Consider the following 144179-nt stretch of genomic DNA (forward strand, 5'->3'; position numbering starts at 1 on the left):
ACTCTGTGAGACTTTACTTGGATAGTATGCCCACAGAGACTTACGAAGAACTGCTAAGAACCATACACATACACATAAACATAATAAATTATTGGTTAAGATTCAAGTATGTCAAATTGTTGTTAAACAATTACACTGCAGTACCTTAAATCCAACCCCCAACCTTAACTTTAAAGTCTTTAACCATAAGTTGTTGGTAACAGGTCCAGAGTTGCATCTGTAGATAGTCTGTGGGGCGGACTATCCAAGTAAAGTGTGACCAGATATTTTCTTTTAAACATGGGGATTTGTTTGCAAGCTTGCAAGTGTCCATATCATATCATATGGCTCCTATATGAATAGAATACTTACTCAAAGGCTCAGGCTCATGGATCACTTCTCACGCACTAGTGATCATTATGGTAGTGTTTTGTTTATGTGGTTAAACATTACAGGAAAATAAATGGGTAAAAATGGGTAAAAATTACAGGACATAATCTGTCTGTTTTTTTTACATCCCAAACCTGCATGTTATCTCTCTAATCTCTAATGGGTCTAACAGATTATTTATTTTCTCTCATAATATCATATATGTTTAAGTTGACTAATCAAGATAAGGATCATCTTGATTATAACAATAACAATTGCCTTTAACACCTTTCCATACAGCTTATCCACACATTGTCTGTGTATTTGATACAAGCTCAAAGCCCATCTAATTCACTGAATTTGTTTTATCTAGAACATGCTGTTACTGTCTGAGCAGCTCAATGTCAGTGGGCCACAGGGTGAAATGAGTTGACAGTCTGAAAGTCAATGCCTTTTGTGCTACTAACAAGTCCTACCATGGTTGTGCAATTCACCCACAACTGGTTAAAGCCGGCTGAGTGTGGAAATGGATGAGGGGGTCATAAGTTCATTATGAGGTGAACATGCTTCATTCATGGCAGTTCTTTGAGTTCCTGACGGTCAGCCTTGACTTTTCAGTACAAAGTACAAATTGTGATAAAAAAAGAACAAAACCGTAGGTTTATTCACTGTTTGGTGAGTTTATGACAGTCCATTAAAAAAAGTATTTTTTGTCAATTGCAACAGCAAGATTAATCATTATAACATTCATGTATGATTTTGGTTTAAACAGTTATATAATATTTTAAAGAAGTCTATGACAATGACCTAACTGGGTAACTGCTGACAGACTTAAGTAAACACCAACAACACAGTTGCTACTGACAAAACTGATCTAGGTTATGCCAATACAAAATAGAATTGTAATGTGTGTATTGTTATTGACTTCATATGGGTTGCACAGATGGGCTTTGCAAATCACCCATGAATTTACCCAGATGCCATCATTATCAGAGTGCATGTGTTCTCTGTAGTTGCCAGGGCCATCTTATTAGCTCACTCCAATGGTATCAACAATATCAGAAACTACCCAAATACTCTATGTGCCCTTGAAAGTTAAACCTTGAACTTCTGAACAGAATCTGTTTCCAAAACCAGTTCTCTGTTGGTCAAAACATGCCTCAAGAGGTTGCATCTACAAAGCTGAGACTTTTTGTTTTTGATAACACTGATTTTGCTACCCTGTGTCTACTAATATCCACCCACTGCCTTTTGTCTTCCTCTCGCTTGGTCTGGCGTTCCTAGATACACAGGCGAGGCAGCAGGAGGTCTCTGGGCCAAGCCATCCTCTTTGCTTGTCACACACCCTGTTAGGAAATGGGTTTGGTAAGAAAGCACCCCCACCCCCCCCCCTCTGTCTCTTTTGTCAACTGAGGGAAGAGTCAGTTTCATCATTCTGTCTTTATATAATCTAATACAAACAGTGCCATACAAACTGGCGCGTAAGGGTGTGTGTCCATTTCGTATGAATGGAAACCAATGCCTTTTGGGATCCACAGGGTATGACTGACTTTTACGCACAGACACATACACACCCAGCAATGGGAACTTCAACTTAGAAACAATTGTGAAAATATATCTTTAAAATATTTTTACCTTTGCAGTAAACTGATAAAAGAGCAGACCTCTATGTAATGGATTCACTCCTCCACTTCCCCAGCCTTACCTGGCATGGTGTAAGACTCTTGATGTACAGTACGTGCCAGAAGAACAGTGAGGCAAAGTTAGTGAACTTACATAAACTGAACTAGCCTACCAATGCTATTCCAGTTGGCAATATGATGCTGAGTCAGTGCTGCACTCCCTGTCTTGAAGAGTGTTGTAACAACAGTAACAATAACAGTACAAACAGCCTAAATCTAGTGGAATGTGTAATATCTAATCTATTGGACCATGTAGGGTTAACCCTAGGTTATGTAGGGTTAACTTTATTCATTATTAGGCAAAATATCCTGATAATCAAATCAGAACACATGGAGCCAGTTATGTGGTTGCCCAGCAACAGTGCTCAAAAAGTTGCCCCATGTATCATCTTTAGAAGCAAAGAAATTGTAAGCTATAGTATGGAGACTTCAAAAGAATGTATTTCATATTCATACGTAGAGAAAGAGGGTAGGCCACAACAAAGGAATCCTTCGCTGTATGTTTACACTTAAAAAGCTTCTTTTCAGTTGAGATGTTTTATTTATTTATAAATAAAAAACCTACTGTACATACAACTAAATGACAAAGTAAAGTCACTAATAAACTTTCAAACATCTTACAAAATATTGAAGTTATTGAAGTTATCATCAAGAGCAACATTGCAAAATCAATACCAAAATTATTATGACAGCAGACTATTGTAGACATACTAATGTGAATATGTGGAGACACATTTCCAACATTTTAAATAAGAATAACCTCTACTGCTGGTGAATAGTGTTGTTATTCATTTGTGAAATAAATGAAAGGCGCAAAGTTATAATGGTAATGGGAACAGTTTCACAGTCAATGTAAGTGGTTGTGAATGATCAGCCATCAATGAAAAATGAAACTCCAATACTTCATATACATACTTCTGTACATATACATACAATTTTAACAGAAAATTACTCTATTAAACCTGATTTCACACACACACACACACACACACACACACACACACACACACACACATACACACACACACTGGAACATCAGTCAACATGACAGAAACACTTTAATGCAAGGAGGTTTAAGGCTGCGAACCTCCATAGCCATAACAAAAATGAAAATATTCTGAAAAATGTGCACCACACAATATCATCTGTGTCAGAGGACAACCATGGAGAAAATACAGTCATGTCCATTGAAATACTGTGGTTATATTTACACTAACTAGTTGTACCGCAGAGCGGTACAAAATATGACCGCCGCCCAGTCCAGCACATTTTTTCCACAAAAATAAATCACGCTGAAAGGCCTATATGATTCTAACTGTCTCACTAAATTGCATTATCCACACTCAATTCTCACTGGTATCTGCTAGACAACAAGTACCAAAACATGATTAGTTCATAGATTTCACATGTAAAATTCATTTTATACAACCCCACCCCCATCTTGCCTGTTCATAATTCTGAGAAATTCTTGAATTGTGTGCATGTGTGCGTGTACACGTTTATGTTTATGTGTGTGGGTGTGTGTGTCTGTGTGTGTGCGTGCTTGTGTGTTTGCCTGCGTATGTGTGTTTGTGCATGTGCATGCATGCGTACATATGTCTACTGTGTGAGTATGTGTCATACGTATGATTACTGTGAATGTATGTGTGTGCGTGCACTGTAACAAGATTCTGTGATTTTCACAGCATCACTGCTGTTTTTGGGGAAAATGTGTACTGTATTTGTGAATACAGTATGTTGCTGTGGTTTCGCTATGAATTATGGTCAAAAATGGTCAAACTACAGTAATAAAAATTTGCTGCGAATCATAACACAGTAATAAATCTGACTCCTCCCTCACTTTCAGTCAGCTTTTTGAAAATTTTGAAAAAACATGGCGGAAAATCAGTTGGGGTTTTCTGTTTTCTTTTTGCACATAAATACAAAGTTAAGCTCCCAGATAGCAAGGTGAAATTGATATTATGTTGATTTTCCATCCAAATCATCATTTTGAAAAGATATTGAAAAGTCATGGATTTATGGTTTACTGGGAAATTTTGACGTGGTGATTGAAACGTGCACCGCGCGACGACGTTTGAACTGTCCGGCGGGAGATCATTTTTGAGCAACAGTTCAGTCAGTCAGACCAACGGTGTTCAGCACTCTGACAAGTTCGCAGCTCCACCTTAATGGTAAGCAAGCATTTATTTATGTAACGTTAATGTTTCATTGTGAAATTGTACTACATTAAATTCGGGCATGTGTACAGTCTATGTACGTTGTACTGTCTAACTTACAACTCATCCATGCTTGTTGGATCAATTAAGTAGCAGCTAACGTTAGGCTAGCTATCATAGTTGCTGTTGCTGTGACGGTGGCATTAACGTTAACGTTAATGTTTTATGTTACGTTAACATTATGGCAGTCTCATTTATATTAGGCCTACCTTAGTTCTCAGTAAGTTACAGTTTATTATATTCATATAATTTATATAAAACATTCACTAGTAGTGCTAGGCCTAGTATGTTAACGTTAACGTTACTGTCACAATGTTAGGCTGAAGATGATGTGCTGCTGGTTAACGTTAACGTGGAGGTTTAGCTGCTAGCTGACTTATGTAACGTTAACTCCTCGTAATCATGTACGGTTTTGTGAGTTTAATAGGCGAACTTTAGCAATATTGATATAAGTTAACTTTAAGTCACATCTGACTATCATTAACCGTTGTTCGGACGAACAGCGCGAATGGCTGTTGCTGCAAGCAAACATCATCAATGAGCTCACCCAGCTGGCTAGCTGCTAACGTTAAATATACCTTGCGAAACTGAGTTATGCTAACACCATCTTCAGCCTGGCATTTTGACAGTAAACTCAAAAAACATACAGTATATATATAAATGATTATCCTAAAGTTTCACTTGTAAGTAGCCTTCAGTTTCAGTTGAAAATTGTTATCTAACACTGTTTATCTTTTCTTCTTCTATTTCTGCTAGGTGCTGCTTCACTCTGCTACTGGTGGTGGATCAGGCTGACTGCAACCGTTGGTCTAACGTTAGGATGCAGCACACGAGAATTTCTAAACGGAAAAAAGTGAATAAATGTACTTGCTTTTCAAACTGATAACAAGTTGTCAATGGTTATTTATGCAAGTTTGTGTAGCCTAAACCATACCTAGGCCTAGCCAAATTTATCCTGGCTGTAGATAAAGCAGGATATGAATTTCCCAAAATTACTGTATATAATATTACAGCACTGGTATTACTACTGTACTTAGTTACAGTATGATCCATAAGTACTGTGATTAAAAATACGGTAGACAATTCAATGCTGTATACATTACAGCACTGGTAGTACTACTGTAGTTTGCATTTACAGTATCAGGCATAGGTACTGTGATTTCATATACAGTAGGTGTACTGTAGAGTGAAATACAGCAACTTGCTGGTTATTTGCTGCCAGCAAGTTGCTGTAAATTTTACGTTAAACTTTTTACAGTGTGTGTATCTGTTTATGCACATGTGTGCACATGGAATGGGTTAACATGACCCCTGGAGGCAAACATACGGAAAAAATTGGTCATCCTAGGCCCTACGGTTCTCAAGATATTCACAGAAAACTGTGTCTGCCCTACCCTAGGCCCCCCATGAACAAAAGTTCACAAAACTTGGCATGCATTCGGAGGGTGTCATAATGATCCTACACTTTCAATTTCGTGCAGTTTTGACCATGTCAGCCAGAGATATTGTGATGAAAACACCTAATTTTTTGCTTTTTAATTTTTAACTAGGTGGCGCTATACATGAAATAAGTGGTAATGGGATGGGTTGACATGCCCCCTTAAGACCAACATACAAAAAAAAGGTGGACCTCCTAGGCCCTACGGTTCTCGAGATATTCACAGAAAACTGTCTCCGGTTGGTGTATAGCAACATAAATTAATTTATTGTGTGGCCCCCCATGAACGGAATTCCACGAAAACTTGGCGTGCATTCAGAGGGTGTCATAATGATCCTACAATTCCAATTTCGTGCAGTTTTGACTATGTTAGGTCACAGATACCTGCGATTACAACACCTCATTTTTACTTTTTTGTGTTTAACTAGGTGGCGCTATACATGAATTGAGTGGTTATGGAATGGGTTGACATGGCCCCGCTTCGCTGCGCGGCGGTCATAATAAATGTTACTATAATATACTTTTTCTGCAATATAAAGGCATGAATGAATGATGGGGAACCAGTTCTTTATCACTTGACTGTCATCATCATGGTATGTCTCTGAGAAAGCTGACGATGTGCATAGGTGCATAAGTGTAGTCCAGTTTGGCTCCCTATGGATCCAGTGTACAGAGTATCATGACACAAACGCCAATGTATCCAGGTGTATGCAGCATAATCTAGCATCCTCATCAAATCTACGAATTTATAAATTACACAAAGTATTTACACCGGATTTACTATAGGCCTACAGTTAGAATTTTCCTTTGGCATTAAACTATTAGGGGTTTGCACAGCGTATCATCAGATCGGGACGTCGCCATATTGGAGATACTCGCCTCATTAGAAAGCATTAGGCACTGAAGTAAATCCCTAATAGTGCAGGGCGATATGTAAGGTGTTTGGAACATTTCATATAGATTTTTGCAAATTATGTTTTTTCACTTCTTCAGACCTTATAGTTTGCAAAACTACCTGTTTCCAATTTTTTCCCGGACTGCACAGGTCCAAAATCCAAGATGGCGGATATATCACCAAAAATTGCAAATAATCGCCATTTTAAACATTTTAAATGGATGTATGTTAGGTATTATCATTATATACATACATTTTCTAATAAAATTGAATATTTATTTTCTAATAAATATGACCATGGGTGACATGAGATGTCATGATTATCAACCAGTGATGGGTGTAACCACCATTATGCTATTTATTGGCATACCCGGAAAAACACATTGACTGATTTAAAAGTTTCCTTCACATAACCTAATAATCATTTGAATTAAAGTAATGTTCTGCACTCACCCCAATAGATTAGATTAGAGTAGATTAGATTCAACTTTATTGTCATTGCAGAGTACTGTATGAAGACAACGAAATGTGGTTTTGCGTCTAACCAGAAGTGCACAAAAGGAGAAAAGTGCAATGTGATATACAAAGTATAGACAGGTGGTGCATAGACAGGTCAAGAAATATAGTGCAGTGTAGACAGTAGTATACAGTTGATTTATATAAAGTAGAGAGGTTTAGAGTAATAATATGTGCAGTGTATTAGCAGTTACCTTATAAGAGCAGAATAAATATGGCTATGTAATGTGAACAATATATGAACAACATATGTCTCCTTGTTGTCCCTGTCAAGGTTGCCATGGTCATGGACACCTCAACAGGCACAGGCAAGGAGGCAGGGTGGGTGGGGGGGGCTTAGTTGGTTGGTTGTCACTGGGATGGAGAGCTAGACTTCAGCTGCAGGAAAGAAGCTTCCTCTGAACCTGCTGTGCGCCTTATGCAAGCATTGCTTGCACTGGATTGCCTCAATGGAGGGGAGTGAGGAATGCGTTGGGCAGTTTTCACCACCCTCTGCAGTGCTTTTCGGTTGTGGGCAGAGCAGTTGCCATACCAAACTGTAACACAGTTGGTAAGGATACGCTTGATGGTGCAGGGGTAGAAGTTCACCAGGATCTGAGGAGGCCGGTGGACCTTCTTTAGCCTCCTCAGATAGAAGAGATGCTGGTAAGCCTTCTTGATCAGGGTAGAGGTGTTGAGGGTCCAAGAGAGGTCCAAGAGATGTGGACACCCAGAAATCTGAAGCTGGTGATACACTCCACTTCAGTCCCATTGATGAGAATGGTTGTGTGTGCTAGCTTTAGACTTCCTGAAGTCCACAATGAGCTATTTGGTCTTCAATAATTCTGTTAACAGGACTTGCAGGAAATTGTGGGAACATATGAATTTGTTGATTATATGCAAGCCTAATGCTGCCCACTACAGATAAGTCTGCCTTCATCCATGAATTGTTTCAGAAACAGCATCCTCTGAACAATCTACAGAGAGTAGCTCAGTGCAATTAACACACACATTGGATAGCATCTTAATAGATGGCATGGTTGTTGTGCAGGAGATGGTTGTCAGGAAAAGTGACATAAACTGTTGCCAAGATCTGGCAGAATGCTTCTTTGAAAATGTTGAAAGTAAGGCACGAGGCTACAATGACATATACTTATTATTTAACAACTATACCATCACAAACTCCATGAAAGACAGGACGAACAGGTCCATACAATGGGAAAAGCACATGATAAGGGATACAAAATACAAGACTCTACACCAATCAAAGACTTTAAAGCTTTTCTGGGATCGAAGGAAACCAAAGCCAACCTTATCCTCTACCTTGGTCATAAAGCTGTTGAACTATGTAAACTGCCAGTCACAGTTCACACACACAAAGGTGGCAGTAGCAGTAAGTCATTTTGGCAAAACCCCATATATCTACATGTCACACAGATGTCTTGGTGCTTGCCCTTCGCAGGGTACCAGACATCAACAAAGACAGTCTCATTATCATGGGCACTGGAGAACGTCGACAAAAGATACAGCCTAGAAATCTTGACGCACCCTAGCGGCAGAAAATTTAATTTGCAGTCAGGGTAGTCTAGCAACTCTCCGTTGGCTTGTGAGGTGGAAAAACCAAACTTTGCTCAGGGCAATCACATCGTGTATAGAGTCGGTGGACCTATCGGGTATCCTATTGTATCCTATCCTATCAGGAAATTTAAAGTCAACCGTTTGTCCCGCCATTTACCGTTTATCCCGTGGGAAAGGAAAGGTTTCTGTTTCAAGTCAATCAAGTCATGATGGTGTCATTAACACACTTTGTAGGCTTGTAGTAGGTCCTCATCCATCTCCACGACGTCCATGACGTGTTAGCTGGATGTGAGAAATTTGTGTGTCAGCTCCTCAAAACATGGTTTTCAAACAGCTAAAGCCCTTCGGTGGAACATGTTTAAAACTCTGAAACCCAACCAGGGAGTGGAAAAACTCGGGAACTAGGGAAATCCCATCCCTATGATTGCCCTACCATCGCCTATTGCTGTACCCATGCTCGGATTCCTGCCTGCACAGCCTAGCGACCCACTATTTGCCCGATGACAACTCCTAATTCCTATGGACAATTCATCCCCTACACTGGACTATTTGAACTTAACACTAAATAGGATTCATGCATTATCATACTGGTTATGTAACCATCCAACCACTTTGTAACATATACCTCAGGTGGCTCTAAATACCATGTTCTATTCTCTGTATATAGACCTTACTGTCCTGTAACTGACCCCAGGCAGATGGGTCAGGCCCTTGAGTCGTGGATCTGCTTGAGGTTTCATCCTATATGCTTCTCCCATTCTTGGGAGTTTTTCCTCGCCCCTGTTACTCATGGGCTCTGTCTGAATGTTTAACACTCTGTAAAGCGCCATGAGACATGTGAAATGTTTTGACGCTCTATAACTGAAATTAAATTGAAATTCTGAGAGCACACAGGCAAGCAAATGTTTGGGCACAAGATACAGTGCCTGCTCCAAAGATTCTTGACTCACTATCACTGGGATGGAGACAAATTGTTGATGGGCAATGGGCTCCTGTTCTGTCAAAACTTCCACCAGCACCAAAGGCTGTTGTGGAACTTGTGAAGCCAATGCAGTATAAGGTGTTCTTGCAAGAGTAACAACTTACCATTCACGCAACTTTGCAGGTGTGAAGGCTCTGAGGAGATGTACACCAATAATAAAAAGACAGTGACAGTGGTGAGAATAAATACTTGAGTGACAATGACAATGTTTTGTTGAACTCTTCAATAATGAAACAAGACGCAGATTTTTTTCTCTTTTTTTCCATTTTTTCTCCAAATTTTTGTCAAATGATGCAATACATCTTTTGAAAATAGTCTGTATCTCACTTGTCTACCTTATAGGGCTGGGCGATATAAATGGTATAAGCAGTATGCGATAAAAATTTGGCCAACGATAGAGATTTTTGTTATACCGGCATATTGCGATAGGTCATTATGTCATCAAATTGCAACACGCTTGGCCTGCCGGGACCGGCAGCAACCACGAGGAGGCCACAGGTGTGGAAAAATGGCAGCGAGCGGTGAAGGTATTGTAACGATTTGATAGCGACACAGACAGTTGTCCAATGAAAAGGTTTAGCTGAGAACGAGAGCAGGGACACAGACCCAGAACCAGGGTTGCCAGATTGGGCGGTTTCCCGCCCAATTGGGCGGTTTTGCAATCTATTTTGCGGGCAAAAATGGGTTTGGGCGGGTGTATAAAAATTGGGCTGGTTTCGGATCAGTTCGGCGGGTTTTTGTAGCCGAAAGGCACTTCAGACCCTTCTTCCAGCGACCCTCTCTGGTCAGCAGGCAGCAGTCTCTCACTCACTCACTCACTCACACACCCTCTGGCTGACGTGCCCCCTAAACTCACAACAGACACTCTCAGCTCACGTCACCTTATGTATCGAAACATGCATTCTAGCTATAAATGGCATAGTGCATGGTATTTCCATAACCGCGAGATATGCGCTTCACAATGACGGCAATTAGTTGTTAGATATTCATAGCAGACAGTAAAGCCCAGCAGTAATTTATCTAAAATAACACATATTAAGTACCATTCATGATGTTGTCAAATATTGAAGTTGTGGGAAGTTTAAGCTGTTCTTTCGTCCCCCATGTCGTTTCATTTATCCCGGCCAGGAGGGACGAATGAAACAAAACGCACGTTCGATTTCTCCTTAAATAACTCCTGAATGGTTTTGTTCAGACCTGAAAATGCAACTGTATTTGACAGAGGACAGATGTAGGTTGCTTGTGACAAAATATTAGCTTTCAGTGTTTTACGATGTCTTTGTAAATTACGTTTAATTAAAAAGTGTTTCAGTCTGGTTCTCCCCTACTGCAGCGCAGACCGCCCTTCAAACACACAGCTCGCGGGGTTTTCAAATTTAGCTAGCTGACTGACAATATCAATATGCCAAAGTGGGCAAAGATCATTTTCTCATTACAGTCAATCTCTTCATGAGGGTGCACACTGCTGAAAGATTAGACAGGATGGACTTTCCCCTTCTTTCAGGGTTGATGGATGTGCGCACAGGTCTTGCGCGAATGGCTTGACATAGGACTATGGCCCATGTTCCGTCCAGCCCGACAGTTGTTGAGGAAGTTTGACAAAGCCTACTAGAACTTTTTAATTATTTTTAGGCCTAATAACAATTGCTCAAAGCAATTTTCACGAAGGGCCTAGGCCATAGGCCTATGTTTTTTGTGTAGAGATGGCCCGCCATGCATGAAAGTTCTGCTTCTGCATGAGCGCACTGACACCCCTGTTCGTTCAACGCGACTTTCATGAAAACTCTAGGTTTAACTGCCTGTCAGGTAGGCCTACTAATTGTTCTAAATTACAGGTGTCAAACTCAAGTTTGCCTTTAGCCTATATCTGGCGTATGAAAATATTTTTTGCGTGAATAGAGTTGCCATGCATGAACGCACTGCTTCTGCAAAGAGCGCACTGACACTGTCCTAAATAGCTTCAGCGCGATTTTCATGAAAACTCTAGGCCTAACTGCCTGTCTCAGGGAATAGATAGCGCCTATGTATTAATTGTTCTAAATCACAGGTGTCAGACTCAAGTTTAACTCAAGCCTTTAGCCTACATTTGGCGTAGGCCTATGAAAATATTTTTTGTGTAGCCTAGTTGGCCCACCAGTTATGAACGCACTGCCTCTGCAAAGAGTCGACACCCCTGTTCTATAATCAATGCGATTTCATCTAATGTTATACATGAATATGCATGTCATGTTGCTATTATAAATAATTGAAATGTTGTGCGTTAGGCTATTTTGTATGTTCATATATCCACTCAATGTTTTTATGTTAGGCTAGCCTACTGAATGCTTTTGTTCCAAGCGTCTATTGACACAAACAGACTCATTGATAGTCGTTTATTGCATTATTTTCCGTAACATAAGCTTATAGAAGAATAGTCTGACTGAGGTCCGTGTAGCCTACTTTTGCGTTCATTTGATTGAATATTGTTTCTGAAATTGGATAGGCTAAGTCGAAAAATGGGTAATTTTAAAGCTTGTTAATGATTTCAATGTGCTTAAATGAGAAACAAGCAAAAGCAAATTTGGGCGGTTTTTTGTGCATTCTCGCGGTTTTTGACGAGGTTTTGGGCTGGAAAAACTTGCTGGCATCTGGCAACACTGCCCAGAACACAATACACACGGAGCAGGTCAAGTACACACACACGCTACACATACAGGGGTGGACGCAGCCCCCCACACAAAAAGGATCACACACGAGGGAGAACTAAAAGGGAAACATGTCACGATAAAGACGCTAACTTTAGACTTATAACTTAGGAGAAATACAGACATAAACCCCCAAACAGGGTAGGAATTTCACGGCGGCCACGTCGTTGCCTCTTGCGTTGGCCGTGAGGCCCCTTTGAAAATCAGAGGTTTACAGGCCACGGTGGCCTTGGTGCCCCCTTCTTTCAATATTCTGCTTTGCGTCCTACTAATAGCGATTTTTATTTAGCCTGTGTGGCCTGTCAAAATAATCTAAGCATTCACAGCGCAAATTAATTGAGTATTTTACGCAGTGGAGAAAGTGACAGCGCAAGAAAGAAAGTGCGTCCAAATTCCATTCATTTCAGTTGAACTACTCGCGAAGTAGCCTATTCATCACACAGACATCACAAGTATCACATGAAAGAGCTTTTTCTCAGCTTTTAAACGATGTTACCCGATAATTGCTTAGTTGAACGGTTCGCGAGAAAAGTAAATAATATAATTCAATTTAATCATACATTTTGCGTCCCATGATCTCCCAACCCATTCATCTCGGATACTTCACGAACCCTTCTTTTAACACACGACAAACCTAATATCAAAATAAACAGCAGACCTTACCGAACACAAAGGTGTAAAGCAGTCCCCTGTACAGTTAGCCGTTCCAGAGTAACACAGTTTTGAATTTGCAGTAAATTTCGACATGCATGGATGTCTCCAAATGTGGGCTTTAAGTTTTACAATGTGTTTAAATTGTTCCACATGATTTCATAACGGGCCAAATACAAAATAAATGTTACAAATATCGCCTAGATATTGGTAAATCAGAGGACAGCTGACTGAGTTTGTGAAAGTAGCCTTAGCCTAATGATCACAAAATGCTAGCAGGCTATTTGAAAAATGCTAGGCTATTTGAGTTTCTTAAAGCTGAGCTGTGGTTAAATTGTTCAATACATGATTTTATAACAGGCCAAATATAAAATAAATGTTATAGCCTAGATATCTGTAAATATTAGATGACCAGATGATTTACAGTTCTATGTAATATGTCATGTTTCATGTTTTTGTAATGTTTCATACAGTGATGTCTACTGCAGTGAATAGGCTAAATAAAACTTTGATCATTTTTATAGCCAATAAATGTTTAAATAAGTAACAATCTTGACTATTTTATGCAAGAACCTGCTAGACCTATATTGAAATTCACACACCAAATTATACCGCAATATATACCGTTTACCGTATGTGTCCCAAATTAAACCGCAATATGAATTTTAGGCCATATCGCCCACCCCTACTACCTTATTAGGTGTATATTTATCAAAAAGTTGACCACTTTAAGCCTTTATATTATTTTTCCGCATATATTGTCCGCCATCTTGAATTTTGGCACTGAAAATGAAGAAAAAAATTGGAAACAGGTTGTTTTGTATTCAATGGGGTCCTAGCAAGTAAAAAAACACCAGTTGCAAAAATCTATATGAATCGTTCCTAAAATAACACAATTCACCATACTATAACATCATCAAGGAAAATGGTTAATTATTGCTGTGTTTTAGGTTGTACCAATAGGTCAGACCGAGAAAAACATCTGGAGTAGGTATCAACTTCCAAAAGTTATTAAAAAACCAGGGAGAAAGGAGAATAATGCCAGAAGTTATCAGAGAAAGGGTGGCGCTTGTGGTTGGACTTGGTACTGCGTCTCCCTCACCCAACTCATTATGGATCTGCGCTGCCAATAAACCGTAATTTCTCGAAATATCGCACCTTTTCTTGTGGTCCAAGTCCTGCCCTATATGCCTTTGCTTCTTGGAAGCGTTTTGATGAGCTTTTCTGTTATTTAGACATGGTTATAATCACTTAAGGTATCCAAAGTGCATAATACTCCATTGTACTTCGTTCAGTTCTTTACGCCGAGTGCCTCAAACATGGCCATGCAGCTGGGTTACCGCCCAGAATGTGACATCTGTGCAAACCCCTAATAGAGTACCGAAGCCATGATGTAGCGTTGTCAAGGCAGTAATTTCAAAAACGGAACATCACACTTCGGTATCTACAAGGCTCTGACTGGTGCTAATACCAAAGATTCTAGAGCGCTCTAGAATTTTTGCTAATACTTCAACAATATGAAAGCATAATACACAAAATGTAGGCGGTTTGTAAAAAAAAATCTTATAATGAATAAGCCACTAACGTATTGTCATAATATGTTTGACCACATGAAAAATAATTCCTAAGATCAGTATTCTTGGTCACTTTAATGTGAAGTGTGCAAAATACATGCCATCAGTAAAGAAAAATCATCATATGATAATAGTCCTTGTCAAGTTTGTAAGGGGTTAGAAAGTTGTATCAAGGCACTGTCCAAGCAGCTCTTGGCTTAGTTGTCTTCAATCATAAAACAGCATTGTGTAGCGCATTGCTGATATGATCATAAAACAGGATTTTGAGGCACACTGATATCATCACAGGATATTACATAATCATTTTTGGCTTCTCCAATTTGCCTGTGAAACTGGCCCTGTTTCAACGTTTTCCAACAGTGCATGTTTGGGCTGAGAGTTATGCTTTTAATATTTGGCAAATAGCTCAGAATGGTATTAGGCAGGTGTGTCATTCCAGAGTTTGACAAATTGAGCTCCTGTAGGGAGTTTAGGTTGCTAAAAACCGCCGGGCTCAACGATTTCAGGTTCCTGTTATTGGAAAGGTCCAGAACCTGCAGGTTTTCCAAACCTTGAAAGCTCAGAGGTTCGATAACTGAAAGCTGTGGAAGGCCACTGAGGCTAAGATAGGACAGATCTTTGAGTGTCTGAAAAGTCCCCTCCTGTATAACAGAGATCCAGTTCCCATCCAATCCCAAGTAGCGCAGAGGAAGACCCGAAAGATCAGGGACAACCCTCAGTCTGTTGTCTGCCAGCACCAGGCTTTTAATGGACAGAGACGGCCCTTGTGGTTGTCTGGTGATGGATGTTATTAAATTGTTTGACAGGTCAACAGTCAAGGGTTTGTCTTGGCCCTTGGTGGTGAAAATATCAAGGTTGAATTCACGAAATCTGTTATTGCTTAAATCTACCTCTGCTAAAGGTAGTCCTGTAAAACAGCCATCAGGGAGGCTCTCTAAGGCATTGTGGCTCAGGTCTAAGGTCTCCAGGTAGCGCAGCCTGGCGAAGGCCTTAGCACCCACTTTGCTGATGGCATTGTTGCTGAGATCTAGGCTCACAAGGGTGGTGTAGCCCGGTCCAGTTAGCATGGCATCTGTAATGGCACCAACAGAATTAAAGGACAGGTCCAGGAAAGATGTGTCCAACGGGATGGGGAAGGGGGCCGTGCCAGGTCCTACCCCACTACAGTCCACTTTGGTTAAGCTGAAGCTGTCAAACAGGCCGAAGCTCTCCACTTCACAGCGACACTGAGGGTGGCACGTCTGACCTCCGGCAACTCCATGGGAAAGCGCTGTTAGCACACTTACGCTCAGGAGGAACAGCATGTTACCCTAGGAGAAGAATGAAGCAAAGAATATTGGGTTTGAATGACAAAAGGCATATTTGTATGCCATAAGAACAAATATTTGCTTAATAAATGCAACCCTGAGCTGTTTTCCTTTTCCATACTGCCATTATCACCTGAATAAAATGAATCACTATGCTAATAACAATGACTTGAACCACATTATCCATTCACTGAAGTAAACAGCTGAGGACAATCCTCTGAAATCTCACTGAAAACCTAAAACAGAAAAATGAGTGCACAAAAAACTGTCTGAAAATGAAAAAGTCAATAGAGTTAGTCATATATTTCTAAAAAGCCAATAAATGTAATCATATATTTAATACTACATGCCTTTATCTTAGCAAATGTTATTAAACTATCTTACAAGAGGCTATGCCCTGTTTCACCAATAAGAATTAATCATTTTGAGACCCCGTCAGTCCACTATACAACTTTTACAACAGACACCAATTTCATCCTCCTTCAATTTCTCAGTTTTGCCCTAATTATTGATAGAAAAGATAGCCCCCTCTTTTTCCATCAAAATTTATTTTAGTATTCTAAAATGTGAAAGGTAGTGTCTGCATGCTTGCTTCAGATAAGATTTCTGAAAAACACATAATGCATGGTCAAATTCATTATGATAAAGAAGCATGATGCAACCAGAAACTCCAAAACCAAAACCCAAACCTCCAGTCACTATCAAGAAGATTTCAAATGTGAAGAGATTTTACTTCACAGCTAGGAATCGTGAAAATGCTTTAAGATAATAAGCAATGATACACTTGAAATGCCACAAAGCACTATAAACTTATGTAGAGGATAAACAGCACGTCTGTTAAATAAAACAGTGCACCTACTTGAGTCCTAGTTCTCATGCTCTCCCTCTCCATGTTCAAAATTCAAAGAAAAATGAGCACAACTGAAACCCTTCCCAACGTGTCACTGTTGTTGGGCTGATCAGTCAAATGCGCTGGGTTAAACGTCTAACTATTTTGTTTCAGAGGCACACATGACACTCCCCCACATGCTTGCTCGCATGCAAAAAGCCATTCTATACTCACACAGGTTACTGTAGGTAGAACTGAAACAGGCTACATAATCATGAGCTTACAGGAACTTCACTGACCTACACAGTAGGCCAAAGTTAGTTAGCATATCAGCGAACTCGCACAATCCAATGAACTTTGGTGCACATTTTTCTCTTACACAATACGTTGTGTTATGCAACAGACAAGGCAAACTCACCCCCCAGTTTAATGAAAATAAATATGACCCTATGCTTGTCAACCTCAGATTTGTCCACCTCAGATTTGTAAAAAGCTAAAGGGAGTAACCCTTTAAATAAATACAAAAATAAATAAGCCTACACAATTAAATAAGTAAATCATAGCAGCAGCCTGTCAATAAAATAAGATTTACCAGTTAGTTGAGGATTTGACCTGTTGTAGGTTGTAGGATCAACATGTCAAAACCATGACGTGTTGATCCTGCATTAACGTCTTGGAATGCAGTATTTCTTGTTTTTGAGGTTTGGGTGCAACAAGGAGTCCTAGGATTCTTTATTTCTAATATATTTCTGAGGAAGTCTTTCTTAGGGGTTAAGCTCATGGTGCCTATATTGCCCTTCCACTACATTGATGACAGTTATGATTACAAACAACCATGTCTTTCTCTGGGCATACTCTTGGATGACTGATCTCAGCAACTCTGTGTGAGAATGTATGTGCTTGCTTCAGTTCACCAGATAAACCCTGAAGTTTTAAAACCAATGTCCCACGGAAGAGCTCAGCAGCTGTCCTTTTGCTCCACACCCTTCCTCCACATCCTGCACTCCTCCTACTGCTCCACCTCTCTCTCCTGCTTTAGCTAGGGAGCTCTGCTCCACCATCTGGAGTCTACCTGAGGGCCATCAACTATCCAGGTGTCCCACACATTCTCCAACTGACCCACTCTCTCCACCTCCTATAGTAAATCTGATTAAATGTGAGGATCTTTCCTAAAATACCCCCCAGTCTAGACACACACACATATACACACAGAACATACAGTATTATCAATACAAATATACACAATGCAGTCTGTCATAGTTTATCAGTTCATAGTTTGCATATTAACCACTAGGAATCTAGTTAATTCTACTTACTCATCAATTTATATAATATGATATAATCAGGATTCTTACATGGGATTCTACAATACATCGAGATGCTTCTGGTACTTATGATATGAAGAAACAATTAATGTATATGTGTCACCAACATAACCCACTGGTTCAAACTTTGCTGGTATCTTTGGGAGCATTGTTGCATTTGTATCAACCCATAACATAATAGTATAATAATAAATCTTGTATTGCCGCTTACACACACCATAATACAATTCTAGTGTTTTTCCTCCATAATAGCTTGCCATTAGCCTGGCGAGCCAGACCCACATTAAAATGTAGGGTCTGGGCACTCACCGTTCGGAGTGCTCAGTCCGAGGGGCGGGATAATCAGTTGTCTTTCAAATTCCCTCTGCACGCAATAGGACGCAATAGTATATTTGTTTATAAGTAGCAGGGAATTCAAGCCAAACCGTTGCAACTCTGCCATCAATCATTATGTTAAGCCCACCAAACGACTCTATACATGATTTCAATGTCCTGATTAAGTTTCGATTTCTGGAGCTCACAAGCCAACGGAGAGTTGCTAGACTAGCCCTGGCAGCAAATTTAATTTGCTGCCGCTAGGGGCGCGTCTAGATTTCTAGGCTAGCTTGCCATAATACCTCTGAGGCAAATGTGGATTGGGCCTGGCTGGAAGAGGTGTTAGTGACTGTAGGTTGCAAAGCCCCTGTGCAGTGCTGAAGGAACTCTTTGGAAAGTATATTAAGCCAAGGTCTTAACTAAATGGTTGCAAAGAATGAGATTTTTGATTGTAAACAGGCCAGCCATATGTATCTTGCCAATTCAAAATCATAGCCGCCTACACTGTCCACAAGCTAAAACTAATCGCTAATTGTTTGCTCATCTTACCACTAAATGAGCAGTGAGTGTTGTAGTGGCGGGCCAGTGTTCTCAGCTCATCTCAGCACCACCAGTATGCTAGCACTCATCTGCCACCACAGGCCACTCCTTGGTGACTCCTATAGAAGGAGTGGGATCTAGACAACTACCTAGAAATGCAAGCATGAATGAAGTCGTTCATCCATACATTTTAATGTTTGGTAACAACATTACAACACAAACACACACACACAGAAAACTTCCATTGACTACACTATGGGTGAAGCATGGTGTTGTTAGGAGAGATCCAATACATGCCATCTTGACTGATGTGTTACTGCACGAGCTGAATAGGCTGTCAAACTGTGACAGGGTTAGTAACCACCAGACACTCCTAATTACCCACAAGCACTCCCATACTGTGGGCTACACCATAGATGTAATGACGTCTTCAAAATAATGTGAATTAGCCTGACAGATGTGAAAAGACAACTAATACGCTACATTATAGAATGTCCTCACTTCTCAGCAATAACTTAAACTAAATCACATAAATCACAGATTTTCACACCTCATGGACAGACAACTCGGTCCAAACGCTATGTAGGCTATAATCTCAAATTCAACATCTGGCACGGGTCCTCTCTTATGTCATCCACTGATGAATCCAGATGTCTCGGAAAAGTAAGCGATTAGAGGTGAGAATTAAACGATAGATTGCACAAAGCCTCTTTTCACTTTTAGGCTCTCAAGTAGGGTGGTCATCTTACGTTTCTCCCGAGAGTAACTTTCTAAGAATTCTGATGTCAAGACATTCGTAAAAAGTCGTCAAAAAGTAACAACCCTATTTTACTACTACTAACCAAGACTGCGCGTAACTCTTCTAAAAGTTCTAAATCTTCACCGTAACATGGCGTGCAGGCGTCTAACAGAATTCTGCTGAGTATTTAAAGACAACAACTTTAAACTTACAGTGCGCAGTTTGTCCAAATGTAGAGACTGACTTGTCAGGAAATAAGCCTTAGCTATTTTCCAAGTCCAGCATTAGTCGACTCCGGCTCCCATTGTCAGAGGCTTCGCACCGTTCCACGGAAACTCTTCTGAAGTAGAATTCCACAATCCGCTGACTCTCCGTTTGATCGTAAAGCAAGACAGTGGAATCAAAAACAATGCTAAAACATTGGGCACGCATGACAGACGACACTTTGGCAACTTCGAGATGATTATCCGCGCCCAGAATGTCTGAATCTGCATCCACCCAACTAAAGGGTGTACTATCCCCCCTACTGGAGACTGTCTCCACTACAACAGTGATGTGTTCCCTGCTGAAGAAAAAAAAAAAACAGATTATGCTGGTAGCTGGTTTTAGCTGGTCTGAGGAAGACGGTCATGCTGATGTGACCAGCTTGTCATGCGGGATACAGCTGGTGTAAGATGGTCATGTGACCAGCATGCCAAGCTTCACATTGTTGGTGTAAAATCAAATGGTCATGCTGGCTTGCTAGAATGACCAACATAACCTGGCATGGCCAGTTAAAACAGCAATGGAAGACCAGTAACACCAGCTAAAATGACTAGCTTGCATTGTTTTATTGTTCATTGTTTGATTATTATTATTATTATTATTATTATTATTATTATTATTTATAAATTGTTCTTGTTGGTTGTATGTTTTGCCTTATTTTTATTTTGTTTGTAAAGTATATTGAGATATTGTTGCACTAAACAATAAATTGATTTATTGATTGATTGATTGATTGATGGATTGATTGAAGTGGTACGACAAGTAAAACCAGCTGAATCACCACCGTAAGCAGCAAGGAATGTTTTCGCAACAGTTTTGCAAACCAGCAAACCATCTTAAGCTAGTAAGGCCTTTTTTCCAGCAGGGCTTTATAGGGCAGGATAAGAATATCAAAACAACTTTGTCCAAGATTTGTGAAAATAATTTGCAATATATTGTAATATTTGTCATAAATGAATTCGCAATGTATTCCATTGTCGTTGAAATGCCTAGCTGGAATTGTCTACAGAGAAAGCACATGCTTCAAGCATACCAAAAAAGTCCACAATAAAAACTTTTGTTTCTGGAATGTAGCATTATAAGATTAAATGGTGTTTGTGCTGGACTTTGGTTGTCCACACAATGCGACCAAGACTAATTACAGTGATTGACTGTTCTTATAGCACTGAATTTCATAAGCGTTTGTCCACCATGTATGCTTTGTCAAAACAACTGTGGCTGCAACATATGGACCCTTTCTAACATTCGGTCGTTTGGGAAAACTGTCAGTGTCAAAAACCTTCTTTTCAAATTTCAGTTGATGTCAAATTAGTGAATATGCTTCTGAACTTACCATGATAACAACTCACATGCAGTAATGCAGTTATAGTCTGAGCGAATTAGGGTTGAAGGTGGCAGTAAATAGACCGAAAGCATATTTGGTATCATTTGAACCGCCATTTTATGTAGATTAAGAATTTCAGGTGCCTACAATACCAATCCTTACCGGGAAAAAATGAGGGCTTTCTTTTGGGCCACAATACAATGGATTTTGGGTTAAAATGATATGTCATTATATCATCATGATATTAGGCAATATCTCCCAAGCAGGTAAGAGGATCTTTATCAAATTTGGTATACTTACTCATTTATAAGGGCTTGATGAACTGATTAGGTATTCAGGTATTGAGGTCAAAGGTCAAGGTCACATGAGGTCATACTCGAAACTATAGTGTTGCCGTGATATCTCACAACCAGATTGAAGGATCTTCATGAAACCTAATACGTTGAATAAAGCCTACATGCACAGATTAGGTTCTAAAGCCCACGGGGTCAAAGGTAGAGGTCTAATTCTTTCAAAGTTATATGAGGCTATAGTAGGCAGCATCAAACAAATGACAATTGATGCAGTATAGTGATTACATAATGTTTGCATTACAACGTTGTCTCAAGACAAGTAAATTAATAAAGCAAACTATATTTTCTGTATAACAATCTCAACAGGTTTAGCCTTTTACTTCAAGGCCCTCTTTTAAACCAGGGGAAATGAAAACAATTGTATTAGTCTATAAGCTAGAGGCCCATTTGGGCCGATTGGTGCCAACTGAGGGCACTCAACTATATTGTTATTTTCTGATAGCAATATGTGTCTATAACACAAAAATGCATCATGGACATCTGGGACTCACAGCTGAAGCCTAGCAGAGCACTCAATATACAGGTAGCCATACATCTGATTGACCTATACCCAATGTACAGTATATGCATGGGCAGCAAAGTCATGAGGAGGGTGGGAAATGTCTGCATCCACCCAACTAAAGGATGTACTATCCCCCCTATTGGAGACTGTCTCCACTACTACAGTGATGTGTTCCCTGCTGAAAAAACAGCTATAAACCAGTTCATCATGCTGGTAGCTGGTTTTAGCTGGTCTGAGGAAGACGGTCATGTTGGTGTGACCAGCTTGTCATGTGGGATACAACTGGTGTAAGATGGTCATGTGACCAGCATGCCAAGCTTCACATTGTTGGTGTAAAATGGTCAAACGGTTTGCTAGAATGACCAACATAAGCTGGCATGGCCAGTTAAACCAGCAATGGAAGACCAGTAATACCAGCTAAAACGACCAGCTTGCGACCAGCTTTTATTGTTCATTTTTGATTATTATTATTAATAATAATATCAAAATCCACATTAGTTCACATCTTGAGGGTATATGCTTTCAGAGAATACATAGTTTAGGGGGTTGAATCAGTTTTCCCTAAATGGCACAGCCCAAAAGTTATTAGCCATACAACAGAATGGACTGGGAAGGACACAACACTACTTTATACCAAGGGTGTGTCTAAGGATGGGCTAGGCTGGGCATTGCCCACCCAGAGATAAGCCTTGCACCTGTCCAGCCAAGATATGAGAAATGACCATATTCATGACATTAAGAATAATAAAGGCAGATTACCATCTCTGTGCGTTTAAAACTTACCACATTTTCTCAGGGAAGAGCAGCTCAGCTTTCACTTTCTCTTTCTCTCTCACAAACACACACACCCATCCCCATATTTGAACATATTTGAACATTTTCCCCTATGACTCATTTTGTTTTGTTGTTGTTCAAATTATTATTGTATACTCATAATCCAAATTTAAGTTTGAGTTAACAAATACATAGCAATTTCTACCCTAACACGAATGTTCTCTCTTTCACTGTGCAAAGTTTGCTGTAGCATTTTCAGTTACTGACATCTTCAAAACCATTGAGGATGTCAGAATGACATTTTCGTGACTAACTAGACTCTGATTTCCTGATGTGATGTCATGGGTTACTTCACCATCTAGTGGCGGAAAAGGGAACAGCCAAGTGTTCCTGATCAAATAAAGAAATAATAATTTTAATTTAATAATGATATCATATGTCATTTTTAACTATCGACAGAGCTTATCTGGGTTTTGGACATCCTCTCACTGTCACGGACGGTGTGTGACAAACCATTATGAAAGGGCAAACTTATCCTACAATGTGAAGGAAAATCAGAAAGAAAAAGTGCCCTCCATTTTTCAAAGTAGCTCACTTTATGGTCTCTTCTTTTTTGCCCTGATATGGTTTCGAGGCTTCAGTCCCTCACAGTCCCTTGTGATTTCCCCAGGTATATCTATCTATGCTGAGCCTGCATTTCTCATCCACTATTCTGGGCACAGGACAGGGGTGTCAAGGTGTAACATTTAAGAGGCTCATAGGCTTATGGGATATGGGTCATCGCGGATGTACAAGCATGCAGTAGAATACATTAAAGGAAGAAAAATATAGAGTAAAAAAACCTTTAGACTGTAATGTTACTAATTATAATGATTTTTATAGCGGAATATCAGCACGTATCGACATTTTGCTGCCAGTCTACGAGTCAAATGGATAAATACATGTAAAGGAAATATGGTATATCCTACAACTGGCCAACATGACTGTAACTGTTATATCCTATCATTCTTTGTATCTGATTTATTATGGGCCCCAATAATCTTACAATGCGAACGCATAGATTATCTGACAATTCTACACTATTCTGTCGCGATACAGTTTGCCTTTGTAGTGTCATTTAATTTGATCGGATATGCCAAAAATATTTTTAATAAGTAATGGGAATCCCTTGTAGCATGCAAAACAAAATGTTTATCTAACGCACACGGGCTCCGGGAATATACTCCAAGGGAGAACCCCCTCGTTATCTTTAATTATTCCCACCACACCTGTTTGCAGATTCAATTGAACATTGGTGCCTGTCATCGTCACGCCAACACATTTGTCCAATTACTGCGTGTAGTTCTTATTTAGGGACAAAGCTATCTCCATGACAAAGCTTATTTTAATAACACAGGGCATAACCATGGCTTATCATAGTCTACACAAGTAACACAACTATGTTTTAGCCTATAGCATTATTTTAACCTGCTACCCCAAAGTTGAACTGTCACTGAGTTAGGTTTGATAATAGGAAGATGTTGGATCTTCTCTTGATTCCAGCTACATAAATCATGCATGGCAGATGAGTAGGCTATTCAAACGTCTTGACAAAAAAGATGTCTCCGTGAACATGGTGTATGAAGGCATACATTGCCTCAGAAGTATGGACGCATGACCACAATCCTCTTACATCGCACCTTACCAAATATGGATTAGATCCCAGCGTTGCAATTGCGTTTCACCTACAGGTCACTTTGAGAGGGCTTTGTATGGACATAAAGGACATTGAACTGTTAATAGACTTTCTACTCAATGTTTTACCAGAATGATAACATAGATGATTGTTACATTTATCTAAAATGTGTATTTTATATTGGTATTCCACCTGATGCGGTGATGTGCGACGGTACAGTGGAATCAAGGTAATAAACAGGTTGTGTCTGCAAACAGGTAGACTTTAGATAAATTATACATTTAGTTGTCACCATCAACATAGTCTGGACGGCGTGTGAACAGGCGACACAAGTACTGATAATGGAAGCCACTTGTAACTCTCCAGGGTGCTGAAGTTGTATCTTATTGTTGTAGACGCAAAGGAACCCGTGCGCACTGTCATCCAATTGGAAGCGCAAGGACGATGATCAGTTATGGTGTGCCATCTTCAAGCAGAGCAACGACGTTTTACCTAATCTCGGTTTACACTTAAATTTTAACTTCTGTCATTTGGGATGTTTAAAGTGGTACAAGAGGCAAAGTTTGAAGAAAACATGTTCAAGTGAAGTATAGTGAGATTCACATTACCGATTTGGATGTCAGAGTAAGGGTGAGCAATGAATACCACGGTAAGTAACAATATGCTTAATTTATTTGAAGGCCCAAATATTATTTGTGTCATTCAGTATAATATTTGATTTACCTTAAGGCATGAAATTACTTGTCAGTGTCAAAATCAATGTTCCCTAATTCAATGGCAATAACTAATTATGCAATCAGTGTCTGTGGTCAACAAAGTAGACCTAATTATCAAACAAATTAATTTCACAGACTTCCAAGACTTGTATGTAACAGCAAGGTTTACCAGTACGGATACCCAAAAGAAACAATGCACCAGTTACCACTCCATTTCGGGAATGTATTATGGGAGCTGTCAAGCCATCCCTGTTGTCCAATTTTGAGAAGTAAATACAGCCTTGGGACAATACCATTTTACAACTTCTCACTATGGATACTGCTAGGATTTCTGACGTTTCCATGTTGTGTCCAGTGTTTAATTTTCAAAGTGGGAGTTCTTGGGCCTTGGAATTGTGACCCAGTGCACTCCAAATCGCTGCCCGCGGTTGCAGCCAAATTGGCCGTGGGCAGGATAAATGACGATTTTAGCTTGGATCTGGGATGTAAAATGGATTTTATGGTTCTTCAAGAGCCCTGCGAAACGTCAAAAGCACTGACAACATTTGTGAACTACGAGCAACTCGTCGACGCTTTCGTGGGACCTGCCAATCCTGGTTACTGCAACGCTGCTTCACTTTTGGCTAAGAACTGGAACAAGGCCATTTTCTCGTGGGCTTGCATTAATTATGAATTGGACAGGATCCAAGGGTATCCAACATTTGCAAGGACTTTACCGTCTCCAACGCGAGTGCTTTTTACAGTGCTAAAGTATTTCAGGTGGGCCAATATTGGCATAGTGTCCTCCGATGAGGATATATGGATAGACACGGCTGGTAAGGTGGCTAATTCTCTGAGGAGTCAGGGGCTCCCCGTTGGCATAGTGGCGTCCGTGGGGAGCAATGAAACCGAGCTGGAGAACACTCTACGGGATATTCAGAAGGCAGGGGAAATAAAAGGTAAGTGCTTTGATTGTCTATTTGTTGGCCTACCAATTCTCTCGTGAAAACATCTTTGGAGAGCAGAGAATTAGTTATCCAGTACATTAAATATAGTGTGTCCTAGCCAACTGCCTATTACACTTGTACACACCAAAGTTGATATGCAAGATGTAACCAAACCAATCCATTCTGCTATGTTATTTTGTACTAGAAAGCCAGAGGTGAACAATATTACACAAGATCTGAGGTGGATGGAAAGTTGGACTGAAAGACACTGTTAGAGCAACCTTAACCCTTCCATTAGGTTGAATTACTTGATAATCTGCTTGCATGCCTTGAGCAGAGTAACAGATGTTGGCAGTCAACCAGTGAAAGTTGACCAGATTTATTCTAATATGATTGGGCTGATTATATCATCACAATAACACCATAGATAGCATTCTGCCTTTCTGCCCACGGAGCTACTGACTGTGCTGGTCATTGAAGCAAACACAACACTAAAGTGAAGGAAGGTTAAGGTGTCTTTATTGCCTGGATTGGTTTTAAGGATTGGGATTAAGGGAACTGCTGCACAAAATAGACATTACCAGACATCCCAATAAAAGCACAGTAAATACAGTTTAAAGTCACATATTTGCAGACATTACTCTGACATAGTTTACAGTCACACACCCCTCACCTTACATGCTTACAGGCAGTAAGTGGAACTTGCCGTTATCTTAGAGCCTCCTTGCTTTCCTGTCTATCTGTACTGATCTGTGCTAACCGTGGCCCTAACCTGGCCTTTACTATCACTACCTGTGCAGAGTAAACTCTACAATCTATGCAAATTTTGCCTGTGCGCTGATTACTCACCCTCTGCACTGATTAATGACTCACTGCCCTAATCACTGTTTGCCTTGTTAATTCTGCAGTCATCATAATGTGCATGCATTCGGTCCTGCTGGGTGGGGCGAAGCAGAGAGCTTTCCTGCTGAAGGCCCATGACATGGGCTTTACCCGCGGGAAGTATGTCTTTGTGCCTTATGACGCCCTCCTCTACAGCCTGCCCTATACCAACATCTCCTACGTCACTTTGCAAAATGACACCAGGCTTCAACAGGCCTACGATGCTGTGCTGACCATAACTGTGGACTCAGACCTGATGTCCTTCAGTGAGGCGTTCAACATGGCGAAGAGATCTGGCGAGCTCACTATCTCCCATGAGCCAGAGCAGGTGAAATACAAGTTCATTGCAAATAAATGATAAGCATTTGAAGGGCAACCATACAACCACATTGCAGTACTAATACAAGCACTATGTAATGCCATACTCCATCCTGCTTATAATCGCTGCCCTACTATAAGCATATTTCCATCACAGTCACACATATTGTGAGGAGCACTTTCATTTCTTACCTCCATACACACTCAACGATTGCACTGTGTTGCAGGTATCACCTCTATTTGGAACGATCTACAACGGTCTGTACCTTATTGCCAAAGCCATACACAACTCCAGGAGGGCGGGCCAGTGGCTCAGTGGCTCCAACCTGGCGTACTTCACTCGCAACATGACTTTCCAAGGCTTCAACCAGAACATACGAATAGACAGCCAAGGAGAGAGCCAGACCAACTATGTGATTTTAGACACTGATGGCTGGGGGAGTAAGTTGTACAGGTGCTACCTGGTGGAGCTCAGCACAGGCACGCTGCGCTTTGCTGGAAAGTCCATCCACTTCCCTGGAGGATCTCCTCCCTCATCGGACTCGAGCTGCTGGTTTGACCCAGAGGCAGTCTGCACTGGAGGTATAACACGTGAAAACACAGTAGACAAATGAAGACATCAGCAATCATATTATCAACAAATAAACAATCATGAAAACAATTTTTCATGCATGCATGAATACAAATGTTGCTAAATGCGTGTTTCTTGTCCTATAGGTGTGGAGATCATCTATGTTATCATTGTGCTTGTTGTCATTTTGGTACTGGCACTGGGAGCCCTCGGCATAACACTTGTCATAAGGTTATTTGTTTACCATTTTTGCTATTTCTATCGTTTAGCTCTATCGTTTTTCTATCATTTAAAAGATGAATTTAAGCAAGTGAAAAAGCTGTCTGTTCTTTGCAGGTGGAGGATACAGCAGATCCAGCTGGTGAAAGGGCCCAACAGGATCTTGTTAACCCTGGAGGACCTAACTTTCATCGACCCTCAGCTAAGCAAGCAGGCAGGTCTTTCCCATTGGCCTTTAAAGTAACACTATGTAGGAGTCAATTTAGTCAATTTTCACCATACTAGATAGGGTCATGAGTCAAAGGTCAAGGGTCATGCTCCTACCTACAACTGCAATGTTACATAGTGCAATACCAGCTGCACTGTCAGAGACTCCATTCTCTGTACTATATGTCAGTATAGCATCAAAATGAGTTCAAGAGAGATTTTTTATTATCACTATTTTAAGACTAGAACTACATTGTGTTATTATTCTTGTCTCTGTGAATGGCGCCTTGGTCTTGGTCAACTTGGTCTTGAATGACAACTCTTGCCCCTGCAGAAAATCACTTTAGAAGATCTCACTGACTCAAAGAGTGTTATTGATGACAAGAGTACAAAGTCAGCTGACCCATTTCAGTCTGAAAATAGCGTGGGAACAGTTACACATGAGACATCAAACGTAGCCGTCTATGAGGTATGTAGAACATTCCATTGACGTAGTATGTTTTGGCATCACTCCTGTTAGCTGTTGAAAGATTCATTATCTCAACACATCTCTCTCAATCATAGGGTGACTGGGTGTGGATGAAGAAGTTTAAAGATGGGCATTTTAAAGAAGTGAAACAGAGTTCAACCAAGATCTTCACAAAAGTAAATTCTTCAATACCAACTCTAGCATACAAGCTGTTCTAATCTGCCTCTTGCTGAGAAAACACCTCACCAAGTTCTTGACTACTATGTGTTTTGTTTTCTAGATGAAGGACCTAAGAAATGAGAATGTCAACCCATTCCTGGGCTTCTTCATAGACTGTGACATGTTTGCCATTGTGACAGAGCACTGCTCTCGTGGAAGCCTACATGACCTTTTAAGGAATGATGATGTCAAGCTGGACTGGATGTTCAAGTCTTCACTGTTGCTAGATCTCATAAAGGTGAGGTGGAGTGCAGAGGCAGACAGAGTACACAGCTTCATTACTTGAGTAAAAGTACAGATACCCTTTGCTAAATTTTACTCAAGTACAAGTAAAAGTACAACAGTCAGATGTCTACTTAAGTAAAAGTACTGAAGTACTTGTTTTTAAAAGTACTTGAGTATCAAGAGTACAAGAGTAGCCTACATTTTCTAAATATTGCATTACTACTGCCCCAGTGCTTACATTTATGTACAGAAACGTCCTACATGGAGTTATGAAAAATGTTAATGTTAATACCTTGGAGAATGTAAAAGGAATTGAAAGTAAAATCAAGTCATTTTCATTTTTTACCATGTTGCCAGGGATGGGCAGTATTTCTAATACATGTATTTAAAAAATACGTATTTCAAATACAAAATACTATTTTGTAATTGAAACACTTGAAGCGAAAAACTATCATTAACATTAACCAGAAAATGTAAATAGTCTGCGAGGTGGCGAGGTGGGGCCACAGGTTGGCACATTCCCAGGATGGACCTGCTGCGTCTTCATCCATTGTTTCGTCCATGGTTTCGTCTCTAATCTAAATCTGACCATGGAGTTGACTTTGGTGGAAAGCTGAAGGTGATTGCTGATAGACTGTCCCAATCAGTGGTGCCTGCACAATCCAATCACGTTTATGAGGGAAACAACAAATTAAGGGTTTCCGAGATTTTTTGTTTTTTCCTTTATTTTTTAGAAGTAACAGGTACTCACGGTTATGGATAGAAATGTAGTGGAGTAAAGAGTACAATATTGGCCTCTCAAATGTACTTGAGTAAAGTCATGAATACTCCCCAAAAATGATACTCGAGTAAAGTACAGATTCCTCAGAATTGTAGTCAAGTACTGTACTCAAGTAAATGTACTCCGTTACTGTCCGGCTCTGGTGGAGTGAATGTAGCATCCTGAAAGTAAGACCCATAGGCCCATAGGATATGTTCAGTACACAGAGATATAAATCCATGACATGCTTGTATTCTCTTAGGGCATTAAATACCTTCATCACAGAGACTTTCCACATGGGAGGCTAAAGTCTAAAAACTGTGTGGTTGATGGCCGCTTTGTCCTAAAGATAACAGACTATGGTTACAATGAGCTTCTAGACAACCAGAAAGCCCCCAAAGAGATCCCTCCAGCAGCAGGTAAAATTCACAGATATATTCACATGCACATGCATGCACACACACACCCACACACACACACACACACACACACACACACACACACACACACACACACACACACACACACGAACACACACACACACACACACACACACACACACACACACACACACACACACACACACACACACACACACACACACACACACACAAACTAAAAATGAGTAAGGTTAATTGATTTGATATTCACATAATTGTCCTTTCCAAAGAATTGTTTTGGACAGCCCCTGAACTCCTCAGAGATTTAGAACATTCACGAAAAGGGACTTGCAAAGGGGATGTTTACAGTTTTGCCATCATCCTTCAAGAGGTGGTGGTACGAGGAGCTCCGTATTGCATGCTGGGATTGTCTGCAGAAGGTAGGTCATTGCGATATTAGTGTGTGCAGGTGTGACCATGAGTCTTATTCAGTTTCAGTCCAGTCAAGAGGTGGGTATGATAGATTTGTCACAGATTGAGATCTCATACAAGACATGATGATGAAAACGTGATGTGTTGCCATGGCTGTGTCAGCATGGACTGATGAAACTCTGTGGGGTTGACATAAGTACTGGCGCTGTCACATTTTATAGATGTGTACAAGTGATGTAGATATGAACTCTCCATGACTTCTGTGTCTAAACCTGCGGTCTCACATGCATTATTTGTCAATGCAATATATCACTGCAAGCAGCCATGGGCCTTTTCTTGTGCCCCCCCCCCCCCCCGCAGAGATCATCCGTAAGGTGCGGAAGCCTCCCCCCATGTGCAGGCCCACGGTGGCCCCCGACCAGGCTCCACTGGAGTGCATCCAGCTCATGAAGCAGTGCTGGAGCGAGCACCCCGAGCGCCGACCCACCTTTGATGAGATCTTTGACCAGGTAAGCGGTCCACCTTACCTCGCAGGGAAACCAGAGTATTGAAAAGTTGGAGGGCTTCCTGTCTGGTGCTTATCATACTCCCATTTTCCAGCATGGGACTTATATGTAATAACGTCAGCAGCAAGACACCAATCTCTCGTGGTCTAGCAAAATCTTACCGTGGGGGGGGGCACACATATCAAAGAAATAAGTGGGTGGTCTGGAAGTCAGTTTCTACAGAATTGTCCTTTTGTGGTCTCCTTTTGTGTATTCTGTTTGGGATTTGCGATCACAAAAATAGCGGATATTTTCTTTTTTCATCTTCTACACAGATTTGAACGTACACCAGTAGGCTTACACAGTGAAAATGATGAGCCCTTATGAATCAGAGCACAATGAATCAAAGAATTGTACTGTTCAACTGTCTGAACTTTAACAACCCGCTATCATTTGTGTTCAGTTCAAGCTCATCAACAAGGGCAAGAAGACCAACATCATTGACTCCATGCTGCGCATGCTGGAGCAGTACTCTTCCAACCTGGAGGAGCTGATCCGGGAGAGAACGGAGGAGCTGGAGGTGGAGAAACAGAGGACAGAGAAGCTCCTCTCCGAGATGCTGCCACCGTGAGTCATTGCTTACCTCACCTGAGGCCTGAGCTAACCAATGGATTAGGTCTGCTCTGTAATCACTTTTTGGAGCAGTCAAGGATTATACACAGCCAGTTTAACATTGTGAATGGACACATAAAAAAATCGTTTTTAATATGGTTATACTGTATGTCTTTTGAAAATGGCAACTCGCCTTTCCCATGTGGCCTTTTGGTAATTCTTTCACCTCCGTTATTTTTTGCTTTCTATTGTCTTTATCTTGAATGATGAAGCGGTAAACTTGCTGTAAACGATGAAACTGCTTGGTCTACTCAAGGCTGCACATGCAAAAGCATGTCTTTATAATTATACTGTATGTCTTGAAAGCATGAAACCAAGATGTTATTTCCCTTCTTTAGTTCCGTGGCAGAGGCACTAAAGACAGGTGCAACTGTGGAGCCAGAGTACTTTGACCAGGTGACCATCTACTTCAGTGACATTGTGGGCTTCACCACCATCTCCTCTCTCAGTGATCCCATTGAAGTGGTGGACCTATTAAATGACCTCTACTCACTCTTTGATGCTGTGCTGAGCAACCATGATGTGTACAAGGTTAGTCTGCAAGGCGCTGAGGCAGGCAGATGGAGGTAGATTGCTTCATTCTGATACACTTCCATGTTGTGTTCAGTTGGGTGCGCTAGACGATCTGAGCTATTAACATAGACTTACAATAGAGGTTACAATAGAGAAGACCGGAAATCACAGACAAGCAGAATGAAATAGCAAATGACAAAGAGAAACAGAGGGGCTCTGTATACCTCCCTGCCGCTAAAGATACAAAGTCACGTGTGTTTTTTGTTCCTGTAGGTGGAAACCATTGGTGATGCCTACATGGTAGCATCAGGTCTTCCCAAGCGAAATGGCAACAAGCATGCAGAAGAGGTCGCCAACATGTCCCTGAACATCCTAAGCGCAGTGGGCACCTTTAAGATGAGACACATGCCAGAGGTGCCTGTCAGGATACGCATTGGCATCCACTCAGGTGGGCAGTGCAGCCGTTAATGCACATTACTTGCAATCAGTTCAGTTCCAGGTGATTTAGTATGGATTAGCGATTTTAGATTAAGACCAGTTTTGTTTGCTGCATTTGTCTATTTTGTTGATTTGTCCACTGAATGCATTTGATGTTCAATTCAGTAGCACTTGGGGGGGATGTGACGCTGTGCCCTCATGTGTGCTCTGTGTGCAGGCCCTTGTGTTGCTGGGGTGGTGGGTCTGACCATGCCTCGATACTGTCTCTTTGGAGACACGGTCAACACTGCCTCCCGAATGGAATCCACAGGACTGCGTAAGCACATTTGGCTTTGTTGTGTTGTCCATTTCTATGATCTACCTGTTGTATCTGCTGGACATCTGTTGTACTTCCAAAAGCTGAGGTGCTTTATGCTGTCTCTCTTCAGCTTATAGAATTCATGTGAACCAGAGCACTGTGAAGATCCTGCGCTCCTTGAATCAGGGCTATAAGATTGAAGTCAGGGGGAAGACTGAACTGAAGGTACAGAGATGCTCTCGCTGTGCTCTGCATGACTTCTCTGACTAGGATCGACCCTGCCAAAGATAACCAAGTGTTTTTACTCCACTGCAGGGTAAAGGTATTGAGGAGACATACTGGCTTGTGGGCCAGTCTAGCTTTACAAAGCCTCTGCCAAAGCCACCCGAGATCAAACCAGGGTAAGAGAATACACACAGACTCGTAGTGTCCAAAATGCCCATGTTAACACAGGGCTGTAACAGTATTTTTCCATTCATTCAAAGTGTTGAGTGAAAAATAATGTCTACAGCCATTTAAAGTGTTTCAACTGAAAATGATCCACCTTGTGCGTTCTAATGAAACCTGTGTGTCGGTGTGTCATGTAACTCTGTTTGCATGCACCATGTGCAACTTCACCATTTCCATCTCAGGGAAAATAATCATGGTCTGAACCCTGAGGACATTGCTGCATACAAGAAAAGGAAAGCAGAAAAAAGACTAGCAGAGTCTCAAAATCAAAAGCAAGGAGGTAGTGCCTTGCATGCAATGTTGTGATGTGTTAGCTGGTGATAGCAGTTATGTGACGTATGCGGCAAAATATTTATGTGGTATTTATGCGGCTTTTAATGTGGTATTATTTGTGCTTTTTGTATTTGATTGTTTTCTATGTTTTTGCTGCTTTTTAAATCTTGCATTGTATAATAATGGTCTTTTTTACACAACACCATGTTTCACATCCAACTTGAGTTTGAAATCCATTTTCCATAGAGCATAGCTAAGGAAATGTGTGAAACTGTGAATCTATATCTGTGAATCTATATCTGTGAATCTATATCTGTGAATCTATATCTGTGTAAAAACATTTCTAACTTGGTGTCCTACAGAGACAACTGGCAAGACATGGTGACAGAAGAGATCAAGAACTTATTCCGCAAGGCCAACAGACAAGTGGACAAGCCCAAGGTCTGAGGATAGGACAGGACAGAAATGATTTTACGAGCTCAAGACAAGAGGGAAAAAGAGCAGAAGCTGAAAGAACAACACAAACTACCGGCCCACTGGATGTAGAAGCAGAGAGACGGCAGGAACCTGTATGGCCACCAGCCCTGAGAACAGCGCGCATAAACCCTGCCTGATCACTCTGGCTTACACGGACCACTCTAATAGGATTGGCCACAGGTCTAACTAATCTCCCTCTGTCCAGCGCAGCTGAAAGGCACTGCTCTAATGAAATGAAAGTTGTCGTGCAGGTCACTGGGGGAAGCGAGTGCACTGACGGCCTCCTTAATAAACAGTGCAAGCTGCTACTTTTGGCCACCACGTGGCTCAGCATATGATAGCCCAACACTGGAGTGTACGGAAACCTCATTATTTTGGGTTTCATATTTGGAGGTGTATTTACTTCTTGTTCCACTATTGATCCTTTACTATTAAGTTGACCATCATAAGGGAACGGAAAGGAAAACTATTGTTTAAACTGCTTTTTAATTATATGTTACAGTAAATTCTTTGAGGAGTCATTGATATCTGGTTAGGTTTAACAAGCATTTCCTGTCTTTGCTATTCTGAGGGCTGTGCCATGCATTAATGGGATGTGCTTTTAGTGCAACTGTCAGGGAGTCTAGGGCAGGCAGTCCCAAACCTAATGAAGATAGCATTGCTTAATTAAACATGAAGTACACAAAAATACACATCCGTGTAGTGCCAGTAAATGTTATGCATGCGACTGAATTGTTATGTTATTATTTGACATAGGCAGCATTGATATAATTTTATATGCATATGTTTGATTGATACACAGTCTAGGGTCAACAAAAAGTATAATTGCCTTACATTAGTTACTCATAGATAAGACTTGCTCTCATGTTCTGTTAAGTCAGGTCAGGAGAGTAATATTTGACTGATAACTAATGAAACTCAGAGATTTCTTAGGGCCATGCCCATATTTAAGAGATGTTATTCTCTGCTGCACTTGAAGGCACCTCACCGTGGTCCACTGTATATTTATTGTATTTATTTTTAAGATAAAAAAGAGAGTGAATGTAATGGAAATATGTAGTAGATATTTACTTAAGAGTGCTCTCATGAAATTGTAATTGTAGGCAGTATTTTAGTCTTTCTATTCTGACATTGATCCGTAGGAGACAAATGACATTAAATAAAAACAATTAATTTTGCTCACAGTTTCTTATCTGTTCATATGAAAAAAGAAGGTTGGTTTGGTCGTTATTGCTGTTGTGTTCAGACAAGGCCATAGTTATTATTTGCAGCTTTTTTTTTTTTTTAAAGATTAATCATAAAGACATGTTAAAAATGTTAAGGGTAGCATATATATTCGGCCTGTATATTTATTAAGTAATATGTACAGATGTCGAAGTAGGCCTATATAATAAATAGGGCTGTCAATTGATTAAAAAAGATAATCTAATTAATTACATACTCTGTGATTAATTAATCTAAATTAATCGCATATATAATTGTTTCTGTTAAAGTATTTAAAATTTTTCATATATCATTGAATAATCAGCATTAGTGACATTAAAGTTAAAAAACTCTTATTATTATTTTCACTGTTCAAATAATGACCTAATATGCTGAGGAAATAAATTCAAAAGGGCTTCGGGAAGAATTTTTTTTTGCACATAAAAGGAATTTCAGGCCACAGATATAACTTAGGGGACACAATGAAAATAAATTAACACTCCCGTCAATGTCAACACTTATTTCTTTGCATTAATGTGTGACTATAGAGTTGATGAACTCCGGTGATATGCAAATTCCATGCTGCAGACATTGCAGAGGACACTTTATTTTTTATCAAAACCATCAGGCCGTTTTTTAAAAGTAAATGTTCCAATCAATAATCCAGGCAGCACGTTTTCTTCTCTCTCCTTCATTTTACAGTCTAATTTTTACTCAAATTAATTAATCGAAATTAATCAGTTATTTTGACAGCCCTAATAATAAACATTACTCTCTGATTTACTAGTTTTATTTGACCAGCAGGTGGCACTACAACCACCCTTATCCCTTCTGGTGTGAATCTATCTGTGGGGCTTAACAATACTATCAATTAGAAGATTACCAGGAAGCCTCAATTGAAAGGAGGTGCCCATGGCAACAAGAATCCTGGCAACAGGATCAAAGAGATTTATGGTGCCCTGTGTTTATTATTCACCCTCTGGTGCATGTGAGTGTGTTTGTTGCCATACATCTTTCTTTTCATATCCTTACCTAAACAGTGCCAAACCTAATTAGTTTGTTTTTTTATTTTTGGTCAAAACTTTATCAAAAATCCACAGTCTGAATATCAAACCAGCTGTGATAAAACTAGCCAATAGCCCTCTTAGTGACTGAAGGTTGGAAAACTCTTAGGCCTACTTTCCTGATCCACCATGAGAGCCCTGCACTCCAGCTTCTCTCTTAAGCAGCCTCCACACCCAGTCTGAAGAGATTGCTCGCTGTTTCTTCAAGGCCAGCTGAGCTTCCATGTCTATTCTGACAACCAAACGTTATGGCACCTTCAGCCCTGGAGGTCCTGAGGAAAATGCAGTTCTAGCCCCCTGAAGGTGTAGAAGAACTCTCTACTCTTCTCCCACAATATGTCTCTGAATGTTCCCCCTCTGACAAGAGGGAGATTGGAATGGTGATTCAAATTCCTTAGACTGGTAGACACAATAACCTTTCAAAGTTTTATCTTTTTATTGTAGTCTGGAGTTGGAAATGAATGACCTGAATCTTTTTCCTTTGGGGGCCTAGCAGGGAAGCTTAGAAGGCAGCCACTGTGTAAGTAAGTAAGTAAAGTTTATTTTAGAGCACATTTAACCACAGCTCACACTGACCAATGTGCTGTACATAGTGCATTAGCTAAAAAATAATAAAATAAGGCAAATACAATTGTATATCTATCTATCTTTTATTCTCATTATTATGTATTTGCACAATTATGCTTTTATTTGTAGGTGTTTGTATTAAAGTATCTTTAAAAAATGTTTTACTTGAATGAAATTGACCATCAGAAAAGCAGACCAGATTTTTATTTTCAAAAATGTTTATTGTAAAAATGTCATACAAACTTGCATAGTTGCATCATTCCAATCATAGTGTTCTCATGGTATTCAGTAACAGCCCCCTGTGACTGTGGAGCATTTAACCTGTATGTTGTTTCTAGTGCAGAGGAAGCAGGACATAATCAGTGCAGGCAGCCAGACAACAGAGAACATGCAGGAATGTGTTTGTTTGGAGAAGGAGTGGAGGTCAAAAACTGGAGTGTGGACCTTAGTTTGCAAATGTGCTAAAATCTTTGTCTTTAAACATTAAAGATAATGTAAGGAGGCACACATAGATGGCACAAACGTATTGAAAGAAGGAGAATTCAGAAAACTTCAGCAAAATTCAGAGAATTCAGGCAAGAGAGGACTCTACACAATAAGCTGCTGCTGTGGAATCTCACTGAGGGCAGAAGAGATCATACTTAATATAAGCATACTGTCTGTCATTGGTTTGACTCAGACAAAGGATATGAGCTGAACATTAGATGAAAATAGTGAAAACAATGAACCTTTCATTCAAGGGTTGATTTACACACACACAGGAGACTTGATCACAATGCATTCACAGATCAAAAGGCTAAGATGGACTGTCCACAGAATCATTAACTGGAATGAGCTCTTGAGGTAAAGACATACCTGATAAAATACACTCAAAAGTTTTCACTCACATAACCACAAAAAATATCTAGAACAGTGTTTACATTTCATCATAATTCATCACGCAATTTATCTCCCTTGGGCTTCACCAGGCGACCAATGAAGAGGATGGAGTTGGTCTTGTTGTCCTTCACCAGGAAGATGAAGGGATGGTCGGCATAGAACAGCTTTGGATTCCTGAGCTTCTCATTCCCAAAGATGCTGGGGTCGAAAGGGTTGCCCTCTGTGTCCCACTCCAGAGAGGAAGCATGGAAGACATTGGAGAGATAGAGGTCTTTCTTTCCAGAGATGTTGGACAGGTCAGCTTTGCTCTTGTCCACAGCCTCGGTCAAGCCCAGTTCACCAAGATGTTTCTAAAAAAAGTTTATAAGAAATCCATATGAACAAATGCAAAAATTCACACCACTCATCTCTAACTCCAATCCTTTAACTCTGCTCTACAACTACATCTTAAAGGAAGAGAGAACCATGTACTCACCTGAAGGTTGTGGCTGACCTCTATGTTGACTTTGGGCAGAGAGATGGCAATTGCCTTCTCCTCCATCTTGCTCATCCAGGTGTCCAGCTGCTTGCGGGTCAGCAGCTTCTCAATCCTATCCAGAGGCTCCACGTGGTAGGGCATGATGAAGACCATGGTGGACTTCTTATGGGCCAGTGGCATGCTCAGCACAAACAGCCTGTTCTCTGTGTCCTCGTGGAAGTCATACAGGCCTGTGGAGGAGCAGAACACGCCATGCATTCAGTACACATCACAGTCATGTCCTGGAAACACAAAGGTTTATCAAGTTGGGGGCAGGATCCTCACCTGTGCGGTGCATCATGGGAACAGACACGGTATATGAGCGGGTCACCAAAAAGACACGGTCGTCGACCATCTTGTGATGGAACTTCTCATTCCAATGAGCTGTTGTGAGACAACACGTCCTTATTGTTTTTGTCATTCAATTCCAACTCAGAATAACCATGCATTAGAATGACCATAGTCAGATGAACGAATAGAAAGCTGTGCTACTCACGCTTGAAGAACATGGCATTGATGAGCATGGCTCCATCTGTGTTCTGCACATCTTTTGTGACCTCGGGCAGTTTGCCGCCAGTGGACTTGGAGGCCCACTCGTTGATGGCATTGACAGCACTGCGCTTGTCGCGGAAGTTGATTTTGGAGTGGTCGAGGTTGTAGTGCTTCTTGCTCATCTTCACATAGTCGTCGGCGAACGTGACAGAGCTGGGGCCATACAGCCTGTTGCTGATCTTCCAGGTGACGTTGCGCTTCGCAGGGTCACTCACCTCAGACAGGAGCTCAGAGAGGCCACTGTGGAGGTGCTCGTCCTTCAGCTGGTCGGCGCTCAGCACGCTCTTCACCTGAGAGGCGGTGTTGGACTTCCCTCCGAGGGCCACCATGCCCAGAGAGGAGGCCACCACCACAGGGGAGATGAGGATGTTCTCCAGGTTCTTCTCCTTGGCCATGTTGTGGTACAGGTTGAAGGCCAGGTTGGCGCTGTTGTCTGCCAGTGTGGTGGCATGGCTGCTGAGCTTGGGCTCCTCAGCGGAGGTGGCGAGAGCCAGGAGGAGAAAGGCTACAGCATTTGTCAGCCACATTCTGTCTGAGCTTGTGAACAGCTGCAAGTGTCTAGAGGGTAGAATGAAATACAAATGGAAAATAAAATACCCAGTTTAAAAAGAAACGCCCAAAAGCCTCCCTGAAACACTGGCATATCTAATTCAATCTTCTAACATGAAACCAATAGTTATGCCCAAAGTCAGTTGTAATAGCTTCTTTGTGCCTGTGTCTAGCTGGAGTGTGAGCATGTCTATACATGAGCTCCATACAGGCTGAGCGACTGCCTGGCTGGCTGAGGGAGGCTTTCTAGTACATTCTATTGCTGCCACATCAGCAGCAGCATCTCCCCTGCAGTGGGCTACAGAGGAGCTGGGGTAGACAAGAGGCTACTTTTACTTCAGCTCTTAATCAGTTTGAGCCCTAACGACCCACATATTTCATACAGGCGTGCCTTTTTTCTCCTGTATCCCTGAGTTGTAATTGATAGGAGTGTGTGAGGTGGTTACTAATTGAATTATGTGGGAGCTTAAGTTAAAAAAAAAAAAAAAAAAACACAACACAACACTTCTTAGGTTAAAGACCGAGACAAACACCAAAGAAAAACAGTGTTGTACATGTGAGGAAATCAGCAGAAGAGAGCGTGGCCTGAGGTTACAAGGTGTGAGGGGTGACTGCTGCACTGGGACATCACCAGTGAGTCACGGTGGACAATAATAATCATAATCACACAGTATGCTGCAGCATTTACTGGCATAGCTTAGTTTTCCTTGGCTATGCAACATCTTTAGATACCTTGATAAGTTTTCATAGTGATGTCAACGTTTGCGATTTTCATTCTGAAAGACAAGAGGTGTATGGGTAATCTCTACAGAAAGTATTGCAGTAGTTAAAATCCATTGTAAGTTTTTTTTTCCCCCTGTGAGATGCCTCTTCCCATGCAGAGGGCCAAGAGGCTATAATTCCATGTCCCAAAATGCCACATGGACACATGCACTCAGACAGAGACACGTAGGCAGTTCCTATTGGTTAAAAGTTCTAGCACAAACTTTTGGCCAATCAGCTGTGCCAGAGTGGACCTCCATCCATGTTCCCGATGAGGAGGTCTCATAGAAGGAAAAATGGAAAGCCCCTCCCTAACTCTTTCCTCATCTATAGTTATCTCATCTATAATAAAACATCAAAATGCATGATGTGAATTTGCAAAATATAACATTTTGTCTCCTGGATTGTCTGATTCATTAGTCTTTCTGAGAGTAAGAAATGAAAGGCCCAGTGAGGTTAAAAACATGCATGAGTAGGGATAAAATCTAGCAGTGCACCCGTTAGAAATCATCTTTAACACATAAAACAACATATTGGACTGTATCTGAGTTATTCATATTCCCTTTCTCAGTGGAAATCATATTATTATAGCTCAAAAGAGAAATGGACAAACATGCCCTAGATTCTTTTTCCATGACTCAGAGCAAAATGAATCATTTAGAGCAAGTGGTTCATGCATGACAGTGCAAGGCACACATACAAAAGTTAATCATAAGCACAAATCTGTTACAAAGAAAGCCATAGAAGACAGTTTCCCCTGAGCATTGACTATACCCTCTTTACACAACAGAAAAATGCTCTTTTACTCCACTTGAGGACAAAACACTCGCCCACAGGAAGGAAAAGAGAAAAACTTGCAATGCCTCCTGCTGTCCTACCTTGCAAACAAACACAGGGTGTGTTCCAGCGGCGCACGGCTTCTCTCTGCTTATCAGTAACGTGGAGATGTAGAGCAGTGGACCAGTCTGCAGACCTTTATAGCCACAAAGGGGAAACTTCTAGAAGTTGGGCAGAGGGATATGCAAATGAGACCATCCAACATTCCTTGTGAAGTTGGGAGAGACCTCCCTCTAGATCGAGTGACCTCAGACGCTTCAATTTCTCTGCAAGGTCCTAAAGCCCATTTGGACTGCCTAGTGCTTTAGAGCTCAGGGTAATAATACAGTTTGCCTGTAAAAATTCTTATACTTTGAATGAATAGATGCAGACACAAGCATTTGAAAAGATGCTCATATAAAAGAGTTCTCCCTGCTAGTCCACAGCTGGAATGGGAGATTTATAAAGGGACATACACTACCACTGTTTTTTAAATCAGGGCACCAGTTTATTATGGGCTTAAATAATTGCAAAAGGGTTCTTCAATGTTTTCTCAGTTAGCCTTATAAAATGATATCAGATTAGTAAACAGTGTGCGTTTGAAACATTGGATGAATGGTTGCTGATAATGGGTAATGTAGATACTGCATTAAAGATCAGCCATTTCTTTCTACAACAGGCGAGAACCCTTTTGCAATTACGTAAGCACATAATGTAATCTGAAAACTGCTGCCCTAATTAAAAAAAACAATGCAACTGATCTCAGCTGGAATTCTATCTATAATGGAGTTGAATGGAAAAGTGACCCCAAACTTTTGACCGGTAGTGTAGATTGTCCACTGACATTTTACTAAATGAGTGGAACACAGTCTAAATCATAACCAACACTTGAAGAAGTATTAATCAAATCGTACTGTTGACTTACAAGTGTTTGGATTTTAGTTGTTCTTTTCCTAGCATCTCTGCATAGCCTTCAGAGGCCTGTTTCCTCTCTTCCTCTGCTCCACCCCCACCCCACCCCCACACTATGCCACGTCTCACCCCAACACCCATGATTGCAGGCTTATTCTGGGTGGGGTGTCGGAACCACAGCTATAAACTATTCATGAGCCAAGGGCTGTTCTTTGGTACCTGCACTTTTTGCTTTAGGCACTTTTGGATTTTAAGATGTATCTTCAATTCTTTTTACATTTTACATCTTACAATCTTTCAATCTACCGTTGATATCCACAGTTGTCTTGTGTGAATCAAAAAAGAAATGAAAGCAGCACAGTGAGAGCACAATCTCAAACCACATAGCAAACTATAGTGGAGAGTGGAGGCAGCCATCTGGTAAGTACAGATGCCCTGAGCACTGGGATTTCAACAAACTCAAAACTCACAACCCCCGCACCTATAGCTCTGTTCCCAAGCAGGCCCATGAGAGCAAGCCCCAGGGTGTGTTTGTCATTCCACGGTAGGTAAACACTGAAATTCCTCAACAGCTGTTTAGGCCTGCCATAAGGGTTACAGAAAGGTGAATATGAATTAAGGGTATTGAAATGCATTTAAATATCCTTAAAAAAGAGGATGCATGCTGCAGGTAATATTTTGAGGGTGTTTCATCAGCTGCTTTTTCGGGGAGTGTTTGAGGGGGGTTGGGGTCGGGTGGGGTGCTAAAACATGCACCTGGGGGCTCTGGAGGAGGCATGCGGAACATGTGGAGTTCTGTTAGTCATGCCCTCACACATCCTTATTGTGGACTGAGCTCTGATTGCTTTAGGAGGAGGACTTACTTGTAATGCGCAAAAGAGAGAAGAGACAAAGCTCTTCCTTCAAAGAATTTCTAATTGATAATGGAAGCTAATGTCTGTGGTGATTCTTTTGTGATTATCTGCGATCATCTTACTAAGTATACTAACAATACCAAGGACAACATTTGTTCATGTGAAAAATCTAAAAGATTAGGACAAAGAATCATGTTTTATGTACATCCAAAACAAATATGCTTTTGCTTAATGAACATAAACAGGGTCAGTAGTAATTTTAGTCCCAAGACACTTCTCCATCGCATTATATGAAACAATTACTCTTGGCTTGGATGTTTTAAATGATGGAATTTCTTTATTACCTGGGACACACCCACTGGGCTATACGTGAGATTGCAGCTGTCTTGCAGTTAAAAGGTGAGATGCACTGTAACATCACTGAAACAGAAAAAACACAATTCAACAAAAAGCAAATGTAGGTCAGATAAAAGTAGAGCAAGATATGCACAGCCTACATACATCCCAAAAGATCATTCTGTGCATGCTGTACATTCGGAACATTAAGTACATTTTCCAGTTACATGTTTCAGATTTACTTGTGTAAATGCACCAGGTCATCATAGAAACACTCCATATGCATTTGCCTAGTTGCCTAGGCTACAGCACAATTTTGTTAGTTGTTGATACCAGCTATGGTCTTTTCCTAAACAGTACACTTCCTGTTGATGTAACTGGTTGGCAAATCAGTGCCTTCTCAGTAACCCACTGCCCATGTGTCACACAACAAGCCCATGGCATGAGAGTCCAGTCAGAACACAACTTCAGCTCAGTGTTCATGGCGGCTCTGTGAGGACTGAGGAAGAATGGGCTCTCTGACTCTGGCTGAGGGAGGAGCAGCCGAGTTTGGAGTATGATGCAACGGCAAACAAAACTTTCATCCACTGATGCAACTTTTTATCAGAATGACATATTTTACAGAACTGGTACTTGAAATAACTGCTCAGTGCTCATCCATTACTACAAGTTATCATCAAACAATACTTACATATGTAAGGGATAATGTATAGAACGCCGGTCATTACTGGGAAAATAAGTCCCGACAGGGCGAACCGGACCCCGACGCGCAGCGGAGGACTTTGGGAAATCTCATTCAAGCCAATGGAGCGTTCTACTTGTCTTGTGAAGAGCCGTGTAATAATCACAGATAATATGCATGGCAGTATTTATTATTGAATTATCAGTATCATTAAATTTGCGGAACAATTACTACATAGTGATATGTATCATTTATGGGACATGAGATGATCTATTTTGTGATGTAAAATTTTGGTCATATCACCCAGCTCTTTAGTTTGCATTACTGGACAAACTTCTTGCATTCTAATTATTTGCACTCCTAATTTTCGGAGGAGACACTGTGAATTCTGAGAATAAACAGCTTGTTTACTTAATTAGGTTATTTTTTATGACCATGTTCTTTCAATTGGTATCCCCAAGCAACAGTAAGTCAAAAGTTCTGCAGTGGCCTGCTGAGATTTGAAATCTTAGGCAAGATTTTACCCACAGCTAATGTGAACGTGTGCTGAGGAAGCCCCCTAGTGGTAATGGAATCATAAACATGGGCTACCTGTATACACTCTCTCACTCACTCACTCACTCACTCTCCCTGTCTCTCTGAAAAACTCAATTCAAATCTAAAAAGACATTTCTATAAAGTGGCCATATATAATAGACTAAGAAATACAAGAAATTACTGAGAACAAGAAATCAAAATGTCTATGTGGACTTGCCTCTCTATCTCTCTCTCTCTCCCTCTTTCTCTCTCTCTTTCACTCCCTCTCTCACACACGTACGCACGCACACAAACTTTGAGAATTATACGAGGCCTTTAATTGTAAGAGCCTCAGGAGAGTCAGACTTTAATTAAGGTCTGGAACTTTTGATGCAGACACAGTAGTTAAGAGCGCATATTTAGTTTAATGTCTAGATTTGATTTGGCTGGAGGGCTCTGAGGTAATTTCTAGCTCACCTCCACCTTAAATGGGAGTTCACTGCATTACTGCATCTAATGAGATGTAAATGTAAAAAATATGTTTAAGTTTAACAATGTGTATTCACCCACTTCTAATATATTAAAATCAGTGATATAATATATATATATATATATATATATATATATATATATATATATATATATATATATTATATATTATATTATATAATATAAGCTAAACGAGCTAAACACTCTTCATCAGACTTGAGTATCAGACAGACAGTCGCCATATTTAAACAAGTACAAAAGGTCACATGACCCATCAGAGTGATATATTTAGATAGATTTACAAAACACTTATATATACATATATCCACAACGTCATAATATCTACAAAAAACATGCACTTATAGAAAAACATTTATATACTATACTTTGTAAATATATTTTTGTTTTATATAAAAAAGTACAAGCTTCAAGTATATATATAAAAAAAAAAGACGTTGTGGATATATGTATATATAAGTGTTTTGTAAATCTATCTAAATATATCACTCTGATGGGTCATGTGACCTTTTGTACTTTTTAAATATGGCGACTGTCTGTCTGATACTCAAGTCTGATGAAGAGCGTTTAGCTCGAAACGTTACATTACGTTTCATTTAGCAGACACTTCTTGACCAAAGTGACTTACATATGTTAGCTATATTACAAGGGATCACATTGTCCCCGGAGCAACTTGGGGTTAAGTGCCTTGCTCAAGGGCACAACGGTGGAAGCCGGGAATTGAACCGACAACTTTCAGGCTATTGCACGCTAGCCCAGCTCCTTAACCACTACACTACCATCGCCCTACACTACCATCGCCTTACACACGGGTGAAAATCAATAAAAATTCCTGATGGGAGCAAGTGTGCGGACAATCCACTCTTTGATAGCCTAGCACTTTTTGTCCAGCACCTGCCTTGGATGTGCGCACCAACATACTACTTTTCATATATCCACTAATATACATATTATATATTAGTGGATATGTAAGTATTGTTTGATGATAACTCATAGTAATAGATGAGCAATTATTTTAAGTACCAGTTGTATAAAATGTAATATGTAATACATATATATCACTAAGCAGGGAGCAGTATAACACAGAGACAACCTCCAGAAAACTCTTCAAAGAGGAACTTGATGTCATCATTGTCTCTAATACACATCTTTGAGCATGGTTATATATCACTTCATGTACTCATGGTAACTTATCCATAATCTGTAGACCTACATGCATATGGTGTACTTGTGTTCAGTGCATTGTTGCATCTATCAGTTCTAATACATTAGTTATTATAAACTGCTTATCAAAAAATAATGCTGTCAAGTCACCAGAAAGAGAGCACCAACAGTGTTAAAGGTGCTATGTGGAGCACTGTAGGCTTCAGATTTTATTGAACACAGCCACATGCCACTCCTTTGACTGAACTGTGTTTAATACAGCACAACATGTGGTACAAAGTGATATTACAAGAGTGCTGTGCCCATGATAACTGGTTTGCATACTGACTTTTTTTTTTTACATTCTGTGTTAATATTTCTGGGCCCTTTTTAAACATTAATAAACCTCCACGTAGCACATTTAAGACTACAGACACATGCGAAGCAGGCATCAAGTCATCTTGGTGTTTTAAAAACACTTTAAAACCCATACCGTTTCCCATGCTGCTTTTTGCTGAAATAAACCCCCTGTGTTTGTGCTCACACACTCTAGTCACCTCTCTCTAGGCCCCGGTCCCCTGACTGACATTTCTCAAACGGAGCAGTTTGGATTAATGAGACAGCTGGGGGCTCTGGCAGACGCTGTTTGCTCAAAACAGGGGGTCCCCTTCATCTCAGCCACTACTAAAATGTCACAGGAAGTGCCCTGCAAGTCAGGCTTAGCGGCCACCCCCTGTAACCCACCTCCCCCTTTTGTTTCCTCCGTTAGAGCCAAGTTGCTTATAGGGCCTTTGAAATGCAGGTGACATTAGTGTAAACAATATACTTATATTCTGTAAAGGCTTCCTGTGTGTGTGTGGACATTTAAACCCTTCAACTCCAGTTCAAGAATGACGTAATCAAAATAAAATTAATCTGAAGTAATGAAACTACAACTTGGCAACTTGACAATCACTGGCAGCCAGTAGCCAGTGTCTAAACAGGTAAGTTTCAATCTGTCTTCAATTATTCTAAGAAACACCCATGGAACATTTTTTCAAAGTTTTCAAGTGATCATTCTCTGCCATTAAGATCATATACACCAGGTGTTACATTTGAAGTCAATCTCCGATGCATTTCACATAATGGCAACACATAGAAAAACATGATATGGAGCACAAAGCATACAGTACTGTACATTAAGACAGAGAGAGTGAAAACAAGCTGTTCTGCCCCCTCAATCAATCAGTCTTCTATGTGATGCTGCACATAATTGGTGTACATTTCATTGATTATGTCTCCTCTAAATGAATCTATTTAGGTAAATAATACAATATAGCTAACGTGATACAAAGCCCAACTAAAGGTTTTCCATGGTTAAAATATGAAACTGTTCTCTACTTAGTGTTACCAATTCCTCATCTGATATTTTGCAGTACCAACTTGAGGAAAGACAATCCATCCACAATGTGGTCAAATCTGTGAATAAACATATCAATATCTAATACCATAGGCCAGGGGTTCTTAATGTTTTTGGTTCCAAGGACCCCTTTATATTCCGAGGACCCCCTCATAACCGTAACAATTAAGCATGTCATTTGTATTCTCTGGAGTTGTGGACAGGTCCAGTATCCCATGTTTTTTTGCATCACTTGACAATATGGACTGACTCAAACATTTCTACACATTCATCAGCTAGCTGGCTAACAAATAAGCCAAGCTAAGCAGTAGTAGGAATGGTTCTTCATGACCTAAGTTTTATGGGTGAAAAGGGGCATCATCTGTAGATGATGATAAAACTCAACTTTATAATTTCAAGCAAATTATTTTGCGGACCCCTTGGCTATGGACTCCACTTTGAGAACCACTGCCATAGGCTACATCTCCTTTGATGTTTCAAGGACTGTGTCAAGGTCAGGACAACTGAAATTTCAACCAATGTGTCCATCCTATCCTTGGTTCCTATGTTTATTTGGTGATGACCACTAGGTGGCATAAGCAGAACATACTATCTAAAGTCATAAATAAAGACTGCTCTGATGCCATCACAACCCAAAACCATTTTCGTTTCCATGGCCTGCCGTGGTTACAGGATACCTATCCATTCAATAATGATGCTTAGTTTACAATACAAAACAAGTCTTAGTCGGTTATACCTACCCTCATGACAAATTATGTAGAACTAGACTTCATGAAAGTTTTATGACGTTGCCCATAAATCAGAATAAAACGGGCGTAGCCTATTTTTAAGTTGGTCCTAAGAGCAGCACAGGAACATGGAGAAATCTAACCTTCACATGATCTCAAGATCTCAGTTTAGGCTAGTGTAGGCAGCTTTAAATTAAGTTAGTTGGTTAGTTAAGATACGTTATTTGTCCTAAAATAAATGTATAGTAATAATGTGAATTGTATATTGTAGGCTACAGCACAACATGTGCAAAGTAGCCTAAGCATACTGACAGTAGGCTATAGGCCTTTTTTTGCTGCTGTTATCACAAATATAGGCCTACCCTTTTCCAGAGCGCGTGGATGTCATGCAAGTGTAATTCAAATGAATTCGTAAAAAGTATTAGGCTACTTTCTAAATCATACACACAAAGTTATTTTACCTATAAGCCAAAAGTATAATATAACCGGTTTCCATTCCAAAATATAGGTTTCCATGAGGTTTCCAACAAAAGCTCGATCAGGGCCTACGATGTGTCAGGAATACTCTCCCGCATCATTGGTTGGTAGGTCAGCGCTAACTCCGCCCAATACTCACTGGACGAGATGCTTACCGAGATGTCTCTCTACGGTTGTCTACACTGTAGTAGCCTAGTGTGTAAGCAGGCACGCACTCATACCCGTTTGGGTAGCCACTGAGACTAGCTACAAAGGAAGGTAACCTACAACATTGCACTGAACCATTCAAGGCGCGTGGAGGGACAAACTGGTTATAATTACATTGCAGTCTGTTTAAAGAATAGGATATGTCCTGTAGTTTACCAGTAATTCTTCGGTATAATTTGTTGCCCAACTCAGAGGCTACACTTTCACAGAAAATATTTGGCCGGTTCACGTTCACGTTTGGTCAGACAATTGCAGTGACGAATAGAGGGGAGCAAAGAACACCTCAGCAAGCTCACCTGACCGCGGAACAAACAAAAGAGCCATTTATTTGAAAGAGGTAAGTGCATTTAGTGGAGTGCGCACACTCGGCTTACTCCAGTATTATTATTTACGCAAATATGCTACTTTGACGGTCTTTTGTTTGATCTATTTTCTAAACGACACTTTTGCCATGTCATGTGATGGCAAACGGGGCAGTGTGCCCCTCCTTTGGTCAGCCCACAGTAGCCCTCGCTCTGGAACTGATGCGATGGACTGTGGGGGTACTTTTAATGTTTTGTCCCTTAAACAGGTAACCCACTCTAGTAGAACTGAAGATTGGTTTCACTAAAATGAAACTGTTGTATTTATTTTGCGTTTTGAATTAGTGCTACTAATTGTTCATTCAACCTTTGGGTTTTTTCTCGGTAAAATTAATATATTGTCAGTCGTTGATCCCACACCTCAACTGGAAACGCCCGGAACCCTCAATGCACCGCTCTATCTGCCTACAGCTTGTGTGAGTCTATGTGGTCTCTACAGCACCCTGTGCTGTGCCGTTGGGTTGTATGTTTCTTCTTTTGAAATATATCTGTGGCGATAGAGGTCGTTTCAAGGTGTAAATCATGCAGCTCATACAATTAAGACAATTAAACATGCATTTTCTGTGGCTTGTAAATCAGACATTTTGCAGAAGTAAAGATGCTGAGGGGAACAAACACCACTCTCATACGGCAGTGTGTAATGACTTGCTAAAACAAATGTGCTTAAGTATTTACAGTTCTACTGAATGGAATAAAAATAACTTTGAACCATTGCTTAGCCTAATTTCTGAAACATACCAGTTGGGTTGTGGCAACCTTATAAATCCTATGTGGAACACAAGCCCTTTGTTTCTGCGCTCCTGCAGTTTAAACACAATAAACATGGTTGGTACAATCCAACTGAATGGTTGATACTCTTAAGTGGTGCCATTGAGGTTAGTAGTAGGGATGTAGCATTCAGCATCGTGCCTGGTCCGGATCTATTCTGGTAACAGCTGTTGTATGGGTATTGCGATCACACCCAGATGAACGTCACTGACAAAGTCAAACCCACCTGAATCATCTCCTGTGCTTTTTGCCTTCACCCACTGCGCTGGCTTTACTGCTGTGCAGTGCTCCCTCTTTTGACCCGTAGTTTTCAGTGACTCCGTCCCACAAAACGCTCAGTGTTGTGTCTCAGAAAATCATCACACACCTAAAAACCTCATTTCCATGTTTTGTGTTTTAACGGAAGCAGTAATCATGGAGATCACACCAGGATCATCTCTGTTTTGTCTTTGAAATGACATTGGTGTTTAATACTAAATGGTTATTTGGTAAGGACTGCAGACTCAATGCAAGGACTCTAAAAGGAATGCGGGCAGAATAATGTCTGCTTCCACCAACTGACTGAATGCCAAATTGGAAGAATCTAGAGAGTCAAGATGTACAGCTAGGCCAGATGACTATAATAAGAGCCATCACTAAGGCAACCGTCTGTGTGTTAATCTGGGTGGCTGTAGTGAATCTTTGTTACCTCTCATGAGTGGTAGAATGTGAGGAATGGCCCTGTTATTACCTCTTGGCCGCCAAGCTCTTGATGTCAAGGATGATGTTGGTGTTGCACTTAAATGTCACCTCTTTTCAGGAGTCTTTCAGCTTAGAAAGAGTTGTGAATCAGAATCCCCTGCTTATAATCAGAGTTAGAGTTAAGCAGAAATCATTCTAAAGTTTCACTCAAATATATCACTTTTATTTTACCACTCTGCTTTGGCAACACAAAGTATGGTCCTGCCAATAAAGCTTTCCATGATCTTTTAGTGAGCAGGACACAGGGTAAATATGTTTAAACATCTTTAATTCTTCTACTTCTTAAATTGAGCCAACCAGTTGTATTTAACCTGCTCCACAAAGCCACCCACTCCTCTAGAGGAGTCTTGCATGGCTGACAACCAATAGTTTCTGATGACTCATTTTGTCTTATTTTTCAACAGAATAGTGTTCATGTGTCTACATGCTACTTTGGCTACATTACCTCTAGGTCACGATATTAGCGTCTACTTCATAATGAAGAGACGCCTCTAAATAATTTTTCTTTGGCTAAAACCCAAAGTCCAGTTAGTCCGTCAGTGTTTAAACAAATTTAAAATAAAACAGGACTAACACTTGAACACATGATCATAGAAGTGGCTCATATTCTCAGTATTTCGTGATGCTGGTTGCCTAGTGGCATACTCCAGTGTCTAAATGTGTGTTAGCCCCATGTGGACAGGATACATAATGCATTCATGACACTGGTTCTTGTCTTTTTCAGACATTATAGGGAACATCCATTACATTTGGAAACAGATGAATATAAAAATACAGTAGGAAGCCAATTACATGGTTGAGAGGGTAATTATAGGATCACCTGCAGAGCATTGTCTTTGTAATAGAGCAGCTCTCTTGAATAATTGAGGGGTAATAAAATTAGCCACACAGTAATTCATCATTCATTTGGGGCTGGTATTTATCAAAAGCACGTATTCAAGTCAGGTGATAAATATTATATTTTGAAACAAGCTGAAACCCTGCCCAATCAAAACACCAGAACAGGTTTGTAATTTGAGTGGGAAATGTACAGATAGACTAGACATGCTGTCAGCAACACGCCCCAATCCACAGTGGTAGAGTAGGGGCCAAGACTCACACTCAGCCAAGGAGACCAGCTCAGCAGAGCAAGCTAAAGACACATTAACTACAAATCTGGGAACTAAGCTGCGTGTGTGTGTGTGTGTGTGTGTGTGTGTGTGTGTGTAAGAGAGAGATAAATGTGATTTCTTATCTGGAATCTGTAAGTTAATGTCTTGTATCTTCATTGGAGATGGCGTGTGTGTCCTCATACCTGCAAACCCTCAATTTAATCCTAAATCAATGATCTTTCCTTTCACATGAATTTGAAATTTGAAATGTGTCAGCAACATCTAAACTAGTCAATTTTGTATATTATACTGTAAGTTACTCTGTGATTCAACAACTTTAGATGTGTTCCGTTGAATTCTCTGATGGGTGTCATCCTTTAGCTTACTTGTGGACACCAGGTATGTGTAGATAGCATGTGACTCCTACGACTCACCACTGCCAGTGTTACTTTTCCAAATAAGTACTCCTGCTGATTTTAATTATCACCAAGCACCAGGCAGGCCTCCCACTCAAAGCCCTTGGTTCTGCCTTTTGCTGCCTCTGCTGTGATCTGGACAGGGTGTCTTGGGTCAAAATCACACCCTGTCCTCCCCAACCAGACAGGCGGCATTGTGGCAAATGGTGATCACACACTGGGACGTGTAAGATAGCAGCTTAGAGCCATGGAGGGCCTGCTTCACTCTCTAGGTACAATGTGTTAGCTGAAGCTGCCTGTTTTGGAGCCTGGGTAATTATGACTTGTCTCATAGGGGAGGAAGGCATCTGCCTGATGAGGGGTGTGAGACAGCTTGGTTTTCTGATATGGCTTGAGGCTGGGAACACAAACACAACAGCACTCTACAATTTACTCACTGACTCATGGTGCCGTGGTCATGGAGCGGGTCTCAGTGTTTACTGTTACGCTACCACCCAAAGCTACACATGATACCAAGAACAGCACTTTACTGTGATTTTCTCACATTTGTTGAACAAGACCAGTCAGGTAACTGCAGACCCTCTCCCTTTTATTTGTTCTGTAAAGAGAGAAATTACATGGATTGATAGGGCAACCTTTTACCTGTATGGAAATGTGAAGTAAATCAGACCAGGGCTTTTTAAATCATGGGAGCAGACACACACACACACACACAAAGATAGATAGATAGATAGATCTGCTTAATAGCAGCTTACACAATAAATATATCCATAGTTTTATTTATGGTCTTGAGAGAGACTTCCTGTTGGTGGTAGGGGCAAAGGTGAGCGCAATGTCTCTAGAATGCCCTGATGCAGTGCACGGCTGTTTTAGACTTTATTACATCTCCTACTGGATCAATCACAACAGAGGATAATGCCTCACATTCTCTCTAGCAAAGGGAAAGGCTGAGACACAGAGAGGAAAGGCAAACAGAGAAACAAGTGGCACAAGTTGCAGAAAAAAACATGAACATGATCAGATGGTGAATCGGAGGGAGAACCCTTACAGACCCATTGCTGAAAAAATCCAGTTGTTAACCCTTTTGACATGTTCATTTGGTGTTTTATGTGTTACAAGACATATTATGAGCGAACCACTCTGTAAAGATAATTCGTAAGACCTCTGAAAAGAGGTTTCCTAGCAATGTATTTGAATTGTTACGCTAGTATAGGATAAGTGAGCCTGAAGCGAGTCTGCTGAATAACCCCAATATTTGATTTTGCCATTACATTTTTAAATGAGCTAGTTTAGTTACAGTTTGGGGGGGGGGGGGGGGGGGGGGGTAGCTCTCTAGAATGTTTGGGTAGAGACAGGGGACGGGCCTTTGTGACAGAGGCATAGACGGGGGCGGGGCTAAGTAAATCCCCACTTCAGGGAAGAGGAAGAATGTGCACATACTGTTACTTCGCCATGAAAGGATTTTTTTTTTTCATAAAAACAACTTATGAATGTGTTGGGCCATATCTGTCACATATCTTGTCAAATCAGGATGGCCTTTCGTCTTTGTTAATTGCCTAACAGGACGGCAGCGGTGGATGAACTACCAGCTGATCATTCCTACCTCACAGGATGAAGATGGTGGAGAGTGCTGTCTCTGCTCTTGGCAGTGTGCCCTCTGCTTGGTCACTGGCCTGATTAGCAGGCTTTGTGCAGCCCTGGCGCTGGAGCCCCCTGGTCACTTTACACGGCTCCCGCTTTGTCCTTCACAACACAAAAGAACATGATTGGGTTTCACATTGGCCTGTGCTGATTGTTCTCTTGCCAATGCAAAAATGATTCAGCAGGAGGTGGGGGTCTTGTCTTGTCTTTTCTTTTCAATTGTATATATTTATTTATATACTGGCACTAAACAGGTGAAATGGTCTCAAGACACTTAACAAATCCCAGAGCAACTGGTACAAGGCATAGTGGAAGTGTGAAAGCCCCAGATTCCCACATGAGACTGCAGTATATGTTGGCTCCATACTCACAATGGCTAAAACAGATTAATCTGTGTTCAAGCTTTGAATTTAGCCAACTTGTTGGTCTGGGATTCATTAGGTATTAAATCCATTGTTATACCTAACCTGTATGATTATGTATGATTGAGTATGACCTGTTAAGTTCTACTTTAATTTCTGTTTTTTTGTCAGATTACATAACACTGTTGGCGCTGCAGACTACAGTCTACAGAGAGATTAGAATGTTATGTGCAGACAGTTGTGTGCAGATCTTTTCACAGCAATGTGCTGAATACTCAGACGCAGCCCACTGCTCTATCCTTAGTGCCATATCTCACAGAGATCAAGAATGGCCACACTGTTGTATTTTTCACCTTCTGCTTATCTTGCTTTGTCTTTGAAGGTGACCGGATTTTGTGGGCTCAGCTGATATTCATGGGTTTCATCAGGTCCCTTTCCACAGGTGTATTAATCAAGCACCATGCAGTCTGCATTGATAATTAAGGTGCTTGATTTTATACACCTGTGGAAAGGGACCTGATGAAACCCATGAATTTGAGGTCTTCATACCAAAATAATTATTTACATATTTTGTTAATTTGCATTTATTGTAATTTAATTTATTTTATGTTTGAAATGTTAAGACTTTGCATCTTAAATAGAGACCACAAGTCAGACCCACCAGGGTTTTTTCTGGAAGTCAGTGTCAGAGCCACAGTGCCCATGCAAGTCACTCATTTAGCATGAAAAATAACATCTGCTCTTCACATGAAATTGCATGACCAGTGTAATATTTGTAATGCCGCTTTGACACTATAATCCAATCAGGGCTGGGCCTTAGGCCTCTCTCTTGCTCTTCCCCCTCTCTGTCCTGGAGCCGCTGTATGTGCAGGAATGTATTGGTACACTCTGTGACCAAACCTGGGTGAGAGGTCATTTTTCACATTAGTGTCTCTAAAGGTAAAGCCAGAGACAGGGCCTGGCTAATGGCACCCTTGAATGTGCAGTCAAGGGCAGAAGGTGGATGAAGCAGGAATGGCTTCCTGAATGGTGCATGTTCACTTATATATTTCACTTAATGATTGAAGAGATGTTTTGACCCTAGTGCAGAAATCCCCTCCGTGCTGACATGGAAAGCATGGTCATGTGTGTTTGAGATGTTCAGCAGCCACAGGTGGCCAGGCCCTCTGCTGTGTCCAGATTCTCAATTGCTTTTCACAGGTATTTTGTATTGGCCTTCTGCGATGCCTGGCTCTGTAGGCATCCTCCTTAGCATGCTGATTAGGTCACACCTAGAGCGAGCGTGCTTCCTCTGCCATATCCCACTGGCTCCAAAGGTGAGGGATCAATATGGGAAATTGAGCATGCAAGCAGAGGTCTCATCAGAGCTCTTTTAATCTGAGGTGCTTGTTTAGGATGCACATAAATCTAGGTCCAATTCTGTTCTTTCAGCAGCTTGTTGGCTTCAATGTGATAAGTGCATAGTGGTACAGCATCTAACCTTGATGTAGCCTTGTCTGGCATTCAGCGAATAGAGTGGCCTTCAGTTTTGGAGACTGACATCCTATGCAGACACACATTAGTGCAGGGACGTGTGCAAAGAACTAGATGATCTGAGACCAGACAAACCCGCAAATCGGCACCAGAACAAGGTCGACACGCTCCACTTTTGATGTTGCATTACTTAGATTCCACTGTTTTCAATACAACCCTGCACTCCATCGCCGAACCCTTTCGCTGCTGCCGTGCAGATTACGGTTCGGTTCTACTTTTGCCAGCAGCGCTCAAAAAATGTGCCAAGTGACAGAAAGTGCCAGCGCACTCATGTTGGCGCCTGTATGCAGTGCGCTTCCCTCACAGGCTGACCCAGTCCTTTTTGGTCGCCTGTTTTTTCCGTGCTGAGCCCGGCCCTGTTCCCTGGTCCCACTCTCACATGCACATCATCAGCCAGTACTATGTGGTGTGACTCCTGTGAAAAGCCTTTTAGGTCTAGACGACCCTTCTTGCCTTTACAACCTGATTCACAACCAAAGTTGCTTTATGTGGAAATTTTAATTTTCATGTTTGTGGATAAATTTCTGAAAAATCTCCGCAGATTGATTTCCACATTCCTTCCATTGTGTTTTGTAATTTGCATAGGTGAGGCTTAATGAGGCTCTGAGGAGTGGGCCTGTAGCAGCTTACAGCCTTTATATGATAACATAAGGCAAAAAGCACCGTTATATGATAACATAAGGCAAAAAACATGTAGTGCCAGAGGGAGGATATCTTCATGTCTGATTTGGTGCCAAGCTAAGACATCAAAGTGTTAGTGGGCAGAGAGTGTTGATAACATGAACCCCTGATGTGGGTTTGATGTGATGCTTCCCTGTCAACACTTACATCCTGTTCTGTTGCAACCTTTTGAGAATAGACACAATGTGCATGTAGACCATTGTAATTACATTCTATGGTGTTGTTTTGTCAAGACACATTTGTGTTTCTGAAAGACTGCTTGGAGACCACAGTCCCCTGGTGTGTTTCAGTTAAGTATTCAATACGGCTGTAGTGTAGACTAGTGTATTTCCATAACAGTGCTATTGTAGAGTGATTAATACACTAAGCTGTTGTGGGTGATTTAGTACACATTCTGGCGTTATATGGTTTCATGTATATGCTGATATAATTTGGTTTGGTCCACATATTATTTGATGTTTAGTTAACATGATGGAGTGGTCCTACCTGCTCTCATTTATTTAGTAATTGAGTAAGACTATGGACTTTATAGGGGCCACATATTTCATTCTTGTCTACTTAAAAGGCCAATTGTGCTCTGTAATTTACAGGAAGGAAGCGTTAGCTAGTGAGTGTTAACAACTTTAACCTCAAAATTAGAGTGATATTACAGCAGTAAACAAACCCCTCAGACAAATGAACATGTGAATAAATAGTTAGAGGGTGAGATGTGTGTGTGAGTGGGAGAGTGTGAGTGTGTGTGTGTTTGTAGAAGCAGATGGCGGTGCCAGGGAGGCAGGTGGGGAAGAGAGGTGAGCTCACCACCAGGGAGCTGAGTCAGCAGTGGAGAGGTGAGAGGAGAGAGGGAATGAGACACTCTGGAAATAGAAAGAAAAAGGGAAACATGATGATGAGAAGTGGAGGATGAGTAAAGCACAGCCCTGTAAGAGACCAGTGCTTGTTCACAGTAGCAGATGAGACACATCCCAGGCATGATCTCATTCAGATCAGATACTCGGGCACTCACGGAGTGCTGCACTCTGCTTTGTGTCAATCTTGGCTATTGTCATTTCTGGCTGTTTGGGTCAAAGCAAGGGAAGATGGTGGAGATTGAGTTCAATTTCATCTATTTATATTACACAATTAAAGGTGCAGTGATTCATTTTTAGAGCCATTTTAATTAAGGTGTTTGAAACAGTTTTTCATAGTGAAGGCCAGTATTTTTTGCAATGTCATTAGAACCACATCCTTGATCTGATACACCAAGAAGTTGTAATGGTGGCTGAAAGCAGTTTATTCCCAAAAAAAAACTATTAAAAGTATACTTTTTGAAAGTGTACTAAGTAGGGATGTCAAAATAACTGATTAATTTCGATTAATTAATTTGAGAAAAAATAACTGATTAAAAAAATTATTGCAGATTAATCGATTCCGTATGACCTTTGACCCCGAGCCGCTCTAGTCAGTAAAAATTAGACTGTAAAATGAAGGAGAGAAGAAAACGTGCTGCCTGGATCATTGATTGGAACATTTACTTTTAAAAAACGGCCTGATGGTGTTGATAAAAAATAAAGTGTTGAAAATAAAGTCCTGCAATGTCTGCAGCAAGGAATTTGCATATCACTGGAGTTCATCAACTCTATAGTCGCACATCAATGCAAAGAAATAAGTGTTGACATTGAGGGGAGTGTTAATTTATTTTCATTGTGTCCCCTAGGTTATATCTGTGGCCTGAAATGCCTTGTATGTGAAAAAAAAAACTTCTTCCCGAAGCACTTTTGAACTTATTTCCTCAGCATATTAGGTCATACCATAGATTATTATGGCAATTATTTGAACAGTGAAAATAATAATAAGAGTCTTTGAACTTTAATGTCACTAATGCTGATTATTCAATGATTCATTTGAATTTAAATATTTAAAATACTTTCACAGCAAAAATTATATATGTGATTAATTTAGATTAATTAATCACAGAGTATGTCATTAATTAGATTATTTTTTTTAATCGATTGACAGCCCTAGTACTAAGTACAGTTTGTACTTTTTTCGTCAAATCCAAGTGTAATTAAGTGTATTGAAGTGCAACTTAATACCAACTGGACTATACTTTGAGTGTAATTAGTGTGCTAAAATGGAACAACTTTTTTCAAACTTTAAGTGTTCTTAAGTATATTATACAAAAAGAGATTTTATGAGCATTTGGAACAGTCGCAGTACAATTTTGTAACATCCCAAGTGTATTGGAAATGTACTTAAAAGGCATTACAGTATAACTAATAATAGTGTAGTAGTGTATTTTGAATACACTCTTATCATCCTCATTTCTATTCATTTGGCATGCTTCTGTAATATTTTAAATTAACTTCAAATGTACTTCCTGGCTACAATAAGTGCCTTGAAAGTTTGCAGTTATGTTAATAAAAGTATAGTCTTAAGATACTTTAAGCATTATAAAGGCATGCAATTTAAGTATAATATTAGTGTGATTTAAAATTGTACTATTAGTACTCTCCTACCTATTCTGTTACATGACAAATTACACTTTGATTATGAGAAACATTTTATTGACATGAATGAAAACAAAACATAATATTCATCCATAACAAAAGTAAAAAAATTTTCTGTAAGTTATGGATCTCTTGAGGGATCTCTTGATCGTATTATATTATTTCACATGCATAGATTTTTCGAGTGGCTGTTTGGAGCGCTGGGCAGATTCCTCCTCGCTCGCAGCATTTTCTTCCATGCTTGGGGAGCAGTTCCTCTGAGTGCGCACGCGCAGAGAGAATTTGCGCGCACGCATTTAATATATACGTGTGTGAAATAATATATAATATAATACACCCAAATGCATTTTTTATCGCGCAAGTGCTTTTTGCAACTATTGTGTTGCGATACTCTACAGCCTTATTGGTAGACCATCAATTCAAAATGCAGATTTCATGAAAAACAAAAGTTGTTTACCCTCCTAGGTGAGAGAATTTGCCCTCTAAGCTTGAAATTGTTTACTGGACACCCAGCCTAAAAGCCAACAACTTAACAGTTTAACATGGCTAAATTTGTAATGCATGATCATTTATTGCTTATTTGTTTGCAAAGTCTTCTGGCCCAGAAAGAAAACCATGGTGGTTACGGATCATGGCTGAGGAGGAAAGGTACAGCTGGTAGAGTTGTGCAGTGAGTGAACTTCTCTCCCAACACTGAGATGTGGTAGCTAGCTTCCTTACTAGCACACCATCTTCCAGTCCAAGATGCATAAAGTTTTCGGTGGCAACCCAGGGCTGGACAGCAGTCAAATGCATTGACCTTGGTATTAGAGAATTTGTCTCTGTTGTTTGTGAACAGAATGAAGATGGACAACTGTTACGAGACCATACAATGGATGAGATGGTTCAACATAACATAACAAAGGCCAGAGAGAAGTGACGGTTTAAGGATATTTAATTGAACAAATAGCCAGAAATAATAGTTGTTAACAGTGCGTTGTTTGACAACGATGAATAAAACGCAACGAAAAACAACAGAACAAGGTGGTGCGTTAACGCTAAAGAGTAACAAAACAGAAAACAAACCCTGTGACTGACTGACTCAAAAGAAAACCAAGCTGACTCCCGACTGTAAACAAAAGACAGTAAGGATTGGTGAGTCTTCTCGAGTCTGCTTCACTCCCTGGGCCTGTTTCTAATAACGTGCAATAACCCGCCACCAAACACCACCCGCTCAGATAACTATAAATAAAGTACAAGTGCTTTACAAATAGCCTGTATACGTGAGTGCTAACTTAACGAACGTAGGTTTCAAACAAAGGGAAAATGGCGAGGCCAGAGGACGACGCAGTGCGACGCTGCCAGCAGTTTCCGCTCTGAGAGAGGCGAGAGCGAGGAGCGAAAAGAGACCTCCTTCTCGGACGCGGCCGTCTTATATAGGCCCTGCCCCGCCCCGCAATCGGCCCACACTCGGGATGACCTAGAGAGGGAGACAGAGACAAGACAACCCACGCGCCACAGCGCAAATAGGCAACGCAATATTAATACTATAGGAGCATCTGCGTAACACCCCCACCGTTAAGAAAATAAATTGGGGGGGTAAATATAAACCCAGTATATAAAAAAAACTACCACCACCAAGTGCCAATTTACCTTACAAAATGTGACAATAATGAAAAACATTTGCAAGAGAAAACAACTTATCAGCCAGCGACGTCTCTCACACGCAGCTGGACAGGGAAAAACAGAAAGGTTAACAAGTAACCACCCAGCAACGTCTCTCACACGCAGCTGAGCAGGAAAGACAACCATCAATCTGTTTACACATACATGTGCTAATGATTTTTTTTTTTTTTTTTGTAGATACATATATATCTAACTTAGTAACCCACAATTTATTTTTTTCCATGTTATAGAAGGCCACTTAAAACTTTAAAGCCTGGACAAAGCGTCCGCAACCACATTTTCACGCCCACGAATATGTTTTATGTTAATATTGTAACCCTGCAAAATAAGGCTCCATCGCATCAAGCGCTGATTGGAGTTACGCATGCGATCGAGGAACACAAGAGGGTTATGATCAGTGTAGACCACCACGGGCTGCACAGCACCACCAACATAGACCTCAAAATGCTGGAGAGCCAGCACCAGAGCAAGGCCTTCCTTCTCTACAGAGCCGTTTGAACACATAATTTTGGACTGCGTTGGCCCGTTGCCTCGGACGAAGTCGGGAAATCAATACCTCCTCACAATTATGTGTACGTTAACACGGTACCCTCATGCTGTCCCCTTGCGAAAAATTAATGCTCCTGCCATTGTTAAGGCTTTGATTAATTTTTTCTCGTTGTTTGGCCTTCCTAAGACCGTGCAGACTGACCGCGGAACTAATTTCATGTCCCGTGTATTCGCGCAGGCTATGCGTCAGCTCGCAATAAAACATGTGCAGTCCACACCATATCGACCTCAAACTCAGGGTGCATTGGAAAGGTTCCATCTCACTTTGAAGTCGATGCTTAAAAGTTTCTGTCTCGAGTTCGAGCGAGATTGGGATGAGGGTGTGCCGTTGGCTCTTTTCGCTATACGAGAAGTTGTACAAGAGAGTTTGGGATTCAGTCCGTCAGAGCTTGTGTTCGGCCACACGGTTCGTGGACCTCTGAAATTGCTGCACGAGTCATTTTTAACAGAAAGCAAAGAATATTGTGACCTGTCTGATTATGTCTCTAAAATGCGTTTCAGGCTCGGTCGTGCATGTGAGTTGGCCAAAGACAATCTCGGGCTGTGCCAAAAACGCATGAAGCAGAGGTATGACAAAAAGGCTGTTGCGCGTAAATTTAACCCCGGTGATCGCGTGTTGGTCCTGATTCCTGTGATGGGGGCTGCATTGCAACCTCGTTACAGTGGACCATACAATGTTGTGCGGCGAGTGAACAGTCTCAACTACGTAATTTCAACCCCAGATCGTAAAAAGAAAACCACACTGTGTCACATTAATCGCTTGAAACTTTATTGTGATCGCGTACAGTCTGTTCCTGAATCTAAGTCTTCGGGCAGTTCTTCGGAGTTTGATTGCGACGCTCTCGCTTCAAAAGTGGCGTTGTCCACTGCATGTGGTGCTGAAGTTGCCTCTTCGTCTGATAATCAAGGTGCCGTGGCGGGTTCCTTATGTGGAGATGAGGGCCGCCTTCCGTCGGTTGAGGTGATTGAGGGCAGAATGAAGAATTCTGAGGTTCTGTGTAACTTGAATTCATTTTTGTCGCATTTGCCTGCCCCAGATCGTGAAGATCTCGTTGAGCTTATTAAACAGTATGAGGATCTTTTCCCTGATGTGCCTCGCCAGACAACTGCAATTGTTCATGATATCGACGTGGGTGCAACGCGCCCAATTAAGCAACATCCATATCGTGCAAACCCACTTAAGAGAAGCTTGCTTCAGAAAGAGGTGAAGTTCATGTTAGAGAACGGCATTGCAGAGTCCAGCTGTAGTCCGTGGTGTAGTCCATGTTTGTTGGTGCCTAAAGTTGATGGTTCTATGCGTTTCTGCACGGACTTTAGAAAAGTCAATGCGGTTACAAAACCGGATAGTCATCCCCTGCCACGCATCGATGATTGCGTTGATCGGTTAGGCTCGGCTGTTTTTGTGAGTAAGATTGATCTGTTAAAAGGCTACTGGCAAATACCACTCTCTGCCCGTGCCAAGGAAATCTCGGCCTTTGCCACACCTGATCACTTTCTGCAATATACAGTAATGGCCTTTGGGCTTCGTAATTCGCCCGCCACATTTCAGCGTCTGATTAATAGCATTCTTGATGGCGTGTCTAATTGCGAAGCATATTTGGACGACTTGTTGATTTATAGCGCCACCTGGCGGCAACACCTTACTCACCTCTCTACTGTGTTACAACGCTTGTCTGATGCAAATCTGGCCATTAACCTGGCCAAATGCGAATTTGGCCAGGCTACGGTCACTTATTTGGGTAAAGTGGTTGGGCGTGGACAGGTACGGCCAGTCCAGGCCAAGGTCGAAGCCATCTTGACCTATCCTGTTCCAACCACTCGCCGCGAGCTTCGCCGTTTCCTCGGCATGGTAGGTTACTACCGCTCGTTTTGTAGGAATTTTTCTGCAGTTGCATCACCTCTTACAGATTTGCTTAGTTCGAAGGTGTCTTACAAGTGGACTCCTCGTTCTCAGGTTGCCTTTGAGTCTGTAAAAGCCCTGTTGACCACCGCGCCGGTGCTTGCTGCCCCCGACTTCTCGCGCCCCTTTTCCATCGCTGTCGATGCAAGTGACCTGGGCGCAGGAGCCGTTCTGCTACAGCATGATAAGGATGGGTTTGAGCACCCCGTATGTTTTTTCTCTAGAAAATTCAATATCTATCAGCGCTCCTACTCTACTATGGTCCTCAATATGTGACCACGATAACAAGTAGGGACCACAATCTGATAGAGTATTCTCCACTCATCCTGCGCAGAGGCCGAAAGGGGTCTCCATTTGCGCATTAAGACCCCATCTCGCAAAAAGTAGCCACAAGGTGAATGCTCAATATCTTCTTCGGACATAAGGTCAGAGAAGAGCGAAGCGAGAGACTGGTCATTAATCTGTTCCTTAATTAAGTGCTCACGACTAACCGACACCTGCGGAACATTAGACAGTGAAGCGGAATTCGTCGGCAAATCACTATCGACATTAAGTGAGGGTTGCACTAAAAAGGTATCGCAAAGATTAATTAGTTCATCCTCAACCTTGGTCTTTTCTTCACGCTGCGCCATAGCACGCGTAATGACGCTAGCTTGAAAAACCTCCGGAAAATTCTCATTTAAATCATCTGGACATTGAGAAATTGGAGAAGTCGTTACAACGGGCAAGGGAAAAACAATGCCACCCATAACATCATTGCCCAATAACACTTGCACATTTTTAACTGGGAGAGTATGACGTACACCCATTTTAAAGTCACCAGTAACTAAATCTGAAACGAGGGAAACGTTGTGAAGTGGAACATTCACAAAGCCCATTTCGAAACCTTGAACAAGGACATTTTCACCGGTATAAGACTCATTATTAAATGGCAAAACACTCTCCAGGATGAAACTTTGCGAAGCAGCTGTGTCCCTAAGAATTTTAACAGGCATGCGCATCTCGCGCTCACCTGACAAAGCGACGTAACCCGTTGAAACAAACGGAGCAAAAACATCACTGATATTCTCGTCTTTCCGAGACGTCGGGGGGAATGTGGAAACACAAAGACCCACATTAGGGTCATTTTTACGATTGGACTGCGACTTATTTCCACGCTTCAATTTAAAGCAATTAGCCATAACGTGTCCACGCTTATTACAGTGCCCACAAATTAGTTGATCATTTGAACGAGTCACACGATTAACATCAGATTGAACAGTTTCCACTACATTTTCTTTAAAATTTCGGTGACCGGTAAAATTTTGGTAACCCGTGCTCTGAAACTTAACAGGGTAGGAGATCGCATCCCTTCTTGCAAGTACGTATTCATCAGCAAGTACAGCCGCGCTAGATGGTGTCAGATCTTTGTGTTCACCGATATAAGTAGCTACATTCTTGGGCAGAGAATTCCTGAAATCTTCAACAATGATTAATTCTCGAAGACCCTCAAAAGTTGTAATATTTTGCGAACTAAGCCACCGATCAAACAACATCTCCTTCTCACGAACAAACTCCACATAAGACAGCGAGTCGCGCTTCTGGTAATTACGAAATTTTTGCCTGTAAGCTTCGGGCACAAGCGAGTAAATGTGCAACACCGCTTGCTTTACTTTATCATAATCCGCAGCATCCTCTAAAGATAAAGAGGAATAGGCCTGCTGGGCCTTGCCTTGGAATATGCTTTGCAACGTCATTGACCACACTTCGCGAGGCCATTTAAGAACTGTAGCAACTCGTTCAAAATGTGCAAAAAACTTATCCACTTCCTTCTCATTAAAAGGAGGAACAAGCCTAATATTTCGTGTGACATCGAAATGAGTGACGGGGATATGAACACCAGATTCGCGAGCTTTAATCTCTAACTCTTTTAAGCGAATAGCCTGGGTCATCTCCAAGTCTTTTATTCTCAACTCATGCTCTCTGCGCTCACGCTCGCGTACTGCTAGTCTATCCGCCTCTAGTTGCGATTTCTCCCGTTCCCAAGCTATCTCCTTTTCACGAAGCTCTAGACGTCTCCACTCTAAAGCACTTCTAGTAGGTGTAGGATCAGAAAGGGGAACAGATTTACCCGGAGTCGGCCGAGAAGGGCTTTCAGGACTTCCCTTCTCCAACACTCCAAGTTCACGCAAGTCAGCCACTAGTTTATCGAAAAGTTCCGACTTAGAAGGCGAACCACGTACTTCCAACTTATAATGGCCGGCGATACGGACAAGATCATCGCGCGTACTAGATAATAACGCATCCACAGAAGGAGCCTCAACAAACGCTTCGAGGTCAAACATAATATGCGTCGTAAAGGTGACAGTTAAACAAACTAGACGAGTGAGGGGGGAATACAAAAAAAACGACTTACTCTATGGCAAACTCCAGACAGGACCGTCGCCCACAGGCGCGCACCCTACCTACACGGCGGAAAGACGCCAAAAAACAACCCATTATGGGAAAAATCCGAATTTGACTAATAAGTCCAAAAAAATTTGTTCAAGACCGGAATACGAGCCCCCATTATTATGTTACGAGACCATACAATGGATGAGATGGTTCAACATAACATAACAAAGGCCAGAGAGAAGTGACGGTTTAAGGATATTTAATTGAACAAATAGCCAGAAATAATAGTTGTTAACAGTGCGTTGTTTGACAACGATGAATAAAACGCAACGAAAAACAACAGAACAAGGTGGTGCGTTAACGCTAAAGAGTAACAAAACAGAAAACAAACCCTGTGACTGACTGACTCAAAAGAAAACCAAGCTGACTCCCGACTGTAAACAAAAGACAGTAAGGATTGGTGAGTCTTCTCGAGTCTGCTTCACTCCCTGGGCCTGTTTCTAATAACGTGCAATAACCCGCCACCAAACACCACCCGCTCAGATAACTATAAATAAAGTACAAGTGCTTTACAAATAGCCTGTATACGTGAGTGCTAACTTAACGAACGTAGGTTTCAAACAAAGGGAAAATGGCGAGGCCAGAGGACGACGCAGTGCGACGCTGCCAGCAGTTTCCGCTCTGAGAGAGGCGAGAGCGAGGAGCGAAAAGAGACCTCCTTCTCGGACGCGGCCGTCTTATATAGGCCCTGCCCCGCCCCGCAATCGGCCCACACTCGGGATGACCTAGAGAGGGAGACCGAGACAAGACAACCCACGCGCCACAGCGCAAATAGGCAACGCAATATTAATACTATAGGAGCATCTGCGTAACAACAACATTTTACAAGATAAACAATGTTTTACACAGAAATCTATTGGCAATGATGAGATTAATACAGATTATCTGTACCTATTTGACATTTACTTTTTATGGGTCAAATTGGTATTGACACCATCTGTTTGCCATCCTGGTATGGGTAGACCTGGCCAGGTAGTCTTTCCTTAAAGCGTTGTGCACCTTGGCACCGATATGAGTGCAACCACCCTGTTTTCTGCATTTGATTACCTTAGATTCCTTTGTTTCCAATACAACCGTATTATCATTTTCGGGTCAAATGGCATTTTAAATGGGAGTCGTAGGGGCACTAGCCTACTATTTTGATGCATGAATCAAAATCATCATGTATCAATATAGTTCTGCCCCTACGACTCCCATTCAAAATGGCATTTGACCCAGAAACAACAATACAGTCAAGATTAATGGTGGCACTTCTGACTTAATTATGCTTTCAAACGAAAGTTTGACTCAGGTACATTCACAAAAAGACCCTAGGTTGCATTTTGGCTTGAGTTATGCTTTAAGAGTAATGGAGCAAGGTCCTGGATGAAGAATATGTACCTTTACTGCTGATTATTTGAGGCGTTCAGACATCTCTGTTTCAAAACTGTCCAGGAACACCTGTTAAAACATAGTTAGGCTACAGATTAAAACTAGGTAAATTACAAACACTACCATGAAATGAACTTGAATGCTCTGTCAAACACGAATAATTAAAAAAATCTAATCTATCGCATAAACCAAGGCATAATATCAATCATGTAGCCTGAGGCTACGTTTATACGGTGACGATGAAAAGAGAAGACGCAGAAGTGGCGTTTAGACGAGCATTCTCAGGGGGAAATCTTTGTTTATATGAAGACGCAAGAGTATGTGATATTCGATTGCATATGCATTCCAGACCGCTGGGTGGTGGTGTGATAGAACCCCGGTACGTCACGCGCAGACATTCTAATTTGACAGTTTAGCCAGAGAGGTACAGTAATCAAGGATCTTTGGTTTAGCCGTTTAGACGGAGACGCAACCCGGGTCGTCTTCAAAACTCTACACTCTGGAAGGAGTCTTCAGATTTTTGCGTCTTCAAGCCCCGATGGCGGGGTCGCCGTGTAAACGAAAGGCACTTATTATAAAATATTTTGTCGTCTTCCTTCACAATCGTTCTCGTATAAACGGCCCCTAAGCTTCATAGCACTAACTTAGTAGAACACCGGGTTTAATTCCCCCTCTAATATCAATGTTGGAAAAAAACGTTCTACTTAATAAAATGCATGTAATTTGTCCTGTAGACTCATTTTAAAAGATGTCTCCACGATTAAAGAAAAAAAAACAGCTACAATGTCATTAGCATGCCTAATGAATGTGAAGTGTGACTAGCCTAGCACCATCCTCCTTTCTGTGAGGTAGCCTACACCACACATAATATTAAAGAACATTGGTAAACTTTAGGCAAACGTTGCTTAATAAAGAACACACTTTCTTCCATCATAGTTTGTCTAACGTTAGTGCTAGCCAACGCTTGTCAATAATCCCACAAACACAAAGCAGGCTAATGTAGTTTTCTTCTTGATAGGGATCTGGGTCGACGTTTATGACGTTAACGTTAGCTAAATTAGCTAACATGATCTGGCATTGCTAGCTTGTACGTTACTAGCAAGGATAAAAACTCTTGAAAGATTGCTAAGCCATTAATTTAACTTCTCCAAAGACTACCGAAGGTCATAAAGAGTAAGCTACATCAGAATCATTTAACAATATGCTTTGGGACTCACCTGATAACGAATAACTTGGCACTTTAGATCCAACTGGCTTCAGCCCTTGTTATCTCGTATGACGAGTCCTTCTGGCTCTGTAGGACCAACGTCTCTGGCATGACTAGAATTTATGGTATCTTTAATTTGGACAAACCTGTAACCTTATACGGACCGTAAACGTATGCATTTTCTGGTCTCTACAGTCCATCTGTCATAGACTGTGCATAGACTGTATAAAATAACGTTAATGTTTGCTCACACCACGTTTTGCTCGAAAGGTGCACAGATCCGCCAACTCCATTTCAAATTCAAACAGCCATGTTATTGGTCAACTGGACTGCCTATACATTTAACTGTGTTGCCCATACATTTAACAAAATGCCACATTCATCCTCTCACAACCTCTACTACATCACAAACGTATAGGCTACTACCTTACTAAGACACAAAATCAACAAAAGAAAAAATATTATTTGATGACCAAAACTGAGATAGATCAGTGTGTCTAGGCTAGGTTATTGCACATTGCCATCCATGCGGCTGACATATCAGCTAAAGGCTACACACATTAGTATTTTATTAAAGGTGAGATGACTATGAAACTATACAAACAATGTATTAGGCTTACCAAAAAAATATACTTTCCATAAGTACACTATATTACAACTCTAAGTATTAGCAATTTAATACACTTAAACTAAATAAACTTCTTTACCATTTAAAATACACTAACAACAAAATACACTTTTAAAAAGTACATTACAAAAACACTTTGAATATTGCACAATAAGTATATTTAATTTTAGTACACTGAAGTTGAACTTAATAACATCTACTTTGAAGTATACTTTCTAAAAGTACACATTAAACATACTTTACATAAAGTATAAAAAGTGTAAGCATACTTGCTTTATACTTCATATACTTTAGTCATATTTCTAACACAATAAAGTATACTACTTTTTTACCTGGGTTTCTCTTGTGATCACAATCAGAAAACATGTCATAGTGTGTGAGTACTGGTTCAACTTTTGCCTGATGGGCAAAACTCATTAATCTCTCTAGTATTGTAATAGTACTAATCTAATAATGGGCAGGGTGCGAAGTCCTCACTGTATTATTGTGTGACCTGTGGGAGCGTTGCACTTACCCACCCATGTCAGTGCTTATGATCTTGCTCATGGTATTAAATCAGCAAAATGATTAGCTTTTTGCCGATCATTCATATTAGGGCCCCTAGAAATGTTTAAATATGTCTAAATTGCCACGTTCTCTGTCAGAGCGTCATAGAATGCTTTCCCATTGCCTCTCTGTCCATTCCAGTCAGAGCCCCTTTCAGGTATGTACATTCTGTTGTGTTCATGGATACTCCAGGCAGATGTTGTCCTGGACTCAATGCACCTGTCATGCCTGATATCCTGGTAGACTTGAGTGGCTGCCAGCACACATGAGGGAGCTGGTTTCAGTCCAGTGCCCCTCCGTCGGGGCACCCCGCCCTGCCCGGCTCATAGCCTCTGGTCAGTCTGGAGGAGCTACAGCTCCGCTCCCCACCCTTCTGAAGCATTTCAAACAGGGCTTATTATTGTCAGAAAGTGCTGAAGCGTTTCCTCCACTCTGGCGTGTTTGTCTCTGGGTTTTCGTATGAGCAGGAACTGAGGCAGCAGAATGGGAGACCACAGTTCCATGCCTCCTTCACGACTCGCATGGTTCCCCCTCTTCTCTCTTCTGCCTCCTGCCTGTTTGCAGTTTGCAGCTGCTCTGAGTGGGACCGTTTGACATGCGCATGAGGAAGCCTTTCATTTGACCTCTGGCTTTAGGAAAGAAGTGATGGCCTCTTCAGACAGGAAAGGGAAGCCCACTCTGTCCATATCCATTCTGAATGGGTAACAGCAGTGAAACACTTGTTGGCCCCATTCTGTGCTGTGTAATAGCTCAGGGTGAAAAGCAGACACAGGTAGAGATAAACAAACTAAAGCATTTGATTCATCATGTTGGGCAAAGCAGACTTTCTCTCCTTCCATTTACCCCAGCTATGGTGTTATCCAACCTGTATTGCAATTGCATAACCACTTGTTTTGCCTTTTCCTATTTTTCCTTGAGCAAGAGTGCATGTCCAGACAAAGGGATGACTGTATGTCATCACTTAATCATATCAACATTGGCTAATCCTTATCATTATATGACCTGTGTGCTTAACAAGGTCTTATGCAAGCAGTCACGCAGGGTGTGGTGAGAAAGCAACCACTGCTGTTGTTTCCCATTTCTTTTTAGTTTATTGGGAAGGGATAAGTTGTCCCTGGGCCTTGTTTGTAGTCGGCTGTGCTAAAAACAGAGAACCATTAGCATATTATTATACCTATTTTCATTATCTGTGTACTTGTATATCATATGCTGAAAAGCTTGCAAATGTTAGCCCCTACATATGAATGTTTTATATAGTTTAATCAGGATATCCTGCTGTATTGAATACATTTTGTCTTCTTAAAATGTACTGTCCCCTTCACTGTCTGGTTATGTGGAATAAAAAAGCATATTGTTCTGCTGTTTGCAGAGCCTTCGCAGAGTTAAGAGCACTGAGCTGTCACACTCCGATGCCAATCTGAGATTGAGAGCTGCCTAAGAGGAAGCTGAACATTAACATTCCTGTCCATCACTTTAGCCATCTGTGTGTGTGTGTGTCTGAAGGAGAATGTCTTTTTTGAAATGACTGTTAGAATGTCCCATATGGAAAAGGTCTTTAAAAGACATTTAGGAATTACTCCTGTCATGTACAATATTTCCATGATTAATCTGCAGTGAAGAGCTTACATTTTGTACTAAAATGGCTTGATGCCCTTCAGCACACTTTAAAAAGATAAATCATTTTCTTTGGAACTATAGGAAAGGGACCATAGTTATGTTTGTAAACACACTGTTATCAAGCATACTATATATAATTAAAATATGAATATGATTTTTTCCCATATGGAGCATTGGGAGCCCAATAGATGGCAAGGCTGTTCGATTCCTAGTAAGCTGTGTTGTCAGTGATGTGAAGAGGCTCTGGCCTCTGGTGAGAAGCAAATGAGGGCCTGCATGCTTCAGTGTGCCTCGCTCCCTCCAGGGGCCTGACTGGCGTTTGGACTGCTGTGGGGAGTCAGATAAGCAGGAGGCCCCCAGAGGAGAGAGGAGACCTGCATGCAGGCCAGAGCTAGTGGGGACCAGAATTCCCAACCCACCATCAACCTCTGGGGGAAAAAAAACAGTCATTATGGCCAGTGATGTGTGAACCCTTTGAACTCGTGCATGATTGCCTGCATATACGTCAGTCTGCAAAAACTCTCATTGATCAAAGTCAGCACAAGTTGGGTTTGAAACGGTTAGTGCAGGGCGATATGTAGCAAAAAAAGGTGTTTGGAACATTTCATATAGATTTTTGCAAATTATGTTTTTTCACTTCTTCAGACCTTATAGTTTGCAAAACTACCTGTTTCCAATTTTTTCCCGGACTGCACAGGTCCAAAATCCAAGATGGCGGATATATCACCAAAAATTGCAAATAATCGCCTTTTTAAACATTTTAAATGGATATATGTTCGGTATTATCATTATATACATACATTTTCTAATACAATTGAATATATATTTTCTAATAAATATGACCATGGGGTGACATGAGATGTCATGATTATCAACCAGTGATGGGTGTAACCACCATTATGCTATTTATTGGCATACCCGGAAAAACACATTGACTGATTTAAAAGTTTCCTTCACATAACCTAATAATCATTTGAATTAAAGTAATGTTCTGCACTCACCCCAATAGATTAGATTAGAGTAGATTAGATTCAACTTTATTGTCATTGCAGAGTACTGTATGAAGACAACGAAATGTAGTTTTGCGTCTAACCAGAAGTGCACAAAAGGAGAAATTTGCAATGTGATATACAAAGTATAGACAGGTGGTGCATAGACAGGTCAAGAAATATAGTGCAGTGTAGACAGTAGTATACAGTTGATTTATATAAAGTAGAGAGGTTTAGAGTAATAATATGTGCAGTGTATTAGCAGTTACCTTATAAGAGCAGAATAAATATGGCTATGTAATGTGAACAATGTATGAACAACATATGTCTCCTTGTTGTCCCTGTCAAGGTTGCCATGGTCGTGGACACCTCAACAGGCACAGGCAAGGAGGCAGGGTGGGTGGGGGGGGCTTAGTTGGTTGGTTGTCACTGGGATGGAGAGCTAGACTTCAGCTGCAGGAAAGAAGCTTCCTCTGAACCTGCTGTGCGCCTTATGCAAGCATTGCTTGCACTGGATTGCCTCAATGGAGGGGAGTGAGGAATGCGTTGGGCAGTTTTCACCACCCTCTGCAGTGCTTTTCGGTTGTGGGCAGAGCAGTTGCCATACCAAACTGTAACACAGTTGGTAAGGATACGCTTGATGGTGCAGGGGTAGAAGTTCACCAGGATCTGAGGAGGCCGGTGGACCTTCTTTAGCCTCCTCAGATAAAAGAGATGCTGGTAAGCCTTCTTGATCAGGGTAGAGGTGTTGAGGGTCCAAGAGAGGTCCAAGAGATGTGGACACCCAGAAATCTGAAGCTGGTGATACACTCCACTTCAGTCCCATTGATGAGAATGGTTGTGTGTGCTAGCTTTAGACTTCCTGAAGTCCACAATGAGCTATTTGGTCTTCAATAATTCTGTTAACAGGACTTGCAGGAAATTGTGGGAACATATGAATTTGTTGATTATATGCAAGCCTAATGCTGCCCACTACAGCTAAGTCTGCCTTCATCCATGAATTGTTTCAGAAACAGCATCCTCTGAACAATCTACAGAGAGTAGCTCAGTGCAATTAACACACACATTGGATAGCATCTTAGATGGCATGGCTGTTGTGCAGGAGATGGTTGTCAGGAAAAGTGACATAAACTGTTGCCAAGATCTGGCAGAATGCTTCTTTGAAAATGTTGAAAGTAAGGCACGAGGCTACAATGACATATACTTATTATTTAACAACTATACCATCACAAACTCCATGAAAGACAGGACTAAACAGGTTCATACAATGGGAAAAGCACATGATAAGGGATACAAAATACAAGACTCTACACCAATCAAAGACTTTAAAGCTTTTCTGGGATCGAAGGAAACCAAAGCCAACCTCATCCTCTACCTTGGTCATAAAGCTGTTGAACTATGTAAACTGCCAGTCACAGTTCACACACACAAAGGTGGCAGTAGCAGTAAGTCATTTTGGCAAAACCCCATATATCTACATGTCACACAGATGTCTTGGTGCTTGCCCTTCGCAGGGTACCAGACATCAACAAAGACAGTCTCATTATCATGGGCACTGGAGAACGTCGACAAAAGATACAGCCTAGAAATCTTGACGCACCCTAGCGGCAGCAAATGTAATTTGCAGTCAGGGTAGTCTAGCAACTCTCCGTTGGCTTGTGAGGTGGAAAAACCAAACTTCGCTCAGGGCAATCACATTGTGTATAGAGTCGGTGGACCTATCGGGTATCCTATTGTATCCTATCCTATCAGGAAATTTAAAGTCAACCGTTTGTCCCGCCATTTACCGTTTATCCCGTGGGAAAGGAAAGGTTTCTGTTTCAAGTCAATCAAGTCATGATGGTGTCATTAACACACTTTGTAGGCTTGTAGTAGGTCCTCATCCATCTCCACGACGTCCATGACGTGTTAGCTGGATGTGAGAAATTTGTGTGTCAGCTCCTCAAAACATGGTTTTCAAACAGCTAAAGCCCTTCGGTGGAACATGTTTAAAACTCTGAAACCCAACCAGGGAGTGGAAAAACTCGGGAACTAGGGAAATCCCATCCCTATGATTGCCCTACCATCGCCTATTGCTGTCCCCATGCTCGGATTCCTGCCTGCACAGCCTAGCGACCCACTATTTGCCCGATGACAACTCCTAATTCCTATGGACAATTCATCCCCTACACTGGACTATTTGAACTTAACACTAAATAGGATTCATGCATTATCATACTGGTTATGTAACCATCCAACCACTTTGTAACATATACCTCAGGTGGCTCTAAATACCATGTTCTATTCTCTGTATATAGACCTTACTGTCCTGTAACTGACCCCAGGCAGATGGGTCAGGCCCTTGAGTCGTGGATCTGCTTGAGGTTTCATCCTATATGGTTCTCCCATTCTTGGGAGTTTTTCCTCGCCCCTGTTACTCATGGGCTCTGTCTGAATGTTTAACACTCTGTAAAGCGCCATGAGACATGTGAAATGTTTTGACGCTCTATAACTGAAATTAAATTGAAATTCTGAGAGCACACAGGCAAGCAAATGTTTGGGCACAAGATACAGTGCCTGCTCCAAAGATTCTTGACTCACTATCACTGGGATGGAGACAAATTGTTGATGGGCAATGGGCTCCTGTTCTGTCAAAACTTCCACCAGCACCAAAGGCTGTTGTGGAACTTGTGAAGTGTTGTTGTCTTGCCAGCCAATGCAGTATAAGGTGTTCTTCCAAGAGTAACAACTTACCATTCACGCAACTTTGCAGGTGTGAAGGCTCTGAGGAGATGTACACCAATAATAAAAAGACAGTGACAGTGGTGAGGATAAATACTTGAGTGACAATGACAATGGTTTGTTGAACTCTTCAATAATGAAACAAGACGCAGATTTTTTTCTCTTTTTTTCCATTTTTTCTCCAAATTTTTTGTCAAATGATGCAATACATCTTTTGAAAATAGTCTGTATCTCACTTGTCTACCTTATTAGGTGTATATTTATCAAAAAGTTGACCACTTTAAGCCTTTATATTATTTCTCCGCATATATTGTCCGCCATCTTGAATTTTGGCACTGAAAATGAAGAAAAAAATTGGAAACAGGTTGTTTTGTATTCAATGGGGTCCTAGCAAGTAAAAAAACACCAGTTGCAAAAATCTATATGAATCGTTCCTAAAATAACACAATTCCCCATACTAGGTAGCCTATTAGCTCATTGAAAGCAGGCTAAAGGTAGGCTTATAGTTCATTCCCTAAACTTCATGGAGCTGCTTGCTGATGCCTGCAGTGCAGATGTTGAATCTTGGTGGGAGTGTGACACATGTAATAAGATGTTGTGTGGCTGACTCACTGGTGTTGGTGTGACATGCTGATTAGACGGGTGAGCATTGAAAAGTTAGTCATGTACGGGAACTCTGATTAGAGGGGCTCACGGGTGGTGATTGGATGATTTGGTTCCCTCAGTAGAAATTACTTCTTTTTTTTTAAGAATAAATATGTTCATTTGGATGAAGTGAAGAATCTGTCTTGTGTGCTCTGTTCAGTTTCAGTAAATAGTTTTAAGCAGAGCCTTATAGATGGATCTCTCTCTAGGACTGCTATATTTAATCATGTGTGAATAAGGGTATTTCAATAGGATCTACAGCACTTGTGTAATTTAGTGGGTCTGTCTAAATAGGCCTACATCTTCCAATAAGACTCATCATTTGCTAGATTTTAACAGACAAACTGTAGAATGTTGTCATTAAAAAAAACAGTTATGTTGGCCTCCAACTCACTGTTGTCCCAGAGCCATATAAAGGTAGAGTAGGCTACCTTTATATGGCTCTGTGTTGTCCATACCAAAGATTCTAGAGCAGAGCGCTCTAGAATCTTTGGTCCATACAATAACAATTCTATGTGCCTCTTGTTTTGTGTTCACCCAGGATTGGCAGCTCTGAATGGGATGTTAGTGTGGTGGGGTGGAGGACCGACTGAAGGAGCATGGTGAAGCACCAACCCCTGCAAGTCTACGAGAGGCAGCTCTGTTTGTCATGTCTGACCGGGATCTATGGATGCCGCTGGAAACGCTATCAGCGGTCACATGATGACACTACCAAGGTAGGGGAGAACCGGCACAATTGTAACACTTTTTTATTTTTCCAATTCAAACTCGATTTACACAAAGACGATAGACTTGAGAGATGTGAAATTTGACCAGAACAGAGTCGTACATGTCTACTCCATGAAAGTTGAAACAGAATTTTAAAAATATGTTATAGTTTGTCAATAATTTAACTTAACAGCGACATGTATCGGAACTCCCCCTATTACCGTCAGTCCGTATGTCCGCCGTCTTTCGTGTATGTGTCACTATCCATTTCTATAGCCTACAAACCTAGACGGCGGAATCCTAAAGAAACGCAAGCACCCATACCATACTGTTACAACTGTACCGCACTTTTTTATGGCTGCGTCAAGGTTGTAACAAAGGTATAGTAGCCTAACACCCCCAATTACCACCACTTTTGTTCGGAAATTCTAAAACAACGATGTTTTTTAACACTTCAAAATAACATTTGCTAAATTAACCTTAACATTTTCAGTAGCCATAGGTGTGTAGATTTGAACAAAATCTGGTTTGGTTCTTAACGGAAGCATTTACCGCCTGAAATATCCGATTTTGTTTAGCCTACCATGCTCGGAGTTATAATGCTGGCCTGATGGGTCGCCTGTTTACGCCGTTTCAACGGCACATGAACGGTTAGACCAAGAATTCTCGTCATGAAATTAAAATTCCACTGGAGCTCCATGCGGATGTTTCAAATGTTTCATATCTTTCCTGAAACAGTGAAATCATGGGCCTAATTCATAAAATACTGACAATATTCAAAATACTTTTGCTTTGGATAGTAGCGGGCCATCAGACATAAACCCCAGCTGGTTTTAAAATGCCACAATCAGATCTCTGCTCCCTGATGCATTTCGCTGGGTGGCTCTTCATTTGGCCACAGGGCTCATTGATCCACTCTATCCAACTGGTCTGTGTGGAGTTTGGCTTTAGCCTATCTAATGTTATCATATTCACCCATGTGACACCAGTCCCAAGTTCTATTGAACTGGCTCTCCCATTTTGTGTTGCTATGATCACTAATCACCCCAGCATCACAAAAAAAGACCCAGATAAGCAATTAATTACAGTATTGATGTGATCAACTTCATTGTATTCACTCCCATTAATCAAATATTCTAACCCCAAGCTCATATGCTTTGCAAATGTGATTTATAAAGGTAAAGTAATTAAATATTAATATAATATTTGACATTTATTTAATGATCTGGCCCAGGACATGATTTACTATAGAGATGAAAGATGCCAGACCCAGAGGGAGGGGTGGTGTGGGGGAGGGAGCAGGAGGTTGGAGCGTGGTGCTCCATCTCCCTGCTTCTCAGAGAGGCGGAGGGGGGCCCAGGAGAGCAGCTGAGCTCCTTAATGGGGAGATTGATGGATGCAGGGAGAAAACAGGGCGCCGAAGAAGACAAGGGTATGCATGGGCTCGAGAAGCACACAGCAGACTTTTGTGGTATTATTACCTCAGCCAAAGCAGGTCTGGACGCTAGAGAGAGAGAGAGAGAGAGAGAGAGAGAGAGAGAGTGTGCGCACATGTTAGAACTGCAGCTGCGTGTTTGCTCGTGTGCCCTCTGCTTCTGGAAGCTTCTCTTCTGACCTTGATTTTCCTCTCACACTGCACAAGAACACCTCCCATAGATCCTCTGTGGCCCCTGGAAATAGACAAAGGCAACCAAAATGCAGGAGATTCATCAATGTTTAAAGATCTACACGCCTATTGATTTGCATGGATTTCTTTTTTTGTGTGAGATAGTATTTAATGGTGGAATTTGAGCAGAGGAGAGGGTTTCCTGTTGTGTGCAGGATGACCTCTCAACAGGTCACCCGGCCCTGTCAGCAGTTTCAGCACAGCTTCAGCCAGTGTGCAATGCTGGGATTGGCCTGCTGGAGAGAGCTCAAGCCATGTGAGGATGGGGATGGGGATCGCTCCCCTCAGCTCGGCCCTCGGCCTGCATGGCTGTGTGTGGCTGTTGGTCTGCTCATGCTCCACACTCACACACTGCTGTGTCAGTCACTCAGTGAGGTCTCGCAGCAGTTGTCCCCAGGTAACAAACCAATCAGTCATTTTCAGCTCTTTTTTTAAAACAAATAAAAAAAAAAACATCTCATGGACTCGCTTGCTTATCTATTCAGCCTGAATCCATAGTCTAGATTTGTTTTAATGCTATGAGATTTTTCCTCAGTGGCTATGAATTGAACGTACCCAGACCATGCGTGGCAGATGATGTATATCCTTGTTCCTCCATATGATTTCATATGAGGGATAATACAATTATAAAGATAATACATCAGTTATATCATCCCATGAAGCCAGGCATCAGCCTATCTCTTCTGTTTTTATTGAGGCTCAATAAATTGTACTTAAGAAAATCCAAAGGGCTTCAAGGGAATTGTATCATAGGTGATGGTTTCTGGAGTTTAGCATCCTAACTCTGAATAATGATGTTTTATGGGCCTAATAATTGATCTTGCCTGGTTTCACCAGACACACTACTTCCCTCAGTGAAATGAAAATAACGTGTGATACTAGGTGGGCAGGCCCAGGCTACAATTGATCATCTACTACTGAGTTTCAAATGCTAGAGCTAGTCTCCTTTCATCTCAATGTAAAATCAAAGAAACGTTGTACAGTATGCATGAATGCATTTGAAATCTCTTCTTTTGACCAGCCTGTTGTCGTGGCTACATGATGGATTGCAAGTGCTTGTAGCAGCCAAAACAAACAGCCAACAAAAGAGGTTGCAAACAGTGGCACCATAGCATTGATATTTGGCCTTCAGATGTCTGAGATGACTGAGAAGTTAAATACTAATGATGTAATCAACATTAATATTTTATCTCTCCGTCTCGAATCTGTGCCAATCCCCCAAGACCGTTATCTTGACTTTGGGGTGTAGATTTCCTCATCTTTCGTCTTAGCTAGACTTAATTGATTACATCTAGACTATATAGGCCAGGCTATTCTACATATGAGATTATATTTAGTCTGTCTATCTGACACCCCCCCCCCCCCATCTCTCTCTCCCCCTCCCTACCTGAATGGTGTAATAAGGGGCCCTTGTGGGAAAGTGCTCCCTTTGTGAGGCTCTGTGGGTGGCCGCAAGGTTAGCTGTGCTCTATAGAGGGATGCCTGTCACACTGAAAGACGATCTGATCTCAGTAATAATTGAGAGTGTTTCCATTAACTCTGTCTTTACCTGTAACACACAGCAGTACCAGGCCAAGACATGAGCTCCAGTAACCCCACATCTCTCTATCTCTCCATCTCTCTCTCCCTTTCTCTTGCTCCTCTAGTACACGCTGACATAAACAACAGCCAGCGCTATGACTTGAACAGTTTGGGGTACATTTGGGAAGGAAGGAGGGGGTCTCTGGCTGTGTGATGATGATAAACATGATAAACACAAACATCAACTCAATTGCACGGGTGTCAGGGCCACAGGTACACTGCAATATTATGCCCAACTACACTACATGAGAGTGTTGAAAAAGCAGCTCGTTGTATCGAGGGCAACCTAATGCAGCTGGGCCTCCTGCCAGTCTGCGTCCAGGCCCATTTCCACAGCAGAGTGTACAGGCATCCGACACTCTCAATATTCACGCCGGGAGGGAATTATATTTCAGCATCCTCTCTCTCCTCTTTCTTTCTCTCTTTCTCTCTGGCTCACTCTTTCTTTCTGTCTCTCGCTCAATTTTTTTCTCTCTGTCCTCCAAGGTGATCTGGAATGTGCTTGGACTGTTAGATTTAATCCCCCATGGCTGTCACCATGGCGATTCCCTTTGTGTTCACCTCTCTGTGGGTGGGGGTTGTTTGCACGCAGTAATTGCATGCCATTTTTTTTCTTCCTTTCATAAATGAATCATTCACTCACTTTGTGTCTACTATAAGTCTCTTGTGCCACTTGATGGGCCAACCTCAGGTCATATTTGCCTTTTTTCCCTTGTTTTTCTATCTCTTGCCTTCCCACAGTCAGTCCTCTCCTCCTGTTGACTGACTCTGAGCTGTGCGGCAGAGAACTACCAGCTTAAGGCATAATCTGCTGGAGGTGTTTACATCAGCCATGCTGCTGTGCTGAGTGCCAGCCAGCAGACTAGATCACATGAGTTGCCCTCTGGTCATAAACCATATGGTGACCCGATGGCATCGAAATACCTGGGAAGGATTTACAGCGAATCTCTGGACTCTGAGGGCTAGATGTCTATTGTCGTGTTTGCATTTTCTCAGGCAGCAGTTTCTCCTTGGCAGGATGATTTATTGACTGCTTAGTTTCTTCTTTGCAAATTAAATTGATACGTGTAATATGTCTGACATTGGGCATAAATTGGTTCGGGGTGAGTCAGCAGATCACACCAGATGGAAGCTGTCCCTTTTCAGTCAGTTTGGCTCTCTCTGCCCCCTCCCCATATCAGACCCAACTGTAGTGCTCTCAGCCAGCCCTTACTCTGGGGGATTAGTTCTGTCTCTGGCCATGTGTGCATGTCAGGAGTCCTGTGAGATCGCTTGCTCTTAGCTGAGGCACAGGGCACAGAAGAAGAGGGCATCATGGGCATGGTGGAGAGGTTGGGTGGAGCTGCCCTTCCCGTGGCTGTTTTTCCCTCTGCTGTGATCCATATACACACACCAGATGCTGAGCTGGCCTGGGAGAGAGTGATGTGGGATGAAAGTGTGTGTGTGTGGGTGGAGGGACTGAAAAAAAGAGAGGGAGATGGACAAGGTGAAAGGTTGAAAGAGAAAAAAGAATGTGTACAGAGAGAAAAATGGACACATTGACCTTGTCTTCTCTTCTCCTGTTAACTAGTGATGGGCAAATGAAGCTTTGGTGAACCACTAAACCACAGCAGTGTGAAGCTAGCGACACTAATGGAAAAAAAACAATATGGCCGCCACATGTAGATTTTTCAACATAAAAGTCTTTACCCAAACCAGTATATGTAACCAAAAATATTGGTTTGGTAAGGACTTTTATGTTGAAAAATGTATGCGTAGCGGCCATCTTTTTGCTTTTCAGCTAGTGTCGCTATTTTTATACTGCTGTGGTTCAGTGGTTCACCAAAGCTTCATTTGCCCATCACTACTGTTAACCCCATTCTGAGAGGACTTGAGTCATCCATGCTTTTCACCAACATGATTTTTTTCTTTTGATTGATTAGCATGTGTCTGACCACTTGTGGTGAAAGGTTGTCTTAAGGACCAACATGTTGCCACATAGCCCCATTTACACTGGGCCTAACCTTGTGCTTGAACTCTACTGTATTTCTATGCAAAAATGATATCCCTATTCAGTGGGTATTATGTATGTCATTCTACATTTTAGTCCTAGCTCCCTATCTAATGATACTGTGGAGTTCTCCTAACGTAACAGATTTGATTGGGGTTGAATATCTAGGCTGTTTTATGTCTGCATTCATCTGCTTGTTATTTGGACTTTATAAATATTAATGAAGTCTGAACAAGCTGCTTGAATAAGTCATGGCGGTAAATATTTATGCACATTTAACTGGCATTAGCACGTGTGGGTGCTATGCATAATTCACACCTCTTCAACTGTCATATGAAACCCATAGCGGAAGACAAGGAAATGTCTCTGGAGGTTAAAGTGTCTTATATTTGTGCTGTTGATGAAGAGACACTGGATAATGACTGTGTGTGTGTGTGTGTGTGTGTGTGTGTGTGTGTGTGTGTGTGTGTGTGTGTGAGAGTATGAGAGAGAGAGAGAGGCTAAGAGAGAGCGCACTGACACGGTTTTCTCTAAGACACCAGACTAGTGCAGTAGAGTGGCCCTCTGCAGGGAGATGATGAAACGGCTTCTATGAGAGGGAAACATCAAGACGGTCAAGTGTTTTGATCAATATTCAGTAACCAGTTGATGAGTCGTGTGTGTGTGTGTGTATGTGTGTGTGTGTGGGGGCATGTGAGAGTGAGAAACAGACAGAAAAGGAAAAGATTTAAGGGATTTTAGGTTTGGTCAAAGCCATGCCCCCAACACAATCCCTCCCACACAGACACGCACGCGCGCTTGCACACGAGTTTTGTAAGCCACAAGAAGTCTTTCTGGTAACATCAGGCCACATCATTTTGCGCCTGTCCGCAGTGATGTAACCGCAAGCTGTTTGGCAACCCTCTCACTACAGTGTCCGTAATGTAGCTCCACATTCCACCACCTGTACAATGCATCTCTTTTGGCGTGCAAAACAGCTTTTATCAGGACAATTACAGCATCGAACTGTATGCTATATGTACATTGGTTGCTTGGAATACTTTCACCTCAACATGTTTTATTTTTCATTTTTTATTACTATGATTTTTTATTACTATGATCTTTACCTTTTAAACTATTCTTTCACTATTGCCCTTTTATGCTTTTATTTGTTATTACTGTTTGCTTTTGTTTATCTAAAGCACATTGAATGACCTCTGTATGAAATGCGCTATATAAATAAACTTGACTTGACTTTTATTGCTAGTGTGTGCAGTGTTGTACTTTACTGTACCTTTCTCCACATATTTCTGCACTGGTTTAGTCCGAGAGGTCTGATTGTGGGTCATTGTGTCTTACCTGTGTGACCCTGAAGAGACTTCCCACACAGCAGGCCCCGGGTCAGTGAGGGGAGGGCATGAAGCCCAGACTCTCCACCCTCAGAGCAGTAAGAGCTAAGGATGTTGCTCCCATAATCCGTGGCTGTTGTTCCGTGTTTGTTTTTAACCACACACACACACACACACACACACACACACACACACACACACACACAACCAGATGAGTCCTCTAAGCTGCTGGAAAATCTTCAGATGGTATAAAACCGCACGGTTTTGCGCCCATCCACAGTGATATAACCACAGGCTGCTGGCCAACACTCACTCACCACAGTGCCAATAATGCAGCTGAGCATTCGAACACTTGTTAAAAGCATCCGTGCGCAGTTTAAAATGATCCTGTTGGTTGTTGCCGTGCGTCTGGAGCCAGTGTTTTCATAACGTCCTCGGCTTCATTTTGATGGGCCATGTGAAGGAGACACAAACACACCTGACCTGTTGTCATTGTCAATGCTGCCAAGGCATAACTATGTAGTTTTGTGGTCACTAAAATCCCATAAAAGTCTAAAAACAGCTTTTACGGCATGGCAAGGCAAAATGTGCTGCTGAAATACCTCAGTATGTTTACTATGTTTAATCAGTGAAAGCTGTAGTGTCAATTGTGTAGGAAGGCAAGTCTGAGAGCCTGTGTTCAACACCAGAACACCAGTTTCAGGTGGGACTAGCACTTATCAGCTCAGTGAATGTGAATAGGGTTTCATGCGCTAAGGGTCCCAATTTGAGACAATCCCACTGAGTGTTGGGAAAGAAAAGACAGCAGGGGCACAGAGAGGGGTGCCAGAAAATGAGAGACAGAGAGATAGAGGAGGGAGAGACAGGCACTCTCAGTCTGGGTTACCGAAGGGCTGGTCATGAAGTGGGCAGATTTACTTCTCCTGAGATGGATAGTAGCCTGCCACAGAGAACTTTGTCCACTGATGTACAACCCTCTCTCTAATTGAATGAGTCTGCTTGAGTGCAATTCCCATATATGCCAACAGCAGCTCTCCACTAAACCCTCCCCTTCCCACAACATATACAAACAGGAACAGCCTGCATCATTTGTCATTTCAGTCTGTTTGTTAAGTCACATTATGCCAAACTCTTTTATGAGTTGGGCCATGTGTCCTATATAAAATCCTAGTTTTACAGTCCTGTAAGTCTGTATAGTATTGCTCTTATGTACTAAGAAATTTGCCTTTGCTATACATGCTAGGCTAAAGTTATTCTGCCATCAATGAATTGTTGTAGTTTATACTTTTGTGCAATCCATTCATACACATATTTCCTTTAAGTCATGAGCTTTTAGAATTGGCCCTTTAGTCTGGTTACACAAACAGTTGGCCCTTTAGTCTGGTTACACAAACAGTATTTATACAGTATTTATACAGTAAGGGACTCCTATTTTGGAAAGGATGCTTCAATTTCTGTAAGAAGGTTTTAGGAAGAGATGGTGTGTTATGGAAGGGGTCTGCTGTGTTGCGTCATTGCTGCTTCTCTGGAACATTCCTCTTAAGCGTGTGAGTCAGGGCCGGGTAGTGTGCTTGTTTACTCCCACATAGAGCTGTGCTAGCGCACTCTATTCCTGGGGAGGACACTTGTTGAGTGCCAACACATGTTGAGTTGGTCTTCCCACTCCTCTGATAATGAAAGAATGTAGTCATCCTCTGATGTTGCAGGTGATGTGTACCTGGCTGCCACATGATGTGTTGTGTCAGTTATGCAGTTAGCGTCTTTCATGTGCATGAAGCATTTATAACACTAACCACTGGTTCTTGTTGACATAGCAGCACAGTCAGTTTCTATGCCTTGTCACAAGTGCGGCGTTACACCTCAGTGCTTCCTAAGGAATCCTTCCCAAGCATTTCATAAGAAGCCATCAGAACATTTTTGAGAGGACGTTAAGACATGATTGAACATGGAGGGCAGTTTTTTTCCTGCTCAGCATGTTTGTTTGTGTGCTACTGCTGCTGGAGCCTGTTCAGTCCCCAGGGCACTCCACCCTGTCAGAAATGGGAAAAACAGACAAGCTCGCTTTGGGGTTGTGGAACGCCCTGAGCCTAACGGGTCTGTAAGAAGCATAGCGACATAGAACGCCACAGGTAGGGTTAATATGCACCAATGTCATGTTATGTTCTTTTTCCTAAGAGAGAAAAAAAAATCCACACTGATGTGACCCAAATCACTCCTGTTTTACATATTGGACATATCGCTTAATCCATCACTTGCAATGTTAAAGACACTTTGAGGGGCAGAAACAGTGTCTTGATTTAATATACTTTCTCAAATATGTCACACAACCACTTTGCTTGGAACTGGCGTTGGAGTGGTGCACTCTACTGTGAGTGCCTCTTGCCATTCCCTGCAGGCCAGTTCATGGTGTTTGGCATAAGCCCCATATAAAGGAATTAGTTGCCCTGCCAGAGAGAAATGCCCCCTTAATATGAGACCAAGAGAGAGAAACGGAGAGAGAGAGGTGGGGGAGGCCATTCCAGGTCTGAGGGGCAGCAGTGTCCTGCCAGCCGCTGACCTGTAGCACGTGCCAGCGATGCCGTGGACCACACTGGCTGCCCTGACCTGCCTTATGTAACCATCATCACTGTGTGTGTGTGTGTATACTCTTGTGTCTGTCCATCATTTGTGCATATGTTTGTGTGTGTCTGTGGTTGGTTGGTTCCTTTTTGTGGTGGATGATTCTGCGTGTTTGCAGAAGGATCAGTGGTATTGAGCTGAAATGGGTTCACATTCTCAGTCTAAATGGGATCGGACAGCCGCTAAGGCCCTGGGGTTGACCCCACTACTGGCCTGTGGAGTCATGTGTGATGAAGAAATGCCTATGAATACAAAGTGGCTGTACATGGAACAGCAGATGAAGCCGCTATAAGTGACCTCTGTGTTGGAGTGCCCCTGTGTGTGTGTGTGTGTGTTATCCTATTTAGAAAATGCATTGAATTTGAATGACACTACTGCTACAATCTATCAATACTCTTGTAATTAGCAACAATTTCGGTTTCATTTGCAATGGATGTATGAGATCATTATTGACATTTATGTCTTTTTCTCATATTTCTATTTGAAATGTGGGTCTGCTTGTTTGTGTTTGTTTGCAGTGGGAGTTCCTGTGGTCCCTCATCTTGTTTGCCACCTTCTCGTTACTACTGGTCTGGTTCTACTTCTGGTGGGAGGCACACAATGACTACAATGAGTTTAACTGGTGAGTGCCTCCTTACAAGGCTCACAGTGCTATATTTACTAAATGATGCTGAACCACCAGGGTACCCTCTGTTCCAACAGACGCTAACTATCTGGCCAGGGTGGATATGAATAGGCCTGAATAAAGGTGGGGATTTAGAACAGGTACCCCGAGTGGCCGTAGCTACACTGATTTGACAACAGCTAAGGGGCGTTGTTAAGCATGACGTGCTAGTGGAGTACTACAACCCCCCGTAGCTGTTGGATAATCGGTGTAACCTACAGACTCGAGTGGCTTATTGCTTTTCTAAAATGGTTACTACATACAGTATATCTGTCAATATTTCATAAAATAAAGGCACAGCAACAAGAAATGTAACGATTTATTCATAGATAACCATTCTTCCGCCAAGAAATACATTTCCTCTATCGGAATGGTTGCCAAGCAACTCTAACTTTTATATGAATTTGTGGTGGCACAGTAATATAGAATGAAATGCGGTCAAGGTGTAGGGCTAAGCTGGATTTTACAATGGCATCAACCACGATTCAACCAATCATAATCAAGGACCGGAACCATCCATTTTAGAAATGCCGCTGTATTCATACCATTTCTACAGTGTGTCCTGTCAGGGCCCAGTGAAATGCTGACTCCTCTGAGTGTGAGTCTGGATTAGACATCTGTGGCTCTTTAGGGGAACATGTGCACAGTGCAGAAGGACGTGGACAGAAAGTGTCTCTCTTAAGCCTCGCAGTTAGAGGCCATGGGACAAATGATGATGTGGATGCTTTGTGGATATCATGCAACTACTTGTAGTTGTAGTGGACTTTTCTGTTCTGTTTCCTGAGTGAAGTTTCTAGAAACACAGGTGTCACTTAACTGAGAAAAAGCATCCAGATGTGTTTATCTGTAGGGGAAAGAAAACGCCTGTGCAGACGCTCTAGCCTCGCCCTGCTCAGGGGGCGGTGGCATTTCAGAGGAGGGCCCTGCTGTGTGCCTATTTCAGTGTTTCCCCTTTAAATGTCACCACTCACCCCTCATCTCGCTGTGTTTATTTGTATTAATCACTGGAGATGTCTCGCTCTTAGGCAAGACTGGTAGCAAATACGCGCTTGTGATCTCCTATTACTTGCACGTGGCCCCCTAAACTCATTTTGGATAATCCTCTTGTTTTTTTCCCCACTCTCTGTAATCTGGGCAGAGGAAGGGAGCTCTCTGTCCATACAGATTACAGCAAACATTATTTAGCTTCGGTCATGGCTACATTTGGGTTTAAAATGCCAAACTGCCACCAGCCATTTTCCTTTCTTTCCTCGCGCTCTGCAATACCATGACCTTACATGTGGATTTCAATGGGAAATGAAGCTGACATTTTTAAACAGTAGACATGTTGGGTTTTGTAGAGGCATCGTTTCTTGGAGAGAGGGCAACATTGGCCTATCCATTTGTCACAGATGGAGTGTGGTGTTGTGTTGTCACCAGATGGCAGGTGATGACGCCATCTTGTATGGGACCGATGAGAGAGCGAGCGCAGGACACAAGTGCAGCAGCTCCTGTGAGCTGTAATGCTGTGCTGTGCTTCAAGGTTACGCTTGTCCCCCTCACCCTCTCGCCCATCACTGTCCACATGTCTCCTCAGTGTCATCCCTGCTATGGGCTTTGACTTTGGTGGCCCTCTGTTCTCTTGCACACACACACACAGGCACGCATGCACGCACGCACACACTCTCTCACTCTCACTCACTCACTCACACTCTCTCACACACTCTCTCACTCACTCACTCAATCAGACACACACACACACACACACACACACACACACACACACTCACACACAGACACAGACACAGACACACACACACACAGGCACACACACACACACACACACACTCTCACTTACACACACACTCTCACTTACACACACACACACACACTCACTTACACACACACACACACACACAAATTGAGAGAGAGAAAGAGAGAGAAGGAGTACAGCAGTAGTGATTAGAGGCCTTGTTCTTGGCTGGTGCGGCTGTATGTCTGACCTCCCCCTGGTGAGCTCCCTCAGGTCCGCGCCAGCAGCACCAACGATAAGAGCTCAGGAATGTAATCAGCTCTAAACCTCTCTGATGTGACCCCCCCCCCCCCCCCCCCCCCCCCCGCTGGCCCACAGCTAGTCTCTGGAGACACACAGATGGAGAGAGAGAGAGCGAGAGTGTCCCAAGTCCAGACTACCCCAGGAGTTTACTTAGGCCTCCCTCCTCCTTCCTTTTCGGGATGTTTTCCTCCTCTTTCTCAGACATGGCTACTAGTGGATTAGCTCATAAAGCAGGGCAGCTCACAATGTAGACACCATATGTCTGCTCCATTAAGGGATTATTTGTGATTAGAATGTGTGTGTGGGGTGGAGGCGTACCGTGTTAGGCCACAACACTTTACAGTTGTTACTTCCTTTTAATGTGTCGTCTTAAACTCAAAGCTCCACTCCCCATAGCTAGTTGGGGTGCCTGTCCCAAATTGTGTCATCACCGTCATCACTGTCTTGCCAGTGGAGCCGTGGCCTACTGGTTAGCGCTTCGGACTTGTAACCAGAGGGTTGCCGGTTCAAACCCCAACCAGTAGGAACGGCTGAAGTGCCCTTGAGCAACCCCTTACTGCTCCCCGAGCGCCGCTGTAGCAGGCAGCTCACTGCGTCAGGATTAGTGTGTGCTTCACCTCACTGTGTGTTCACTGTGTGCTGAGTGTGTTTCACTAATTCACGGATTGGGATAAATGCAGAGACCAAATTCCCCTCACGGGATCAAAAGAGTATATATACTATACTTAAACCCTACACTCTTTTCCTATTTCACTGTGTCTTTTCCTACTAGCCATTAGCCTGTATGTGTGATGGCTAACCTACCAGGCTGCTTGTGTAACACCTCTCTGCTCCAACAGGTTTTTATATAACCGCTCAGGAGAGTGGAGCGATGGGACGGTTCCAATCCTGGCCACCACTGCCGCTGGCTTCACATACATAGCCTTTCTACTGGTGAGTTCCAGTGAAGCTAATGACCCGGAGGGGTGAGAGTTTATGCTGAGGCTTGACTCTTATCTGACAGCCAAAAGCCATCCCCCGTTAGATATTGCTTGTGACTCACTATTTATGAAACCGCACTGTTTGAAAACCCACAAATGTGTTGCTGGTAAATTTGCATCTTTCCCTTTTTTATTAATATGTGAAAGATGGTGGTGATATCAAAGAAGGAAAAAGGCCATACATGACATGTGCACTTTTCGGCTTAGCGCCTTCTTCAGTGTGCTCAAGTTAATGAACATTAAAACCTAACTTATATGTTATATACATTATTTCCTTCTTTGATATATCACTCATACGTTTGGCCTAGCACTCTTAGAAAGAATAAGAAATAGAGTGAAACCTGCTCCTACCACACAATTCTTAAAGATGTAAATGAGCAAATAATTCATCAAAATAGCCAGTTGGTATAAAGCTACTTCTGACTGTGCACCTGTATGTGATTTAACATTATATCTCACTTTACCCTTTCTCTCTCTCTCTCTCTCTCTCTCTCTGCCCCCCCATCTCTCTCTCTCTCTCTCTCTCTCTCTCTCTCTCTCTCTCTCTCTCTCTCTCTCTCTCTCTCTCTCTCTGTTTTCTCCTTCTCTCTCAGATCTTAGCTCTGTGCCATGTAGCTGTGGGACAGCAGCTGAACCTGCACTGGCTGCACAAGGTACAGCACATGTAGCTGTGTCTGTTCCCCTCAGGGCTGCTCCTCTCCCTGGTGGCCTCTGTGTGCTGGGCACAGTGCAGCCAAATGAACCCTGACACTCCAGCACACGCAAGGTCAGGCTGACTCAGGGGACCCACAGGGCAGCGGAGAGTGAAGTAACCTCCCCAGGCTCCTCAGGGTATTTAGACAGAACAGAGAGGGGGGGGGGGGGGGGGCTGGTCAGAGGGATAGATGGCTAGATACTTGGACATGAGTTAGAGGTGAAGGAAGGTCATAAGAACAACAACAAAACAAGAGTGTGTGGAAGAGGAAGAACCACTGTAGATTGGGAAGGTGTGTGTTCACTGTTGTTTATGGTAGATTGGGGAGGTGTATGTTCACTAGTTATCTTTGGTAGATTGGGGAGGTTTGTGTTCACTAGTGTTGTCTTTGGTAGATTGGGGAGGTGTGTGTTCACTATAGTCTATGGTAGATTGGGGAGGTGTGTGTTCACTAGTGTTGTCTATGGTAGATTGGGGAGGTGTGTGTTCACTATAGTCTATGGTAGATTGGGGAGGTGTGTGTTCACTAGTGTTGTCTATGGTAGATTGGGGAGGTGTGTGTTCACTAGTGTTGTCTATGGTAGATTGGGGAGGTGTGTGTTCACTAGTGTGTCTATGGTAGATTGGGGAGGTGTGTGTTCACTAGTGTTGTCTATGGTAGATTGGGGAGGTGTGTGTTCACTATAGTCTATGGTAGATTGGGGAGGTGTGTGTTCACTAGTGTGTCTATGGTAGATTGGGGAGGTGTGTGTTCACTAGTGTTGTCTATGGTAGATTGGGGAGGTGTGTGTTCACTAGTGTGTCTATGGTAGATTGGGGAGGTGTGTGTTCACTAGTGTTGTCTATGGTAGATTGGGGAGGTGTGTGTTCACTAGTGTTGTCTTTGGTAGATTGGGGAGGTGTGTGTTCGCTATAGTCTATGGTAGGTTGGGGAGGTGTGTGTTCACTAGTGTTCAGGGGTGTGATTCTTCCGATTAAATCCTGAATTCCGGATTTTCCGACCTGAAAATGAGCCTCACGCAATTTGTAGAGATCCGCAGAGTTTTTTTTTTTCCGCGTCATTGTCCAGCCCTTGTCATTTCGCGTTTGTCCAGCCCAGGGGTGCCTGCAGGAATTAATGCTATGGTACGCACACCCATCACTGACCCCCCCCCCCCCCCACCCCCCGAAAAAAAACATTTCACGTGTGGACAATATTTGTCCGTTTCCCGGTTTTAGGTCCGTGCATTGGTCAGCAAAAAAAGTAGCATAGCAACATTCACATGCAATAATACAACAACAACGTCTTCAATGACCTATTCATTTGGACAACTTGATACAGCCCTATACAGGCTAAAGTTACCTTTAGTTTTGTTCTAGCTTACCGTGACGTCTGGCTTTAAACAGCTGTCTAATGCAGTCTAACGTTCTGACAAGCAATTGCCTACCTTGTTCTTGCCCATCTGGAATAACTCCTCTAGCTTTGCTGCATCCATCCTTTCTGTTTTCGTTGTTTAAACTTGTGATATCCATGATGAGTATTGAGTTAGTGAATTAAGTTAACTCAACATTGTGTGCTGATAACCATATATAGATAGCCGAGTAAAAGAAAACAACAAGTAGCCTAGTTGCGTGCCTGCGTGCGTATTCTCTCTCTCCTGCTCAAACAAAATGTGTGCGCGTTAATTTTGATAAGGTATTCACTAACTTCAATAGAAATTTGTAAATTGTAGCCTGATGGCATGCAGCTAATGGGAGATACTGTCCATAGTTGGGAAGGTATGGTGGGCCAATTTGGTGTGAATACACACACACGGGAAATTTTCTCTTGGTGTTGAGTAGCCTGATGGTACGCACAGTGCGTACGGACGTACACCTGCAGGCGCGCCTGGTCCAGCCGTTAACTTCATGAACCTTGCGCCCCATGCATATTTTGGGATGGCCATCTCACCATGAGAAAACGTAACGTTGGTGACAGTGCTAAGAGATCATATGCTTAGTAAACATTAGTCTTGCACATAATATTGAGCTGAATAGCCTAGGCCTATTTAGTGGAAATAGCCTACTGTAGCGTGCTGATAGATAGTCGCCTAAGGCGCAGTCTGCATTTTAACCCTATAGCTCTACATTTAGTGTGTTTTGGAGGAGAGGGAGCGATGCAATTTGTTTGGGAGGAGAGGGAGCGATGTAATTTGATTCTCTTTGGAACTGAAATCAACAACCTTCAAGTTGCAATCTCTTCAATCAGTATCAATATCAGTTTGCCAATCACATGATTTTGTACGTAGGCCCAGAGGACTGTTAGGGGGCAGGCTATATATTATCATCATGTAGGCCTATAGTAAATAATTTAGTCAACATTTTAACTTTATGTTGGTTTAAGTTATAACAAAACATGTTATAAATGGAAAAAATTTCATGGTTCTGCATCACTGTATATATTTGGTTTAGTCTTGTGTAGGCCTAGGCTACTTTGCTCTATTATAAATTAGTTTTCTTTAGGCCTTATAGGCTGTATTGTAATATGCTATAATGTTTGAAATAAGAGGATGTGTGTGTTCATTAGTGTTGTCTATGGTAGATTGGGGAGGTGTGTGTTCATTAGTGTTGTCTATGGTACAGTAGATTGGGGAGGTGTGTGTTCACTAGTGTGTCTATGGTAGATTGGGGAGGTGTGTGTTCACTAGTGTGTCTATGGTAGATTGGGGAGGTGTGTGTTCACTAGTGTTGTCTATGGTAGATTGGGGAGGTGTGTGTTCACTAGTGTTGTCTATGGTAGATTGGGGAGGTGTGTGTTCACTAGTGTTGTCTATGGTAGATTGGGGAGGTGTGTGTTCACTAGTGTTGTCTTTGGCAGATTGGTGTGACGGCCGCCCTGCTGACCACGGTCATTGGCATGATCTCTGTGAACCAGATGTGGGGGGAGGAGTGGGACATCGTCATGATTTCACTACAGGTCAGTGTAAATGTACATCATCTGACTACTCCAGTCTCTCACTCCATCAAATGAATGAATGAATGAATGAATGAATGAATGAATGAATGAATGAATGAATGAATGAACGAATGAATACACACATGCACGCATGAATGAATGAACGAATGAATGAATTTGAGTATGTCCAAATATGATCAATGTCATTTATATGTTTATGTGAGCAATATTGAGTTTTTAGAGGAACTGTTTTCTTCATCTTGTTGGTCACTTTGTAAGAGCCATTAAAGTCAAACCCCTTTGATCTTTGGGTGAGGGTTTTCACATTTCACATTGAACAGGAAGTATTCTTCAATAACCTTTCCCTGCACAGTTAAATGTCATCCTTGAGCCACTTCTAAACTGCTCAAACATTATTCATGCTCTGTACACCAGTCTCCTGCAATGTTTGTCCATGTATGACTAACCATAGAGCTCCATAGTGATGGTTAAGAGGAGGAGTTTCACTACATGTGTATACTGAGATGAGATGATATCCATGCCACTCTAAAGTGTTGTGGATGAAGAGCATAATTATTTATGATGATTTCAGTTTGGATTGGAGATGACAATGATAGGTTGGTAATGGTGGTGGTGATGATGTTGATGAACTCTGATGGTGGTCTTGTGTGGTTGTCCAGGCCACAGGTCCCTTCCTGCATATCGGCGCCCTGGCAGCAGTGACGGCTTTGTCCTGGCTGGTGGCAGGACAGGTGGCACGCGCCGAGAAAACACGTAAGTACATCTGCCTCTCTTCTCCTCCATTTGGACACTGGCCTTCTGTCCTTTTCCTCTCTATCTTTCTTTGTATGTCTATCTTTCCCACTGTCACTATCTTTCATTCATCCCTTCTTCATTGGTGTCCGTCCTTTTGTCTCATGGTCCAGTCAAAGGTCAAGCTCTTACAAATAGCAGTGGAAAAGCACACAGGGCTTCTTTAATAATTAATCACATGTACACAGTGTCTTTAATAATGAATAGCCTGTACACAAAACCAAAGCCCTCTTTCTCACTAACGGTGAATTCCTTCACACTTGCATCATGCCTGGGGCTGAGTATCCAGAACCTTCCTCTCAGCAGCATGGCCTTCAGTGTTCACTTGCTCTTATCTAACACAGCTTCAGCCTGATGGACATTCAAGGTCTGTCCGGGTGTAAAGACCTGTGGTATTTATCCATTCAACCCCTCTTTCAACCTGTGAGAATTCTAACAGCAGCTGTGCCAAAAACACACTAGTCTTCCAATCCAGGGCTGGTGCTTGAGTGAGTCTTGGAGCGGGCTTTTGTGGAGTGGGTCAATATGCTGTGCCATAATGTGCCGTTAAGTGCTTATGTAGTATGGCAAGGTAGAGGATACATGATATCCATACACACTGATATTTTTGTCTTAAGTGTTTAACTCCATTATTGTGTGTGTGTGTGTGTGTGTGTGTGTGTGTGTGTGTGTGTGTGTGTGTGTGTGTGTGTAGGATTCCAAGTGCTGGTGATGGTCCTGTACCTGAGTGTGCTGTTGGCTCTCTACTTGGCCCCTCTCTCCATCACCTCCCCCTGCATCATGGACCAGAGCAGCCTCAAACCACCGCCCAATATCATTGGCCATCAGGGTGCCCCCATGGTGAGTCATCAGATTCCAAGCGGCCAATCCTCGTGCCAGGATGTCATTGTGGTGGGGGAGGTTTCATAAGTGACAGATTCTGACCCTGGAGCTCACCTTAAGATTCAATTTCTTCTCCTTGGGAGACCTGACCATAAACTGCTTCACTGGAATTCTTGAATAGCACTAACTGTCTCTCTCTCTCTCTCTTTCTCTCTCTCTCTCTCTCTCTCTCTCTCTCTCTCTCTCTCTCTCTCTCTCTCTCTCTCTCTCTCTCTCTATCTATCTCTCTATCTATCTATCTATCTATCTATCTATCTATCTATGCTTTAGTTTACGTGTTGTTAGGTGTACTGTAGGCAGCTATGAGCCTCTGTGAAAATTGTAAATTCCAGTTCAACCAAATTAAATTCCACCCTCATTTTCTAATTTCCATAAGCACAGGCGATTAGATCAGTTCGTTGTGGTAAGTGTTCATTTTCTGTGGATTGAGAAAAGATAAAAAATGATTGAGTCATACTAAGCCTACGTGTCCATGATGCCATAAACCAAAGTTCCCCAATGTTTTGTTTTCATGGCACCAGAGCAATTTAACCAGCTGAGATGCACAGTAATAAATTCCTTGGCAACTAGTGAACAGCCTCAAATGCTGGCCGCGTTTCAAGCCCAGTTAACCAGTTGAAGCCTGTCCATATTGATGGGAGTAGCACTTAATAGGCTGATAGGCAGGTGATTGGTGGGAAGCACCTGAGGCCATTGCAGCTCCTCCTCCCGTGGCTCTCCTGCTGCTGCAGCATCTGAACAGGCTGGGACACTCATCAGCTCCATCACACCCACGCTCATCTCAGCTGACACACGCACACACACTAAACACTCACATGCTAAACACTCATTAATTCATTTGGAGTTCATTCAGCAAGCCCTGCAGTTCACACGGCATTGTGTAGAGCTCAGTCTTGCTCATGGAATGTGTTTGTGTGAGGAGCAGAGGAAGCGTCAGGTGACTCAATGACTTATTGATTTTCTCCAATGACTACAGACAGGGTTAGTGGCCCATCCCCCAACGCTTTATCATCCAATCCAATATGCCACCACGCAAACACTCTTCAGTCAGTCAATACAGTACCCCGGAAACAATTCCATTACAGCATTAGAATATGTGTTTTCATATGTGTCTATGATTTCAGATGTAAAAAAAGTGCTGTGTATTTGTTTGTTTATTGTTGACTTGTCTGGTTTGTTCCTCTCTGTTCCCATAGCTGGCTCCAGAAAACACAGCTTTGTCCTTCCAGAGGGCTCTGCGTCTCAACGTCAGCGGCCTGGAGGCAGACGTCACTATAAGGTGAACTTCTCCTCACATCACTCTCACCCAGGGCCCATGAGAATGCAGCACTGTATCATCCAGATACGTATGAATAGACACACGAGGACAAATGCTGTAGAAGGACTGAGCAGAGAAGTACAGCAAGACCAGCAATAAAACATCTTGGTATTTACAGTATAGTATAGTACCTTATGCAATTAACTAAATTGGTAGCGGACCACATGCAGACCTAATGTCTAATCTCACCCAATGTCTTATCTTAATTATCTTAGGTAATCAGTCAGCCTTTTTTATCTTTGTGTATGCACCATCATTGATCTCAGGCCTATCCTTTAACCTTGTTGAGTGTGTGTGTGTGTGTATGGACATCTGTTACTGGATCAGTGGATCAAGTGGTGCCCAATTCTGCCCACTCACTGGATAGCTATTGTTGACCCAGATTCTAACTGACCAGCTCGTAGGTCTGGGTAGAGCGAGTGGAGGGTGTGGAATGGGTCAAGTAGCCCTAGGGCAGCAGAGTCTGGTGAATCCACAAATGACTTCATGTATCAATCTATTCTATTAGAGCAGCATAGGAAATGCAGCTGTGGGGACAAGGGTATGGGGCTTTAGTGTTCTCCGTGTGTGTGTGTGTGTGTGTGTGTGTGTGTGTGTGTGTGTGTGTGTGTGTGTGTGTGTGTGTGTGTGTGTGTGTGTGTGTGTGTGTGTGTGTGTGTGTGTGTGTGTGTGTGTGTGTGTGTGTGTGTGTGTGTGTGTGTGTGTGTGTGTGTGTGTGTGTGTGTGTGTGTGTGTGTGTGTGTGTCTTAATGAGTGGTAATGACAGGTGGGCATTGTGAAGCTGAGCCCACGACTCTGAATTATTGAATAAAGATGACAAGCCTGTGCTGGCTCAGGCATGGACCTCCACTGCCCTCCTTGGCCAGAGAGAGGGCAGCCTCTCAGTGGCGGTGACCCATGCGCTGGGAGCTCACGTAGTCTGCAGTGAATGGAGGCGAAAGAACCGTGGCGAGAAACATTTGGTCACCAGCATTGCTATGACTACAGACTTATAACTTGACATGATGTAGAAGTGAAAATCATATCATATTGCCACGTTTAGCAATATTGGAGTGACCGCAGAATTTTAAAAGTCAGAGCGAATAGTATCAGCACTCGGTCATACTGCAACTGACTGGCATCACTTGTGGCAAGGCCAATGTTTGTTGTGTGTGTGTGCGTGTGTGCGCGTGCCAACAGTGCGTTGCTGTATGTGTTTGGCTGATAATTGTGAAGTGTGGATGTATTTTTGCAATTGTGTGAGAATGGATGGATTTAGAATGGCCGGATCTAGAATGTGTCTTCTGCCCCACCTAATATATGGCCGACTGACTGAAATTGTGTCCAAATTCACACCCCTCCTTACTCGTCACACATATATCCCACACATACTGTGTGAACTCTTTCCAATGATATTAGCGCCAAGTTGCTGTGATAGACGGTTTGCCAGAACAGTAACGTTGAACTTACATGGAATTAAATCATATTTGCATTCTGCACACCCGTTACTCTCAACAGCAGACCTTACCGGATATGAGGATATGAAGCATGCATCTGTTCAATAAGCTGTGGAGGGAAGTTCTGAAATTGCAGCATTCTACATGGTCTACAACTTTGGGCTGACATTTTAATGTAAACTATGTCAGTACATACAGTTTTGTAAATTGCTTAGCCATAGAGTATCCTTTCTATTGCATTTTCTATGTATTTAACTAATGACAGAAAACATAGGCTAATGAATTGCATCCACATATCCTTATGCACTATGCACAACAATTTTTTCAGACTCAAGCAAGCCTTCCTCAGAAATCAAATTACCCTCTTTCATGCAGGCACTCAATTAGACCACTACCAAAACAATTTAATGACATTAAATAATGTTAATAGTTTAACTCACAGAGAGATAGTGGCCTATGCCATGAAGGTTTCATTTTAAATTCATTATCAATAATAATTTTGTTTTTTGTTTCATATCAATTTCTACCAATATTTTACTATAAATGAAAAAGCTGAAAATGAACACAAAAGAAAAACATGAGTAATCCTGTCTATGCTGATACTAAGGTTTTTGTTATGACCACTGACCATTTCAAGTCCTGCGATAATCCTGCTTTGTAGCTGCCATTTTCCCCCATAGCAGATGCCTTAGTTAGATGGTTAGGCTATGTCATATTTGTAACTCAATCTGTCCATTTCTTTTGTCAAAACTCGCCAGAAGTCCTCATTTAAGGAGTCATTTTTCAAAACCCCTGCTGCTGGAAAAATGTCTAGAGGAAACAATGATTTTGGGTTACCAAATCAAAGCCTACATGATGTTTACCAGGAAAATGGTCCTTTCATTATCCCACAAAATTATATTTGCCCCCCCAATCTGAGCAGTCTAGATCCGGGCCTATGTGTGAGTGCATTTGATTCCTCATTTGAGTGAATAGCTGTGAACGTGTGTTTGTGTGCTATTCCCTCCAGTGTGGATGGTGTGCCCTTTCTGATGCGTGACCGCACCCTGAAGAGGACTACAGATGTAGAGCAAGTGTTTCCTGACAGGCAGTTTGACGACGCATCCCTCTTCAACTGGACAGACCTCTCCTCTCTCAACGCGGGCAGGTGGTTCATCAAGGTAATGAATTGAGATCAGCCATCAGCAGTCAAGTCACACTGTTGCCCTTTAACATCCACTGCACAGGGAGAGAAAATGTACTATCCAACAGCCTAGAGAATGTATAAGGGCTCTCTGTTTCAACACGGAGCAGTCTAATGGAGGCAAAGTGTCTATGTAGCACTTCCACTTGAATACATAAATATGTTTATTCTTGAAAACAGCATATGGAAGTGTTTTTGTAACTCCCAAGTGCTTAGGTCAGCTAGAAACATCCATATATTATGGTATACACTTTCAAAACAGTACAGCAAAATGTAACAATGTACCAACTCTCTCTTTCTCTCTCTCTCTCTCTCTCTCTCTCTCTCTCTCTCTCTCTCTCTCTCTCTCTCTCTCTCTCTCTCTCTCTCTCTCTCTGTCCTCCTGTCTGTTGCTGGTGTCTGCAGGATGACCCCTTCTGGACGGTGCAGTCGCTGTCTCCGCGAGATCTGCAGCAGGTGGAGAGCCAGCGGGTGTGCAGCCTGCAGCACATGCTCCACCTGGCCGCCTCCTCCAACCGCACGGCCCTCCTTCGCCTGCGCCGGCCCCCGCTCGAGCACCCCCGCCACCAGAGCTGGCTCAACGACACCCTGGAGAGCGTGCGCCTGTCTGGCATCCCTCAGCACATGGTAGGAGCACAGGGGGTATGGGCATCCTTCCATAGGGTCAGGGAGGTTTGGGTGGGACTGCAGTGAGGAGGGGGTGTTTCCTAAGGCCCATGCTCAATGAGAACACTCTGTTCTCTTCCTTTGCAGGAGCATATCTGGCAAAGATTTTTGCTCCGTAGGTGTTTATTTTTAGTAGTTGTTACATAAAGATTGGCAAATGATGTAAGTAGATGGTAGGATATGTAAAATAAGAATATCAGTGGAGGGTTGCCTGGTTACCATCAATTCCTTGTCTGTATTTCTGTTGTCTCTCTCCATCCACAAACACATTACAGGGAGTGCACTTAAAATCATTCATATCATTTTCTACAGCCATATGTATACTTGTGCCTCTCAGGAAAAGAAAACCCCATACCTCCAACGAATGCCAATTTAGCAACAAAAATCCTGATTGATTTCTCTCCCACTCACTCTATCCTCCCACTCATTCCCTCGCTGTCCCTCTCCTGGATGTGTGCTGCAGGTGCTGTGGACGGAGGAGTGGGAGCGGCGCTTAGTGGAGGCGGCAGCTCCAGGCTTCCAGCAGACATCTCTGGAGAAGCTCCCAGTGAAGGAACTGCAGCGGAGGGGCATCAGCCACCTGCTCCTGCGCTACAACCAGGCCAACGAGCGCGACATCCGGTAGGTCCGGTCCGCTCCTCTCCACTAAGTAAGCAATAAGAAGCTGCGCAAGTGATCAGGTGTCTGAGCTAGATAGCAGATATCAGATATGTCTTCTCTCTTCTTTTCTTTCGTCCTGCTGTTGCCACTCATCTCTCTCTCTCTCTCTCTCTCTCTCTCTCTCTCTCTCTCTCTCTCTCCTTCTCTCTGCGCCCTCTCATAGGGAGTTCTCCAGCCATAACATCAGCCTGACTCTGTACACGGTGAATGAGCCGTGGCTGTACTCCCTGCTGTGGTGCAGTGGTGTGCCCTCCATCTCCTCTGAGGCCCCCCAGGCCCTGCTCAAGATGCGTGCCCCCATCTGGCTCATGGTGAGACCTTGTCTATCGTCTCTCCTAAACTTATCTCCACCGCCCCTCTCTCCCTCTCTCTGTCTCTCTGTATCTCTAGCCCCTTACAGTTGTCCCTTTACCACATCCATCATCCCAGCAAAAGCCAGTTTACCTCCGTAGACTGAGGGTTCATCTGGCGTCTGACTCCCTGTCTACCCAGCAACCCAAACAGCCTTTTGTCTCTTTCTCTTACCCATCAGGCCATGTGACCAGCTGATAGCAGAGCAAATCATTTTGTCTCATTCGTTTGGGTTGATTATATAATGGGATTGCTTTTTGAGCACCATGTATTATTGTATGAGATTGATCCATGCTCAACAAATGTTTTTTAACCTGTGATATGCTGCCACCTACTGTTCACATTTCCTCATTGCTTCTGTGCACTTCCTGCAGAGTCCAGATGAGTACTGCCTGATTTGGATTGCCACGGATCTCATCTCCTTTGCCATTGTGCTTGGAGTCTTCGTGTTCCAAAAGTAAGAGTTTAGTTTTGATTTCTCCCTGAACTTAGTTCCTTAACCAGTATCATAAGAAGTCATGTGTCTGATGCCCTCACAGACAGACAGACAGACAGAAGCCTGTGTCAGTAGTTGTGGTGTGTGTCAAACGCTGTCAGTAGTGGAGCTGTAACTAGGGCAGGGAGTGTTGTGTGTTTGCCGTTGTCTCTGTCAGAAAGTGCTGACCCCAGTCAACAGACAGCACTGATCCACACACTGCAGCTACTCTGAGCCTGGTCAGCAGCTTCCCAGCTGTCCCGTGACTCTCTGTCTTTCCCTCCCTCCTCTGCTCTGTTTGTTTTCACCCTTTCTCTGCCTCACTCTTCTGTTCTCTTTTTCTGTGGTCAGGCCTTTGCTCTCTTCCTGAATTCCTGTTTTTTTATTATTTCATTTGTCTCTTTCTCTCTCTCTCTCTTTCTCTCTCTCTCTCGCTTTCTCTTTGTCTGTCTATATTACTGAAGTGGTTAGGTGGCTTTTAAAAAAAAAAATTCAAAAAATACTCAAGAAAATGTTCAAGAAAATACTCAAAAAGTGAGATAGAAATCCACATGAGCAAGGGTGTGTTTGTGTTAGGTGACGCATTCCTAAAAGACTACTATTTTGTTTGGCACTGGACATCTGAAATGCAGTGTAATGCTGACCACTGTCAACTTGTGCACTTCTGTGAAGGACGTTTTTGTTGGTGAAGCATGTCTCTTATCACACATCTCTGAACTCTGTGTCTGTTGTGTTGTGATCTGTAAGGCAGTGTGTCTGTAAGTGTAAAGGTCAAACACAGCTCATCTGGGCAGTGTGTCTGTAACTGTAAAGGTCAAACACAGCTCATCTGGGCAGTGTGTCTGTAAGTGTAAAGGTCAAACACAGCTCATCTGGGCAGTGTGTCTGTAAGTGTAAAGGTCAAACACAGCTCATCTGGGCAGGATGTTTTGCTGCCGGCTGCTTCTGGCTTCTAATCTGACCTCTGACCTTCTTTCTCTTACTTTTGTCTCCTTTTTGCTCCTCCTCTTTCTTCCTCTTCTTGTTCTTCTCGTCCCTGTTCTTCCTCTCCTGCCTGATGCGCATGCTTCTCTCTCTGCTGTGTTCTGGCCTCTCTCTCAGCTTTCACCTGATCAGGTAACTGGGGCGCCTTCTCAGACCCCTCATCTCTATGGGGTCTCTCTTGCACTCTGTCTTGATATGCATATATTCGTCTGTCTGTCCTCTTTTCTTTTGTCTATTTCATTTCTTGTCTTTCATATTTTTCGATCTTACTTCCTTCTTTCCTTCTTTCGGTATTTTATTTCTCTTTTTCCATTTCCCCCTCCCTCCTTGTATAGAAACTTCAACTCCATATTTTCTGTATTCTGACCTTGTGTAGTGTCTCTGTGCTCGCTCTGTCTTGTCTGGGGCGGGTGCTGCAGTCTTCTCTGTGCTAGGGGTGCTGCACTTACTGCACACGCACTGCTGCTGCGCTCCTGCCGCTGCTCTGTCTGCCTCCACTAGAGGGTGCTGTTCACCAGCCCTACAAACCTAAACTGACTTGAAAAGTGCTCTCTTTCCCTCCTTCCTTCTCTCTATCCTCCAGTCCTTGTACTCTAGAGACTCAGATGGCTTTTGGATTTTTTTTTTTTTTAATTTCTGCTCACATGACGCAGGGTGTGACTGAAGTCCTTTGTGACTTGTCTAGCCTGTTTGGATAATCTTTTGCTTACAAAACAATTACTACTGTGGGACATTAATTGCATCGATTATACATATTAGTCTACAGTACATACAACAGAAGTACACCCTGTTAACTGTTGTTACTTTCTCTTAGTTAAAATTAAAAACTAAGTTTTGATTTATTGCATTGAAAAACACTGACCCCTGAAGAGGTACTCGGTGTAACAAAAGCCAGCACATTTAAATACTGGTGTGATTTCTGGAGAGATGTTTTTGGGTTGTGTTGCTTTGCTTTTCCTTATCCCAGAGTTGTTCTAATCTATTCGATTCCAGTCAGGCAACATATTTAGTCCAGGTCATAGTCACATAGTTTTTTTTTTTTAGAAATGTCTTGTGCATACAAATTTATGAATAATAGACTATTCTCTTGTTCTACATCAGGACAGTCTCTGACAACAAATTCCTCAAATAACCGTTCTTTCATTTAACCAGTTTTGGTGCCATGAGGCACAAAAGACATTTCCTTCAGACTAGTGCAGTCAGATGTCTGTCGTCACATCATCGGCACAGTGGGGTATCCATTAATGCATGCAGAAAACACACTGTCCTCTGGTGAAGCTAACTCCCCACACCTCTGGTAGTTTAAAGACTCACTGCACCCAAAAGTCGTAAGAATCAGTGATGGTCCATTAGACTAGTGTGTAGCATGCAATCAGAGGCAGCAGCACTGCAGTGCCTACGCAGGTGGCTAATATTCTGTGTGTGTGTGTGTGTGTTTAGGTGGCGGATGAGTGGCATGCGCAGCTACAACCCGGAGCAGATCATGCTAAGTGCAGCCGTTAGAAGGTCCAGCCGTGACGTCAACATCATGAAGGAAAAACTCATCTTCTCTGGTATGTGTGTGTGTGTGTGCGTGTGCGTGTGCGTGTGCGTGTGCGTGTGTGTGTGTTTGCATGTGTGTGTATTTGCTGTGTTTATTCATCTTATGTGATTTGAAATGACATGTTCCTCTCAATGCATGTGTGAGTGTGTGTTTTGAGCATGTATGATTGTGTGCATGTGAGAACGTGTATGTCTATGTGTGTGTGTGAGAGAAAGAGTGAGAGAGAGAGAGAGAGCGTGAGTAAGTGGATGTGTTTGCTTAGGGCATGCTTTTCTCTGAGTGTTCCTGAATGTCCCCACACCTCACCCAAAGGTCAGCCGCAGTTGTGAGAGTTGTGCTGAGCTCTTCGTTCCATTTGTGCGGTTGAATCTTTCCTTCCAACTGACCTTCATCCATCCATCCATCCATGCACCCACCCCTGTGTGCACCCCTCCATCTCTCCATCCGTCAGCCCATCCTCTGTTCCATCCCTTCCTCGTGTGTGCTTGGTTTCCTCGTTTCCTGCATCCCCTCCCCATACCATCTCTGGCCAGCCTTCTCTGAGTGTGTAGCTGTGGGGTGCTGAAAGGTGAGTGTGTGAGTGCAGCACGGCCACGCCAACCGCCTCTTAGAGATGACCTGTCCATATCTCACAGACACACCAACCGCCTCTTAGAGATGACCTGTCCATATCTCACAGACACGGCAGAGAACCTGAGCATTCACTGACATCTAAACAGTTTATTTTCATTCACGCAGTCTTCTCCTGGGCAGGAGAAGTGTAAACATTGTAATTAGAATTTTAAACCATATTTATTACAAACTTTGAATAGATAAAATGACATAACTTGAATAAAAATGATCAAAGCAGCACAACATGCTCTCTGTATTGCATGTTGGATGGTTATACTCAGTGGCTTTGGCACCCCTGATACTCTGACATCGTGCTGTTGTTATCTTCCAGAGGTGAGCAATGGAATTGGTGGTGCAGACGAACTGTACATGGAGAACGGCTTTGACTGCTACACCAACCAGGGCATCGCCCACTGATGGCCAGGTGTGCAGCACTGAAGCCACTCTAGTGAAGAACTCCCTACTGGCAGAAACCCAGAGGCCCCATTTCTGTCCAGTTTCTCTTGTGCTGCTGACCAAAAAAGGGACTTCTATGAAAGAACGAAATATGGGTATCACCCAATGCTCTGTATATTTTGTAAAAATGAAGAATGTTTTTGTCATTATTATTATTATTATTATTATTATATTTTGTTGCTTTTGTTGAAGTCATGACAATGCGATTTGTGAGATTTGCCTCCTTTAAATTGTTATATTTGACCTAGTCTCTTGTCTCCAATTTCAAGTGGGACAGACAGACTAGGCTTTCCAGCAGTGGATTTAACCTCTAATATGCACACACTGGAAGACCATAGGGGTCCATCTTTTACTTTGTCCTCTTATCTTATCTAACTGAAGTAATTAAATGATTACTGTATAGTGTTTTGTGTCAACACACATATGCAGCGTTAGCATGGTATTCTCAGTTCTCCACCTTTGTTTGGGAGTCAAACTGTTGGACTGTATGAGTTGAAATGGGTGTAGGTTGTGGTGCAGCATCCCCCACCCCAGAGGGAAGAAGTGAACATTTTATTATTTGAACAGACACTCTCCCCCTCCTCTGTGCATGTGATACACATATCATTTGGAGTAAGGTGCAGAGTTTTTTTTTTTTTTTTTTTTAAATGGACTTTTTTGAATGTGTGTTTTTGTTTTTAAATGAACTGTTGTGATTATGGTGGCTAGAGAGTTGAAACTGACTGTGTGAGGTTTTGTTTCTGGCTCGTGTCAAGTCGGATTCTCTTGTATCAAATCTGAGTATTACTACAGCATGATGTGGAAATGCACGTCTTCTCCAGCTCTTCACTGTTGCTCTGGGACGATGACCTTGGTTTGTCTGAAGTGTTGAACACCAGGCCAGGCACTGCAACTTGAAGCTCTGATTTGTGAAACTACCAGTGCAGGTGTACCAATAGAACCAGTGCACACAATAAATCTGAGAAATTGCAAACAAATCCCGCTGTTCCACAGGTATTGATGTGCCTCAGAAGTCAATAATTAAAAGCCTCTCTTATTATGACCTACTTCCTGGTCCTACCATGGTCCTACTTTTTGGTCAACGATACCCGGGACACCGAAACATGAAACCCAAAAAATGCAGTTTTTCCTGAATAACTACCTGAACCGTGGCACTGAGGATGAAGGATTTTTTATGGTAAGTCGGTCTCAATGGCCCACATCAACCTAGCCCATAATCACTCATTTGTGATTTGCACCCCCCTAGTAAAAAATGAAAATGCAATATCATTCTGCTTTGATCTTCAGCCTATCTTCAGTTAAGATGTTCAGAACTGCACCAACACAACTAAACTGAATTTCATCCATGGGGGGGGGGGGGGGGGCCTGTAGATGGTAGTGTTGAGCGAAGGGTTGCTGGAAGAGGATATTGTCTCACGCACTCTTTCTCGCAAACACACATACATCAACAACACACACACGCACATACACATGCACACATACACACATGCACACACACTCACATCCACAGGCACACGCATCCACATACAGACACACAAACACACATGTACACACTGTTAAGACCACCAGACTCGTTTGTGGTGATTTAACATATATGAGACCACACGTAGATAAGCGTTACCAAATGTTTATTAAAGTAATAATGTAGGCCAAACGTAAACTACAGTCAGTATCCATGAAATGGTGACAAAATAAAGTAAAATGCAGTCTAACAATAAAGGCAACGCGTGTTCTCCTGGAGAGAGGGAACCCCGAACCCAGCCAGGTCTCTTATATAGCTGGATGCCCTGATCAGCTGACTAGCAGCACCTGTGCACTGGCTCCGCCCTGCAACACAGAGAAACAAAGACAGAGAAACAGAGACCAACAGTATCATAACACCTCCCCCCATAAAGACAGAGGACCTCTGTATAACCACATAACCCCTCACCCTACAGCAGTACTCTGCCACTAGGAAATGCACTACAATGTATAGGAAAGACCATAACAGAGGACAGACAAGTTACAGCTGTATCACTCACACGGGGCACGAGACAATGTGTCCGCCAACACATTGTCCACCCCCCGAATATGCCTAATCTCCAGGTTGTAGGGCTGTAGGAACAATACCCACCGCATCAAGCGTTGACTGGGACTCTGCAAGGAATGTAAAGATTATGATCAGAATAGACCACAACTGGAACAACACCCCCTCCCACACAAGGGCGTAGGTTTGGTCTCAGCTTTGGTGGGGACACATCCCCAACTCCTGTTGTCACGATACCAAGATTATTGTTTCAATAGGCTACCAATAGTAAGTGAAGAATCTCGATTTCGATACTTTTGGGATTTTTTAACATTTGATTTGGTTTGTGTGATTTGTGAGATCATTCACATCAGTGGCAATCATAGAATTTGATTGACCCTCCACACACATAAATGTTCAAAAAACTAACAAGTCAAAGAAAATATTTCTGGGATGAGATCAGTTGGTGTCTAGCAATGTTCACTTCTATGAGTATGGAAATGCACCATAGTTTATCTTTAATTTCTTTGTATTGTGCAGGCTACATTCACAAATACATTAGCCTACATAAACAGAATAGGAACAGGAAAATGTCTTGGATCCATTGTTTATTGCGACTGCAAGATTGGTAGCCCCATAAACAGTAAGTGATGGTGAGTTATATTCTGTGATGCGACTATCCGTGCGGCACACCCTTATTCAACATGACTCCTAACTTTGGTTAAAAGATTACAGAAGCTAGGTTTAGCTGTGACAATATCCTGGGTAATATCCTAACAGTTAATGCTATTTTACACAGTAAATCAGTTGCCAGTTTGTATGGCTAGTTAATTTGCCTACTTAGACTCTGCATAATGAAAAAGCGTATTATGTCTCCTTTTGGGTGGCATAGCTGATCTAGATAGATAGATAGATACTTTATTGATCCCCATGGGGAAATTCAAGCTACAAATCTACAAACCACAAAAAGGGGCAAACATGTAGGCTACATTATGAAGCTAATATCAAAATGTTTTACTCTGGCCTTTTATGGGGTATGCGTTAACAGTAACTTACCGTTGTCGTTGACACACCCGCTCGCTTGGCTGCCAATGCAAAGTAGCCTGTGCTTTGACACTCCGTGCAAGCGTGCGTGTCAGATAACCTTTCCCCCTCCCCCTCGGTTTTTCATTCAATCAAATGACGTTTCTTGTAGGCCTACTGTTGTGCTGGCTGTCGGAATGATCAGCAGCAATGAGTTCGCTAAAATATTGGTGGGGACAATTTTGTCATGTTAAAATGTTGATTCGGTGAATTAGAGAAACACAAACAGCACACAGTGAACACACAGTGAGGTGAAGCACACACTAATCCCGGCGCAGTGAGCTGCCTGCTTCAACGGCGGCGCTCGGGGAGCAGTGAGGGGTTAGGTGCCTTGCTCAAGTAGCCTGGCGGGGCCATCCTATATCATTGAGATGTACAGGCTGAGCAAATTAATTTGCCGCCGCTAGGGTGCGTCTAGATTTCTAGGCTATTGCTCAAGGGCAGTGGCGGAGCTAGGGGGTGGCTTAGGGGGCTTAAGCCCCGAATCTTTTTTTAGTGTTTTAAATTCCCGGCAACTCTTATTTCCAATATAACTTCCCCTCGGTTTCTCTATAAATGTCACAAAATGCTCTATTACTGAGGAAATATATCCCTTATTTTCAAAGCCCAATATTGAAAAATAATTTGACTTGCTACACGATCGATGCCAGGTCTCTGGGCTATCCGCTATGGTGATTTCAATGGTTAGATTGATTTGTTTAGATCAGGGGTCTCAAACTCAAATGAGCTGGGGGCCAATTCTGCCAACGTCATCTGATTGGAGGGCCGGCTATTTCTGAAAATGCAATGTTCTTTTTTTCAAATACCACACAAAACTGCAAACAGAAAGTGCAAGTGTTTTTATCTAGTTTTAGACACCTGTGCTAGCAACCTTAGCTTATAAATAAAATAATGATAAAATAAATATTAATACAAATTATAAAATAAATGAAAAACATAAAAACAGGTATGTGTGTGTGTGTTTCACACCAAATAAAAATATTTCCTCTCTTTTTTAAACCTGGCAAACTAGGCATCAGGGTTAAGAAAGCAACACCATTGGATTTTTATATCAAAATTTCAAAAGGCCATGGCTTGAAAGTGGTCACAGATAAAGTCCTACTGTAAATGTAAAAATCTTTGAGAAAAACAAAAGTTTATGAAGGGGGTAAATTTACCCATTTAATTTGTCACTGGATGGCAAGCACCTCAAATTATGCACCTTTCAGTAAATACTGGACAGGTTTACTTTCCTTTTTTCATATTACCCACATAACAAATTAACAGGAAAACACCTAAGATGTATACCAACACCTAAGATGTTGTGGTTTAGTAATAGATTACTACAATATAGGCCTACAATAAAGTATTCTGGTCAAACAGTTCCTATCGCGGGTAATCTGCAGTACCCAGAAGTTCGCATCATATTGCGGGTGACTTTGTAGTTCTTTAGAGCCCTATTTCTACTAGCCCTGCTGTCTGTACCACATCCATTACGGACACTCATCACGATTACCACTGCAACCTCCAAGCTATGTTGGGCATAGGGTCGAAACAAGCATGGTATGCTTAGTGGACACCGTTGTATACACGCACCTCCATTCACAGACGCACCGTGACTATCACTGTCATAGACGATCGATCATAATCTCCAAAAGGATATTCTCCTTCAGAATTAGAATAGGTGAATAACATAGCTTACCTAAGACTTCATCACACGTGAATGTTTTTCAACATTTGGTGTAGGCCTATTTCTGCTTAATTTCTGCTTCAATTTCTGCAACACCATATGGCCTGCATCGCTTCCGCGTCATTACATATGCACGTCTTTGTGTTTCTCGCGTGTAGTATTTCCTGAAAACTTTGCGCAGCGATTTTGTGTTTGAATCAAGCTCTGGATGTCTTGCACATAGTGGAGCAGAGTAGGCCTGCAAATGAGATTTGTCACCGTACCTGGATCTATCGTCTATTTTAATCAGTATCGTTGTTTGTCGCAATTAATAGCCTCAAGGGCCGGATTACATAATTATTTTGTCATACGTCGCGGGCCGGAATTGGGCAGGACGCGGGCCGGATTTGGCCCGCGGGCCGGGTGTTTGAGACCCCTGGTTTAGATCCAGTGAAAATGCTGCCTTGACAACTACGTCATGGCTTCGGTGTTCCAAAAAGCCTCTGTCAGAAGTCTGTCACTTTTACAGTCTGTGATAAAACACTTTGTGTAGCCTACATGTTGTTGAAACGTTATGGATATTAGAAAGTTTTTCAAAAGACCACCCAGCTCCGTTCAAGCAACAGCATCGCCCAGTGAACTGACGGATGGTGTTGTTTCAGGTTGGTGATTTCACGTTAAGAGCTTTCAGTCAGTTAGGCAGGCTAACGTTAGGCTACTTGGCTAGCTCCCTAAATGCTTAACGTTAACGTTAAATGTCCTCGTTCGTCGGCGGAAAAGGCAAATTCAGTACTCTCATAGGCTAGCTAAGCCTACTGCAGAATAAGAAATTCCAGCTCCCAAAAGAAAGTGATCCTCGTCTTGTAATAAATTAGGCTACACTGTTTTGAAATGTCAGAAAAACCCATTAACAGTTATCTGCCCATGTCAACTTTTCAGTGTCATATGTTGCACAAAAGAATGTTAACTGTTAGCCTACCTTAAAACCTTGTTGATATCCTATCCACCACCACAGATCTTATAATCCAAGAGTCCACATAAATAAAAGTCATGTTATGTTGTTTTGGCTGCCTAACTAATTATTAACTAAAAAAAAAAACATTACAATGATATATTGAGAAGAAAGGGCCCTTTCCATAAGTGTGTTAATCAAGCACCATGCAGTCTGCATTCATAATCTAGGTGCTTGATTTTATGCACCTGTGTAAAGGGACCTGATGAAACCTATGAATAATCTTGCTAAATTACAAAATTAATATAATTTAGAAACGCCTATGTCAAGATGATAATGCATTCCTTCTAAAATACCCTTGTATCATGATGACTGGCCATACTGTAATTATATCATAATATTATGTATATTATAGTATAAGATATTCTATATATTTTTCACACAGATGAGATCAGGGAAGAGGAAGAAGGAGAATAGCAATAATAAACAATAATGTCATATCAAACAATAGCCTAATGAAAATAAACAAATACTATAATATACAAACCATAAGAAACGCTTAATTAACTAAGTACATTCTAAACAGATATGAACAGATATTGCCTCTTGAAAGACCCAAAACTATAATTTTACACAGTGTGCCAGTCAGATACCTTGAATCTGTTGAATGTTAGTTTCACATTTTTTAAGTCTCAATGTGTCCATTAGTTTACACAAAATTCACTAAAAGTCATTATTTAAGGGGTTATTAAAAAAAAAATTAAATGGGCTAAGCCCCGAATGTTTACAATGTCTGGCTCCGCCCCTGGTATTTTTCAGCAACCATTGTTACACCAAAATAAAACATTACCTTGTATTCACAGAAAAATATATTTAAAGTAAATTACAATTCACAAAACAAAGGTAACATTTTTGTGGACGTCACACTAGGCATCACAATCTGATAAACAGGGCTAGCTATGTCTTGGTCACTGAAGGGTAACCATTTACGCACCAACAGGTTGCAGAAAATACCCAGTTGAAACCTGATTAACCTGTTCCCTAGACTGAACATGTAAACAAGTCAACTAGGCCTGAATCCTCTCGCTGTGCCAGTTCACTGCGAGACAAAGAAAAAGTGAACAACTTCAGAATTTGAGAGAATGTTGAGGGAGATGGTAGAGAGAGCAGGAGAGAATTAATCTTTAGATCGAAAGAGAAAGATGGAAGAGGAGTGACCGAGAAATGAGAGAAGGACGTGGGGAGTCAGGGAGCTGTTTGACAATATCTGTTTGTTTTTTTCAGTAGAAACACATTTTTCCCTTTAAAGTGTTAAAATAAAAACGTAGAAAGGTCTCATTTAGTCCTTTTTTCAAAAATGTATTTACAAATATTAAAGAAAAATAAAAGCATGACGATTATTTAAAATTGAAAACTGTTTTGCTTTGGCCCCATGGTCAAGAGCACTTGCAAAGAGATTTGTGACAGAGTTAATGGCCACACAAAGTTTATTGGGTGAAAAAAAACACTTACCTGTTAGGGTATGTCTTCACACACGCACGCACGCACACACACACACACACACACACACACACACACAGGGGCGTAGCACAAGATCCTGGGCCCCTGCATAGGCAGTCCTGATGGGCTCCCATGTTCCTCAACCTGGGTAAAATAAAATATATTCCAGACTTTTCAAGGGCCCTCTCTCCCCTTGGGCCCCTATCAGTAGTGCTTTTATCCCCCAGTCGTCCCTGCACACATACACACAGTAAATATATTCTGCCACTGTAGCACAACCGCTAGCACAAGGCAGGCTACAGCTCCGAGGTCAAAGGTTGAACACTAAGGCAGAGATGATCACATTGACTAGTGGCAAACGACAAGCCTATTGCTCGCTATGGTTAGGCCTGTTTCGTACCGGGTGCGTGGCGTGAATGTCGCTATACCTGCCAACGTTTAGCTTTCAAAAAAGCCTGCAGCTTTCCTCTAAAATTCCAAGCTGCTCCAAAGTTTATGTTCTGAGAACAAAATTTGCCTATTGTGTGTCAATAACAGTTATAATGTGATGTGTTAATCACAATATTTCCTCTAACAATTTGACAAAGTATAGGCTATTCAACTAGCCCACTTCAAGACTCAGTGGTCTAACTGGTCTAAGTGTTGTGTTGTGATTTATTTTATCGTATATTTTATGCAGCAATATTTTATCATTATATTTTTTCTAGACTTTTACGGAAAAAATAGCTTAAAATGTTTATGGTATGTTGGTCTCAAGGGCCTGCATCAACCTAGCTCATAACTACTCATTTGTGATTTGCATCCCCCCAGTAAACAATTAAAATGCAACAAAATATCGCTTTAATTGTCCTTATCTTCAGTTGAGATCTTCTGAACTGCATAAAAAATTTTGTGCGTGATACACACATGCACACACACACATGCTTGTGTATGATACAAAGGTTGCAAGAGTAGATGGAGACAAATTGACAAGTAGCCTATGATTTATTTTTGCGGAGAATGTGCAGGACTGAATGGCGGTCATATTTTGTAACGCTATGCGGTACATCTAGTTAAATGGATCATGTTGTATGTTGTAAGGGAGCTGACTTACATTCCACACCATTTACACGTACATGTTAATCCAGTCAGTCTTCATTTACAGGAAGGGAAGTAAGGCATGCTGTGTCCTCTTAACCGTAAGTGGGTGGTACATGCTGGTAAAACTTAGTTTAGTTTACACACCCACTTTTGAAGTGTTGTTTCCATATGAGTCTAGAATTGTGAATGATATAACTAGATCCAAGCCTCAGAATGTAATACTACACTGTCATAGAGCTATTGGAACTTAATTGCAAAAAGCTCATGAAATTTGATTTTGTTGTACTGTATATTAGTGCAAATAACTCTTAATTGTACTCTTGCAGATGTCTGCAGTGATACAGTTTGTGATTGACACAGCCTAACTAGTCTATTTCATTCAAAGGGTTATTTCATATTAATTATCAGGCCCAAGATGTGGAGTTAAATTGTGGGTTGTGAAAGGGTATGGGAAAGCTCAATGGTGGGTGTGATAGCTGAGATACGTGGAACTCTAGGAACCTCTATGTATGTAGGTGGTAGCTTATTTGCAAGTCTAGCAAGTTTACTTCATACGTCTCAAAATGTAAATGTGGTATAACCATGTTGTGTGGGTTTGACTATTTACATCACATCACAACAATAGCTTTGGAAATTCATCTTTAATGAAAATTTTTAAACATTTTAAACAGATTTTTAGCTGAACAACAGATGCATTTTCTGCAGATAATACAAAAATAGATATCTCTTCCTTTTGTCATAAAAATGTCCATTTTATTTACTCAACCAAACAACAGCCACTTCTGTTGCCTGTGCCATATCACTGAATCCATTGCATGGGTTCACATAAAGGTGGTCCCACTCTAATGTGACAGACATGAACATACTGTAAACACACACATGGGAATACATTACAGGCAATGATGGGCATTTTTATGTAGGCAAATGATGACGGTCCAGTTACGTTATGGAACCAGTGGAAAAATACATTTACTCTACATCTTACATTACTACATATTACAGTTGATATTAAATAATGTTGATATGGCACTGGCATCTCTTACACACATAATTCCATATACTGCCCCCTCTCTTTGGTCCTCATGATCTCCTGGGCAATCACGATCATGAACACTGATAGTATAATTATTTCAGTCCTTTTGGGATAACCCACTTGGTGCGGTGGATCACTGCACACATTTGTTTTTTCACACATCCTCATTCACTCACTGGACTGTGCAGACATTCCCCAAGGATCTGCACAAACTAGAAGCCACTCACAATGCAGGCAAGCAGCACACAATAGAGGTCATCATAAAAGGCACATCAAACACAATGCTTAGCAGGAACTGTCCATCAGTAAACTATTTTTTAAATAAATAAAAAATAAATAAATAGCTGACAACATTTTTTGGACCCTATTCACGACTAGCCTTCCCGCTGATCCCACAATCGGTAAGCACTGGGGTAACCCGGTTTGAAAGCTGCATTGGAATGACAGCTGTAAAATATTTGCTAGGTAACAAACAACCTTACAGCCTTCAAGGACGGTTTCTGACATTCAACTACAGCAGTTGAAGTTGTTACAGTTTGAGAGAGGCTATTTCAGTAGCTTCTGCACCAAAAACATAGTGAATCCTACCTGCCCTGGTAAAGCAGATCAGTGACAAGGTAGACATGCTAAGTCATTTCCCCACCTGGATTCCATCAGACATGAACTTGCCCTTACACCCATGTATTTACAAAAATACACTGATCAAAAATGAGGATGCAAGTGAAAGAGGAGTCTGCTCTATCTGTAAGTATGGGCTGTGACTAGCACATTCTGCCTTGAATATGATATTTATGTCTGAACACTTCCAAAAATTCTTGGAAATGTCTCAGTACAAAGCTGACAAATGAGATAAAATTCATCTGATATAGAATTAATTGTTTAAGTTTGCTCTAAAAGGCAGGCAAAAGGATAAAGAAACTGTTACTCAGTATTAAACGTCAAATTAACTCCAAACATGGCAGAATGCAGCTGTTTGAATTGAGCCATTACACTCAGAAATCCCACTTTATGTAAACTGCAGTCAACCTAAGATCAGCTGAAGTTCTTCTTGCGGAGGTGGTGATTTGGTATCTCCATGGCACTGACCTGCAGAGGCCATGACCCACCCATGATGCCCGCCTGAATGGCCACTCCAGTCACCACTGCCAGGTCTGGGTCCACTGAGGTATTGGGCTCCTTTCCAAAGAACTGTGCGATGAGCTGGCGGATGCGAGGTATCCTGGTTGAGCCCCCGACTAGCACAATCTCGTCTACCTCTTCCTTGCTCAGGTGGCCCTCCTCTAACACCGTTTTGATGGGTGTAAGGATTTTCTGGAAGAGGTCAATGTTCAATTCTTCAAACAGCTCACGGCTGATGGGCTCCTGGAAGACAACAGGCTTGTCCTGAGACCCGTGGGGGGCCTGGGTTTGCAGCCGCAGGGGGACACGAAGCAGCATACTGGACTCTACAGTGAGTTTCAGCTTGGCTTCCTCCACAGCCTGCCTCAAGCGGTGGATGTCCTCCTTCAGGGTGGGGGCAACACCATATTGCTGCCTCACTCTCTCTGAGGCATGCTGGAAAAGTCTCTGGCTGAAGTCCTGCCCTCCAAGTTTATTATTACCTAAAATAAATGAGATGACATGATGTCAAATGTCCTGCTTTTCTACATATTAGGCTTTGACTTAACGAGGGGAAGAGAACTAGTTTTCAATGGGGGAACCAACTAAAAGATGCTGAAATTAAGCAAGCTTGTTGAATTGAAAATGGTAATTTACAAAATTCCCAGTTCAAATTGAAGTGAGGGCAAAAATAACAAACAACCAGAAACAGTCTAAGTGACCACCATTTACATGCTACCAGTAAAAAGACAATTAGCAATTTCAGTATTATCGTTTACATTTCTGTTCAGTGCTTCTCTAAGGGACTCACCTGCCATGGCCCTGGTAAGGAACATGCCCCCCTGTTTGTTAAGCAGAGACACGTCCAGCGTGCCTCCACCTAGGTCCACCACCAGCACGTTAAACACATCCACCTTGTGCAACCCATAAGCCATTGCAGCTGCAGTGGGCTCATTAATAACCCGAAGGATGTCAAGCCCTAGAACCAAAAAAAAATACAGGTTATCACACGCTACTGAAAACTGTCGAGGGGACAGACACCTATGATGTGATGCGATTTAATTTATAGAATAAATCAAAGACTGATTAATCATCTGTCTGAAGTTGGTTATAGCCTGAATGTTTCCTGGCACTGCTAGTGTAATGTTTTAAAGTATCTGAGCAGTACTTTGACAGTCCTCCTAGAGGTTACAAACTAACACAGAAAGCCGAGAGATTGGTGGTAGGGTGAGTACTGAGTAGTTATCAGTTGAGGAGATGGGCTTTGTATATTTGTGAAGCCCTATATGAATCTTTGGGCAGAGAAACTAGACAGAGGCATAGGCTCCACACTTTCCACAGTAGGGCTTTAATGGCATAGAGTGGACCAACCTGCCATGTTGGCTGCCCTTATTGTGTAATTTCTCTGCATCTCATCAAACTCTGCAGGCACAGAAATGACAGCTTTGTGAATAGGGACGCCCAGATGCTCCTCAGCCATTTTCTTCATCTTTAACAGCAGCCGGGATCCAATGTACTCTGGACTAACTGTGAATGTCTGATTGGTGGTGATGAGAAACTCCGCACTTCCATTGTTATTCATCACCTAAAGGATCAATTAGGACAGTGATTCAGTGATTTAGTGGAAGTGTATTACACTGTGACTTTTTTGTCATACCTGGAATTGTCAACCCAAATCCTTACCTGAAATGGGTATCTAGCACTCTCTGCGATCAAAGAATCAGGCTCAAAAACCTTTCCAATGAATCTCTTAGCATCATATATGGTATTTTGAGGGTTGCTGTCGACCAAGTCCTGAACATGATGTCCGACATAGACACCTGTAGTAGTGAATGAAACTACACTGGGGAGGCTCTTCCGACCCTCCTCGTCTCCAAGCACCTCCACCTCACCGCTACCTGCGTGGAACACCCCTACAGAGCAAAATGTAGTTCCGAGGTCTAACCCTACCACTTTCGGCTTGGGAGGAGGAAGAAATTGTTGTCCCAGATAGCCGGCCAGGAGAAGAGCCAAGATGAAGGACCCTAAAAATCATGAAAGAGTTATATTAACGTTAGGTTTAACGTTAGGCCATGTGGGATGACTAATATGGCTAACAAGAGACAGGGAGTGACAGACGGACAGCAGAACATCTGACAGCTAACTTGTCATTAGGTCTATCGTATCACTAGTAGCCTAAGACATACAATTAAGCAAATAGCTGGATATCAGTCCGTTTGTAATTTACCTTGAGTAACGTTATACATAGGCCTATAACCTGATTTATTCAATTAGCCTACATAGCTACATAGCCTCCGCTATGACACCGGGGTTCGGTTCGCTTCGCTATGGTATGTGTGTGTGATGTTACCATTAGGTAGCAATACAACTACAACTCGCTACGATCGCTTTCTATTATGCACTGTGACTTACCAATTGCAGACATCTCCCCAGCCATTTCTACAATAATACGTGAAGGGAGTAAACTGATGAAAATGAATCCTTTTCAATCAACGTGTTTTCTTCCTACCCGGCAACTTCAGTGATGACTGTAAACAGTGAAGAGTTCTACACGTCAGCGTAACTACTATATAGAGGTTTTGGGTAATGTAGTACAGCACTTCAAGCACAGCGTTTATATTTTCCAATAAAGAACTTGATTTCCCAGAATGCTAGTCGCTCTGTCTGAAGGCTCGTGACGTTCTCCCCCCCCCCCCCCCCCCCCCCCAACATAATAGGCTTATTCGACTTCATACAGCGCTGCGCAAATCTAGCTGAAAGTGAACGTGATACATGACAGACTTTTGCACAAACATGCATTGTGTTAAATCCAGCATGCGTCACCTTCAGCCAGATTTGCGCAGCGCTGCATGAAATGGAATGAGCCTTTAGTCTGCGGGTCGCTTAGTGAAAGCATCACAGTCGCAGATAGCGTGTTCCACTTTTAGAAGGATAGCAGAGCCCGTCTACGGCCCTTATTAGACATTTTCTGAGGATGAGATTACTAAGCAGAGATGGCAAAAGTACTCACTTCCGGTACTCAAGTAGAAGTACAAATTCTTGTGTTAAAAAATACTCTGATTTAACTTCTTTAGGCCTACTCAAGTAAAAGTAACAAAGTATAGGCTTGGAAATTTACAGTAAAAGTAGTCTTGTGAATGACAACCATTTTTTATGCAACGGTACCTGGGCCACACAAATGTTACTAGAGTGCAAGAGTGGCTAGACCTGTTGGGCCATTTCTAGCCCCCCCCACCCCCACCCCCCAAAATTGCACCGCCTACTTCAGAGGGCAGTGTGTTCTTTTGGCCTACCATCAAATGCTGGACATCTTCAGAAAGCTAAGATCCTGTAGTTTCTTAGGAAGCACTGGCACAGAGTTACAGAGCCTAGAATAATGTTTTTTTCTTTCTGCCGGATAACAAGCATCTCTGAACTGACCACATTTCAGCCCTCTAGGTCACTTGATATGATTTTAGAAACACAACTGAGCCCTAGTATCAGGTCTTCCAAAGCTGTGTGCAAAAGCAGATCAATATAGAATGAAAAATGAGTAGGCCTACTTTAGACCATTATTTGTTAAGGTATGCTCATGCGTTTTGTAATGCCCTATGGAAACTCCCCATAGGACTTTTGGTTACCCAAAATGCATACTGACAATAAAAGTATGCATTTCTGAGGTTTCTTGTAGACTATTTGGATTGTATGTCAGGTTCAAGACATACAGAAAGCCTCTTTGAATGTTGCACCCTGGTTAGAGACATACCGGTAGGCTACTCAAAAGTAAAGTAGGTTAACGGTAACGAGTAACGTTGGAAAGTTAGCCTACTTTCCAAAATTCGCTGACAATAATAATGATTTAAAATGGTGTATGGGCAAAGCTGTTTCAAAGGGGGATAGAGCAGCAGCAAACAACCGACTTGCATACCATAAATCCTCAAATTATGGCCGGGATTCTATTTTTTATAGATGGGCCTCGGATAGCTGTTCGATTTGGAAAAATAAAGCCCGCCGGTCCCCAAGCTGCTAATAACTGCCTACCATGTAGGGCTATCAGTCCACGAACACGAAGACATTGTTTCGATTTAACTCAATGAAATAAGAGCTCTTCTTAATATTTTTATATTGTTGGTTGGTTTAATACTGTTGCCAATGAAAAGTCGTTGTCCACACCACAGGTCTCCAACACGTCGCTTTCAAGCTCAGTCGCTTGCTGCCCTCTTTTGAGTTTGCGAGAGGATGAAGCAGTCCTACACATTTGCACAATTGTTGCCGCGACTCAGCCTACAAATTTAATAAAAAGTAAATAACTAAATTTGGCTACGCAAAAATAAAGGCATGTTATGCAGCCTATAAGTAAATAAAATTGATATTAGGGCCTCTCTGTCTAAATAATAGGCCTATTTACCTCTCCTTATTCAGTGTAAACTTGGAATCGGGCCTTTCACACTGTCAGTTCTTGCAGTTCATTACCGAGTAAAAAAAAACAAACAGCTGGCAACGTTAAAAAGAGCTTTTCAGATGGGCTCATAGAATTGGAACTATATATGAAATGTTGCGCTGAGCTTACCAAAATGGTGCCCTGTCGGGCTCAGAGCGTACTTCATACCTATGACGTAACTGATCTATCTTGCTCCACTCTAGAATCTTTGGTAGAAAGTACCGATATTCGTGTTAAAATGTAAGAAGTAAAAGTAAAAAGTCGCCTCAAAAATAAATAGTAAAGTAAAGTGAAAATATCTGAAAAATCTACTTGAGTACAGTAACAAAATATTTCTACTCATTACTTCCCATCTCTGTTAACTAACTAATCAAGGATCTTTGTAGCCTGAGCCAGACCCACATCAAGATGTAGGGTCTGGGGACTCACCATTCGCAGTGCTCAGTCCAACTCTGCCATCATTATGTTAAGCCCGCCTGCCGACTCTATACACAATGTGATTGGCCTGATCGAAGTTTAATTTTTCCAGCTCGCAAGCCAACGGAGAGTTACATTTGCTGCCGCTAGGGTGCGTCTAGATTTCTAAGCTAGGATCTTTGACTATCCTTCTAAAAGTGGAACACAATGGGAGACTACAACTGAAGCCCTGTTATGTGAAAAGTTATTGTGTAGCCCAATCAAAAATATCTGTTCAAAACTGACAATGAAATTGTGGATTTTAAATTCAGTCGTGTAAACTTGTGTTTGTTCCTCGGTTTGATGTCAACATAATCTTAGTAGGCTACATCTAACGTTAAGTCGACCTAGGCTATTTGCATCTCTCCAACGATCACAAAATCAACATGCAAAACAATAACCTTGGCGTCCTAGATAAGTAGAGCCTATCCCTAAAAGTTGGCTATGTTCTTCTTACTAACTCTAAAACAGGGTATCCTATAGGCAGAGTGGCCTATGCATTTCAAGTGCAAGCTCAATGTATAACAGTCAGAATACGCAAGCTAGACATGGTGTGATAATGGCCTGACAGTGAATGGGTCACTGCAAATGTGCTGGCTATAGATTTATAGGAGATTAGCTGTGTCACTAAAAGAAAAATAATTTCAAGTGGACACATGGCAAGTATCCAAGGTAAATAATTTATTATCATTGTATTATTATGTTCAGATAGGCTATTTACATTGATTAAATATATTTTGCTAAAAAAGTTAATAAAAAAGGAAGCCTCTATCACACACACACACACACACACAGACACACACAGACACACACACACACACACACACACACACACACACACACACACACACACACACACACACACATCTTTTCAGTCAAATCTGCCAAATATTTTTAACAGACCATGTTGACTATAAATCAAGGCGATGTGGGAAAAATAACAAGCACATTACATCTAATAGGCCTACCCCTTTTTGTTAACAAATAAAGATGATAACATTGGAGAATTAAATCTTTGCCAAATGAATTAAAACAAATATACATGACATAGCATTGAATAGCAACACGTCGCTGGTGAGCTGGTTATCATCAGTGTTCTGGAGCGTCAGGTGTTGTTGATTGACTTTCCACATCGTCCCTACTTTCTGAACACTCTGATGGAATAAAACAACCAGAGTCCCGTGGGCAGTCGTTTGTGTCTTTGTCCTCTTTATCATTGCCATGGTCATCACCTGATGGCGGTAAATAAATATGATATATTATGAATACACACTGGGATTCCAAAATGGACACCTGTCTGTTAATTCCATTCTGGACTGATAAATTAGGTTAGTCACAATATAGCCCTGATGGCTTTTATCTTAATTAAATGACTCTCTGGCTTGGGCTGTGTAACATCATATTTACTACAACAACCCACAGAGTTGGCCCACAAAAATGGCACCTGTTCCCACATGAGATGAACGGACCAATTCCGCTGACATGAATTTCAGAGTGAAAAACCCTGCATGACTGACATAAAGTGCTGAGTAAATGGACATCCAGGCAGAGGACCAGATGTTTATCCAGGTCTTACCTACTCTTTCACAGCATTAAAAATAGACCTAAGGAAATGGTTGCTCTTCGTGAGAAATGTTGCTATAGTTTGTGGTGTGTCCACAATGACTAATAACTTGAACATGTAGGCATAGATTACCTATAAACCTTTTTTCCATTCCATTAAATGATATCAGATAACTGTCTATTAGACTCTCACCTCCTATTTCATAGTGAACATCAGCGACAGCAAGCAGCTTTCGTTGATGTTCAGGATCAGTGATGTTTAGTTCTATAAGATGTTTCTCTTGTAGATGTCTCAAGTCTTCCACTGTCTGGTAGCCATTCAGTAGCAGTGAAGAGGCATACTCCTTTGACACATGACAAGAGAGAGTTGTTAACATCTTAGTATCAGCATTTACAAAGTAATAATCCAAACTCAAGTATAGCATTTCAAATTTAAGTTTGAAATTATCGTAGGGGTGACCCCTCATTGACATATTTACCGGTATATCACAGTAATCTAATGGATTTATTTTAGTTTTTGACCAAGTGTTTACCTCTAATTGCAAACGTTCAAGTAATTCCAGTAGGGTTTTGGGTCGTGGCCTTTTTGAGAGTCTCTGTGGCCTTATCTTTGGAGTATCATCTTCTTTCTCTTTTTCAGGGAGCATGTCGACATAGATGAACTTAAAATTCCCCACTTTGTTGTTCAGCATGCCTGTCCATATGCCCATAGGGGGTTTACGTATAACGCTTATAATGTCTCCAACCTGTGAGATAAAATAAGTACGGACACAAATACAAAATGGCAAAGAATTACACTATAACAATGTATGTTATCATAGATTCATAATTAAAGATTAGCATGAAGCAATCATAATGAGCATTCAGTAACAAGGGCAGTTCCCACAGACCTTTGATTGTCAGGGTCTAAGGAGATTATGTCTCTTAGTCTCATACGAGGTGATAACTAGGGCCCTATGTTGTAGGCAGGTCTACCTTGAGCCTGAGGGAGTCTGTGTCATAGGGGCTTGGAACGAAGTCTGTGTGCACTCGGGCGCGTCCGCAGAACTGGCCTGCGTAGGGGACCTCCTCCTCCAGCCTCAGGCTGCCTCGTATGCTACAGCCATCAGAGCTGCTCACCACACCACCTGAGCCAGTAACACAGGAAGCAGGCCATGTGATTACACTGTTTAAGTTCAACTTTATTGTTGTGTACCGTACACTGAGTCAGAAAGCATTACAAATGGGTTTTAAACCTGCTTTGTACCTGCCTGCCTATCAAACAGCTGGTGTTAACCACCACCTGCAGTGGCATATGTGAAAGCTGATGGGGGTGTATACTTACTAGTAGAACTCTGTCCACTGTACAAACTCTCTGAGGAGTCACTGGGCTTATCGGTGGGACTGTCTGTTTCTTCCTCTTTATCTTTGGCTGGCTGATCAACCTGGAGCAGAGGTAAAAATGCATTGAAAAAACACTATTCTATTTGATAGAATTTTAAGTGGCCATTGCTATTCATGGGTGTCATCAGGTCCCTTACCACAAAAATCAAGCACCTAGTTTATGAATGCAGATTGCATGCTGCTTGATTTTATACACCTGTGGCAAATGACCTGATATTTATATGATTTTTGAATAGTAGGGTTAGTGGAAAGAAATTCACAAATGCTTTAATAGGCCTATCTATAATATGTTACTTCTCTTTTTTTGTTTGCCATTTAGCTACTAATCCAATGACCTTAACCGTATTTGTCTCTTCCTCTACCTGTTCAACGGGTGTACAGGTGTACTTCCCCAATTGTTTATTTCTAGATTTTTGTATTGAGATTAGATTAGATTTTATAATGTGCCTTTGCTGTGACTTGGCTTTCTTGTTGTTTGGCAGGCTGTTCACTCACCATGTCTTCTGCGAAATTCTTGGCGCATTTCCTGCCCATCTTTAAGCGCATCGTCAAAGAAATGGCCTTCATCTTCTTCCCCAAGCCACCCTGTTTGCCTTGCTCACAATTCTCAAGAGACACGTTTCCTCCTTCAGGCTATATCATGAGCACACACACACAAACAATTAGACAGCAATTAACACAAACCAAGTTCATACTCATGTACAAAAATGTATCTATACAAACATACCAATCATACCATAGTCATTTAATTTGAATCTTACAGACACAAAGAAAAACCAAAGCAAACACATTGAGGTTTATTCCCTTCTAATTTAATTTTCTGTAACTCAAGTCATAAATCATAGCAATATGCTTACCACAGCTGTTCCATTTTCCTGTGGTTTCACTGTTGGCTGTTGTTGTTTGTCAAATCTTCCAAAGCTGGTGGATCGCTGTGTGAAATGTAAATGTGAGTTGAGAAAAAGCTATATATTATGCTGTAGTTTAACTGATGACATTTATCAACTCTTTTATGAGGTGAATAGGTTGACTGTGCCCTGAAAATTTCACTACTTCTCAGAACAGCAAAATAATTACTTAAGCCAGCAAAGCTCACAATCCTGGTAAAGACCTTTTACAACCGTAGGACAAAAGTAAATTTCACTATATTTAAACACCAACTATCACCTAAAGAATTATGATGGAGTTACAGTGAAATGTATTGTTATTTCAGAAGTTCTGTTTGTATTTTGAAGATTTTAGACAGACTTACATAAGTCTTGTTTTGACCTACCTTTGGTTTAAGAGTTTTGGGTTTGTTGTCGCAAACGTTTGAAGCAGCCCTCTGGAGCATTGTTAGTGATTTTAAAGACTTGAAAACAACACTATCTCTGCATGTAATGAAGTGTGTCGACCATTGAATGCTTAATGGAAATGTTAAGCCTCTGCAGTTAAGCAATTGAAGTCTCAGTTTGATGACTTCCTCAAATGACACAGGAAGTTGGTTCACACTTCTGTCTCTTATGAGGTTTCAGAGAGGAAAAACACTAAGTGCTTAGGTTTGCATTCTGTGGTCAGTGCTCAGTAACATCACACTGTCATTTCTAGTAACTAGATGATTATCTAAAGTGGAAGAGTTATTATCTGTAACAAGATTTACATAAACACTAAACACTATTATTAGTATTAGTATTATTATTAGTTTTAGTAGTATAGGAGACATAGTGGTGATACAATGTTTCATCTCTTTATTTAAAATAAAAGATAAAATAAAATAAATACTTTTTTCAAAGTGTGTCAGAACTCTGGAAGTCTCCAAAAATGTGTCATAGCTAACTTTCCTTTCTCTTAATTCAGATTGCAAAATCTCAGGCTTGCCCATTGAGGAAGAGGAAGTTTCATCTTCTGAAATGAAACACAGGCCAAGCAGAAAGTGGAGAGTCATTATGTTGTAACCATTGCTTTTTGAGACCTACTCTTGCCTGTATTTTGATTGAATTAAGGGTTTATATTGCACTAATGCTTAGAATTACTGTTATTTCATCTTTAATTGTAGATTTAACAACAAACCCATTAATTTCCTAATCACAGTGGAAATATTTTGCTCTCATCGTTTGACAGAGATGAGAAGCGGGCATGTTGATCTTTGTTTATGTGTTCCGTATTCTGCAAGCCAGTGACTTGAGATTATAGGAAGCATGTATGCAACACAACAGGCCAGGGCGTTTCCACAAAACCCTATGGACAATGGCATGACCTAATCCACTGTGCAATCAGGCATGCTAAAGTCTCAATCCAGGATTAAGGTTTATAATCTATGCTTCTGAGCCCATAACATGCAGAAATAAAGTGCACATGCTCATCATTCATGAAATAAAAGTGTTCTCTAAGACTTACATGATGAACAACCAGATTGCTCTAGGAATCCTCTAAAGACCAAGCCTTTGCAGAACCGCACGTCCTTTGAATTCCAAAGGAAATAGACCTTAGAAAAGTAAACAGTGCTTTCATCTACTCTAATTAGGATGTTCTTTATGAAGTCAACGAGAATGTCCCTGCTTTGCCATTCCAGCTGTATTGTTTGATAAATCAGGCAGCCAAACCAACCTCTTAATCACTTACTTTTGAGACATCCATATCTGTGACCGAGCGAACCATGCTGCAGGGTCCATCTCTCCTCACACATCTGTCTGTGGTCAGTTCTGGTCTGATCCAGTCCTTGCCTGGTGGTAATGTAAGATCTTGGGAGTAGACATGGTACTCGGTGTGAGGTCTGCGGCAGGTATGGTAAGAGGGACACCAGACTTGGGTTGCCTCGATTGGGGCGCTCCAACTCTGGCGCTCCCTGGAGCCTGGTGCGCCCCCATCCCTGAGGTCCAGTCTGTGGACGCCGTTCTCCAGGGCTGCTGCAGCTGCTGCTGGGCTTGGGCCACGACTTTTTGAGCGACCTTTACCTACAAATAGAAACCGATTTCATTTTATTTATACATTTTATAAGTAATTCTCCATACCTAGATTTCTATTGTATTACACACACAAGCAGTGTATTTTATGGCTCATTATATAGTGCTTACCATATGTTTTTGTTTATTCTCCTTTTTATAATGGACCCATGTGAGGTCTGAGCACATTTCTGTATGAGCTGCAACTCTATCATGTAGATGTCTGTGATGCTGTTGAGTAGCTTATGTTGGGAAATGTGTGATGCAGTGTCTTGAAGTGAAGTACATGCTTAATTGATGTGTCATGTGGGTGTCATGTATGCTGAGTAAGTCTGTAACATGTGACGTGATGAAGTGGCTGGAGTCCAAAACAAATGTCACTTTGGGGACAATAAAGTATAACTTACCTTACACATTGTTAATATCATTGCCATAGAATATTTTAGAATATAAATATATAAATATAATATTGTTCTGCAGGCACCTGTAGGCTTGCTTGTGTTTCTTGGTCTGACATTTCCATTTCCTTTCTTCCCAGACTTTTGACTTTTCCTGGTCGTTCCTCTTGACTCTCTTATATCTTTGTTTTTTGTGACAGTCTAGTGATTAAAAATAAAAATAGAATAAAATAAGTACATGAATAGAAAATCTCATCAGATGGAGCCATATGACCGATTGGGTCTGAATAGGAAAACTCATCAGGCCCTGTAAAACACTCAGGTGCATTCCCAACTGGCCTTTGCACCTCTCTCTCTATCAGTCAGGTGTGAGTGCTTCATCCTGTTTGGGCTGAAATCCCATTCCAGTCTCATCAGTCTCATGTGCTTAAGGCTTCTGTCTGGCCCGTCTGGCCATGAGTCTCACAGTTGCTACCATTTGGCCTGGCAGCTCCTTGCCTTTGCCAGTACTTAGTGAAACAGTTATAAGTGAAATAACTGAGTGCAGCTATATACATACAGTATACAGTAGCCTACACACACACACACTCACACACACACACACACACACACACACACACACAGACACACAGACACACACACACACACACACACACACACACACACACACGCACACATACACACACACACACACTTAATCACTCTCTCTCTCCCCTATCACACTCTCAACATGTTATGTGAGGATTAACAAGTCAGTGGAGGAGAGCCCTCTCACCCTCTCTCTGCACCATCTGTACAGTGCAATGCAATCAGCGTCTGTGCTAAGTGATTACCCCCATTTAGGACAACAAGCATGCACAGGGCAAAGGGGACAGAAGGTGGGGGAGGGAGGGGGATAGTGCTGAGATGTGCCGGCAGGACGTTGAACTCACCGCAGCTCTTTGAAGCTGTTGGTTGGGGGTGTATTCCTCACAGCAGACAAGCTAGGAGCCACAACGGGAGAACAATGATGAGGTCAGAACACTCATCTCCATTCAGCAGCACGTCTGAACAAGTGATACTACAACGTCAGACAAGGTCTCACCTTCAGTGGTCTTGACATTTTTGGGTATAGATTTTCTTGTGATGTCCTGTGGTGTAACTGTGTCACAGAGGGTTCCAGCTCTAATCATAAAAAAAACATATTAAAGCCAACGTTACTTTCCATAAAATACCCCCCCCCCCCACACACACACACACACATACACACACATACACACACACTCACATAGACACCCAGTTGCTTTTAATGATCTTTAATATGTAATCAGGATGAAAATACAATGGGTAAGGATTAGCTATTGAAATATGCCATAGGGGACTCCAATAGACGAGAGTCCTTTTAGTGAAGCACTGCCCTGTCTGCTGAATCAGGGGAAAAATCAGGATCTTCTGTTCAACAGGGAAATCACTTCCCCTTAATGAGTGCTTAGTCCACAGAGCTTAATCATGGAAAGTGCCTGCCTGCCTGCCTGCCTTTGGGAGGCAAATTGATACTGCATTTGCATTTCCCTCCTATTCAGCTTGTCTGTGTACAAAAAAGCTACAAAGCTTGGTAAACAAACATAAAGGGTGTATGCTGTATTCTCATGCTCAGTGTTTGGATCTGAACAGGGTCTGTGTCAGGGTAAGAGTTGCTGAAACACAGGGTCAGTCCCTGCCCTAGTGCCTCATGCTTATACATCCTTAGTACATTAATGTGGATCCTTGATTTAGTTTTACTGTCCTTATGGGATTTGTTATTTCTTTTTATCATCTTGTTTATGTTGTAGTGTATGTTGTGTGTGATGTCTTGAGCTACTTGAATTTCCCCTTGGGGATCAATAAAGTATCTATCTATCTATCTATCTATCTATCTATCGATCGATCTAGCTATCTTGCTGTGATTTGGGCGTGTATAGTGAGGCTCCATTGCAGAATCTGTTTGCTCAGAAAGTCCATCTGTCTCCACATGAGCACATGACAGCCAAGTGCCTTAAGACCCTGCACGCTCCACACTGATGTCTGCCTCCCTCCTCTGGCGCCTCTAAGGAGGATTTGGTGCCATATCCATTCTAGTCTCATCTGGCCACCAATACCTCTGCAATACGGCTTGTGGTTGGCTGCTTGGCACTCTTAAAAGGGTGTGAAGGGAAAAGCTTTACCCCCACCGAAGCCCACACAAATCCTCTGAGCATTTACCTTCATTCTGATTGTTCTTGATGTGGAGTAAATCTTCTGGGTTTCTGGCAGGCAGCCAGAGTGGAGGCCCATTACTGCAGGAGGCATTATCTTCAGGAGGGGGAAAAAAGCAAAACCATTACATTTGGATTTGCTGATGAGTTGCACCATGTCACGTGGGCCCTTAGAGGAAACTGATAAAAATGCATTTGCTGCTCAGACAACAAGTAGGTTACAATGTCTGGCTCTCCTCACAGAAGCTGGATTACCCCACGCTTTATTTTGTGAATGCATTTGTGTAACCTTGTTTGAGAGAGAGTTGTTTTACTTCATCATTGCCTCTCTATTACTTTACTATTGCAGACCCTTTCCTCTGGTCTATATCCACAGCACCAACATAAGTGTATTGTGTGGAATAGAGCAGAAATGAACGCTTATTTTGTGTGTCTGTGCAGTTCTGAGACCAGAGGATTCCTATTGTGCTATTATTCCCATGACATATTTGAATTGCAATGATTACAATGCTTGTTTATTAATAACAATAACTAACTAACCGACTCTTACTGCCTTTCCTCAATTCTAACAAAGTTAGCTTGAATTCACATACCTAGGGATTCATTGTCTGACACAGATTTTGACACCATCCCACTGAAAAAGAAAAATAGATGATACATATCTCTGCAATCATAAAAACAAACATATAGCCAAAAGCTGGAGTTCCCCCTACTGTGAACATGCACATACAGTATAGGGTCTGTTTCTATATGCAGAGAACATTGCATGCCCCTTACAAAGTCTGCTAGAGTCTGCCCTCCCAGCTAAATCAGAGCCACCCTTGGCATTCCCACATGCAGTTTGCAACCTTCCCAAGGTTAACTACCCCATGAAGGTTTGCTGTGATCTGCAAGCAGCGGGAGTCGGAGCAGTCTCGGCCATTGATTTGAAGTGGTTTTAAGTAGATTTTTAAGGGAAGGGGTTTAATCCTTCACTGGGTCACCCTCCCTGTCATGCCAAAAGCTTTTTTGCAGAAAGGAACTTTCAATGGGGATTTCTCGCCATGCTGCTTTTTCACCCCATGTAAGGGCATGATATTTGAGTCAAACAGCTGCTTTCTTCTTAGAAAGATCTGTAAGAGCACTCACATATCTCTGTGACCTCAATAGTGAAAGAGTTGAGGCTGGGATTTTTAAGTGGATGATCTGAATCCACTTAAAATGCTTGCGTGGGGAACATGCACTCAGCCACACTATCATAACTGCCCAAAGCAAATGTTTTTCTTGTGTTTCAACTGCCCAAACGGCTATTCACCAGCAGTCCATTTTAATGAACATAATGCATGCTTTTAGTTTCAAATGAACACTTGGAATTCAGTGGTTCTCTACCTAATGCAGCTTTGCTGCTCCAGCCCATCTCATCCTTAAGAGCACCCGGCTGGGTATAAATAGACAGATGCTTGAAAGCTTATAGTGTAAAGGCTATATAGGATAGAGCAACAGGAATCAAGCAACAGCCTCATCCATAGGTATTATCTCCTACAGGATTGAGGGTCTTTGTGACCATTTTGCTCCCATGGTAAAGAGGGCACCAGACTTTCACTCTCCCATAACCCTGAAGTGTAGAAGCACACTAGACCCAGCTCACCTGGTCTTCTTCCTTGAGGTGCTATTACTGGCATAGGAGAAGTCCTAAAGAAAAAGAACATATGTTTTGTTAACTATCTGCTCTCAAGTTGTAAAACACTTGTTATCATTTTTCACATCAGGTTATGTGAAGGTCAGCTGATTCAGTGTACATTCAGTATGTTGACTTCAAAGGGATGGGAGGAAAACAGTAAAGTATGAGTGAGATGTTGCAAGACAGTTTTCTGACAACTGAACCGTGGCATTCTAATACGGGAGGGATCATACCGTGGAGCTACAGCGACGAGATGCATTCCATTTACTGTGCTCATCCAGCAGGCCAGCATGACTGCGGGATCTGGTGGGGACGCTGTACACCTCTGTGTTACTCGAGTCTTGCACAGCCTCATACAGACTGTCCAGAGAGCCTTCCTGCACAGGACACAAGAGCAAAGGGGTGAGGGGAGGAAAACAGCTGAAAGTATGTTATTGTACAGTATATGAGTTTATGAGTGTCAGTCAGGTGAACTCCACTTCGGGCGAATTGAAGGTGGTGCTAGCATGAATGACTCATAGAGTTACAGTTTCAGGCCACATGAGCATCTGACTTATTTAATTTGCCTCATAAGAGCATACACTCCCTCTCACTGTCACTGTAAATGTCTTTGATTTAAGGAGACAGTCAGTAAATACATTTTCTGAATTTCTACTTATTGTCTGTTCATGCATTGTTCTCCTGAAATTCTTAACTGTGGTAGAGAAGTGGGGAAAGAGGAGGAGGGGAAATCTACACGTTCTCTAGATCCTCTTATTTTCCAGGACATGAACATATTTATCCGAGTGAGGGACATCGGCCTATGTAGCTCACGTGGCTCCACGTAACTTCATTCAGAGGCATACCGATCTTGAAATGGGGCATAACGACTCCCGTGATATTAATCCTGAATCGCAGCAAACAGAGCCAACATCTGTCAGGGGATTGGAGTTTTCACAATGCCATTTCACCACCATGCACATGTTGCCCTCTTTCTATGAAACTCCTGTTATACTCTCACTGATATCTCTCACACACAGACAACATATCACATCATATCAGACAACTATATGTGAAACGCATGCACACCAATGTGATGTGTTGTCATCATGTATTGTTCTGACCAGAAGATATTGTTATGGACGCATAGTACATTACTACACAAATCATCTGTATAGGCAAACAGCAATAGTGAGAAGCAGACACAAGCATGATACATGGAGCTATAACTCCAACCCAGTTTGAGTCTCTTAGTCCTTCCTCTAGTGTTTAGTTTTCCTTTTTCCCCACCTCCTTCTGTCACTCTCTCCTCCTCCACCCTGTCCCCCTCTCTCTTTCTCTCTCTCTCTTTCTCTCCTATTCTACCTGTGTGTTGTGTGGCTGGAGTAGTCTGTGGAGCTGTCAACAGCAGAAAAGTCAAACAAGCAAGAGTTCATCTTACCAGAGAGAAGCAGAAGAGATTCATCCTGACTCGAGAGAAGAGCACGAGAGGGGTCTTCTCCACTAGACCACCAGTTCACACAAACACAAACACAAACACACCCACACACATGCACAAACAACAGGGGCACCGAGCAGACAGCCAACAGCTGCACCCTGTGCTTGAGGCTGCCTGCCACAGATTAATACTGAATGAAATCCCTGCCGTAATCCAATAGATGGCGAGGGACCATCCCCATACGAGACAGATTTCACTATACAGAAGCCCCTCAGCATCGACCACTCATAGCCTGATAACAAGTAAACAAGCCTCAAGCACTACTGAATAAGTCTGATTAACTCCGACATGAGGCCCCTAGGCAAAACACACATAGGAATGGTGGCAAAATAGTCTGAAGGAAAGTTGAACACATGGACAACATGTAGAGCAGTACAGACTGTGACCACAAAACAGGAGATGCCCAAGGGGTGAAATTTATTTTAGTGTAGCCTACAATGAAAGACCGGATTACTGACACATGATTCAAGAAAACTTTCATCTTGATATCACTCAAAAATAGATGATTTGGGTTGATAATGTTTCTCCCAGCATGTAATACAGCAGAGACACATAGACGCTTTAAGAGACATGATGCTCTCTGTCAAAGACTGACCTATTTCCTTGTAGTTCACATAAAAGGCATACTTCAACAAATCTCAGTGCACTATGCATTATTCAGTTGCTGCTAAATGTCTACTGGCTTGTCTGTAGAGCAATTATAATTGCATCAGCCAGAAAAACCCACTCAAATTCCCTCGAATGATAATTCCATCAGGGACTAATTTCCAGGGCAGCTTACTAGTGAATAGATAGATGATAAATCATTTTGGCAAAGTCAGACAGTCACTACATTCCCGAAAAAAAAGAAAAACAAATCTAATTCAGGAAAGAGGAAATCCTGGCAATCGACAAGGGCACCATGTGACCACAGCTCTGCACCCAAATCCTATACTAGAGCATCTACAGTACTAGCTGGTGAGCCGGTTATAGTGTGTCTCTATATGTAATGCTACAGGAAGCACAGCAGCCTTGTTTGTGTGGGCTGGTGAGTGTGTGCATGTGTATGTGTTTGTGTGTATGTGGCTGCCTTTATCTTTGTGTCTGAGTGTCTTAGTATGGTCAGGTGAACACAAGTGGAAACTAAACTGTCCTGAGGCCCACAGACAATGTTATGCACAGATGTGTGTGTGTGTGTGTGTGTGTGTGTGTGTGTGTGTGTGTGTGTGTGTGTGTGTGTGGGTGCGTGTGAGGCGACTTGTGTTTTTGGAGCCCCTCTGAGTTGAGCTTGCCGCTGACAGATGTAGGTCAAGCCTGAGAGACTGAGCAGACAGCAGGACACGGTGTGTGGGCAAAACACACATACACACCGAGACACACTCACATTCAAAAGACACATAGACATACACACAGAGACACACTCACATTCAAAACACACATACACACAGAGACACACTCACATTCAAAAACACACAGACATACACACAGAGACACACTCACATTCAAAAACAAATTGCAATGGAATATGCTGAACAACACAACAGCCAATTAAATAGGAAATTATACGGATGTAACAAATATTATAAGATATGAAAAATATGGATATTGTTAATTACATTTTTTCTCAGTCGCTTTGGTGCTTTTCTCACATCACTATTAACATTTGCACAGCAGTTAGTGCAATTCTCAAAACAATTAGTGCAAACTGCAAAACCTAGTGGATGACCTGCAAAAGCACGTCACTTGCTCAAAATGGATAGTCCATTCCTCAAAAGCAGGTATTCATGTCAATGAAACTGTCAGTGTCATCAAAATGAGAAGTCTTGACACCATCGTTTATGAACAAGATAGTCAAATGGCTTTGTCATGTTTTCATTATGACAGTTCTCTCAGTGTTTTCCAATGCAAAAAAGGTCAGAACTCGGTGACACTACCTGAACATGCTCAAGACAGGACTATACAGCACTTGCACAGCCATTTGAAAACTACAGTAAAGTTATACATTGCTGTAGTTAGGTGAGTAAGTGTGTACAAGACACTGAATACGTACATTTTTTATTGTATGGTCTTTGCAATTCTACAGCATTGTGACAGAATTTGATAACTAGTTCAACAATTTTGTATGTAATGACTCAAGCAATGAAATGAAGACTATTAGTTTTATTGGAAACGACTATTCAGCATTCATAAGTATAGTTCATTTTGACTGACATGACATAAGCAAATGATAATGTTAAAAAACAGCAGATAATTGTATGAAAGCAACTGATACATGTCCAAAAGTATTTGCAATTTGTTTAGAGGAAGGAGAAATTGCTAGTATGATGTGCACAAATGACTAAATGTTGTGGAGGTTGAACTAATAGTTATGAGAATTTTCATTCTGATCTGAAAAAAGCACCAAAGCGACTGAGAAAAACTGTAATACATAATATACCTTACATGCTGTGCATGCATATACCAGTAGTTATTATTTTATGACAAGAACTCTCACATGGTTGAAAACCAGATTGTGCAGCTTTCCAGTTCAACACACTGATACAATACCTCAGGTAATTACCTCAAACACCTTCTCATGTTACTCCAAAAGGTTTACCAGTCCAGACCAAAAGTCCTCTGGGCCAAGTGCTACTTACAGTTTTTCTCGATTGCTTTGACCTGCTTAAGGAAACTGGGATCCACTTGGTCTTCATGAACACTTTGTTTGCACAGCAGAAGTCATCTCTTGCGAATGTGTTGACACATTTTCATTGGGTTCACACATTTTTCACACCCTTTTGCAAAACAGTTAACACGGATGCCATTCAAAAACCCCAAACTCTATTGGTTTTCCTGTGCCAAACAAAAGGAAAACATCTTTTCACAGGTGGTATAGATTCCTTGCATAAATCTGAATCTCTGATACACCTGTGTGAAACTCCTTTGCACAATTCTTCAATCAGCCATCATTCATTATCCATATGAGATGTCATGTCTGTTCTTTGTTGCTATTTATACTGTAGATCTAATGCACATTTAGACAAAGTACTGTATTGCCCATTGGGTGAAGAAAACAGTACAAAAGGTGTTTACTGTACAGTAGGTCTATTACAATGAAAAATAACAAGTTGTAGTTCTATGAAATTTGTCTTGCCTAGGGGTTTAGTGTAGGTCTTACTTGTCAATGACAGTTACATCTTGGGAGGAATGAATAATTTATGTTTTATTCAGAACATTTCGTCTTTTCACAGTTTTTTTTCTGATACCAGAAAAATTAGAAAGAAATGGAACAGACATAGCAAAAATGCTCATTTTGAGAACTAGATTTTGCATTTTGTTGTCCAGTGTGTATAATGATTGATTGAAATCACACCGTGATTTGACGACAGGATGTGTTGTTTGAAGGCAATATTTGCTTTTGCTGCATGTTTTAAGTGTTTTGACAGAGTAACAGCCTTTTGCAAGCAAAATGTGTCATTTTGGCCAGAGTGCTTTTGTTCAGACACGGGTGTTAACTGTTTTGAGAATGTGATGTCAGAGTTGACACAAGCATCAAAACGATCGAGAAAAACTAATAATTTAGATGTGTAGACAGGCTGTCAGGTGGAGAGGAATGTCCTCACAATGTGGGCCATTCCAAATCAGAGCTCCGTCCGGCATAGTCTAGAAGTCCAACAGCATTGTCATACATGTGATACACCGAGGAGGTGAAAAGGGGAAGTTACATACAGTTTGGGGGAAATCCTCTTCAGGCTAGTGTTGTCACTGTGTTGCAAGACAATAATGCTTCAGAGCAGGTCAGCAACAAGGGGAATGCCACAAGCACACCTGCAGACCCTGGTGTGTCATAGGGTATGTGTGTTACTGACCAGTTTATGTTCTTCCCAGAGCATGTGTTGGGAGATAGAATGCTGAAGCTGAATATGATCTGAAGTGTGCAGTATGTAGGCTACTTTGACATCCTGAGAAGGGAAATAAACAAGTTAAGTCATGTTGTTAACAGTTCTGCTAAATAGCTCTCTAAGGTGTGTTTGTTTAAATGAAGACTGGCAGTATTCCTGCCAACCCTTTCAGGTCAACTTTCACCTGCCACCCAGAGGGTAAAATGGCAATCTAGTGTATTGTTACAATGGTCTAAGAAAAAATGGTCTCTTTGCAATCATGTAAGGAGCTCGATTTCTCTGGCCTCAATAGTCTTGTATCTTGGACTATGTGAATTGACCAGTGTTGCCACAGTTACCTTGAAAAAGTAATCTGATTACTGATTACTGATTACTCCTTTAAAAAGTAACTTAGTTACTTTACTGATTACTTGATTTTAAAAGTAACTAAGTTAGATTACAAGTTACTTTATTAGTTACTTTCAGCAGCTGCCGACAACACCCCCAACGCCTCAACATAAAAATGATTGCCAATACTCACTATACTGGAAGTGCATTTTAACAGCAATGTATAGCAGACATCCCAACCTAACCTACATAGATACTGAAATTCAGATGTTTGTTCAATAATGTCTAAGTACACCAAATAAGGAAGGTCTATTGATAGAAATTGTTATAGTAAAATATGTAGATTTTTTTTCATTTAGCCTTGGCAACTAGCCATCTTGTAGCCTATAGGCCTGAGTAATATACAAATGAAATTACACTTGTTAAACTCACCTCAACAAGTCTTTTGCAATCATTTAACCTGCCGTGAGTAATGCTAAAGTCGCTGTTACAAACAGTGCAGTGTGCAAGATTATCATTATGTTTTAATCTTTTGAGACAATTGGGTACACTTTTGTGTAGTCTGATGTGAAATGGGTCTTAAATCTTCCTTTTTGAGGGGCACTGACGCTGCCATGACGCTTCTGTTCCTAGATACACTGACTGAACTGATTAATTATGTTTGGGAGAAAAGAGATATAAAGCACTTACACTGAAAACTGATTGGTTGATTTAGCAAAACAGACCAGGATGCTCTCTGTCTTGGATGCGCTTCAGGCACAAACGCACCACTCCTCTCTCTCTCCGTTGTGTGCGCATTAAGCTATGCACACGCGATTTGAAGCAAAGATTCTAGAATCTTTGATTTGAAGTCCGGTCTGGCATGCGCGCCCTTGTTCGCTCTAGGTTCCGGGAGATTTTATGTAATTTGCGGGCGTCAGGAAGCCGCTATCAATATGTGGGAGACTCCCAAAACTTCGGGAGACTTGGGATGTCTAGCTAGACAGCACTTTGTCGCCAGCACAGAATGTAGAATGTACCTTAATGTTGTCATGTTTAGCTGACACAAACTCAAAGTAATGACTGATGAAATGTGCATCTCTCTCTCTCCCTCCATTGTTGTTTACGTTTGTGTCGCTGCACGTGAATTGTCCTCATGCTGAAAACGTGAGCATAGCCTACATGACATTAATCCCCAAGACAAGAAGAAAGCAAAGAATATATCTTTTTATTAAGGAAAATTACAAAAATAGTAACGCACAGTAATTTAGATAAGTTTAATCTGATTACTGGTTTGTAAATAGTAGCGCGTTAGATTACTCATTACTGAAAAAAGTGGTCAAAATAGACTTACGCGTTACTGGCATCACTGGAATTGACAAGTAGAAGTGATGCGGCTACCAAGGTTCAGAGTGAGGTGTGTGTTACTCTTTCCTCCACTGTTTCCAGTAAGAGTCCTGATCAAATACAGGCCTACTACAGCATCCTCTCTTCTGGGACGGAGTCCTGATCAAATACAGGCCTACTACAGCATCCTCTCTTCTGGGACGGAGCCTCAGCTGTCCTCACTGTCATTCTGTTCAGTGTTGCTGATCCTGCCAGCTGGTGCCATGAGTTTGAAAGCAGGAGTGTGAGGAGTCGTCAGCAAATCCTTGATCTCTTTAATATGGGACTGGCTCTGATGGAAAAGGAAATAAGTGAAGCAGTGGAAGATTAATACACATCTGACCCATATTCCACAGTTTGGTTATGACTGTGAGCAGCACAGCGATTCCAACCAGGGAAAAGTCATTTGTGAAATTATATAACATTACAGATCCTATGGAGATTTATGTGTAAGACCCATGAATGGCATTTGACCTGACTTCAGATGCATCACCGCAACATCTACATTCATATCGAGGTCAGCTGCCCTTTTGGGTTTTTAAATCTGAGAAAGATAACTCAAATAAGGGAGCTTGGTATATTTTTATATGTGTGGGAGGTTGAAGCAATATGTTTGTTGAGACTCACATCCCCATGTTAAGTGTATTATTATACCTTTGTGTGTGTGTGCGAGTATGTTTGATGACATTTACTTCTCTATTTGTTTAGGGATTTACAGTAGATAATCCAGTTGCTCCAGATGTATGGGGTGTTGCCACACTGTCAGTGTTGCTGATCCTGCCAGCCGGTGCCATGAGTCTGAGAGCAGGAGTGTGAGGAGAAGCCCTCTCCCTCTCTCTCCCACCCCCCCCCCTCTCTCTCTCTCTCCCCCTCTCTCTCTCTTTCTCTCTCTCTCTCTCCCTCTCTCTCTCCCTCTCTCTCTCTCTCTGTAAGGAGGTGTGGGTAGGAAAGCTGTTCTTATCACAGCGTTCACCAGACATAACAAAATAACATGCCTGACCTGATTACAGTAATGATATAATAGTCAGATTGACAGCATTTTGAAACAGGTCTAAGCTGTAATTATGTGACATAATGATTTATTCTGTGTAAGTAAAAGCATGACCAGAACCTGTGGTGATCTTGTATTTTAATCTCACCTGATGCATTCACCTTAAAGGGATCGCTCGCCAATGCAATTGGTCGGCATTAATCAAACTTTTTGTTAATTACTGTAACTTGGACCTGGTGCTCCCCACTTCCTGCTTTTCCTGCTTATTCTGAAGTGTGTCCTTTATTGTATAACCCTGCACGTGCTACCAGCTGTTTTATCCTCAAACTAGGGCCTAGAATATTAAAGGTTTCCTTTGTGTGGCATCACAAACTTCTGTAACACTTTACAGTAAGGGTACATGACTTATCATGAATTCATGCATTTATTAATTTATGATTTATGCATTACGTCATTCCTTTATATCTTATAAATCATCAGGAATTTACATGAGTTCATAGTCTGTCATTAATGACCTCATGCATGAACGGTAGGTCCATCATTGTGATTTATGATTTCTTAAGCATGATCTTCATGATTACATGTATGTCAGGTTAATTACTCATGAGTTCATCATGTTTGTGTCCCCTCAACTAAAGTTTGAACAATGGCATGTGTTTAGAGAACTGCACAAGTTGTCTTCAAATCAGAATTTGAGTAGTGATGACTACATTTTTTGCAGAAAAAGAAATCATCATGATCATTCTTAATAAATCATAAATCATAATGATGTGCTCATCATACTTAATGCTTTAGTTGATGTGTTGTTCATGTATGAGGTCATAAATTACAGACTATGAACTCATGTAAATTCGTGATGATTATTGAGATATTAAGGAATGAAGTAATATGTAAATCATGAATCAATTCATGCATGAATTCATGATAATTCATGTACCCTTACCGTAAAGGTAACACCAAGGGTTTGATACACAAAGAGCACATTAAAGTCTGCTATATGACAGCAAATAATGGTAGACTACAAGAAATTATCCACTGAAATAAAAACAAGACACAGCATTTATATGTAATGTTTTAATCCAATTTTACTGATGAGAGCTTTAAGACGTTATTGTGTATATTGCACAAATGTAACATAATTAAGCCCACTAGACATTTGTCTATATCCATTACTTAAAGCATGTGTGTGTCTGTGTGTGTGTCACTGTGTCTGTGTCTGTGATAGTTATGTGAGAAAGCATGTAGAATATTTGTGTGTTGTGATATTTAAATGTCATGCATATTTTTGATTTTTGTGTGTGAGTGTGACTAAGTGTGTGTACCGGTATGTGTAGGTCTTAGTGCTAGTTTGTGAAAGCATAATTATACATTAGCCTGTGTTTCTTATGTGTTCATCTGTGTTCAATGGGTGTATGTGTGTGTGTGTGTGTGTGTGTGTGTGTGTGTGTGTGTGTGTGTGTGTGTGTGTGTGTGTAATTGCAGCTGCAGGAGGGCTCCAAGCTGATCATCCACACAGGTCAGTCATGCAGCAGTGTGTGTTGTAACCAGGTGTGCAGATCTCCTCACATGTTCTGGTCAACACATCCGCTGTAATACAGAACACTGGTAAGGCAGAGAACCCAGGGAACCCCCCAAACCCTAGAATGCCTGCTCTGGAATGGGTTCCGTCCTCATCAGGGTTACTGGGAGAAACAACTCCAGTGCTCTCCTCATTGATACACATGCAAAGTGTCAGTTAAGGCAGAGAATGTCTCATGGACCAGTGATGATAGGACAAGGCCAAGAGCATGTAGATGCATTAATTCAAGTTGAGAAAACAGAAATGCTTGTAGCCAAGATAGACGGCTGTGTTAGCAACAGGACTGTTAAAGCCATCTGTGGCATACTCACGAGTGGAGACAGTTTTGCAGAAGTTACTCTCTGCCGGACATTCTGTCACAGTTTTGCAATCTCCATTCACACAAGTGTAGCATCTCAGAGTGTTCACTGTGGAGGACAGAGGCCAGGAGGTCAGATTCACAGAATAATGACTATTACGATAAACAATTACAATCAACTACTCAACAGGCACTTCTATTTGACAGAATGAGCAGACGTTTGCATTCCATTAACAATACATTAGGTCCATGAGAGTAAATTGATTGAACACATCAAGTGCATAACTTCCATGAAAATCAGTCATGTATGATATGTTCAGTAGATTACTTGAGATAATAACTTTAGATGAATTGATTAGACAAGCATGCTTTTGAAGTAGGTATAGTCATTCCTGACTCGCCAACATTTTATATAATGATCTAGTCAGACGAGTTTGATCTCTATCCAACAGCTTTAGGAATTGTTTATTATACACCTTCTTATTTGGCATGAGCAAGCCTCTATAAAACAAACAGCAACCAAAAAGTGATGCTAGATCACATCAATCAAAAATCACAAAGATCATAATGATGAAATAAAATTAATTAAAGACTACAGCATAACAGATGCTCTATGACAGATGTGATATTTACAGGTTATGCAATGCGTGTACATTTTTACTTTTGGTTTTGATATCCCTTATGTTGTTCATGAAAAAAAGCAAATCCAGCGCTAGCTGTCCCGTCATTGTGCTGTGTCATCATTCATCAACAGCAGTGTGACACTGTTTTCTGAATGCCGACAGTAGTGATATTGAAAACTTTTATAATAGCTTTAAGCTTTCTACAATTTCAGAAGATTGTTTGAGAGAGCACACATTTATTTAATTAATTCATCTATTCAATATTCTTAACACTGATGAAGTTGACCAATGGCAAATAATACGCTGGATTATTTACATTTCTTATCGATATCTCTATGATTAGAGAGGAGTGGCATGCAAATCAGACTGGTCATCTCACCTGTTGTGATGCACAGAAGCCCGAGAACCAGAGTGCAGAGGAAGATCTTCATGTTGTCAGCAGTTCAGGTGACACCTACTGAGATCTCACAAGGAGCCGCTGCCTTTATACATCCACAGGATCTCAGCCCTCACACCTGACCGGCCGACACACAAAAGATGAAATGTTGCTCTGCAAGCATCAGATGACAACAGGAACAACAGGTTCACCTTTCATGCAATTAGGTTGGTATGTTATGCAGTATTTTGAAAGAGACTGAAACCGAAACTGATTTATTTATTGGGAAAGATATGTGTGAACAATCTGTGGTACAGTAGCGTTTGATAAACGTGTTTGATAAACATTTTATCCAGCAACTGGGTTTCTAGTCAACAATATGGAATAACCTATTCCATTGAAATCCAACTTTACACATGCATGCAGACTGATTGTATTTTTATTCAATAGAATCTAAGAAAGACAATGTCATGCTATTCCCAAGGGTCAGCTGTGAATTTATAGATATGTTTTGTGAAGACACATCCCAATAAGTACAGGCTAGCCCTGCCTACAGCAGCAAGGCAGGAAAGACTGACCTTGAGGAATATGAAATGATGTGAAGTGAAAAGTCTTTTTGGTTTTGTAACTGGTCTAATGACACATTAACACTTCACTTATCTGTACACCAAAAGACACAGACACAGGAATGAACAGATTAGGCCAGGAACCTTTAAAAGACAGCACCCTCTAGTGGGACAAAGGTGCACTCATCAAGCAAAACAGTGCAGCAGCTATCGTACCATAGCTGGCATGTGGAAATGCTGTAGAGGTGCACCGACATGGAATTTTAGGGCCAATAATGATAACTGTAACATAGTAACACAATAATGATTTTTATGGCCGATACAATACCCATAATATTACTCTTGAACATTTTTTTTGAAAAGTGATCATCATTTTATCACAGTAATTGTACTTACCACCAAATGATGGACAGAACTCAATAGTCCTCAATGGTATAGCAGTCAACAAAATAGCAGCAGCCTAGCCCTATGTGTGGCACTTTTTTGGCCAGCTCCTGGCCCTAGGCCTTTTGAGATATCCACACCGTTCCAACTCTAAAACATTGGATCAACGTTCAACGCATCCTATTTCGTCAATTTGGACCTAGGTGGATTTTAGCCGTATCTTTGATTTTAGTGAAAGCGAAACTAAAGTTTCACAGGTCACAAATGTTGTCCAATCTTCACGAAACTTGACGTACATGATCTTTAGACACAAAAGTATTACTTCGAAATTATTCACCCATCACAGCCAATCGAAATCAGTCGCGAAGCCGCCAGGCAGGAAGTGAGTTCATATCTCAGCAAGGCTTTGATGTATGAAGTCCGTGGCCTACTGGTTAGCGCTTCGGACTTGTAACCGGAGGGTTGCCGGTTTGAACCCCGACCAGTAGGCACGGCTCAAGTGAACCTTGAGCAAGGCATCTAACCCCTTACTGCTCCCCGAGCGCCGCTGTTGTTGCAGGCAGCTCACTGCGCCGGGATTAGTGTGTGCTTCACCTCACTGTGTGCTGAGTGTGTTTCACTAATTCACAGATTGGGATAAATGCAGAGACCAAATTTCCCTCACAGGATCAAAAGAGTATATACTTATACTTATAATATCTCAGTGACACTTTCATTTATCAAAACAAAACTTGGGGCTCCATTGTGAGGGCACACAAACAAGTTTGTTCCCTTTGACCTCTAGGGGTTGCTATAACTAGCAAAATGTGTTCTGGCATTTTGTATGTGCATTAATACATGTAACCTTTGACCCGTATGCCCAATTTTGAAAAATGAGGCGCCGTTAGAATCCTTGGATCAAGTTGAGTTCAAAGCACCAAATTCCACTATCTGCTCCTGTTGGTGAACCACACCTGAGCAAGCACACTTTGCAGTTCCTTGGAAATGAATTCCTGATATCATTCATATTAATTAATGATGTAAATTAAAATAGTCAGAGAAATAACATTTATTTTATTATACTTTTGCCTTTTCATTCATTCATTTCAATAGCCTGTAGCCTAATTAATCATCCTACTGGAATATTCACCCCCTTGTCCCTATCTGTTACAGTAGGCCTAGCTTCTCCTCTGCCTCTCCTCTCCTGTGCGACTTGGCCCCAGCCGTGGTGCAACTGGCTGGGGCACCTGCACCTACGCCAGCAACCCGGGTTCGATTAACGGCCCCGTGGTCCTTTCTGGATACCACCCCAACTCTCTTCCTGTCGTTCTCAACTATCCTATCACATTAAAGGCATTAATAAACCCAAACAATAAAATACAAAATCATGTGTGACTCCTGCGCGGCCGTAACCTACAGCTTACAACGGTGCTGTGCTGAGAATGAAAAAGGCGGACATTGTATTCCCCTCGCGGGACACATGTGGAAGTACACACTACGGAAAAGCTTACCACGATCAATAATTATGGTCTCATACCTACACACAATGAACAGCGCTACAAGATTGGAATGTACAGAGCACATCGTCGTCTATATTGCTGCGGTCCCGCCCACAGCCGATGCCGGATGTAAAAAGTCAATGCAATTTCTCCATTGACAATTGCGGTGTAAGCCATAAAAACTTAACTGCACGTGGTAGACTTAAAACCAGCTACGGTTGTACTAAGCGATTGTATATGCTCCTATAGACACCAAGAGTTCGTGGGGCACTAACCTTGTTTTGAGATAAATGCCTTTTATTCGCGATCTCTTGGATAAAGTACTTCATTACCCACAATCCTGAACAATCCCACAGTGATATGCCTCTGATTGGTGGAAAGGCCGTTATGGTCATAGCAGAGAATGTCTCATAGTTTGAAACTTTCTCAGCGGAAAAATATTGACAAAGATGGAGGAGTTTTTTACTGCCTATGGCGAAAATCTTAATGTGATTAAAAACTTTCTTGACGAATATTGGTACTTGTATCAACAAGGATTGGGGTTTATACATCACACGAACTTAGTCAGGGCCAATACACTATCAAATAGACCACTGTAAATGTTAGTTTAAACACTCAAACTTTTCAGGCAGGCAGGCTAACCTTGTATGTCATTACATAATGCAGCTAACATTAGCCTACATGCTGCAACACAGGTATGAATATTATGTTTTAGTGAGTGTCCAAAGGGGTGAAAGCCACTTTAAATCGGGTCACATTATTGACTGTTGTGTGTCCGAGAGTCAGTTTGTGGGTTTTGTAAGGGTCAGCAGCATGAGGGACAAGACCTACAAAGTTGTGGTGAGTTAGCTAAGCAGGGAGGTTGTAATGTTAATGCTGCTAGCAGTGCTAGTTAACATTAGCTAGGCTACTGTAGCCTTCATACTGTATGATTCATATGAATCATTAACCTAGGAATACTTTGTGCATTTAATGAACATTTTGTGTAATAATTCACGGCAAATTAATAAACTGAATATGGTGGTCCAAGAGCAGACCATGCATCAGCCCGACTGAGCAGTGATGACAGCATAGGATGAGTCAGGTAACATTACGAAGCACTGCCGTTAACGTTAACCGCTTTCACACACACGATATAAAATACACGATGATAAATATAAAATTCAATATCAAAACACTATTATTTACACGATTACTCCTGAAATAACTGCTATTAACTGCACATTCACTATATAAAAATCATTGTTTGGAGGAAAGGGTTCGCTGCTGTCTCCGGTTGGAAATGAAAGATTTCGCGCTGGTTCGTGCTGCTTATATATTTTTCAGTGAGGCCCGGTGGTTTATGGGATGAGTAGTTCCTTTGCTCGGAAATGAAAATATGTACACAGTCTTGTACCTTTGACTTTTTTTGGATTTTCTCTTCGTTTTTTCACTCGAAA

At 41.7% G+C, this 144179-nt stretch overlaps 7 protein-coding genes and 2 long non-coding RNA genes across 12 annotated transcripts; 3 read left to right on the forward strand and 6 right to left on the reverse strand.

Moving 5' to 3' along the window:
• Positions 1-3976: 3976 nt before the first annotated feature.
• On the forward strand, positions 3977-5135 carry LOC143121049 (uncharacterized). The gene is made up of 2 exons (XR_012986383.1): positions 3977-4201; positions 5003-5135. It is a non-coding gene; the product is annotated as an uncharacterized LOC143121049 (long non-coding RNA).
• Positions 5136-14599: 9464 nt separating this feature from the next.
• On the reverse strand, positions 14600-20091 carry tsku (tsukushi small leucine rich proteoglycan homolog (Xenopus laevis)). 2 transcript variants are annotated; one of them, XM_076281870.1, is made up of 2 exons: positions 19811-20091; positions 14600-15853 (listed from the first exon to the last, which is right to left on the reverse strand). In XM_076281870.1, exon 2 carries the CDS (start codon positions 15845-15847, stop codon positions 14792-14794), a length of 1056 nt encoding a protein of 351 aa, XP_076137985.1. In that variant the 5' UTR covers positions 15848-15853; positions 19811-20091; the 3' UTR covers positions 14600-14791. The 2 variants fall into 2 exon arrangements, with proteins under 2 accessions (XP_076137985.1, XP_076137984.1); XM_076281869.1 differs by lacking the exon at positions 19811-20091 and adding an exon at positions 16710-16917.
• A 5308-nt stretch (positions 20092-25399) lies between these two features.
• On the forward strand, positions 25400-34390 carry gucy2f (guanylate cyclase 2F, retinal). Its single transcript, XM_076281451.1, has 18 exons — positions 25400-26144; positions 27041-27342; positions 27560-27914; positions 28050-28134; positions 28240-28336; positions 28664-28798; positions 28894-28974; positions 29079-29255; positions 30265-30421; positions 30673-30822; positions 31175-31323; positions 31763-31926; positions 32310-32502; positions 32758-32932; positions 33140-33238; positions 33351-33445; positions 33536-33621; positions 34306-34390. Exons 1-18 carry the CDS (start codon positions 25400-25402, stop codon positions 34388-34390), a joined length of 3330 nt encoding a protein of 1109 aa, XP_076137566.1.
• A 3064-nt stretch (positions 34391-37454) lies between these two features.
• serpinh1b (serpin peptidase inhibitor, clade H (heat shock protein 47), member 1b) lies at positions 37455-41499 on the reverse strand. 2 transcript variants are annotated; one of them, XM_076281871.1, is made up of 6 exons: positions 41392-41491; positions 40484-40527; positions 39147-39760; positions 38936-39034; positions 38609-38841; positions 37455-38483 (listed from the first exon to the last, which is right to left on the reverse strand). In XM_076281871.1, the coding sequence occupies exons 3-6, from the start codon at positions 39727-39729 to the stop codon at positions 38181-38183; spliced, it is 1218 nt and encodes a 405-aa protein (XP_076137986.1). In that variant the 5' UTR covers positions 39730-39760; positions 40484-40527; positions 41392-41491; the 3' UTR covers positions 37455-38180. The 2 variants fall into 2 exon arrangements, with proteins under 2 accessions (XP_076137986.1, XP_076137987.1); XM_076281872.1 differs by lacking the exon at positions 40484-40527 and having other exon boundaries at positions 41392-41499.
• A 7581-nt stretch (positions 41500-49080) lies between these two features.
• gdpd5b (glycerophosphodiester phosphodiesterase domain containing 5b) lies at positions 49081-104980 on the forward strand. 2 transcript variants are annotated; one of them, XR_012986502.1, is made up of 18 exons: positions 49081-49141; positions 49283-49427; positions 75987-76161; positions 85856-85959; positions 88876-88969; positions 89610-89669; positions 92547-92645; positions 93305-93398; positions 94132-94277; positions 95516-95598; positions 98083-98233; positions 98662-98883; positions 99386-99543; positions 99746-99893; positions 100308-100390; positions 102833-102945; positions 103248-103503; positions 103879-104980. XR_012986502.1 is itself a non-coding variant. In XM_076281873.1 (16 exons), exons 2-16 carry the CDS (start codon positions 76045-76047, stop codon positions 103962-103964), a joined length of 1758 nt encoding a protein of 585 aa, XP_076137988.1. In that variant the 5' UTR covers positions 49082-49427; positions 75987-76044; the 3' UTR covers positions 103965-104980. The 2 variants fall into 2 exon arrangements, 1 of the variants encoding a protein (XP_076137988.1); XM_076281873.1 differs by lacking the exon at positions 103248-103503 and having other exon boundaries at positions 49082-49427.
• A 7917-nt stretch (positions 104981-112897) lies between these two features.
• Positions 112898-116944, reverse strand: hspa13 (heat shock protein 70 family, member 13). The gene is made up of 5 exons (XM_076281874.1): positions 116815-116944; positions 116086-116426; positions 115774-115987; positions 115214-115381; positions 112898-114905 (listed from the first exon to the last, which is right to left on the reverse strand). Exons 1-5 carry the CDS (start codon positions 116837-116839, stop codon positions 114337-114339), a joined length of 1317 nt encoding a protein of 438 aa, XP_076137989.1. The 5' UTR covers positions 116840-116944; the 3' UTR covers positions 112898-114336.
• A 2995-nt stretch (positions 116945-119939) lies between these two features.
• On the reverse strand, positions 119940-123699 carry samsn1a (SAM domain, SH3 domain and nuclear localisation signals 1a). The gene is made up of 8 exons (XM_076281876.1): positions 123498-123699; positions 123082-123156; positions 122720-122857; positions 122166-122265; positions 121817-121968; positions 121375-121587; positions 121035-121185; positions 119940-120510 (listed from the first exon to the last, which is right to left on the reverse strand). The coding sequence occupies exons 1-8, from the start codon at positions 123555-123557 to the stop codon at positions 120368-120370; spliced, it is 1032 nt and encodes a 343-aa protein (XP_076137991.1). The 5' UTR covers positions 123558-123699; the 3' UTR covers positions 119940-120367.
• A 1943-nt stretch (positions 123700-125642) lies between these two features.
• On the reverse strand, positions 125643-127844 carry LOC143121501 (uncharacterized). Its single transcript, XR_012986503.1, has 4 exons — positions 127764-127844; positions 126628-126707; positions 126476-126526; positions 125643-125744 (listed from the first exon to the last, which is right to left on the reverse strand). It is a non-coding gene; the product is annotated as an uncharacterized LOC143121501 (long non-coding RNA).
• A 10651-nt stretch (positions 127845-138495) lies between these two features.
• Positions 138496-140425, reverse strand: LOC143121051 (uncharacterized). Its single transcript, XM_076281452.1, has 3 exons — positions 140316-140425; positions 139327-139422; positions 138496-139023 (listed from the first exon to the last, which is right to left on the reverse strand). The coding sequence occupies exons 1-3, from the start codon at positions 140365-140367 to the stop codon at positions 138941-138943; spliced, it is 231 nt and encodes a 76-aa protein (XP_076137567.1). The 5' UTR covers positions 140368-140425; the 3' UTR covers positions 138496-138940.
• Between the last annotated feature and the right edge of the window lie 3754 nt (positions 140426-144179).

Source organism: Alosa pseudoharengus, unplaced genomic scaffold (assembly GCF_046254945.1).
Source record: "Alosa pseudoharengus isolate Yale_2024_CS ecotype anadromous, Long Island Sound unplaced genomic scaffold, YU_APseudo_1.1 YU_APseudo_1.1_scf_13, whole genome shotgun sequence".
NCBI lineage: Eukaryota > Metazoa > Chordata > Actinopteri > Clupeiformes > Clupeidae > Alosa > Alosa pseudoharengus.

What these genes read in the sequence shown, in the direction of transcription:
- hspa13 (XM_076281874.1), bottom strand. Translation starts at nt 116,839, where the DNA reads ATGGCTGGGGAGATGTCTGCAATTG. An exon ending in TGGGGAGATGTCTGCAATTG is followed by an intron (nt 116,427 to 116,814) that starts GTAAGTCACAGT and finishes CATGATTTTTAG; the next exon opens with GGTCCTTCATCTTGGCTCTT. An exon ending in AAGGGCAGCCAACATGGCAG is followed by an intron (nt 115,382 to 115,773) that starts GTTGGTCCACTC and finishes TTTTGGTTCTAG; the next exon opens with GGCTTGACATCCTTCGGGTT.
- tsku (XM_076281869.1), bottom strand. Translation starts at nt 16,742, where the DNA reads ATGGAGAGGGAGAGCATGAGAACTAGGACTCAA. An exon ending in GCATGAGAACTAGGACTCAA is followed by an intron (nt 15,854 to 16,709) that starts GTAGGTGCACTG and finishes TTCTTCTCCTAG; the next exon opens with GGTAACATGCTGTTCCTCCT.
- serpinh1b (XM_076281872.1), bottom strand. Translation starts at nt 39,729, where the DNA reads ATGTGGCTGACAAATGCTGTAGCCTTTCTCCTCCTGGCTCTCGCCACC. An exon ending in CAATGCCATGTTCTTCAAGC is followed by an intron (nt 39,035 to 39,146) that starts GTGAGTAGCACA and finishes GTCTCACAACAG; the next exon opens with CTCATTGGAATGAGAAGTTC. An exon ending in TCCCATGATGCACCGCACAG is followed by an intron (nt 38,842 to 38,935) that starts GTGAGGATCCTG and finishes GCTCCTCCACAG; the next exon opens with GCCTGTATGACTTCCACGAG.
- gdpd5b (XM_076281873.1), top strand. Translation starts at nt 76,045, where the DNA reads ATGGTGAAGCACCAACCCCTGCAAGTCTACGAGAGGCAGCTCTGTTTG. An exon ending in GACTACAATGAGTTTAACTG is followed by an intron (nt 85,960 to 88,875) that starts GTGAGTGCCTCC and finishes CTGCTCCAACAG; the next exon opens with GTTTTTATATAACCGCTCAG. An exon ending in GAGGCAGACGTCACTATAAG is followed by an intron (nt 95,599 to 98,082) that starts GTGAACTTCTCC and finishes TATTCCCTCCAG; the next exon opens with TGTGGATGGTGTGCCCTTTC.
- LOC143121051 (XM_076281452.1), bottom strand. Translation starts at nt 140,367, where the DNA reads ATGAAGATCTTCCTCTGCACTCTGGTTCTCGGGCTTCTGTGCATCACA. An exon ending in GCTTCTGTGCATCACAACAG is followed by an intron (nt 139,423 to 140,315) that starts GTGAGATGACCA and finishes TGTCCTCCACAG; the next exon opens with TGAACACTCTGAGATGCTAC. An exon ending in CTGCAAAACTGTCTCCACTC is followed by an intron (nt 139,024 to 139,326) that starts GTGAGTATGCCA and finishes TCTGTATTACAG; the next exon opens with CGGATGTGTTGACCAGAACA.
- samsn1a (XM_076281876.1), bottom strand. Translation starts at nt 123,557, where the DNA reads ATGCTCCAGAGGGCTGCTTCAAACGTTTGCGACAACAAACCCAAAACT. An exon ending in AGAATTTCGCAGAAGACATG is followed by an intron (nt 122,266 to 122,719) that starts GTGAGTGAACAG and finishes CCTCTGCTCCAG; the next exon opens with GTTGATCAGCCAGCCAAAGA. An exon ending in CAGTGGACAGAGTTCTACTA is followed by an intron (nt 121,969 to 122,165) that starts GTAAGTATACAC and finishes TTACTGGCTCAG; the next exon opens with GTGGTGTGGTGAGCAGCTCT.
- gucy2f (XM_076281451.1), top strand. Translation starts at nt 25,400, where the DNA reads ATGCACCAGTTACCACTCCATTTCGGGAATGTATTATGGGAGCTGTCA. An exon ending in GAAGGCAGGGGAAATAAAAG is followed by an intron (nt 26,145 to 27,040) that starts GTAAGTGCTTTG and finishes TTAATTCTGCAG; the next exon opens with TCATCATAATGTGCATGCAT. An exon ending in AGAGGCAGTCTGCACTGGAG is followed by an intron (nt 27,915 to 28,049) that starts GTATAACACGTG and finishes CTTGTCCTATAG; the next exon opens with GTGTGGAGATCATCTATGTT.